The sequence below is a fragment of the Carassius auratus genome, unplaced genomic scaffold, assembly GCF_003368295.1.
Source record: "Carassius auratus strain Wakin unplaced genomic scaffold, ASM336829v1 scaf_tig00032882, whole genome shotgun sequence".
NCBI classification, from domain to species: Eukaryota; Metazoa; Chordata; class Actinopteri; order Cypriniformes; family Cyprinidae; genus Carassius; species Carassius auratus.
In genome coordinates, this window is record NW_020526033.1 from 6,271 (window position 1) to 150,449 (window position 144,179).

At 37.6% G+C, this 144,179-nt stretch overlaps 4 protein-coding genes and 3 long non-coding RNA genes across 9 annotated transcripts in view; 2 read left to right on the forward strand and 5 right to left on the reverse strand.

Moving 5' to 3' along the window:
- LOC113081031 (G2/M phase-specific E3 ubiquitin-protein ligase-like) overlaps nt 1-4,904 on the reverse strand; it is a 5,198-nt gene extending 294 nt beyond the window's left edge. The window contains exons 1-3 of the mRNA XM_026253091.1: nt 4,738-4,904; nt 3,238-3,452; nt 1-50 (exon numbers count right to left, since the gene is read on the reverse strand). The exon at nt 1-50 is cut by the window's left edge and continues 294 nt beyond it. Coding sequence (XP_026108876.1) covers nt 1-50; nt 3,238-3,400 — 213 coding nt within the window. The 5' untranslated portion in view covers nt 3,401-3,452; nt 4,738-4,904. The remainder of the gene's footprint in view (nt 51-3,237; nt 3,453-4,737) is intronic.
- A 652-nt stretch (nt 4,905-5,556) lies between these two features.
- Nucleotides 5,557-8,764, reverse strand: LOC113081030 (ATP-dependent RNA helicase glh-4-like). Its single transcript, XM_026253090.1, has 3 exons — nt 8,438-8,764; nt 6,897-8,163; nt 5,557-5,959 (listed from the first exon to the last, which is right to left on the reverse strand). The coding sequence occupies exon 2, from the start codon at nt 8,066-8,068 to the stop codon at nt 7,205-7,207; it is 864 nt and encodes a 287-aa protein (XP_026108875.1). The 5' UTR covers nt 8,069-8,163; nt 8,438-8,764; the 3' UTR covers nt 5,557-5,959; nt 6,897-7,204.
- A 17,277-nt stretch (nt 8,765-26,041) lies between these two features.
- On the forward strand, nt 26,042-27,871 carry LOC113081028 (zinc finger protein 256-like). Its single transcript, XM_026253088.1, has 2 exons — nt 26,042-26,049; nt 26,137-27,871. The coding sequence occupies exons 1-2, from the start codon at nt 26,042-26,044 to the stop codon at nt 27,869-27,871; spliced, it is 1,743 nt and encodes a 580-aa protein (XP_026108873.1).
- Nucleotides 27,872-45,548: 17,677 nt separating this feature from the next.
- LOC113081024 (NACHT, LRR and PYD domains-containing protein 3-like) lies at nt 45,549-112,477 on the forward strand. 3 transcript variants are annotated; one of them, XM_026253085.1, is made up of 11 exons: nt 45,549-45,637; nt 46,196-46,249; nt 49,347-49,954; nt 52,559-52,684; nt 61,576-63,513; nt 64,700-64,870; nt 65,220-65,393; nt 74,967-75,137; nt 91,151-91,300; nt 111,527-111,573; nt 111,656-112,477. In XM_026253085.1, exons 3-11 carry the CDS (start codon nt 49,443-49,445, stop codon nt 112,246-112,248), a joined length of 3,882 nt encoding a protein of 1,293 aa, XP_026108870.1. In that variant the 5' UTR covers nt 45,549-45,637; nt 46,196-46,249; nt 49,347-49,442; the 3' UTR covers nt 112,249-112,477. The 3 variants fall into 3 exon arrangements, with proteins under 3 accessions (XP_026108870.1, XP_026108869.1, XP_026108871.1); XM_026253084.1 differs by lacking the exon at nt 46,196-46,249; XM_026253086.1 differs by lacking the exons at nt 46,196-46,249; nt 65,220-65,393.
- LOC113081027 (uncharacterized) lies at nt 100,725-103,311 on the reverse strand. The gene is made up of 4 exons (XR_003282072.1): nt 102,989-103,311; nt 102,642-102,679; nt 101,118-101,432; nt 100,725-100,935 (listed from the first exon to the last, which is right to left on the reverse strand). It is a non-coding gene; the product is annotated as an uncharacterized LOC113081027 (long non-coding RNA).
- Nucleotides 112,478-112,722: 245 nt separating the features above from the next.
- LOC113081026 (uncharacterized) lies at nt 112,723-113,532 on the reverse strand. Its single transcript, XR_003282071.1, has 2 exons — nt 113,374-113,532; nt 112,723-113,255 (listed from the first exon to the last, which is right to left on the reverse strand). It is a non-coding gene; the product is annotated as an uncharacterized LOC113081026 (long non-coding RNA).
- Nucleotides 113,533-129,425: 15,893 nt separating this feature from the next.
- On the reverse strand, nt 129,426-133,432 carry LOC113081032 (uncharacterized). Its single transcript, XR_003282073.1, has 4 exons — nt 133,388-133,432; nt 133,021-133,232; nt 131,097-131,252; nt 129,426-130,010 (listed from the first exon to the last, which is right to left on the reverse strand). It is a non-coding gene; the product is annotated as an uncharacterized LOC113081032 (long non-coding RNA).
- Between the last annotated feature and the right edge of the window lie 10,747 nt (nt 133,433-144,179).

Consider the following 144,179-nt stretch of genomic DNA (forward strand, 5'->3'; position numbering starts at 1 on the left):
GACAAATGTCACTCTGACTTCTTCTTCTATTGTTAGCACCACATCTCCACCTAAAATGAAAAGATATAAAAGATTTTACAAAAGAAAAAGAATATGAGGGGGTGGTAGGTGGGTTGGAATTAAGAAAATGAAATCTTTTAGGTCTGCATGAATAAAAAAAAAAAAAAAAGGCTGGCCTTTTCTTCCCTATAGTAACGCATGTCTGAGTTAAATGGTTGCTGCATCCTAATTCTCTTACTTGTACTACACACTAACAGTATGTTCTTTTTGGTGAAGAACTTTTGAATGTGTAGCAAAACCGAATACAAACTTTAGGACATACTGCCACATCATAAAATTGTCTAATGAACATTCTGTTGCTTAGTTTCGTGTGTAACAGAAATGAGTCGAACCAGACAAATTAAAGAGTCTCAAAGCTGTGTTGGAACACGAGCCGAATTCCTCAGGAAGTCATAAAACATTCTGTGCCACAAGTCCCAAGGAAGATAACCAACCAACCAACTTGTTCACACAACAGCTTTCAACATTAACACCACTAGAACAATTATTGACAATTTTAATTCGCAGAAGAGATTGTCAAATTTGTTGTTCGTAATTGAAATGCAACGCTGGACATCACATGGAAACCCATGAGAGTACTGTACAAGTCCCATTGACTCCCCCCACACCTAGCAGAACCAGACTGAAATTCCTAAGGGGGAAGGGCTTTAAACCTCTGTCTTCACAGAACATCCCTATGTCAGAGAATGACAAAGAAACTGTCTTTTGTACATATATATGGACCAAAATGAACTCCAAAATGACTTCTAAATGAATATCATTCCATCGCTTAACTCCATATTCATTTATGTGTAACCCACACATTTGACTATCATGTATAATCACTTATTGTGTATGTCTTTTGATAACTATAGGATACATAGTCATGTCTAGAATTGATATAATCAAATCTGCTTGCTTGATATTGTCCTGACAATCAATTATTGGTCAAATCTATCATATTCGGTTATAGGAATCATGTCCAAAATTAGACCCTGCAAGAGTGGGAAAATTCGGACCACATGCTTGGTAAGATAGACATATGATTTATGATACCCCCGAGCCAAGACAATATCTGATTGGTCAAGACAACATTTGAGGTGTGGCCAACAGGCCAGTTTAAATACTTAGGACACCATAAAATCTTGGCTTTTAGTTCTAGCCTTGCTTTTGCTATCAGTCATGCCAGCTTTTAGTCTCTAGCTATGCTGCTTCTATTAGCCATGTTTTTTGTCATCTATTCTTTGAGCGCGGTTCCAGCGTGCTTCGGCCTGCACGCCTGCTGCTATTTAGCCATGATGAGAAGAAACACAACCTTGTCTCGTCAAACTTTATTTCTTTTCTTTTCCGTTTGAGAGTTTCGTGTTCTGAGTTAAGTTTTGTAACGTTGAGTCTCCGACGCCTGACCTCGGGTGCCCGTTCAACTTCAACCAGTGCACACGACTCTGCTCCTTCAGCCAACACCCCACCACGGGCTTCCCAAGACGTCACCTCAGCCACTACTGAACTTCCAGCCAATCAGCGACATCGGGATACCCCTTTCAACGGGACTCCCTTTCACAGGAAACCAAGGCAATGTACCCTCAGACATTTGTGCTGGTGTATCTAATATAATTTTAACCTCATTGAGGAACTCAATGCGAGCGTTAATTAAGTGATTGATGGCTGTTCATGTCTATGCAATTTAACGTATTGCTGTAAACTTGGGATTGCACATTTCCATTCTCTTAAACTCATCTTTCCCTATCTTTTGATCTTCCTGCAACTTGTGAATGTGTGAGTGTGTGCGTTTATGTGATAGATTAGTTTATATGTCTTAGATTTATCTAATAAAGCCTTATTCATATTGAAAAGAGAAGTATCTTGTGTTTTGTGCTTACAAGTTAATGTCTTAAACTGCCGATCTTGTTACTGTGCTAATTGATAGTGTTTCACTATAGTTTGGATATTAATATCCAGCGCAGATTTGATGTTAAACGGCTCGTTCAGTGATTCGCAGGGCGTCTCAGTGATCAGCTGTGAAACAGTGATTCTGTTCAAATTCCCTTTAAAATCTTAAATGATAACCTTTGAGCTAAATTGACCTGTTTCCGTTACACGTGCATTTACAAGGTTGCTACTGGTATCAAACATGGTCTCTGGTTTAAAATGTTGTCTTAAGACATTTATTGTCATATTAATGTGCTGTGATCGATCACTATTGCCTTACCCCTGTTTCACACCGCAAGCGTGAGCAGCGCGCGAGCAGCGCATATTTTTTTCGGCGTCCATGTTAATCAATGAGTGCATTCACACCGGGACCAGGAGCAGCGCGTGAGCGTCACGTGAACAGCAGTGCAGTGGGGGTTTCGGCATCTGGTCTATTTTTGCTGTGCTGCTCACGCTCAATTAAAGGTAAAGCACACTTTTGATGGAAAAATAAATACGACTTTACACAAAACTTGTTCAAAATGCACAGAATAAGCATGCCAAGAGTTTTAACAACAACGACAATGTCTAGTGTTTTAACAATTATGCCAGAAAAGAAAAGTATAACAAATATCTATTTAACCATTTAAACTTTTTAATGAATCGTTTTGGGTGAAAGTATGGTGTATTGTTATAAAAACAAATGTTGAAAGAATTATACCCATTGTTTGAAATGGTTATACTGTCTGCCGAACACGCTTTGCAGCCGCTGCTGTGATGCTGTACTTATACACTTCCAGTGTGAATACTCGCGAGAGTCTGCTGCTGCAGTGACGATGTAGTTCCATGGATGCGCTACTCGCGCACCGCTCACGCTTGCAGTGTGAAACAGGGGTTAAGCATGAAAAAAAAAAAAAAACTCAGAATGTATTTTTTCACCCACAGAAAGATGTCAACACATTGTTTCCAGTTTAAGTCCACTAAAGTCAATCTACTCTCCTGTCTGATTTGTTTGTCAGACTGGAACGGTGGATTCGTTTCAACATTATGATTGGTTGGTCACATCACTGGTCAGCCAAGCGGTTTGCAATTGGTCGATTATGTTTAATAAAAGAATGTGAGGAAAATATGCATTGTGATACGTCAAGAATCATTTTGTAAATGAATCGGTACACTGGATCGTAATCGAATCATGAGGCAATAGAAGATTTTCACCTCTAATCCAAAGTTTTTTTATTTTTCATTATACTGGTCATAAAACAAAGACATTAGTTGTTAAAGCATGCATACCCTCTATGTCGATCAGCCAATCTCTCCACTGGCCAACAGCACGCTCCTCCTCCAAACGCCGTGAACTCCCTTGCTCTGAGAAAGAGACCTTAAAGAGGTCTGTTATTTGATGAGCTGTCAGTAGAGCAGGGAGGCCTCCAATAAACATGTTCCACAGGCTCATGTTGTCTTGTAGGGATTTTAGCACCCCCAGTGTTTCCAAGCCCTCCTGCAATCTAATAAAGACATTAGGAAAAAAAGATTTTTAGTAAATTGTTAATTTACTAGCTGTGTGTAAATACAGATCAACTGCTTGTGGTACGTATTTGCCAAACTTTTGAATACAGTAGGGGCTTTTTCAGCATGTAGTTGTAGGAATGAACCACTGGCTAGGTTCTAGAAGAATTTCTCCCTGGTTGCATTCACAACAGCAGCAGGAACTCTAAAGTGCCATTTACCGTTCAGATACAAAGAGTTTTATAAAATGATAAACTTCACAATTCAGCTTTTAAACCATCTTTAGGGAAATTAATGAGTCAAAAGAATTCTTCACTATTAATATTCGGGCTGTCAGTTTAATGAGTTAAAAAAATTATTCAATAATTCAATAACTCCATAAATGTAGTTATGCCCTAAAATTCAAGATATTGGTGCAAAAGTGCCCCAGTATGTGTTTTTGTCTAGTATTAATATACAATAAGTGATATCAAAGGAGCAGCGAGAGCAGTATCACACAAGTGGTGTTTGTCCCAAATGTCACAAATTTAAATGTGATTTCATACTGTACTACAGTTCAATTATAATTTGAGTTTTATTTTAAACTGCATTTTTGCTCAGTTTTGCAGAAAGTAATTACCTTTAAAGCCATAGCAGAGTTGTTCATCTCAGAGCAGCACAGCGGTGTTTATTTTCTGACTGAATAAGCGTTTTGAAGGAATAGTGTGACTAAAGAGCCGTTTGATTAATTCCTGAATGAATCAGCAGTTTGAATTAATCAAATTACATTTAAATCATAATTAGTAAATCATAACTTTCATGTACTATTAAAGATTTTAAGGCCTTACATTTGATAAAACTAAATGTAACTCTTTAAGGACCCACAGAAACCCTGCTTATGACACCTTGCAGTGCCATCATTGAGTCCAAGAAAAAAAACACAATGCTGCAGACAAATTGACAATTATCAACGTTTTCCATGTTTGTGGAGAATTTATTTTACATGGCTTTTTAAAAAGCCAATATTCTGGACAATATTCCGGGTCTGGGTAGCTGGTGTTTCGTATGCGTTTGGCCAATTAGCGTACACTTACGTCAGTTGTAGTTCCTAGTGAACGGTTTTAGACCCAACTGTGCAGAAGATAATTTAGCTTCCCCAAACAGTGCAAGCATGCTAAAAAAGCCAATAATTCAAGGAACTATGAAAAGTTTCCTCTGCTGCAAAAGCCCCCATTAAAACATTCAGGGAATGTACGAACACAAAAAGGTTGTCAAAGAAACAACAAGTATAATCCAAACACTTACTGTCTCAAGGGTGCTTCCAATCTACCCTCCAAATAAAATTTCAAAGAGGAAGCCAAAACTTCATCACAGGCTTTTAATGTCCTGATGACAGTCAAGCATCCCAGAATAATAAGGTTAGAGGCTGCCTCCTCTACAGCTTCCTGGGTTTCAACTACAGTTTTTGCTTGTTGAATCTGCAACGAACAAACATTTGTTTACAACATGACATTACCAACTTGTGAAGAACAATTTTTCTGTTGGTGGATTTCAATGACACAAGACGTTACTGCCATCCAGTCTGTGACTCAAACTTTGAATGTACGTGCAAAGTAATGGGTGGACCGTGACATAAAATTTTTCTATATTGTTTTTAATGTACATAGTTTCACCAAGATATCAAATTTGATATGTGCAATGGATGCAAGTGTAACCATAAGTACTAATCCAAAAAAATAATAATATGATGTGTTCTTTTTTCTCAATGGCAGAATATTGTCCTGCAGTACAACTGTTCTAAGCTCTTGAAGTAGATCAAAAGATGGATATTGCGTTTTCCATTCACGTGCTATTCTGCTGATAAACATGATCACTTCAGTTATGTTGCTTTATAAAAATAAATAAAGATCCTAAAAGTGCTTGTCATTTAATTCCATTCAAAAGGTGTATTTTCACTTTACAAACATGCATTTTAGATATTTATACAAGTATAACAATCACACCTTACACAGAGATCGGACTGTCAGAGTGTTGGTGAATCTTCATGCATAGCTTTAACGATCCCATAATGCAACATGGTTGTCTGAACTAATAAGCATTAAGCAGTGTTATCAGTCAGTTGTTTCCCCATCATACTTTTGATAAGCACAGTTGGTGGAGAGCAACAGTGCTCTACTGCAGAGACTGTGACACCAAATACCTCAAATAGTGTTCAGTTAAATCCTTTTTGGTTTTACATTATTTTACTACAATTTATACACCATCAACATAGATGACAATTAGTTGTAATTTCTCCCTCAAAATGGTAAATGTCTTAATGTGGCATATTGTGTAAATTTTCAACTGGCCTTTTGCAACTGTTGTTTGAGGTCTTCATCATCCACCTCCTCAATGTCTACAGGTGGTGTTGGCTCCCCAGTTAGCTGGCAAAGCAGTCTCCGTGAAAAGACATGGGGCCCTACCCCTCCATGAACCAGGCAGACAGATATTGCTTTTCCAATTACTCTGTAGATGCCCCTGTTGAGTCCTGTAAATGTAATCATACAGAATTGCAAATGTCTTTTTATAAGTTAGGAAGGTAATATACAGTTCTAGACTTTACCGGTAGCTGGTATTGTATTATTTGGCTGTAACTAGGAAACAGAGACCTTAGACATCTGCCTCAGCTCTTTTACCAAAATGACCTGGTCCAAAGATCAGTGAAAAAAAGAAATATGCTCAGAATTTGCTGTACAAAAAAATAGCTAAAAAGTGAGGACATGCAAAAATTCATAGTCTATTCACAAATGGTCGAGGGGTCCAAAAGTAAACTACATCTTGATTCATCTAATCCTCATGGACCGCAATACATGACCCATTTATCATACACCAAAACGCTTTTAAATTCTCAAACAAGTTGGGCCACATATGGTCATATGTAGTTTGGCGCTGCATAGACAATCAGTTGTCCTTCCTGTCTATCTGTAGCACAGTCTTAAGCATCTTACATTATGGACGTTGCAGTTTACTATTCTGTCCACATCTGAAGTCCCCATGACTCACTGCAGCAGGATTATGAAATGTTCTCAGGTTATTAGGAACCTTGGAAATCTTGCTCTTGTTTTTCCAGTCGGTCTTAAGGTCTCTTTAGTGTACCAAGTATTTGTAATTGTGACAATTTTTGTTGACAACAACGTCTGTAAACATTTAGTGTCTTAGGACTGTTTCACAGGTACATGGACCATAATTGTTAATGGTTCATCAAACAAGCATGGAAAGCATTGTTAAAACCCTTTCCAAAAAGGATCTGTTAATTTTGGGTTGTATTCACACATATCTATCCATCCATTTTACACATACACATATATGTGTACATGTATGTTTATGTGTGTTTTATATATATATATATATATGTGTGTGTGTGTGTGTGTGTGTGTGTGTGTGTGTGTGTTAATTATTCATGTGTGGTCCAGTCATGTACATACCTACGGAGTCCAATCCCAGGTTCTTCCTCCATGCAGGTCCCACGAAATAACGAGAACTCAGAAGTTCTTTCATTAGAAGGGTCAGAAATTCTCTGGTGGGTCCACCATTGTCCACTGCTCCTTCACCTTGACCACATGTGTCAACAAACACCACATCCAACTTGCAATTAGGGCTAAACTGCTTCCTCCTAAATGCTCTGAAAGCGGATTCTATAATGTCTCCCCTTACAACATTAACCCTATTTGCCATTGGTGGTGTTTCTTCAAATTTAATATTTGATTGCAGATTATGCAACACTGCCCTTAGGTCAGAACCTGAGCTTAAATGTCTTCTTGGTGGACTCTGTGGAGGAGACAGTGATGAAGACCCTTGAGCCCAAAGGGGAGACCCTGGAGAAGCCCCTGGTGGAGAAGCCCGTGGTGGAGGCCCTTGAGAAGCCAGTGGTGGAGAAGCCTGTGGTATAGACCCTGGAGAAGCCAGTGGTGGAGACCCCGGAGAAGCCCACGGTGGAGAAGCCCGTGGTGGAGTCCCTGGAGAAGGCCACAGTGGAATAGACCCTGGAGAAGCCAGTGGTGGAGAAGCCCATGATATAGACCCTGGAGGAGCCAGTGGTGGATAAGCCCATGGTATAGATCCTGGAGAAGCCAGTGGTGGAGAAGCCCGTGGTATAGACCCTGGAGAAGCCAGTGGTGGATAAGCCCGTGGTATAGATCCTGGAGAAGCCAGTGGTGGAGAAGCCCGTGGTATAGATCCTGGAGAAGCCAGTGGTGGATAAGCCCGTGGTATAGATCCTGGAGAAGCCAGTGGTGGAGAAGCCCGTGGTATAGACCCTGGAGAAGCCAGTGGTGGAGAAGCCCGTGGTATAGACCCTGGAGAAGCCAGTGGTGGATAAGCCCGTGGTATAGATCCTGGAGAAGCCAGTGGTGGAGAAGCCCGTGGTATAGATCCTGGAGAAGCCAGTGGTGGATAAGCCCGTGGTATAGATCCTGGAGAAGCCAGTGGTGGAGAAGCCCGTGGTATAGACCCTGGAGAAGCCAGTGGTGGAGAAGCCCGTGGTATAGATCCTGGAGAAGCCAGTGGTGGAGAAGCCCGTGGTATAGATCCTGGAGAAGCCAGTCGTGGATAAGCCCGTGGTATAGATCCTGGAGAAGCCAGTGGTGGAGAAGCCCATGGTATAGATCCTGGAGAAGCACACGGTGGAGATCTAGGTTGAGACTCCGATGAAACCTGTGGTGGAGCCTGTGACTCCAGTGCACCAGGTAAACTCTTATCACAGAAAATAAACGTGTTAGTGTAACTTTCCAGAAATATCAAATGTTTTTTCTGCTTAAAGCATGCAAAGCCAAGATTACTATAAATTTGGTCAATTCAGTGTTGGATTATAATAATGGCCAGTAATCCCCCTCCGTCACCCACCCAAATCCACCAATTTAATTTAACATTTAAAAAAAGAAACACCTGTTGCACCACTATGAAATTGAGTGAACTTAAGTTTTATTTATGTAATTCCAGATGATAGTAACAGCAGAGTTTAAATAACCTGACCAGCTGGTGTCCAATGAATAAATATGGTTGTTGACTCCAACAAACCACACTCCCTTAGGGTTCCAGTCTGTTGACTGCGGAGGTGCAAAAGTGGACTTGGAGATGTTAAGAGGAAGTCCTCCGTGGCAGAGGGAGCAGCCCCAGCAAAATAAATTAGACTCTGTAAACAAAGAACAACATAACCGAGAATGGAAGTCAAACCATAGGTAAAGGCAAGTAGCACAATACAAAAAAATAAAATAAAAATAAGTAAAAAAAAACGAGCTCACCCATACATAAATAATCTGTCATCATTTACTCAGCCTGATGTTGTTCCAAAACTGTACAAATCCCTCCCTTCTGTTGAACACGCAAAAAAAAAAATATTTTTAAATGTTTTCACCAAAAGGTTGATGATAGCCATCAACTTCCATACTAGAGAGAAAAAAAAACTGTAATGGAAGTCATTGCCTAACATCCACTGTCTGGTTACCAACATGATTTAAAATATAAGTTTTGGGTGGGGTGGGGTGCGTGGGATTTCCCCCTTTCTGGTCAATGTATCCCTGCCTCTGCTGAATAATTTTTATCCCCGGTGGGGATACATTTATCCCCCCCTCAAAGTGATCAGTGCTACTACACTAGTGGCGAGACGGATCACAAAACTTATCACAGATCCGTGGTTTAATTAAAGTCCGTTTTATTTTAAAATGCGCTACTTTGGCTGGCGCGTCGGCTCTCTGTATTCACCACTCTGCAGACTTGCTCAATGTCCCGGCCACGGCGATATCTAAATGGTTCATAGCCTAACAATACTTGCGAGACGGTTGAAGCCGGTCTGCTGGGCAGTGGAGTTGCTAACTTGGCGACTTTGTTGCTAGATTTAACGACTTTTTTTTCTACAAAAAAGCGACTAGCGACACATCTAGCGACTTTTTGGGTAATCTTTATTAAATCTCTGAGACTCTCTGGTGCTGACGCACGAGCACAAGGTCTCTCTTTCCCAGCGCGACCCTCTCTCTGCATGAGCGAGTGCAGAGAGAAGCAGCACTTTCAGTAAAAAAATAAATAAATATATTCTGTTGCTTCTAATATTTTACAAGCAAGTATAGCCGACATCAGTCACAGCACAACCATCCTAGTCTTAATGGACCGTGTTTTAGTCAATATAATATTCATTCCATTGTCTGACAACAGAAACATTAAAATATAGTAATAAAAACAGTTTTATTGAGAATTAAATTAAATGGTTAAATTAAATTGCAGTATGTGAGCATAGGGAGGCACTTACATCATAAATATGCTAATTAGATGACATGACATCATCTAGTTCGTGTTCTCATTATTTATTTTTATGAATTAAAATGTTTCAAAACATCCCACCCTCTGTTTTTTCACAAATCGCACCCTGGTGGTAACCAAGGAAACACCATCACTGCTATTGGCTTGTTAGGTCTGATGTCATGTAGCACCGCTTCCATGTACAACGAGAACAAAAGGTGCTTATATACACTCACAATGTGATATAATACTACTGAAAAAGTTATTATCCTAACCTTTAAAAAAAACACCCTACTGTTGAAGAGGAATTACCTTTGTCAACCATTTCCATAAACTATGCCAATGTAAAGGGGCGTCAATGACATAAGCATTCTTGTTTGCAGTGCAGGTCTAAAGCTAGTATCAGGTCAATAGTAGAATATAATGGTCTACATTAATGCAAGTGATATTTACAGTCATGTTTGGTGTCATTTGAATTGACAGGGCAACTGGTACAATGACTAAAAGATAAAACAGATCCTAAAAGTAAACCACTCGGACTTCCGGTTGGGCAGTGAAGCACGATGGCAAGTTAAACTGTGAGCTCCCTTAAGTCAGTTTCAAAACTCTGCTAATCTCATTATATATTTGTTGAGAATTCAAAAAAAAAAAAAGCAAGGTAAAGACCCCAAACGAACAGAAACTTTAGACGCTCTGCGCGCGGGTTTGAACGCTATTAGCAAGCAGATACAGGAATTTCGCAGCGAGCTGAAAGCGGAGCTCCGGACATTTAAAGTTGAACTCAAAACCCAGATGAAACGCGAGCTAGAGGAGTTTAAAGAGGATATAAATATATAAATCGTGGCAACAACACAGACTGATGGTCTACTACACGATTTCCTACAAGAACACAAAAGGATGACGGAAAAATTTACGGACCTCGAGTCGCGGTCCAGAAGAAATAACCTGCGGATTTTCAGAGTGCCAGAAGAGACAGAGAAGGGGTCTGTTACTCAGTTCGTCGAAGAAATTATCCGGAGTAAACTTGACATTGAAACCGACTGTCAAATTCAACGGGCACACAGGGCTCTGGCGCCGAAACCTAAAACAGATCAACCACCGAGGGCCATCGTGGTGAATTTCCTACAGTACAATACGAAGGAGAAAGTCCTGAGAAGAGCCTGGGAAAAGAAAATAATCACACTTGGAGAGCGGAGGATTTTCTTCGACCATGATTACACCTCGGTTGTGGTGCAGCAACGCAAGTCGTATGTTAAAGCTAAGAAAATATTGAAAGAAGCGGGGATTCGATTTCAGACTCCATTTACAAAGATGAGAGTGCACTGGGATAATAGAGTAATAACATACAACGAAGCGGGAGAAGTGGAGAAAGACCTGCGTGATAGAGGATATAAAGTGGCGGATTCCGAAGATGCAGCCGGCCCCATAACGTTACTGGAACGACTCGAGGCACGGAAAAGTTCAGCATGCCAGCGGGTCGGCAGAGAGCGGAGAGCGGAGGCAAGCAGAAGAGCACGGAAACGGCTGGAGGATTTTCGGCAGACGAACCTGGTGAATTTCTAAGAAACCATCTAAAGTTATATGACGACGTGAACAAGGGACTAATACATAAGGGGTTTAGGGGAAACAAAGTTGTGAAATGACCGTAACTTAGAACAATTCAATAATACAGTGAGAGGCGTTTGTGTACATGCACTGACTTGGGGGAGACATGAAGAAAATATATCTAGTATGAGAGCAAAAACACTTTACAGACTGCATCTCATATCTAGAAGGGGGCCCTCAGTTCATCTGAGGCTTTCCCTCTCTATGGAGACAGTGACTCAAAACCCTAAATTCTGGGTTAATGTTCCCATCTGGAGGTCAGTTGATATCCTTCCTGTTAATCTAATATGTTTTGGTTTATGTAAAAGTTGTTTAGTAGTTTATACTTGTTCAAATTGTTACGTCCAAGGACGTATATATATATTTGTGAGACCTGCATGGTACTGTGGTATGTGTTTCTTTCTTCCTGTGGTTTTTGTTTTGTGTATCCTGCTCTACTTTGGCTCCTCCCACTCTTTCACTTTGGCAGGTAGCTGATTGCGTCCCCAGCTGCACCTCTAATGCTCTTTTAAAATCCTAATTTTGTTACGTTCAGACAAGAACCCTAGACACTAGTGGGACGTAACATATTTGGGGGCTCGTCCCTTGCGAATTTGATTATTTGTAGAGTTAACAAGTGTCCTCTACAAAGTTACTTGTTGTTGAACTTTCCTATTATTGGTGACTTTCTCTTGTAAAAACACACATTTATGGGGTGAGGGCAGACTGCATACGTAAAAATGGAATTTGATCTATTGGCGTTTACACTTCTACCAACTACAGAAGTTTTTAATCAGTGCAGAAAGAAAGATCTGTTATTTATTGCTGAATTCTTCAATGTTATAGTAAATAAAGATGCTACCAAGCAGGTGATCAAAGAGAAGCTGTATGAGGAGTTGGTGAGTACAGGCATTTTACCTGCTGAATCACCACTGGATGTGTTAGAGCAGAACGTAGGAGGGAGAGAAACTTCTTCAGGTGTATCCCTTCCTGCTGAATCTCGATTAGATCCGATAACGGTAGTTAAATTGAAAGAGCTTGAGTTGGAGCTAAAAAAAAAAGAACACGATATTAAAGTAGTACAACTCCGTACTGTCGAGGTTGAAGCAGAGCGTGACATTAAGCTAAAGACTCTTGAATTAGAAGCTGAAACTTTGCGCAGGAAGCCTGTTCCCCTTCCACGCTTGGGATCTCCCTCCTTACCAACATTTGAGAGTTCACCTTCACAATCAAACACGGTTGACTACGACCCAGTTGGCAATACCCAGCCTAACTTTGATGTTGTGAGGTACGTAAAACTGGTACCACCTTTTAGAGAAGCTGAGGTAGATTGTTACTTCACCACTTTTGAGCGCATCGCTGCTAAGTTGGGGTTGCCAAAAGACATGTGGGGGCTCCTTCTACAGTGCAATTGTATAGGTAAGGCACAGGAGGTCTGTTCTTCGCTTCCGATTGAACAGTCTCTTGATTATGAAATTGTCAAAGCGGCAGTATTGATAGCATATGAATTGGTTCCTGAAGCCTACCGTCAGCGCTTCCGACACTTAATGAAAACAGCCAAACAAACATATGTAGAGTTTGCGAGAGAGAAAAAAACACTCTTTGAGAAGTGGTGCCTCTCTAATAAAGTCACCAGTTTTGAGCAGTTGCAGGAACTTATCTTATTGGAGGAGTTTAAGAATTGTGCACCTGAAACTGTAGTTGTCCATTTGAATGAACAAAAGGTAAGCACGCTCTCTGAAGCTGCTGTGATAGCAGACGAGTTTGTGCTCACCCATAAGACAGTATTTCCATCTTCACGTCAGTCCAAACGTCAGTTTAATACTGAACAGGCGGAGAGGGAAACTTCCAGTGTTTTGAGGGACATGGCAGAAAAAGGTTGTAAAGCTGATGCAAAACGCTCCAGTAACAAACGTGTTTGTTTCTACTGTTTGGATCCAGGCCACTTTATAATGGATTGTAAAGCATGGAAACAGAAAAATGCTGCTGGGAAATCTAAAAGTGTAGCTTTTGCTCAGGCTGTCTCAATCCCGAAAAACTGTTCAGTGTCGGCTGATGGTACTGGGTATGAACCCTTTCTCTTTAAGGGTTCGGTTTCCCTTGGTTCTGACTCTCTGGGTAAGCCTATCTCAATTCTGAGGGACACAGGAGCAACACAGTCATTTATCTTAGCAGATGCTTTGCCATTTTCTGCTGATACGTACTCTGGTACTGATGTGTTGGTGCGTGGAATTGAGTTGGGATGTGTGAGGGTCCCAGTGCATGTGGTTTATCTTAAGTCTGATCTAGTTACAGGTGTGGTTCCTCTTGGGGTGCGAACTGAGCTGCCTGTGGATGGGATAAGCCTTATCTTGGGGAATGACTTGGCAGGCGGTAAGGTTTTCCCCTCTCCAGTTGTCGTTGATACGCCAGAGATATCGCCTGACTCTGATGTTGCGATTTGTTTCCCTTCCTTGTTTCCTGCATGTGCAGTAACTCGTGCTCAGGCACGGAAGTGGGAAGATACCGTGAATCTTGCTGACTCATTTTTGAATCCAGAAAAAAAACCTCTGGAGTGTACTCTATCTATTAAACCACAATTAGACCCTAATGATTCTGTGAAGTCAGGTTTAAAAGCAACAGCTCTGAGATTTGAAAGAGAACACTTAATTGCTGCTCAAAGATCTGATCAATCTCTAGCACCCTGCCTTGAAGCTGCTGTTCAGTTAGAGGACTCGTACGATACTAGAATAGCCTTTATTTGGGAAGATGATGTCCTAATGCGTCGCTGGAAGCCACATGATGTTGATGAAGCTTTAGCTGTCTGGTAGATTGTTTTGATTATCATTCTGAGGTATTGCAGCTTGCCCATGAGCATCCACTCTCTGGCCATCTCGGCGTTAATAAAACCTACAAGCGCATTTTTCAATACTTCTTTTGGCCTGGATTAAAGTCTAGTGTTTCCAAATTCTGCAACAGTTGCCATGTTTGCCAAATCGAGGGTAAGCCGAATCAGACTTTACCTTCTGCTCCCCTCCATCCGATTCCAGTAGTGGGTGAGCCATTTGAACGGTTGATTATGGATTGTGTCGGGCCGTTACCAAAATCAAAATCAGGGCATCAATATGTTTTGACTTTGATGTGTGCTGCAACTCTGTTCCCAGAAGCTGTTCCTCTCCGTACTCTTAAAGCCCAGGCGATAGTGAAGGAGATTGTTAAGTTCTGCTCAATGTTTGGATTGCCTAAAGTTATCCAAACCGATCAAGTTACTAACTTCACGTCCAAAGTGTTCGCTCAAGTGTTAAGAGAGTTAGGAGTTGATCATAAACTATCCAGCGCATACCATCCAGAGTCCCAGGGTGCGCTGGAACGCTTTCACCAAACTCTAAAATCAATGCTACGTTTATATTGTCTCAGTACTGGCAAAGACTGGGTTGAGGGTTTGCCGTTGTTAATGTTCGCAGCTAGAGAGACTGTGCAGGAGTCATTAGGTTTCAGCCCTGCGGAACTTGTTTTTGGGCACACTGTTCGGGGACCCTTGAAACTGCTGAGTGAGCAGTTATTATCAAAAAAAAAATGTCTAGTAATGTATTGGACTACGTAAGTGATTTTCGTGAACGTCTCCATAAGGCTTGTGATGTAGCAAAAGCTCATCTGATAACTGCACAATCTAAGATGAAATTGCGCTATGACAAGAGAAGTGTAAAGCGCAATTTTCAACCGAACGACTTTGTTTTGATCTTGCTTCCGGTTCCAGGGTCAGCACTGCAGGCTAAATTCACTGGTCCTTATGCTGTTGAGAAAAGGCTTACTGACACTGATTATGCAATCTCAACTCCAGATCGTAGGAGAAAAAGTCGAGTGTGTCATGTGAATATGTTGAAGGCTTATGTCACGAACGAAGTCGCAAACAAAACCCGTCTCCGATGTGGTGTCGGCAGCTACTACGACAGTGCTCTCTACTGCATATTGTCCATTGGAAGATGATCTGATTGAAAATGAAGATCGAATGTCTTGTACACGTCTAAACAATTCTGCAGTACTGAGTAACTTAGACTCGTATCTTGCTCATTTGCCTAAGAACCAACGCACAAATTTAGTGGAATTGATAAGTAGGCATCCCACCTTGTTTTCTGATGTTCCCCGCCAAACTACTGTCCTTGCACACAACATCGATATAGGTGACTCCGTACCCATTAAGCAACATCCTTACCGTGTCAATCCGCATAAACGTGAAGTAATGAAGTCAGAGGTTGAATATCTGTTGCAACATGGATTTGCTACACCCAGCCAAAGCCCCTGGAGTTCACCATGCTTGCTTGTTCCTAAATCTGACTCGTCCTATCGTTTTTGCTCTGACTATCGCAAAGTTAATAACATCACCAAGCCTGACTCTTTTCCTCTACCTCGAATAGAGGATTGTGTTGACAGAGTTGGTTCTGCGCGATATGTTACCAAATTGGATCTTCTAAAAGGTTACTGGCAGGTGCCACTCACACCTCGAGCCTCAGAAATCTCTGCTTTTGTTACCCCTGACAACTTCCTACAGTATTCCGTTATGGCATTCGGGATGCGAAATGCGCCTGCGACCTTCCAACGCCTAATGCAGCACGTGTTGTCAGGGGTGGCCAACTGTGAGGCCTACTTGGATGACGTAGTGATCTATTCAGCTAGTTGGGGAGACCATCTGAATAGTCTTAACCAAGTTTTTAGTAGGTTATCTGAGGCGTCATTGACGTTAAACTTAAAGTGTGAGTTTGTGAAGGCTGTAGTTACCTATTTGGGTAAAAAGGTGGGCCAAGGTCAAGTGAGGCCAGTTGAAGAAAAAGTTGCTGCCATATTGAACTTTCCCATTCCTACTAACAAAAGAGAACTGAGACGATTCCTGGGTATGGCTGGCTACTACAGAAGCTTCTGTAAAAACTTTGCTTCTGTGGTTGCCCCGTTGACAGATCTCCTGAGCACCTCCAGAAAATTTGTGTGGAGTCATGATTGTAATTGTGCATTTAATGCTGCAAAAGATCTGTTGTGCCATGCCCCCTCCTATCAGCTAAGAGTTTTGCTCTGTCCTTCAAGTTGCAGGTGGATGCAAGTTCTTCAGGAGCAGGCGCTGTTTTGCTACAAGAGGACTCTGCTGGTGTAGAGCATCCTGTGAGTTACTTCAAGAAGTTTACCAAGTGTCAACAAAAGTACAGTACTGTTGAAAAAGAGGCTCTAGCCTTACTATTAGCATTGCAACACTTTGAAGTTTACTTGGGAGGTAGTTGTAATCCGGTGGTGGTTTACACTGATCACAACCCCTTAGTGTTCCTTTGGAGAATGTGTAACTCAAATGAACGTCTGATGCGCTGGTCTTTAATCATTCAAGAATACATACAACCTTGACATTCAGCATCGAAAAGGTTCAGAAAATCTTGTAGCCGATGCACTTTCTAGAGTATACAGTGTGGATAATTAGGGTGCAACTAACAAAAATAGATGTTGTTAGGATGTTAAGATATTGCCTAATTCATGAGTTTACAAACATTTCTTTGGGGGTATTGTTTGTAACTTATGGGTGGGGGGGTTACGTCCAAGGACGTATATATATATATATATATATATATATATATATATATATATTTGTGAGACCTGCATGGTACTGTGGTATGCGTTTCTTTCTTCCTGTGGTTTTTGTTTTGTGTATCCTGCTCTACTTTGGCTCCTCCCACTCTTTCACTCTGGCAGGTAGCTGATTGCGTCCCCAGCTGCACCTGCTTACCAACCAGGAGGGAAGCAGCATAAAAGCCAGCAGAACTCTCAATCGGAGAGAACTTTTCTCCAGAGCTTGGTCTGTGTCCTGCCTGGTCCAGTTGTTTGAAACTGGTGTTGAATGCTGTAGTCTGCTCATTGTTGAATGCTGATGCCTAGGAGCTCTGTTGCTGGTGAGACGCCCCTAACATTTCACTGTTATAAAGCCACCCCTTTTATTTTCCTTTTCAAGCGGTTATTCTCCTGATTGTTTACTTTTTTTTTGTGTTACTTGGGAACTGTAGGGAGGTGGGCGCCATTTTGGTTTTGTAATCCTGTTTTCTCCTGGTTTGTGGTTAGGTAGGGAGTGGGTGTACATTTCTGTCATTTATTTGTTTGTGAAGCTTATTAAGAATTTAATTTCCCAGGTAGACTAAACTTTTTTGTTTGTTATTTTGGCATTGCCCCCTTCTGAAGTCTTTGTTTCCCTAAAGTTTTGACATGGATGTACACGTTCTTTCTGTTAAGAGCTTTTAAATAAAAGCCTTAAAATGATTCTTGCTGTTGTGGTGCTGTGGCAGGGCCCTGACTAATGCTCTTTTAAAATCCTAATTTTGTTACGTTCAGACAAGAACCCTAGACACTAGTGGGATGTAACAAAATGTTTCCCAGTGGGGTTATCATTATACAATGATTGTTGTAGAGATAGTTGAATGCAGGAGAGAGACATTGAGATAATGTCTTTGAATGTTAATGGATTAGGAAACCCAGCCAACAGAGCTAAAGTTATAGCCAAATTGAGAAAGGAAAAGAAGCATATTTATTTTCTGCAAGAAACACATTTATCAAATGAGGAACATGAAAAACTGAAAAAATGGTTTTAAAAATATATTTTATAGTTTCTCATAGAAAAAGGCTAGATTTGTGAAACAAACGTACTATGAATCTAGGATCAGGGCTTTCTGTAGCCAGAATGTGTCCACGCACTTCATACAGTGTATTTTTCTAAAAGTCAGGTATGAATATTTTACTCTTAGATTCATCTTTGAGAATTTGATGTCTTGCATTGATTTGATATCTATGAATTGGCTATGTAATTGGCATACTCCTTACCTGACTGATAATTTTTTTTTACATTTGATTTACTCTGAAATTATTTTCTCAAGCAGATCAAGTGAAGGCTATGTTTCTACAAATCTGCGTCCAGGGTTAGTACTAAAACTCAGACTAGATGGAGCATAGGGCACATCAAGTGATATTTTAGATTTCTGAATAACCGCTTGACTTTAGTTAAGTTGTACTCAGTTGCATTAACTATAGGGGGCTAGTCATAGTACTGGTAATAACCGCTGATTATTGTTTGAGCTTTGATTAAGTTGTACGTAGTTATTTTTAACTATCGGGGCTAGACAGAGAGTGCTATCATAACCGCTGATTATAGTCTCGGCATTAATTAAGTTTTACATGGGTAACTGAGGGGGACACTATTTAAAAGAATGGTTAGCATGGGCAACCTATTAAATAGTATTAGTCATAACTTCTGGGTTCTGTTTAGACTGGCGAGTTTGTGATCGTGAGGCACATGTAGAAGAACGGCCGTCGTGGGGCACCCTGAGAGACATAGATTCCTAATGTAAGAGTAAAAATGAAGTAAAGAGTTAAATTAGAATAATCAAAAGGTAAGAAGAATAACAATAATAATTAGAGACAAACATCCAATTTGCCTTTCAACCTTAATTCAAGGTCAAACTAAAATGGAGTCAGATTAAATAATAAGATTAGAATTGGATTTAAATTGAATAACTCCACACGCTAAAAAGATAAAAAACGCAGGAAACCTTCAGCCAGCACCAGATCATTTCCTAGGGCCTAGTGTGTGGACTTTACAGCATAAATTTGTCTACTGGCATACACTGAACCTACTCCAATTTTTGTATTATCATCGAGTTTCTTTACAGTACAACTCAATAAGATTCATTAATAAAACTAATGTGGTTGACATCAAATCAACAATAAATTTAACAAAAACTTTAATCAATTAAATTATGGACAACTTCTTTAGCCACAGATTCTTTTCTACATTTAGCTTTTGGAAAAAACCTTTTAAAAAACGGAATAAATGTTTTAATTTTCAATAATCTCATTCCTTTTTTACGGATCAGCTGTCTAAAACCGATCACATTCAGATGCCTTTGCATTTGATACAATACCAAAGTTATAGAGACAGTGGCTATCCAAATGTTGTTGATTGTTCCCTTACAGCTGTCATTTGCTTATCAAAATATATTCTTCAAAAGTACTTGTCAAGGCATTAATGACATTTAGCTGCACTTTATACAATTTGCAAGTATCCGTAACATTAGTTAAAATGTAGTTAAAAAAAAATAAAAACACACGGTTTATAGTTCTATGGCTAAACATCTTTACGGCGTATTCATTGTGAACATGACTGCATTGTAAAGCAAGCTAGGGTAGTTAAAACAAAACTAACTGATACTTACATCTACACGCCTTTTCTCTGCCTCCTCTCTGAGTTTTGCAGCATCATGGATTTCATTCTGTATCTGCATCTGTGGACACACAAGCAGTCATTTCTCAGATACTTTTCTTTCCTGAATTACTTTTTAATAAGACTACATTAGTTCTTTACCCTTTGTCGATCAATTTCCAAACATCTTCGGAACTCTGCACTTTGCTCAAGTATAAGGTTTCTTCTATGAAGAAGACTCTCCTAAAATGGACAGCGATTAATAGCAGTCGTTTGTGTTATTTCACTGAATAGAAATGGTAAGCAAAAAAAAAAAAATCAAACAAAAACAGCAAGACAACTTTTTGGCGGCCATAGTTAGACCGCCTACAAGATCCTGGGTAACATTTAGCTGGGGTTGGTGAACTTAAACCAATTAAATTAATGAATAAACACAAACAATTTCCTGTAAATGCATTTTACAAAATGATTACTGCATTTGTCACACAGAAATGCAACTGACAGTAAAGCACCTCATTACTTTTAGTAGCATTAATGCATGTTAATGACTGAATGTTAATGATCATAAAGCTGGTTGGATTTTTGGCAAAGCATGACACTAATATAACTAATATAACTATGTTGATTTAATTCTAGTTAAAAAAAAAAAAACGGGAACACTTTCTATGAAGCCTGTATTTATAATACATTACAAGGGGATTCTTAAGTCATTATAATGAATCCATAATGCATTATAAAAAACCTTAGAATATGTTATATTGTCTCATGAATATTCATAAGAACAGTTATATATTATAATATTTACTTTGTTTGTGGTTATAGCTATGATTATTTATAACACAATGAACACATTGCATCCACTTTTACAATGAATTATACTTCTCATAGTTATAATGTATTATATGTCTCATATCTTGTCATTTTTCTGATGTTACTTAAAGCAGTCAAAGACCACTTATAAGTAGTAAAAATTATAAATAAAAAAAATTTCTCAAACTGCCAGAAGATCAGATATCGGATCAGATGAATGTGTAATACGACACATTTGCTTTGAACTATTTTTATTTTTATATCAGTTTGATGGTATCCTATGGACAGCTGTTGATAAGTAACCTCGGCAATTTCATATCAAGTAGCAGTCACTGGAGTATTACTATGTCTGCTACTGTAAAAATATGCTAACACTTTATTTTGATGGTCAACCAACAGATAAACTGAATATAAGTGTCTTTGCAAGTACGTCTACTTATTCTACCAAACTAGATTCTACCATTCTTGAGCATACTGATACTCTAATGAGAGTTAGTTGGCATGTAGTGTCAAAATTTATGCTTATAGTTAAAGGATTAAGGGGACCATCAAAATAAAATGTAACCATATAAATTGCAAATAAAATTGAATTTTTTCAGTTGGAGTATGAAGCTCACATCAATTAAATTATTTTAAGTCCCACAGGAACCACTCTAATAACACTCAACATCTAACCACTCACAAGCTGTAGTAAGATACTGTGCAGATCTTAAACAATGTCAGGATATGATACAGTCCATTATACTGTAAATGAAGTAGATTTAATAGGAGTTCATTGTGTTATAAATAATCATACTCTTAAACTTATAACCACAAATACTTAAGTATTATAATTGTCATTATGAATATTCATGAGTTCATTTAACATATTATAATGTTTTTTTTTATAATGCATTATGCATTCATTATAATGCGTTAAGAATACCTTTTTGTTTTATAAATACAGGCTTCATAGAAAGTGTTACCAAAAAAAGCTAACTCAGTCAAATATAACTACAAAAATACAGTAGTCTAACATTTTAACTTGCTAGATCCACTTTTCTGCAGTGTTTAGCTCTGAACTTAATCAAAACACCTGAGCAGGCTAATCGGTGTCTTCAGGATCAATCGAAAAATCACAGGTCAGTGATTTTGATCAGAATTTGAGCTAAACTCTATGGGAAAGTGGATCTCACAAGCCAGATTTGAGGATCCCTGTTCTACATTCACTGTCAAAGGAAATCCTAATATGTTTACACCGAGTAGCATGGAGACTCCCAATCCCAGTACCCCCTCCCCCCCTGCATATTTCACATGTCTATCTTAGTTAACACCAGATTCAGATAACCAGCTCATAATAAGAGCTGAACTGCGTTCCAATTTAAATGATCCCTACACTTGTGTTCATTGCTCCCTACTCCCAAAGGGAAAATCCATGTAAATTTGCTTAACTTCGGAACATTCATTCATGGATTTGTGCTATGCTACTGCTTGTAGTGTCTGCACACACAGACAAGTGGACCTTTACCTTTGTAAATAAAATGAAATTAATTTTTTGCACACTTTAATGCACTTCGAATGTAACATACACTTCTAACATTTCTAACTTAAATTATAGTGGAATATCTGATGATGTCCACTTCATACAGCACATATAGTCGAATAAAACAAACGTACGTGATAAGAGAAGTACAAAATATGCAGAGTGGGGTGGGGTTTGTAGCAGATTAGAGGCGTGCAGCATGTGTGGAGACTCAATACCGTTTGGGTTCGACCAGTGGATTCCAAAAATGCACTGCACTCTTCTACAGTGTTGTCCATTGATTCCTTTGTGACATGTTAAAGTAATAAAGATTAAGAAAAATCAAAATAATACTGCATGAATAATGACAAATTATATTTCATTATGACTGCAAACTAAGTGTCATGTAAACACAGGTGGCAACTGTAATTAATTAAAAGTGGATCAGATTCCATAACTGCACTGCATTCTCCAGCTGTATGGTCCATTGTTTCCTGTGTGGCAATTCGACATAAGGTGAACCAATTAAGTGTAAACACCTAATCCACAGTAAACCAAATTGCAAAGTAATCAATAATATACTATAATTCGTTACATTTACAAAAAACATAAATACCATTTGTGGTGAATCAGATTCAATGACTTCTCTGCATTCTCCAGCCATATTGTCCATTGTTTCCTGTTTGATAAATAAAAAAAATTAAATAGCTGATATACACACAGTCAGTTCACGGTTAAATACCTTTAGTATGGTATGACTGATAAACGCCAAGGGATGTCAGTCACTTCAATGTGATGTGCTGACATTAGGTTTCACACTTGGGACTCCCCAAACACCTGGCCAAGAAATCTGGCCCATCAGGATTTGATGGGAGTCATTCTATCATTCAAACGTTACACTCCAGTGCCCGGTTGCATGAAACTCCTTAAGCTAAGAAATCCCTTAGATATAAGGTTAAGGTTACCCTTAGTGAAACTTAAGGACCTCTACTGCCCTGAAAGACAGCGGAGACCAGTGTCCGGTTGCATGAAACTCCTTAAGTGAGGTTTTCCCTGAGGGAGAAAAAATCCCTAAGGTAAGGGATTTCATTAAGAGCGTTGCAAGAAACCTCTTAACGGTCCCCTTCACCTAAGTGTTAGCAGGTAAGAACGATGGTAGACCAGGAAGGGGTGCAATTGACAGTCTTTAATAAAGAAAATAGTCTTTCTCAGAATAAAGAGAACAAAAGTCACGGACTTCTTTCAGCCCAAAACAGAAATGGCCAGAAGACCGGGTCTAAGGAAAAACACAAATCTCCACGAGGGCAGAGGCAGGGGCCCCAGGATGTCAACACCCAGTCCATAAACAGAGGAGGTCGCCGGCGGTGTGAAAGGCCAAGGACAGGTGCAGCACAGGTACTCTGCAAACAGGCACAGCTGGATAATACGCAGTCCAAAGACAAAATTACTCACAGTAGAAACAACGACAAAAACCATCCATGGACAAGACAGGACAGGACTTGGGAACAGGTGTGTCTCATGTAAGGTGATCGAATAATCCGACAATAAGACAGGGCTAGAAAGAGAGAATAAGAAGCAGAGACAATCAAGGGCAAAAGAGGGACAGGTGAGGGAATGAAAGGGGAGACAGCTGAAAGTGATAATGAGCGGAGGAGTGTGCGTGATAGAGTGAGTAAGTGATCACAAGAGGGAGACAGAGACAGGGGAAAAGACCAGGATCATGACACTAAGTGTTTATGCTAAGCGTTTCACAGTAGTTTCTGACGACATACTGCAAAGATCACCGCGGCTGCTATAGTTACTACCTCTAACAGTAATCAGAACATAACGAACCACAAAGCCAAACCCTTACTAAAATCACAATTGTATTAATATATTTTTGCTATGGAGAGTACAAACATAACAGAAAAAAAAACTAACAAAACAAACTGGACAGAGGACGAAAAGGCAATTATTGTTTTCATAAGTGGTTATAATAATAATAATAATACTTTTCAGCCTTTCATCAACCATTCATCATATCCAAGGGATTATTACAATCATTAAAAACATACCTATGTATTTCCTCCTCTTCAATTAACACTAAATCAGCCATTGTATTTTGAGTTCAAGTTGACTTACGGGAACTGTTTTGGTCCCTTAAAAATAGATTAGTCCGTGCCCCCCAATTCATTTCCAATTTTGACTCTTTTATGGTCACCAGGATTTGTGAATGTAGTACAGAGAGATACACAATGGAATAACAGAGGTTACTTATCAGCCTTTTAACTGCATCCAAAACAGAAACACTATTGCAGGACTTCACCAACACAAATTCCTCCTAGAGAAATCTTCAACAGAGATTGATCTTACCTTGATGGCAGTTGAATGTTATTTGATGAGTCAACATGAGGGAAATCCTCATGGAGAATGTGTTGAGCCTCTGAGCATCTGGAATACTTTGGACACAAGAAAAAGAAAAAAAAACTCATGTAAAGTTTATAAAGATTACCAAAGATGACAGTTCATAAGTCAAATTTTGTCATTACAAACACTTAGGGGAAAACAACTAATAAGATGTCATGGTATACATGTTAAAGTGAAAACAGATGTAAAATCCCTTAATTGTCATAGATTAACTGGGTTATCCAAGCTGAAAAATGTCAGTTAAATACAACTCCAATTCAAGACAAAGCTTTCTACACATCTACACATGACTGCTCTCTGAAATGAGCTTTAGACAAATTAAAGCACTTTCTGCTTAAAAAAATTTAAATAATAAAATTCAGATTACAGTTGTATTTTATTATGAAATATGATCAATACAAAGTTAATTGAGAATTTTTACTTACACACTGGTGGAGTCTGTCCCCACTGAAGCAATGCTACAATGCAAACCAAAAATACGTCAGCAATATGTCCAAGCAGGGCCGGCTCTAGGTTATTTCGTGCCCAAGGCGAGAGAGCTTGGTTCATGTCTCTTAGTTCATGTCAAATTAAGTTTGATAAATAAGTTGCACCTGACTATAAGTCGCAGGACCAGCCAAACCATGAAAAAAAAAGTGTGACTTATAGTCCGGAATATATGGTATCTATCTATCTGTCTGTCTATCTATATATATATCTAGTCTATCTATCTGTCTATATCTATGTATTTATCTATAATCTAAATCTGAATACTCTCGTCTACTACTCATCACTCTAGTCTCTCTCAATGCTCTCAAGGCTCTCGGGCTTTGGTAAATTCTCTCCCCAACGTGACGTGATGAAATGCATTGTGGGGGAAAGGAGATCGCTGTAAGATAGTACCTACTTTTTCGTATTATATTCCGTTTTGTGATACCCAACAACATAAAATACAATGGATAACAGTTTAAATGTTTATTACCAACACGCAAATTGCACAAATTCGTTGAAAAATTAACCATGCAACATGGCCTTTAAAAGGAAAAGTTAACATAAAGATGAAAAATCGCTCATCATTTACTCATCATGTTGTTCCAAACCTTTTGTTCTCAACTCTGGCCCCGGAGATCCATTTTCCAGCAGAGTTTAGCGGCAAACTTGATCAAACTCACCTGTCTGTAATTTTCTAGTGATCCTAACTTGTCTAGGTGTGTTTGATTAGGCTTGCAGCTGAACTATGCAGGAAAATGGATCTCACAGTCTAGAGTTAAGAACCTATATGAGTTTATTTTGTGGGAATAGTTAAAGATTGACAGTGGCTTACCTGGTGTTGCAGTGTATTCTGTGGCGTTCAAGAACATGCAATGGCACTTGTTGATTGCAGTACATGCAAATTTGCTGCAAAGCCTCCCCCTCTCCCAAACTGTCATCCTAAAATGCAATTCACACAGGTACTATAAGGGAAAATACACATAATACACACAACAAAGTAATTGACATTACTTACCTTTTGATTATCTACATTCAAAGGGAGATCATGTTGCAAAGGTACAATGTAAGCCACAGCTTTATTTAGACTGCCTTTGTTCTTTAGATAATTAGCAGAATACCCCTCTGGTGGCATAGCTACATCTATAAGTTGTCTGCTCCTGCAGCAGCACATCAGCTTGAAGCCTCCAGAATGCTTCAGTGGAGGAAATGCCTCTTCAATTATCTTAATAAATTGTTGTGGTGTGCATTGCACATCACAAAATCTCACTTTTTTTTTTTGCCAAGACCGCTTGCCTGGAGGCACATTCTTTCCTCAACACTAGGAATTTGTAGTGTATTTCCTAGAGAACAGCAAAAAAACGTGTGCTCCCATGGTTGGGTGGCATTTTTTTTTTCTTTGACACTTTACTGTATGGCTGAAACAGTCTGCACAAAGATCCTGTGACCTTGTCTGAGCAGTTTGCAGAAAACTGACACAGGGAGGGGAATGGAAGCCGAACAGTCGGAGTCACAACTGTTGGTGCTGGTGGCAAAGCAGTGCCAGATCCAGCAGTCGGCCCCATCAGTCGAGCTGTCGGCCCTATCATTTCAGCAGTCGGCCCTATCATTTCAGCAGTCGGCCCCATCAGTTCAGCAGTCGGCCCCATCAGTCGAGCTGTCGGCCCTATCATTTCAGCAGTCGGCCCCATCAGTTCAGCAGTCGGCCCCATCAGTCCAGCAGTCGGCCCCATCATTTCAGCAGTCGGCCCCATCAGTCGAGCTGTCGGCCCTATCATTTCAGCAGTCGGCCCCATCATTTCAGCAGTCGGCCCCATCAGTCCAGCAGTCGGCCCTATCATTTCAGCAGTCGGCCCCATCAGTCCAGCAGTCGGCCCTATCATTTCAGCAGTCGGCCCCATCAGTCCAGCAGTCGGCCCTATCATTTCAGCAGTCGGCCCCATCAGTCCAGCAGTCGGCCCTATCATTTCAGCAGTCGGCCCCATCAGTCCAGCAGTCGGCCCTATCATTTCAGCAGTCGGCCCCATCAGTCCAGCAGTCGGCCCCATCAGTCCAGCAGTCGGCCCTATCATTTCAGCAGTCGGCCCCATCAGTTCAGCAGTCGGCCCCATCAGTTCAGCAGTCGGCCCCATCAGTCCAGCAGTCGGCCCCATCAGTCGAGCTGTCGGCCCTATCATTTCAGCAGTCGGCCCTATCATTTCAGCAGTCGGCCCCATCATTTCAGCAGTCGGCCCCATCAGTCCAGCAGTCGGCCCTATCATTTCAGCAGTCGGCCCCATCAGTCCAGCAGTCGGCCCTATCATTTCAGCAGTCGGCCCCATCAGTCCAGCAGTCGGCCCTATCATTTCAGCAGTCGGCCCCATCAGTCCAGCAGTCGGCCCTATCATTTCAGCAGTCGGCCCCATCAGTCCAGCAGTCGGCCCCATCAGTCCAGCAGTCGGCCCCATCAGTCCAGCAGTCGGCCCTATCATTTCAGCAGTCGGCCCTATCATTTCAGCAGTCGGCCCCATCAGTCCAGCAGTTGGCCCTATCATTTCAGCAGTCGGCCCCATCAGTCCAGCAGTCGGCCCTATCATTTCAGCAGTCGGCCCTATCATTTCAGCAGTCGGCCCCATCAGTCCAGCAGTCGGCCCCATCAGTCCAGCAGTCGGCCCCATCAGTCGAGCTGTCGGCCCTATCATTTCAGCAGTCGGCCCCATCAGTTCAGCAGTCGGCCCCATCAGTCCAGCAGTCGGCCCCATCATTTCAGCAGTCGGCCCCATCAGTCGAGCTGTCGGCCCTATCATTTCAGCAGTCGGCCCCATCATTTCAGCAGTCGGCCCCATCAGTCCAGCAGTCGGCCCCATCATTTCAGCAGTCGGCCCCATCAGTCCAGCAGTCGGCCCTATCATTTCAGCAGTCGGCCCCATCAGTCCAGCAGTCGGCCCTATCATTTCAGCAGTCGGCCCCATCAGTCCAGCAGTCGGCCCTATCATTTCAGCAGTCGGCCCCATCAGTCCAGCAGTCGGCCCCATCAGTCCAGCAGTCGGCCCTATCATTTCAGCAGTCGGCCCTATCATTTCAGCAGTCGGCCCCATCAGTCCAGCAGTCGGCCCTATCATTTCAGCAGTCGGCCCCATCAGTTCAGCAGTTGGCCCCATCAGTCCAGCAGTCGGCCCTATCATTTCAGCAGTCGGCCCCATCAGTCCAGCAGTCGGCCCTAGGATTTCAGCAGTCGGCCCCATCAGTTCAGCAGTCGGCCCCATCAGTCCAGCAGTCGGCCCTATCATTTCAGCAGTCGTTCTAGTCAATTCACTAATCGTTCCAGTCATTCCAGTAGCTGGACCAGCAGACTGTACAGCAGGCATGCTTGAAGGTGCTGTTGATGTTCCTGCTTGCACTCCTGTTTGGCCCCTGAGAAGTTGGCCCAGCTCCAATATAAGTGCAGTTGCCCTGTATCAATGGACGGGTAAAGTTTAAATGGAGAAAATCAAATATCACAGCAGACCAGTAACTTGCAGTTTCCATTCAATTCCTTTGTATTTCAGTTTTTATTTGTTTTGGTCAATTTCTGTATTTAGCTTAAAATGTGCAGATTATCAAAGAGGCATAAATAATAAGACAGTTATTAAATCATTAATTCCAATTCCATAATCGTGTAATAATTTAATAAATGTATATATGCCTAATGTATTTCATTTCATTAATGATTTCCTGTGCAAAAAAAAGGCTTAGTTTCTGGCTTGTATGGAGTTATATGGAGTATAATAGCAAATTATAGTGTGTGTGTGTGATAGAGAGAGAGACCTTTGTGCACTTACCTTGATGTACAATATCTGAAAAAAAATCAGAATATGCACCTCATGCTCTCAGAACTACATGGAGTAAACAATAAAAAAAGAAGTGTGTTTATGCAGCTGCTGCCTTAGTACAGATTGCCTATATGTGAAATGCTCCTCTTTTCTTGATGGTAAAGCCAGTTTGAAACCTTAAAATCCTGTAAAAAAAATCTACTTTGCATCAAATTTATGAACATAATGTAGTATGAACCAAAATGCAAAACCAACTTCAAATAAGCTGCAGCTCGCTGGAGGGGTCACACTACATAATCATTTCTAAAACTTTGGTACAAGTCAAGCCCTTTCTCGTGTTGCTTGCTGCTCTTCTCACCATTAAATATCCAGCATGATGGCATGGAAGTGTTTAAATCCATGTACTTTGCTTTTGTTTAGTCTATTCGCTTGTTAAATCTGACGTCACGTAGCAGCGCTTCCGTGTCCAAACGCTCTATCAGTTACCACGAGAAAACAACAAAAGGTGCTAATATAAACTCACAATGTGATAGAATACTAGCGAAAAAGTTATAATCTTAACCTTTAACTCCATACCGAAGTACCAGATAGCCAGACAATGAAAATATAAATATAAAACAAATATATAAAAATTTGTGTTTGGGACGCTGTGAGCACGGAGAATGTAGTGTATATCGTAAGTTTGAAAGTGTTTAACTTAAATTATCAATATGAATAAACAGTGCTCTTAAACGGCTGCTGAGGTCATATTCTCAAGTGAAGAGAGTTGAGGCCTGGACCCGGAAACAGCGCTTCTTACGTCATCACTTAACAACCGAATACTTTCACCACCATTAAAAGGCAGCAGGTGCATAAATACACGTTTGTTTACTCCATGTAGTTCTAAGAGCTGAGGTGTACATTGTGATTTTCTGAAAAACATTAAGGTAAGTGCGCAAAGGTCTCTCTCACACACACTCTCTCTCTTTCTCACACACACACACACACACACACACACATACACACTCAATATAATATGCGACCACACGAGAATACACAATTTCCACATGATTGAAAAAAAATCGCATGCGAACACGTACGACAGCAAAAATCGCACCGTGTACGCCCGCCTTAAGGGTCTCCACAATCTTCCTCAGGGTCCGGTCACCTCTTCTCATCGTGCAGCGTTTTTTTCCAACCTTTATCCTTCCCACAGATTTCCCACTGAGGTGCCTTGATACAGCACTCTGGGAACAGCCTATTCGTTCAGAAATGTATTTCTGTGTCTTACCCTCTCGCTTGAGGGTGTCAATGATGGCCTTCTGGTCAGCAGTCTTACCCATGATTGCGGTTTTGAGTAATGAACCAGGCTGGGAGTTTTTAAAAGCCTCAGGAATCTTTTGCAGGTGTTTAGAGTTAATTAGTTGATTCAGATGATTAGGTTAATAGCTTGTTTAGAGGACCTTTTCATGATATGCTAATTTTTTGAAATAGGAATTTGGGGTTTTCATGAGCTGTATGCCAAAATCATCAGTATTAAAACAATAAAAGACCTGAAATATTTCAGTTGGTGTGCAATGAATCTAAAATATATGAAAATTTAATTTTTATCATTACATTATGGAAAATAATGAACTTTATCACAATATGCAAATTTTTTGAGAAGGACCTGTAGATATAGATATATAGACTGTTTCATCAAGCGCACGCGCCTGGAACCTAAGTTAACTTCCGGTCTATGTTGTGTATATCAGTCTGGCTGCGGTACCTCCTACAAACGCAGTTAAAGTCAATGTGATGAGTAAACTGGGCTCAGGTGGTTGTGCTGCGGGATGTGTTTCCCATACATTTATTTATTTTTGGAGACTCGCCACAATTTTAAAACTGATCGATTTTCAAAAAGGCTTCGTTGAATAAACATGAGTAACGTTACATACTTTACGTTTAATAATTGTTTACATTTATATGTTTAAATATCAAAACGAGGCACAGGTGTTTTTATATCACTATTTCTGAAGGAGGACTTGCATGTTATATGCCTGATAAAGCAGTGTGTGAGCGTAGCTCTGCTTTTTTACAGCTGTTACCAGAGGTGGAAAGTAACGAATTACATTTACTCGCGTTACTGTAATTGAGTAGCTTTTTTGTGTACTTCTACTTTTTAAAGTAATTTTTTAAATCTGTAATTTTACTTTTACTGAAGTATATGTTGTTTGAAGTATTGTACTTCGCTACATTTTAAAACACATTAATTACGGAGTAAAATAATAATAATAATTATTATTATAATTCGCTCCCTGCAAACTACGTCAGTAAATAATGGGCAGGAGAACAAACAGGCGCTAAAATCACAAGAAAGATGCAGACGGACAAAACAGGCGTTAGTGGTGCAGACACCGCTGAAAACGAAACCCCGTCATATTCTGAAGTTGAACTCGAAGGAAATGAAGTGAACCCCTGGCCATATTTATGCTCTATGCAGTGTAAGCTATAGAGACACCAAACTAGCAGCTTATAAAATCTCGACATCAACCCTTCGCAAGCATGTAGAGGTAAGCTAAATAATTGCAACGTTGCATTGGTGGTTAAAATGAAGCTTTGACATTTTAGCAAGAGGTTTTGCACAAATTAGCCTAAAAGACTGGTGCGGAGTGTGCAATTTATCTGGGATATATCGTCTGCTATAATATCATTGTTGTTTTAACAATGTGCGCGCGCATTTACAGTGCGTTCTTTCACTGTGATTCAGTCTGTTAAAATGCATTTAAACTGATCACAAAATTGAAGATATAGGGGCAGAAAATTTACATAATTTTCATATAGTAAATCAAAATCACACACGTCTTTTCCTCCAAAAATCATCATGATTATATATATATATATATATATATATATATATATATATATATATATATTACACACATATTTTACAACAGGTCAGTAAACAAGTTAATTAAGAGACTTGCGTTTTAGATACCATATTGCCTGTTTTTGCTCTATTTTTACAACAAAAAATAATTCCAAACATAGCCACCAAAGCACAGTTTTGCATCTCTGAGCAACATGACTGTTTAGTTCCTGAATGAATCAACCGTTTAAATGATTCGGTTCAATCGCAATGACTCACTTATTAACAGTGACTTGCTGACACATACTGGCCATTTTAAGTTCACAATTAAAGTATCTTTTGATTTTTTTTTTTAATAATTTATTTCTTATCATTTCAAATGAGTATTTAACATTTTATGTCTTGTATATAAAAACATTATTCATGCATTTGTAACTGCAGGTTAAACGCATTCTTGTCCTGCACTAAACACTGTGTAAATACATCTAAATGCCACTTCCGATGAAGCTTCTTCATTTCGTCTGCATTGAAAAGATGAGTTTGTTGAAACTGATTTGCCTGGTAACAGCCCAAATGTCTTATTATTCTAAATAACTGATTTCTTTAATTAAAAACAACTAGTTTGAGATTAATAGGCCTGTGCCGGGGTGTCAAACTCAGTCCCTGAAGGGCCGTAGCCCTGCAGAGTTTAGTTCTAACCCTGCTCCAGCACACATATCATGAAGTTTTCAAATAAACCTAAATGATTAGATTAGCTGGATCAGGTGTGTTTAATTAGGAGGACTGTGGCCCTCCAGGAACTGAGTTTGACACCCTTGGCCTGTCCCATTTTTGACTCCCTCCCTCTGTTAAAATGTAACTAAGTAATTTTTACTCTGAGTAAATTTTAAACAAGCTACTTTTTACTTTTACTCGAGTAGATTTTTAGACTGGTACTTCTACTTGTACTTGAGTAAAATTTCATTCATGTAATGGTACTTTTACTTGAGTAGAATATTTTTGTACTCTTTCCACCTATGGCTGTTACTGGGGAAACCTCTATTTCTCGTGCTTTATGTCTTTGCTTTAAAACATCTCCTGCTGGCAAAGGATGAATTTGCATTTTCGTTAAGTCCGCCTGATCCACGCAGCAAACATAATTTGTTTGTTATCAAAAAATATCTACTCTAGAGGGACTTGGCTGTTGTTATTGATTCTACTTGGAAGTCTACCGAAAGTTAAGTTAGGTCCACAAAAGCGCTCATGCGCAGTAACGTTTATGTTGTTGCCGTTGAAACCGTCTATATATACAGGGGCGTCGGACTGGGGGGGGGGGGGGGGGGGGGGGGTAAAGGGTACCGAGTACCCAGGGCCCGAGCCAGGGGGGGGTCCTTAGAAGTCAGTTTTCTATACATACATATACATGCACTATCATTTGTAAAGCATTTATTTACAAATAAAAAAAGTTCCTGTGCAAAACTGAACTTGTAGTTAGGCACTGGTTTGCATTTTCATGCTGTGCAGGGCCCCACCACCCCTCTCAAATCAACGTAAATGGTACGACCCGCAGTTCAGGTGCTTCTGCTGCGGACCTGCGGTGAATCAGGAGCTGGAGTTAGGAAGGAGCTAGGAAGACAGGGGAAGAGTCATGTCTATCCTTAAGAAAGGAAAATCAGGGGCTCAAAAAGGAAAAGAAGATTAAAGAGAGAAAGGCAAATGGGGGCAAGCAGTTGCTCACTCAGTTTTTTTAAAAGAAATTGAGCTCCAAATGCTTCATCGAGCACTGTCATTGTTTTAACATAAATATCTACTCTTGGAGGAGTTCTACCCAGAGTCAGAAGTTTACATGAAAACACTGTATATTTCCCTCCATTGTCAAAATTTAACACCTGCGAAAACACAGATCGTTAGCGCCTATTTTACCGAATTGTTATGCAAATTAGCTCACGCACGTTCTTACATTAAGTACAGGATTGTTCTCAGTTTAATGCACATCTTAATGATTGAAAATGACTTATTTTAAAACGTAATTCAAAGACTGAATGTCTAGTTTGGTGGTTAGTGTACCCTGTGATTCCATAGTCTGCATTTATTTTAAACAGACAAATAATCAGCAATTAACTTGTACTTGGCGTACACTTGAAAAAAGGTATTGTGACAATAAATGATATTTTAGCAACCATTGGAAGCCATATATTTCAGTTTCAGACCCTGCAGCAACAGGCCCCTCATCATGGCCAGATGAAAGCAGTGACAGTGAGGTTTATGTGACAGTGAGACTCACTTAGTAATTAGTAATTAAGTGTTAAGAGGAAATAAGCAAAATGGGTATATTGTTATTGTACACATTTAAACTTTAAAGGGATAGTTCACCCAAAAATGAAAATTGTCATCATTTACTCTCCCTCAAGTTGTTCCAAACCTCTATGATTTCCTTTCTTCTCTTAAACACAAAAGAAGATATTTTAACAAAGGTTGGTAATTAAACAGTTGATGGTCCCCATTGACTTCCATAGTATTTTTTTTCCTACTATGGAAGTCAATGGGGTCCATCAGTCGTTTTGTTACCGACTTTCTTTAAAATATCCCACCCATTGGTATCACTATGGTATTTGGTACGGGGGCCCAGCAAGATTGTTTGTACCCAGGGCCCAAAATTTGGTGCTACGCCCCTGTATATATATATATATATATATATATATATATGTGTGTGTGTGTGTGTGTGTGTGTGTGTGTGTAATGTATGTGTGTGTGTGTAAAATACATTTCTTTTAAATGTATAGCACAGTAATGAAGGCAGCAACATGTGGTAGATGGGACAGAACAAGAATCTATCATTGTGCTAATGTATTATAATACGAAAGGGTATGGCTCCTATACAGCGTGCATCGCGTAAACACAACCAGTGTGCAGAATGATGCACTTGAAGCAACACAGAGTCACAGCGTGTAGCATTACTCACAGAAATGTTCAAAACACCAAAGGAAGAGATATTGTTGTGTATTATATGTGTGCAATATTTTGAGCCTTTTCTTTTAACAGTTTTAAATATCAGTTATTGTGCGCTCTTGAAGAGAGTTTCATTGTTTTGACTGTAGTAACTAGGGCTGGGATGATACGCTAATCTGCCAATTCAATACTATCCTGATACTTGTGTGCCGATTCAATATATATTTATAATTATATATATATATATATATATATATATATATAATTTTGCATTGTGATTATAGTTATATAACTATTGCAATTCGTGACTTATCCAAATTGTCTGTAAAATGATGTTTGTTTCTGTAGATTTGAGGGAAAGATTAAAAACAAGGAGGTCTGGGAATGACTGAAGGGAACTGACAGCAGTGAGGGAAGGAAGTTATCACCAGAATGTAAGTTCTTTGAGAATGTGTGCATTATTACAAGTTGAGTTCTCATTTAAATGTGGTAATGTACGCATGTCCTGATTTTGCCAAGTTCGATGTGTTCCTAGGTCAACATATTTTGTTGACCCTGGAACAACATTTTACTCCAAAAATATATTCTTAACCATATCCCTACATCTAAACCTAACCTTAACCATGAGTAATCCCTAAAATCAGAGGAAATGATAGATGAATGACACTGATGTACAAGCACCAAACACTGATTTTAAGCGTAAACTTCACAAAATCTATAAAATGGTTCTTCAAATCTGATTGGTTAATCACAATGTTGTTCCAGGGTCAACAACGATGTTGTCCCAGGAACATGTTTCACTTGGTAAAATCAGGTTCTGCGTAATGTACACAGCTGGTCAAAAGTTTTAAATATATTTTAAAAGTTTAATTTATTTCTATAATGCACAGCTATATTTTCAGCATTAATTACTCCAGTCTTCAGTGTCACATGATCTTCAGAAATCATTCTAATATGATGATTTACTGCTCAATAAATTTTTCTGATTATTATCAGTGTTGGAAACAGTTGTGCTGCCCAAACATTTTGTCTACACTACAGTTATATTTATTTATTATTTATTTTATTTATTTATTTTATTTGGGGGGGGGGGTGGCTAATAGCAGGAATGCATAAAATTGAAAACCAGTGGTAGAGAAGACTTTTGTAATTTTACAAAAGATTACCTTTTTTTTCAATGTTTTGAACTTTGTGTTTCATAAAGTAATCATGAAGAAAAAATTCAACTTTCCAGAAATGCTAAGTTTTCTTGCCCATCATTTCTAATATGGGGTGCGTTTCCCTAAAACCAACTTTGGTCAAAAAGTTCCTTCTTTACCAATAGAGTTCAGTGGAACTAAGGACCGTAGTAAGCTAACTGCAGATGTGATTTACATCATGTATGTCATGAGCAGATGTACTTTGATCAGAGCGGCAATAATACGATTGGGTGCATGTAAATGCACTGATTTGTGATAATCAGCAATGTTTCCCGATCAGCAAATCAGTATATGAAAAAGATCATGTGACACTGAAGACTGGAGTAAAGATACTGAAAAATTCAGCTTTGCCTCATAATTATTTCAATGAATATGTTAAAGTATATATATATATTATTTCTTTCTTTCTTTTTTTTTTTTTTTTTATCAAATTAATCTAGCCTTGGTGAGTAGAAGAGACTTCTCTTGAAAACCATAAAGAAAAGATTCCAGATTTTTGACTGGTTGTGAACATACATGAGCAACATTAACAAGATGATCCTCCCTTTCAGCTCAGAGGATGTTGACAGTGCAGGCCCAGGATGAAGAAGAGGAGGAAGAACACGTTTAACAATTTTCTATAAGCTTGCCATGTGTTATAATAAAAACATTGAACATGACTACAATAATATGCTAAATGTTATTAAAAGATTCCAGTTTGCAAGAAGTCTGAGTGTCTGACTCTACACTAGAGGAACTCTTTTCTGAAGAAGATCAGGTGCTGAGAAGAAGCCTTGTTCTACAGCAAAACACTGCATCAAGCCTTGTCCTTCCCTCAGAAGAGCCTGTCTTCTGCTGCTGGGGTAAGAAACACCATCTTCCTCTTCTCTATCAGCTGTCCAGCACCGAACTCTGCCTCCTCAGCACTGTCTGAAAGAGTCTTCTCCACAGTCAGTAATCACAGATCACAGATTCTTCTGAGAAAAATTAGTTTTTTCGGGTGGGACAAATAATACAGGAGAGATGCTAGAAATCTCTATATTGTTCATTTTTCATATCTTTACGCTTTATGAATGTTTTTCTTCTGAGAAGCTCAAAAATTATGGTTCTTTGGTAATTGTTATATTGTTTAGTTTTATCCTCTGATAGTGAGCACAGAGCCCTGATCATGACATGCAAGAAAAAGAAAGAAATCATGTCCATGATTTACTAATTCGTTCCCTCTATGTACTAAACGTGCACGATTACTTTTACATTTCATTGATTTGCTAAATCGTATGCACAATTTACTAATTCGTTCTCTTGATGTATAAATAGTGTACACGTTTTAGCAAATCGAGGGAATGAAATAGAAAATCGTGCGCATGAATTAGCCTAAATTCTTTCCTGCATGTCGTGTAATTAAAGCACATCACCACCAGACATTTATACCAGGAGCCTCATATACGACGCTCACAGTTTTACTTTGTGCAGTATCTCGGTGCAGTATCTGCTGAATTGTTTCATATCTATTTATCATGTATTTTTTGTTGCACTAAATTATGTTGTATCAATAAGTTTACTGATAATTATTTATAATTTTCACTGATAACATCATTAACCATCTCCCCATCTTTAAGACAAACATTTTCTATTGTTTATATTGTGTAATCTATGAATTGATGTGTTTAGTTTTCTGTGCTCATAACTTAGTAACATTTTGCATGGTTAAAGAACAGGTGCGATGTTCAAAATGTTTTGGCTTCGTATTTTTAGAAAGTAGTGCTGAATAAATATTGATTTGTGAATGAATGCAGTGTGTTTTTGTCTATTTTATATTAGAATGTAATGTTTTTGTATTTGTTTGCATTGCGTGTATGTAAATAATGTATTAACTATGAATCCCCTATAATTAGATTACAATTAGATTTCATAAGGTTTATTTTTTGCCCCAGAGATGGATTGAGTTTATTAGTTCTTTATGCATTTCAAGGTAATGGTGAGGTGAAAATACGAATTACCAATATGATCCTTGTAATGTCACGTCCTCATGACGTGCCAGTTTGGTCGTCAGGACATACTCATCACGTTCCAGCGACGTTCCACTATAACGTCGCCACGACGGATATGGGAATCACAAAGTTACGTCGCTGGAACGTTATTTGTCGCTGCAACGAATATGGTCTGGTCCAGTTACGTCGTCATGACGTAACTGTGTTACCTGGGTAGTAGAGCTCCTGGGATATGCAAACATATTTTCTTCATTCATGCATAAACCTAATTGTAGCTCTGTTCAATTATATTATTGAAAGGCATCATGATTTTGATGTTTAAATGCTGAAAACAGACTCCTGATTTAATGACATTTTTCATTACAGAAGTTACTCATATTTTCTTTTTCCAGAAATAAAAAAATAATTTAATTTAACATTAACTTTATTTTACAATGTATTCAAATCTATATAGTAAAATAATAATAATAATATCAATCAGCAAATCAAAACAATTTTTTTTTTTTTGCAATCTGTTATTACAGTTTTGTTTTAGTCAAAAATACTCTTTAAAATCCAATATGAGTTTATATTAGTTTGATTTTGTCAACTCTCTTTGTCTGAGTTGCAAGGTGTCAGGTCCAGTGTTGGGAAGGTTACTTTGGAAATGTTATAGGTTACAGATTACAAATTACCTTATTTAAAATGTAATATTTAGTGTCACTGTTTCAAGTGACTTTAAGTAATGTAACTGATTACTTTTTGATTACTTTTCTAAATTTCTATTGTTTTCAAATTTTGAATCATTTAAAGCAAGCAGGGTTAATGTTACAGTGGTACTCAACACTGATTACTCCCATATTTAAGAATCCTTCTTCACTTGAATTAAGACTATAATTTAATTTTAAAGTACAACCACCTCAAAATAGGACTTTAGCAGCTCTTTTTACTTTGCAATATTTTTATTAAATATTTTATTTTATAAAATCATAAGATATAGTTTAATAGCTATGATACTGTTTTTGAAATCAAATCTTTGCATAGCTATGACCGGAAACATTGGCATCTAACAATGCCTTGGAAAAAAGGCAGTTAATCTAAAAATAAAATAAATAAATAATAATTTACATAAAAATAGGAAATAAAACAGTTATGGAATAAGCATGTGTCATATTCTGTGTCTTCAACTCCAGAAACATTGGTGTCTCATTTTAAATATGTAGGCTGTGTGTGTAAATATTCAAATGTAACTCCCTTTGTAATCATTAACAATATCATAATTAACTGTAATTTAATTACAGTTTACATTACATTAAAAAATTGCTACATTTATTTTGCAACTAAATTACGTAATTTGGTTACATGTAACTAGTTACTGCCCAACACTGGTCAGGTCTGATGATAAAAGATAAAGGACTGAATTTTTCAAGTGTTGGAATGGAAATGGCAGATGAGGGACGAAACAGGGACGTTCACAAACTGTCTCAGACGAATGTCCTCCGAACGTCCGCCAGCGAACGTCAAAAGCGGACCAAATCCGGACGTCCCCCGAACGTCCGCCGAACGTCCCCCAGCGAACGTTATAAATTGGACGTACTGCGGACCTAAGCGGACGTTCATAACGTCCGGGGGACGTCCCCTGTTTGCTGGGATGGATGCTCCAACATCTTTCTTTTTTAATCTGCAAAGGAAGACTGGAAATAGGAAGAATTAGTGTCATTTGAAACTGCCAGATGGGAGAGAAGTGACGGATGATAGTGGAATTATTTCCCATGCGCTTTTTATGAAGATCTGTATAAAGCTGAATCCTGTGATGCTGGAATGGCCGACTCTTTACTTCAGGACTTACCTCTTCTTGCAGATGAGGAGAAATATATGCTTGATCAACCACTGACCTTTGATTAATTTACTGTAGCTGTTAATGAACTTTCTCCAGGCAAAGCTCCAGGACTAGATGGGCTAAGTGCAGAATTCTACAAGCAGTTTTGGCCAGTCATCGGAAAAGACTTGTTTTTGGTCTTCTTGGAATGTTTGGAAAAGGGAACACTTCCGTTGAGCCTTCGGAGGGCTATGATAACCTTATTACCCAAGAAGGGTGACCTTGGAGACATAAAAAACTGGCGTCCTGTGTCTTTACTCGGTGTTGACTATAAGATACTTTCTAAAGTTTTAACTAATAGAATTAAATGTTGTATAGCTTCAGTCATCCATGCAGATCAATACTACTGTGTTCCTGGTCGGTCGATTTTTATTTATCTTTTTTTTATTCGAGATTTGATTTCTTATGCCAAAGTGCATAACGTTGATGCAGGTTTTATTTCTCTGGATCAGGAAAAAGCCTTTGACCAGGTTGATCATGGTTACCTTTTTAAGTGTTTTGAAACTTTTGGTTTTGGTTGATCCTTTTTCTTATGTAAAGTTGTTGTACACTGATGTGTACAGCATGCTGAAAATAAATGGAACACTTACAAGGCCTTTTATAGCTGACAGAGGAATAAGGCAAGGTTGTGGCCTTTCAGGTATTTTATATTCCATAGTTATTGAACCACTGCTGGTAGATTTGAGATGACAGCTAAGTGGGATTTCAACAACTTGCCCTGTATCTAGCAGTGGGGTGGTAACAGTCAGACTCAGTGCTTATGCTGCTGATGTCACCGTGGTGATAAGGTCAGACGAAGATGTAAAGAATTTAATATCATCCCTCGAGGTTTATCAGAAGGCATCTTCCTCTAGAATAAACTGGCTGAAGAGTGCAACTTTTTTGATGGGTAATTGGGAGGATGGAGGCCCTCCAAAACTTCCCCAGTACTGCTCTTGGAACTTTAAGGGGTTTAAAATGTTGGGAGTGTTTCTGGTGTTGGATCATTACATGTTGAAAAATTGGGAAGGTCTTTTTGACAAAGTTTCAGGTCGTTTACAGAGGTGGATTCTTCCTCAGCTGTCATACAGAGGAAGAGTGCTTGTAATTAATAACTTAGCTGCATCTATGTTATGGCACCGTTTTAATGTACTTGATCCATCAAACGATTTATTGCAGCAGTTACAAAAAGTTTTTATTGATTTTTTCTGGGATGGTTATCATTAGCTCCCTTCTGCAATACTTTATTTTCCAGTTAAAGAGCCACACAGATGGGAAATCAAAAATGACCTGTATTACAGTGTATGATGTAGCTGTCCATCAGTGAAAACAATGTGCAAAGTAATTAAACCAAAGAGTACACAATTTATAAAGTTATTGGCTTCTAAAGTAAGGAGTCGACTCTGAATCGCTGAAACGAGTCGTTATAGATTTCAAATCTTTTGCCCATCTCTATTTACGTCACTAGGAGCACTTTGCATAATAATCTCCGCCTACCGTCTTGGGAGAAACGGAACTCTGACCTGCCCCACCCCCCACACACAGACGCTCTGTGGTGTGAGAGCATCATGTCGAGGAGACAGTGTGTTTTTAATTGTAAAGACAAGTTTGTTTTATTTTCACTGCCAAAGAATGAAGATCAGAAGAACCAATGGCTAAAATTCATTTTCACCACAATACCAGAGCAGTACAACAAATCCCTTTTGTTGTGTTCGCAACATTTCACTGATGACTGCTTTTCTAATCTCGGTGAGTACAGCGGGATTTTCAAAGCGTTTGGCCATAAAAGATGGTTCATTACCAACTTTATTTAGAACAACAAGCATCTCCGAATCACAATGCGAAGTATGATTATGAAGTTATGCGTTTGTTTTCTCCCGAGCGTCTTATCAGTATGTGTGCTGTCTGCAGCCTGTCTGCACTGATCTTCATTTACAAACACATCATTAAAATGAAGTGTAACAAGTGCTGCTAACAGATATTCTGTGATAAAGTAATCCATATGAAAACAACGTGATGTCCGTTTTTTAACGTCTCCCTTCTAATGTGACCACGCCCCCGCGCTGAACGCGCTATTCAGATTCAAACTGAAGCACACAGCTTGAATACACCCACACAGAAGAAAAAGCAGCGAGACTGTTCAAGTTTTTTATTTTACGGTTTGCTTCGCGATGAGAAGAATAAGACATAATTCACCCCAAAAAGATGCTAAGTTGTGTGCGGAACAACCAATCCAAACTGCTTATGTCAGTTGACCAATCAGAACACCGTATGCTACCGAAAGGTGGGGTTTAAGGAAACTGAATCTTTTGAACAGCTTCACTCGAACCGTTTGGGGACCTCTGAGAATTGAGGTAACTTTAAAATGATATTTTGACAAAATGACAATGTTTTTTAACCTTGGATAGATTTAATCCTATTGTACAGGACTTCTAAACAGTGATAGGAAGCTTAGAATTTTCCCCAAAGCTAAAAAGTTAAATCAATGAGATTAAAAGTTGTTCAATGTTTACTGTATTCCAATGAACATATCCTATGGGTATCTTTTGGTCTGGCTCTGCTCAGAATGTTTGGTGGGTTTCACTTTGATAAGCACTTGTTTTTGAGGTCTTTGCATAATGTATTTTTTATACCTGATGTTAATTGTTATGCTTCAGTTTTGAATTCTTGGAATGTTTTAAGGAAGTCAAGACCAGATTGACCATTTTGGTTTAAGTGAACCATTGTTTTATTATTCCTTTCTAGGTGACAGTGATTGTAAGTCTAACACTATTGTGAAAAAAAAAAATTCATCAATAAAAGGTCTGACAAAAATTGTAGATTTAATTGAGCTTATCTCTAGAAAATGGATATCTTCAGAAGAAATTTGTAGTCATCTTGGGTTAAGATCAGTAAGGATAGTGGAGCAGTTTATTGATGAGATAAAGGTTGTTTTCTGTCTGGTGGACCTATACAAATGTTCTTTTCCTAAATTATTGGGGTCTCCTAGATTTTGTATCGAATACAATCAAGAAGGGAAGAATCTGAAATGTAAAAAGGTTAAAAGAGCTTAATTTTGAGACTTTGGGAAAAAAAAAGAAAATTATGTTATTAGATATGCATAAAGTCAAATTGTTTGTCAAGTGTTTTTTTTTTAACTGTGCACTCTCCCACACTTGCAAAAGATAGGTTTCACTATTTGAAGAATTTAAACTGGATTCCACTCAATGAATAGGCCTTGGGAATTTCTTTCAACCATTTATTGGCTTATAGCATTGAGCTATGTAGGTGAAAAACCTTTAAAGAGACATACATGCAAACATTGTAAATTCACCAACAAACCCAATACAATGCATAACTTTTTTTACACAAACATCAGTAGCTTAAGTTAATGAACCATGAATATTTCACCAGACCTACTATATTGCACAGTTGTTAAAAGTCGCATTAAAGCTGGTAGATCTTACCCAGCTTAATAACAATGCATTTAAATATCATTAGCTTTACATTTTGAATACAGAATTAATAGATCATATTAACTTTAAACGCATGTGTAGTTTAATTTACTGAATTCTAACACAGAGACTATGATCTAACCTGTGCTTTTAACCATATTTGCCATTTAATAAAGCAATTTAGTTTTTTTAATCATGTAGTCAGAGAATTTAAGTCATGTATACACAATTAATTCTAAGCATGCGCGTAATTTGCAGGGGGGTTAGGGGGGTCATGACCCCCCCAAAAATCAGATCCAACTAATATAACCCCCTCAATATCATCAAACCATTCAGATTAAAATAATATGAAATATTCAGAATAAATACTTTTGTTCGTTTTCTTTATTAATTTCATTTGCCAGCAAGAAAGATAGTATCATATTTTAAATAATCTGTAATGTACCCCCCGCCCCCCGCACCGACTACTTGGTATTACCCAACCGGCTTTCTCTACCAAGTTTGTTCACTATTTTGCGCAGTCCCTGGGATGAATGGGTGGAAAAAGCTGACGGAAAGACGAAAAGGACACTGAAAGGCAGCCAGACAACAATTTTTCATTGTTTGTCGACACCAGCCAAAAAAAAAAAAAGAAAAGAAAATCCTGACCAAACGGAGGTACCCCGCTAAATTGGCTGTTAAGTTAGCTGAGCGTTTCTCAAAGTGTGGGGAGTAGATACATGACAAACATGTTTTGTGCCCACTTTTTTCTAATTACTTTATTTATTGACCATACACTCAAAACAAAACAAAGACACATTTAAATGTAAGCCTTACTTAACCTTTTCACACGTAAGTTTAAAAGTTTTTCAAGGCGACCGTTATTGATCGTAGTATCGCTTTATGGTTTCCATGGAGACGAATCATTCATTGCTTGTCAGCGCTGATGACTGATGATCTGCTTTTATTTCCTTTTTTATTCTAATTTCACAAATTTGTTAGCTATAGCAGGATATATCTGATATTCCGATTGTCAAATATGTGCAAGTGGATGTGTTTTGTTGTTCAAACACCTTTATAATGATCGCATTAATTGAGTTGTATGCGCAACGTATTTTAGGTATCTATCTTATTAAAATAACTTACCTAAAAAATTACGTAACATTAAATTATTATTAGGAATTTACCACCTCCGGTTCAATTTGAGATGATTATAATATATATATATATATATATATATATATATATATATATATATATATATATATATATATATATACTTTTTTTTTTTTTTTTTGCATGGAGTTTGCAAAGTGACAAAATGAATCAAAGCACAACTAAGGTTAACGTCAGTCCACACTTGTATTTTCTCAGTTTCTGAATTTGATGTTATCAGAGGCTAAATGCAAACACAATTATTATTATTATTTTAATCTACTTTTGAGTCTTATGTCATGCAAAGTGATAATATATTTGCACTTTCATTTTCTCTATTTGAAAGTTTTTAATGCTGTTATTTTTGTTTTTGTTATTATGCTGTTTTGTTGACTGGAGTTGGCTGGCTAGATGTTGGTTTGCCAGTGTCCTGTGAGGTAAAGCCAGAGGGTGCCAGGGACTGTGTAAAACCAATGTCACTGTATTGTAACTTAAGTTGATGTTTGCTCCAATAGAGTCACCCGTTTTTTTTTTTTGTTTTTTTTTTGGGGGGGGGGGGTGCATAATTAAATTATGCAAATTAGCATGTTACCTTTTACACAAGAAAATTATTCAATAACTTAATTAATTAATAAATATGCCGCAAGTTTAACCCCCCCAATGGTAGACCCAAAGTTACGCCCTTGATTCTAAGCAACATTTCATAGTATCTAAACAATCCAAATCGTGAATTACCAAAGTTAAATCAGGCAAATTAAATTGTTAAACAAAATATACCATATACAAAAGACACTTTTACCCAATATAAAACCACTTCATGAATAAAAGATATGCTACTCAAACCAACAGTGCGATCTACAGAGCGCCATTGAATGATGGATTCATTTACTCTGATAGCAGTTACTATTTCAGCATGCAGGAAACACGCAGCATTCTTCAACAATCAGTACTTCAACTCACCGGCTGTCACTTCAGAGTTCTTTGGGGAGTACCTGCTCCCGCACAGTGATATCAAGCTTGAATACTAATTTTTCTTCGAGTCAGCACTGCTCTTTTCGTAGCGTCAGTTCCCCGTGTATACAATAATTAAACCGGTGCGCTGCTTTATCCAGCCCAGGCACGCGCAACAGATTGCGGATTAGTTTCGGATTAGTTTGGTTCGGATTAGTTTGGGGTTTCTCTTTAATAAGGTATTTTTTATTTGTGGATGTAAGTATTCTAAAGAACACAGGGTGAAGTGTACCTGGGCAGATTTTATAGTTGGTCAAGCCAAGTTAGCCATTTGGAAAACCTGTAGAATGGCTGCTGAAGGCCATAATGTAGATGTGTTGAAATATTTTACCGCTTTGGTTGAATCTAGAATTAGGATGGAATATAAATTTTATCAAACCACAGGTAATTTACTTGAATTTGAATTTAAATGGTGTTTAAATGAAGGTTTATTTATATTTTGTGAAGAGGGGATTATATCATTTGATTGGTGATGTGATCTGTTTTATGTTGTTTGTGATTTATATTTTGAGCTCTATTGGTATTAAAGTGTTTTAAAAGTCAAAGTATCTATCTATCTATCTATCTATCTATCTATCTATCTATCTATCTATCTATCTATCTATCTATCTATCTATCTATCTATCTATCTATCTATCTATCGCTCTCTCTGTGAGTGTGTTCTCCTTCTATTCTGTTGATGTTTCACACTCCAGTCCAGTCGGAGGCAGTAATTCATCAGTTGGCTTGTAAACAGCACCAGAAGAAGAAGGTCAAAGTGAAAGTAAAAGATTAAACATCGGATGGCCAGACGCCATCTCGCAGGATCCAAAACCAGAAAATACCTTCACACGTTACGGTAAGTTTTATAACGTTTCATAGCTGTAATATCAATATAATTTGCGCCTAAACAAATATGTCACATAAGGTACATGCAGAGGTGCATTAACACACAGGCTTCAACGGCCTGAAGCTCACGGGCCTACACTGAAGACCTAGGCCTACACGGAAATTATATTCATTTTAATTGTAAATTATATTATATTTTTCGAATAATTATTTGTATAGGCCTATATGGGAGAGTGCATCAGTGACAGCAATATTCTACAAACACACAGTCGTAAATTTTCAGGAATCACAACATTTTCTGCGACGCTCTGTTGTGTGGAACCGGAAAACGATTTTCTGTAACATCATACAATTTAAGTTCAGTAACTTAGTGTACACATGCGTGGATTTCATAGAAATGTTTAAGTATAGGTAGCTATGGTCAGGGGCGTCATGCACTCATTATTTTGGAGGGGAGCGAGTGTGACGCCTGTTTCACATGATATAATCTGTCCGGAGTGTGTATGCAGTCCGTGTGCGTTACGTATGTGGTGCTGAAACAGCACGGACTCATTGTGCTTTCACACAGGACGCGTTTGCAGTCTGCTACTGGTCCGCAGCTGTTTAAGCCACAAAACACAAGGTTGTCCATTATTTTGATATCAAATCATGTAAAAAAATAAATAAACTAAAAAAGCTTTTTCAGCATTGTGATACTCTTTCATAGACCCATTTAAATTCAAATGTAAACAACATATTACTCATGTATTTGACTGCTAGGTTTTTATAATAAGTTGCTGAAACAAACTGCAACACATTTAAACAACATTAGCCTACTTTTCTTGTTAGGATATCACAAACATTCAAAATTAAAACTCACCACTGACAGAAACAGTTGCGTGCCTTTTGCATTTAAATCTTTATTATACACAATACAACGGGTCTTAAATAACTTTGTTTTTCTGCCTCTATAAAAGTGCATATATAATGTTGCCTTGTTTAAAGTTGCTCCTTTTCTTGTTTTAAATCTAGCCAAAACCCATGTGTTGCGTGTGAAACACAGTAGGCTTTGATTAATATACATTTATTGTGAAATGACTGCATTTCCGTGTCAATCCATGTTCATTTTTACCGTGAACAATGCGCTGTCACTTTAATTCAGCGCATGCAGCACAGCAAAAATAGACTCTGTACGTGAACGATCGCTGCAATGCTGCAGACGCACTGCTCCTGGAACGCATTGATGGACCGCCACTGCGTGCGGTGTACGCACTGCAGACGGAGTATGTGTGAAACGGACCTGAGCATGTGTGTGTGTGTGTGTGTAGCTCGTCATGCTTGTAAACCTAATTTTTTCAGACCGATTTGATTTCGATTATCTCCCCATTAATTAACTACTAACAATTTATACATGTTGATTTACATATCTGAATGAAAAAAAAAACATGAATTCCTTAACATTGCAATATGTTTATTGCTCTTAAAATTACAAAATAAAAGACTGACTAAGAATGCATTACTTTGCACTTGTATATAGAGAGCATTCCTATAGCATTTTTTCTATCGTGTCTAATGATTTTGGTTACTATGCACGAGAGAGAGAGAGAGCGAGCAAGACAGCGCTCGTGTAGTTTGAAGACTGTGAGTGCGCGAGCGCGCGTGAAACTTTGGTGTTTCGCCCTTTTTCTATCGTGTTTAATGATTTTGATTTATATGCACAAGCAGGGGCATCGGACTGGGGGTGAAACCAGTAATGATCACCAGGGCCCCAAAGGGAGGGCCCTTGAAAAGTCTGGAATATATATTTTCAATAGGGAGGGGGCCCATTAGGACTGCCTATGCATAGGGCCTGGGATCTTGTGCAGCGCCGCTGTGCACAAGGGAAAGAGAGAGCAAGAAGCGCTCGTGTTGTTTGAAGACTATGAGTGCGCGCGCAGCCGGGGCTCTCTCTCGTACGCGCCCCGTCAGACGCAGCAGTCATTCACCCATCAAATAAGGCTTTGACAGCCGCCAAAAAAAAGATAAATGCAGAAAAACTCCATGGATTGGTTATATAACGTTGGACAGAATGTTGACCTGGCTATCGCGTATATTCAGCGCACATAAGGTAAACGTTAATTTGCAATTAATTGTTATTTAGATGTACTGATAATATATAATCGTATTATTTGAACGTCTTACCTTTTAAAAGTGCGTCGCAAACGGTTTGTTCTGCTGCATCTCTACGGTGCGGCATCGGTTTGCTGCTACTTCTGGGAACCATAGACATCATATAAGACGCCCTATTGGCCGTTGGGCGACGAGATTTGCGGCCGCCATCTTGAACCGGTCGTACTCCTAGTTTCGTTGCGTAGCAGCAGTTAAGATGCCAGAGCACTGTGCAGCATTTTCCTGTTCTAATCGGCGGAACATGGCAAGTACGGCTCGGGATTACTTTTCACAAGTAAGATTTAACATTACTATTATTAATACTATAGTTATTTGTGTTTGCGCACCTGATTTCAGGAAGTAATGTATATTAACCCTCTGATGGTCTTCGTTTCCTGTCCACACTCGTGTTTTTTGACAATAACATTTAATTTTGTAACAAGATAATAGTGTATTTTTTTTTTTTTTTTTTTTTTACAAATGTAATTTTACTCTGTAAAATTTAAATTTGCTATTTGACTACCTGAAAGATATCTTTTCACAAGTTGGATTCAGTTGGATTCATATCTAAATATTATAAAATCACAATTATAACAAAAATAAAATATTTTATTGTCAAATGTTAGTATTTTTTACTGAAAAAATCCCAGTTTTTTAATGTTACATTACAATGCATTGCAGGCAGTAAGCATGGGAAACCGCATGACTTCTGACGGGGTTGGAGCAGGTTTGTGTGTGTGCTAAATTGTTTTGTCTCATCCTGTCATCTCACTCTCTCTCCCTCTATGGTGGTTCTGCATTTTGCATGATTTTTTTGAAAGAATTATAAGAGAGCAGTTGTTTTATAACCTCACAAGTGTGTGTGTGTGTGTGTGAGATGGGGAGAGAGAGAGAGAGAGGGAGGGAGAAGTGTGTGTGTGTGTGTGTGTGTTTGTTTGTGTGTGTGTGTGAGAGAGAGAGAGAACCAGAGAGAGTGTATATGTCACAAATTATATTAAATAGTTTCTTCAACTTATTAAAATATCTTATTTTACTGCAACTATCTGTTTGTACTTTATCATATTTATAGTGTGTGATTTCTAAATATCCTACCTCACATATTTAGATTTTGGGCGTCTGGTCACTTATATATTATATCAGAATATAATATGTCACTGTATGCCTGTTATGAATATTAAAATACGCTGAACCATGTGTCCTGTATCATAGCTGCATGAATGACCTTTGCAGCAAAAAACCCCGCGTCAAAATCAGTTAGGTATTCAGTGAGATATGATTAATTTAATGCGCTAACAGCTTATTGCACCTGGCAAACAAGTTACACTGACTGGAGCAGGCGACCGGTCCAAGATGGCGGCTCCACGGCTCGTTCGTGCCAATAGGCAGTTGCGTTCCATGGGGCGTCTACCTATATATGTCTATGCTGGGAACTATTTAGCGGCCCTACGAGCCGCCATTGCTGTAAAAAAAAAGCTTCCATTGGAGTCAATGGAGTTGTCGCAACTCTCACACTATATGGCTCTGAGTAAAACCATAGACATTTTATTTTAGTGTATCCAAATTCATTGTATGTTCTTTGACTCCACATACAGGCCTGAAATCAAGTCTCCTCTAGCAGGAAAAGAAGCTGAAAAGCCTGGAAAATTTGTGTGTATGAAGAGATAAAGGAGGAGAAACCTGTCTGTGAAATGAGTGTCTATGAGGAGAAAGAGCAGGAGTCTTCTGTTGAAGCTCAGAGAGCAGCATCTCCAGGATTCAGCTGTGTTTCTATGAAGAGTAACAACTCCATGTATCAGCCTCCTTATCTCAGTGATGTTGACGCTCAGAGAGCAGGGTCTCCAGGATTCAGCTGTGTTTCTATGAAGAGTAACAACTCCATGTATCAGCCTCCTTATCTCAGTGATGTTGACGCTCAGAGAGCAGGGTCTCCAGGATTCAGCTGTGTTTCTATGAAGAGTAACAACTCCATGTATCAGCCTCCTTATCTCAGTGATGTTGACGCTCAGAGAGCAGGGTCTCCAGGATTCAGCTGTGTTTCTATGAAGAGTAACAACTCCATGTATCAGCCTCCTTATCTCAGTGATGTTGACGCTCAGAGAGCAGGGTCTCCAGGATTCAGCTGTGTTTCTATGAAGAGTAACAACTCCATGTATCAGCCTCCTTATCTCAGTGATGGAGCTGCTGTGACCTCTGACCCTGGGTGAGTATCATCTAGTTCCTCAACTATCTTATCACTGAGTTTTAAGAATCTTAAAAACCTACCTCTATTTCTTTGAGCAACCTAAAACGATGTACGTGAAATGCTTCGACGTGTCACACTGTTTGTTTACATCTCACGTAATGGCATACTGGGAATGGAGAAAGTTGCATTCTATCACAAAAACAGAGACCACTTTTATTAAAAGTAAGGGAATACTTTAAACAGAGGACAAATAAAATAGCCCTTTGTTCCCTTCACAAAACCGATATGGTGTACCATGGCAGCACAACTGCGATGCGCGAGCACCTCGGAGTAAAACATCTTGGCGCTCTCCGGTGTTACGGTTTAACGGGTTACCGTGTGATCTGGTGGCCAACTTCCTGGTTCAGGTCTGATATTCTTGCGCTTGCGGTATTCTGGAAAGTTGAGATGTTTTTAACTCGATGCGGTGCGAATGCACCTGGATAAAATGAGCGCGTCGCACCGCGTGCACGTCGCTTCCATTATGAGCGCGCTTATAGCGTGCCTACATTGGAAATAACCAGTGTTTGGAATAACGGCATTTAAAAGAACTGCGTTGGGTAACTACGTTATTTTTTCAGTAACGGGGTAATCTAACTAATTACTTTTCCTGTCGTTACAACGCCGCTAACATTACTGAACGTTAAATGCAGTGCGTTACTATGTATTGATTTAATAAACTATGCAATCCGAACGCACCCTGGCTCACACAGCGAGTGAGGAGGTGGGTTAATGATGAGATAAGCGATTATGATTGGCTAAGGCAGAGTCATGTGTTTCATGGTAGCCAATCAGAGCCAGTGTTTTTACACACATGCCGGCACACGCCAGCGGCGCCAAACACACACACACACGCAACAGCTACACAGAGATTCGCAGCAGCAGTAGAAATGGCGAGTCCGTTGCAATCCGATGAAAACTTGGCATTTTCAAGGTGGAGATATAAGCACTACTTCAAATTCATTGTGGTCAAAGGCAAGAACGTGCATGTAATGTGTACATGTAATGTGTGACACGCATCTACAAAGCTAGTGGCCAAGAACACTTTTCTTACAAAGATAATACTTGAAGTGCAGGATAAAACTCTTGCTGTCTGTTGACGTGCAATAAATATTGAAAGTTATGTATGAACACCTGTCTGTTCTACTCATTTCAACCGACTTGTGAAAACTGAAAAAAAATTAAATTAAAAAAATAAAAATCTGATATACAACAACTTGTTTTTTTTGTTTGTTTTTTTCAGTAACGCAAATAGTTACTTTCCCTGGTAACGAGTAACTTTTATTATAAAGTAATTCAGTTACTAACGCAGTTACTTTTTGGAACAAGTAGTGAGTAACTATAACTAATTACTTTTTTAGAGTAACATTCCCAAAAGTGGAAATAATGCACTTGAGCGCGCAAAAGACGTGAAATGTGAACGGCCCCTTAAAAGACAGCGCGCCGCGAGACAACAGTCACAAACCACCGAGCTACCCCGAATCAGCTCCAGATCTCTGGAAACCATGCCAAACCATAGCAGAACCCTGACTACACTTTATGGTTTGTGATGCTAAAGAACATTTCATGACATCTCAGACAACTGTTAATTTATGGCTACTGTGGTTTAATTATAAATGCTATCATAAACTCATATTTACCATAGTAAAATAATTTTCTTAGCTTCTTTATTATTTTATACTGTAAAAACTTCAGCCACATTGGTTGAAAATGAATAAAGGTTTAAATATTATATCACAAGTTGAACTTATAATTTTTTTGTAAAGTTATACAAAGGATTCATTAGCTAATTAAAGAACATTAGATTATTTATTGTATAATTGTATAATTGTTAGATTAGTTGACTAATCGGAAAAATAATCGTTAGATTAGTCGACAGAAAAAATAATCGTTAGTTGCAGCTCTAGTGAGCAGCATTCACATAATGCACATATCATGAAGATCTTTAGAAGAACCTGATGAGAACAGCATCTAAAAACTCACATAAACCAGTAACATTTACAAGTTCTGAACTCCTATCAACTAACACTTTATGATGTACATATTTTATGATGTTTATCGTAAACCTTCATCTGTCTAGAAGTTTGAGCAGCTGTCATTATCTTTTTGGCGCTCAAAACAAACTGCTCTTGTCTACTGGGAATATAGCTCACCAACTTTAATGTCAAACAGAACAATATCTAGCCTTTTTTGTGAATCCATTCAGTTTTTGAATGCTCATTGTTCAGCTTTCCACAAACAACACAATTATCTTCTCACATATCTGATTAAATTGATCAAACCCTTACGTGTGCTGTAAATTTACTCTAGGTCTACACACTTTCAAAGTGTACTACAGTAAAGAAAAAGATGGTTGAGAAAAAGATAAAGAATGACAATAATCTTAATATCAACTTAATTAATTTAACAGGTTTATAAAGGTTGAAGTGTGTATCATATTAAATAAATATTGTGTCTATGACATTTGTTTTGTCTTTACAACTATATGTTATGCATATTCTAGTTTTAACAAATGTTAATTTAATTTGAAAAGACAGATAAACTACAGAGAAGTAATCTGAAATATGTCTGTATATTTCTCAGTATCATCAACAGGAATAGAAAGAGAGTCACATCTCCAGTATCCAGCTCTGTGTCTGTGAAGAGAAACAAATCCACTGGTCAGTCTCCTTATCTCAGTGATGAACCTGCTGTGACCTCTGACCCTGTGTGAGTATCATGCGTAACATGTTTTAGTCCCCTGAATTTAGTAATGACAATGTGCCCTCTGAGCTTGTCTGAATATAATCATGTAAGGTGGGAAATTTACCACCAAGAGTGTGCAAAAAAAGAGCAGAGTGTGCAAAATTTAAAATATATATATATTTTCAGAAATATTCATCAACTAATGTTCATTTTAACAACAAGTGCATCAGCATAATTAAAAATAAAAAAAATAAATTGTGCTTTCTTTTTGTGCTTTATTTGCTTTTCTGGTTACACTTTATTTTGTCCTTGTTTCAGTGTAATTACACATTTAAGTACTGAGTAATGTTAATTAACTGCATGTACTATATGGATAGGGTTAGGATGAGGGTTTGGCTTAGGGTTGCATGTAAAAATGAAATACTTTATTGTAGGGATGCACCGAAATGAAAATTCTTGGCCGAATCAGAAAACCGAAAAATAGAAAACCAAGGCCGAAAACCGAAACCGAAACACCGAAAGAAATTATGCCAATTATTAGTACCATTGCATTTATTGCTATGACCGTGTACTAACTTTACTAAAATTAAGACATTGCAATTGCATAAATTAATATTAAAGTTTCAAAGATAATTACAATTACATATTTTTTTTTAAAAACATACAAATACATAATTACAAATGATGCAAATATTTATTAAGCACATTGCAACAATGCACAGTATAAAATAAAATTCAAACAAAAAATGTATCCCACTCATGTGTATATTTAATAATAATGTACAGACCTACTGGCCTGCAGAAAGGTTTTAAAATGAACAGTTCTCTCATAAAAACAAAGTGCATTTAGGTGAAGTGCATTTGAAAATTTTCTATGTAGGACTAGAAAGTGCATTACTTCTCCAGTAGGCAAGACTGTTATCACTTCTGGGGATGGGGACTTCAGACAGATAACCATCTAGCTGTTGAGCAGTTGAGCTTGTCATCTGCCTGACATTTGAGAAATATTTGAGAGAGTGTATTTAAATAGGGCCAGGGCATAAATAAACATTTTTATCAAATTAAAGCAGAAATCTAGCAGAAAACCTAGCATAAATATGGCTACAATCTGATATTATGTATGTATATATGTTTGTGTGTGTGTGTGTGTGTGTATAAGAACAAAATAGCCAACGTATTATTATTATTTGAGGCACTTTCTTGCAGAATTCCACTGAACATATCAGACAGCGATGGTGCATGCCCCTCATCTGGTGCAGAGACCAGTCTTTTTTTCTGTGCTCTGATCTGTCTCCTGCGCTTGGCTCTTCTCCGTCTCCATTTGGGTTCTCCTCATCCAGCGTGGCCTGGATCATTTCTCGTGCGCGCTGCCTTATTTCCGCATCCAAGTAATGGTTTTTATAACGCGGATCAAGCACATTCGCGATGAAGTGCAGAGGATCCGACAAGATCTCAGTGAGACGTGTGCTAACAAACTCTATAAGACTGTACTTTTCTTAGTTTTCACTTCGTGGTCCGTCTTAATCTCTTTGTTAGGAGACGCTTTAGTGCTGCGAATAAAGGAATACGAAGAGAGAGAATGTTCTCACTGGTGTGAAGTGAATGTCGCGTGGAGCTCGTGGTCTTTGCTATGCAGGTCCACGTGCAGGTCGCGGTTTCTGTTTGCGTCATCACAACATTTCGGCCGTGTTGTTTCGGTGATAAAAGTCTATCGGCCAAAAACCGAAAAGGCCATTTTTGGCCGAAAATTTTCGGTGGCCGAAATTTCGGTGCATCCCTACTTTATTGTTATTATGGGAGTAAGTACATGTAACGGGTAACAAGGACACCTTAAAATAAAGTGTTACCGATTTTCTCTATCGGGATTTAACCTGAGCACTCAACATTAATGTGTATAAATGATAAGCTGAGCCTCTGTTTTACCAAACTGAAGATAAATCAGAGGTTTAGAGTTTAACAGACAAGGGTTTAAATGTGTTTATTTGTAATTCACTACTGAAGTGATTGAGTGAATGTAAGCTATAATCACTTTAACTTCTAACACGTTGCAATATATATATATATATATATATATATATATATATATATATATATCTTGTTGTTGTAATTGATAAGTATTTAAGCAAGATACAAAAATAAATAAATAAAGTACCATAATCCAGAAAAAAAGTTACAAACATCACCTGCAAGTTTTGCAGTTTATACACTGAGCATCAAAGACCGGGTCTTAATAGCAGGATATGAAATTTCAAATAAGAAGTTCTGTCGGTCCTCAGGCCATCCTTAAAAATATTCTTGTTTGCCGTAACCCGACCGTAGTGTTGCCAAAAGACCCGGTACTACCAGGGGCGTAGCAGCCATTTTAAAAGTGGGGGGGACAGCTGTATGGTGATTTGACCCAAAGCTGATGTTCATAATAAATTCTAAATAGAATACCAATTGGCATTTTACTTTTTCAAATTTGGGAACATGACATGATAGCTTACAGCAACCTATTTTTGTTAAATCATACTCGAAATTTAAAAATACTGCAGGACTTTGAGACCAATGGGAGACCATCTATAATTTGTTTTTTGTTTTTTTATGAAATAAAGATATTTTATGATATTTACAATATTTCAGTTGCACTACATTTGAACAATAACTTTTTTTTTAACAGTTGGACAAAAACAGGTGTTAAATGAGTATACAGATTACATCTACAGTAATTTTATACAACATACATTTTATGAAAAATATGAGACAGATAATCTGTGAAAAAATCAAGCTCCTCTGGCTCCTCCCAGTGCTCCTATTGCCATTTGCAGAAATACATCACTCCCGGTAAAAAAACAAAACAACCAATCAGAGCTGCGGTCCGTAACTTTGTTTGTGTTCAAAATGTAAAAAAATGTATATAATAAGCAAGTACAACATTAATCTGTTTTCCAAACCGTGTTTTTGGCTTGTCCTGAATCACTAGGGCGCACCTATAATAAGTGTTTATATTCGGACTATTTTAGATTGCTTCGGGGATACCGCGGCGGAGTAACCCAGTACCTTTGTGATTCTTCATAGACATAAACAGAGAGAAGTAGTTCCGGCTATGATGTTCTTCCGCAAGACGCAAGCAGTTCTGTTTATTAACCGCTAGAGCGTCAAAAGTTCCCTACCGCAGATTTAAGATAGTCAATCTGCTTTTTTTATACAAATCTCAGCTGTACACATTCTGGAGAGGTTGAGCAACTGCCCCCTCTCTCTGCCAGTGACGTCACAGCCTGCCTTTCCTGCAGACCAGTTAGGACATAAAGTAACAGTTATGAATTAAAATAAAAAAATTTGATAAAGTATTTTAAGATATTCGTTGCAAAACAAATATGATTTATTGTGAAATGATAATTTTACTCCGCGAGCAGCACGTAGACAAACAAAAGACAGCAGAAACCAATAATATTGTTACGTCTTATTTCGCAGATGCTTTTATCCAAAGTGACAATTAGGAGAGCATTTAACACACTGAATCCGGCGCGACGTGACGAGGTTCATACGGGTTCAATAGGTTAAATCATAACATGAAAACTTTATCGCGCGATTCGTGTCATCGCGACATACTGTAACATACTTACAGTGTGTGTTTGAAAAAAGGATGTAATCATCCTTTGCTTTTTTCTGGGGTGCATTTTATCCCAGACGGCCTAATAGCAAAGTGAACAAACGAACGAACGAAAATTCAGAAGAGCAACAAGAGATTTGAAGCTCATAGCAGACGCGCCCAGGAGATGATTCGCTCTGTGATTGGCTGAATGTTACTTCACTCAAATCTAAGTAACAAATCAGAGAACACTACAGGAAATATTCACGCTGGATCCTAAAAAAAAAAAAAAAAAAAAAAAATTAGCAGGGGTCAGAATCACCTGTTTTGCTACGCCCCTGGGTACTACGGTACCAAGTCGGTACTAAAAACATTTAAATGCCATGGTACTAGGTTTCTGTAAGTACCGGTGGTACCGAGGAACCGTCCAAACCCGGTTCTTGACGCATACAGCGCTATGATTTCCGCGAAGCAGAAAACACGGACGGAATCTCAAAATCCAGTCATGAAAATGAAACTTACATTTTAATATGGACAGTCACGGAATTTGTCAAAGTTAGCATAAATTAATCAAATCAAATCTCTGTATGGACCAGTATCTGCAAATCTTAACCCCTGCAAAATTTGGTTGAAATCTGAATCATGCATTTTCTGCGCGTCTCTGTGTGAATGAATGAATGGCAGAGATGTGTGGGTTTGTTTACTACATTGACTGAAGCGTGTGACGCTTGCAGTAATTTCAGCATCTGCCATCTCAATGAGGACATTAATACATAAACAACATCACCAGAACTGTTCTGCGTCACATCATAATCATTTTACCATTGCATTTGAGTAAAACCAGTGTCAATTTAAAGGTAATCACGGCAACCCCTCAAAACAGCTTCTACAATGCGAGTAAATCACTCGCATATGTGAATAAATTTTACTCTGGGTGACTAAATTATGTCTATTGTTAGCCATTGGCTAATCAATTCTTAGATTTTACTCGCCAGTGTGTGTGTTAGAGGCTAGTATAAGATTGGCGCAGATATATTTTCACTCGCTGAACACTGACTGAGCGCTTCAGAGTTCTTTCTCAATCAAGCGATCTGTATTTTTCAATTCATCTCAATGGACGCACAGTACACCTGTATTTGCCTCTTTTACTGTCTATGGTATTTGCCAAACTGTAAACTCTGTGTGGAGGCGCATGACTCACCATTGCTTTGCTGACAGCGCTGTTTCTCACACATGCAAAGAGAGAGAGCGAGAGTCTTACCACGCTGAATCGACATGCTACATGTAAACTATATTCTTTGTTGTCTTTTCCTGTCAAAATAATGGAGATCATTTAGAATTATTTATATTTTTCGAACAAGCAGAAGATATGCCGGTTTCTCCGGTAGTGGGCGGAGCTAATGCGCAAATGGCAATTTCATTGGCTGGCGCTCATCTATATCGTCACATATTTTTGTGTTTTGCTTTGGTACCGAAATTGGTACCGAGAACCGTGGATTTTCACTGGTATCGGTACCGAATACTGAAAATTTGGTACCGTGACAACACTAAACCGACTGACACTGTCAATTTAGGACCGACTAAATTATTATTATTTTTTTTTGCTTTTAGTCCGACCGACTTGCCAATTGTAAATTTGCGATAAAACCAACCAATTTTTTTTACTCTTCAAACAACTAATACAAAAGCAATAAAATACTATTCATTATATTTAAGTATTGTAAATATATAAATTGCCTAGGCCTACATACAAATGAAGACTATCTTCTTTAATAAAAAAAAAACCCTGTGATGTCATCTATGTTTACACGGATGTCACACTATGGCCTCTTACTCACTGTCAACGGTTCACGCTTTGTAATGATGGCTGAGGCTGCAGTAAACTAAATGTTCGCGGTCACTGTTCAAAGTCATACGTGTTCGGGCACCATAACACATCTAAAAAAAATTCATTAAAACAGCTCCACACCGCTATAACTTGGCATGAAGTTCTGGAAAATCTGTGCCCAGATCTTTTCCCATCCGTTCTCCCGTCTAGTCTTAAACCGTGACCGTGTCGACTGTCACTTTATGTTCGAAAATCTATTGCACGAATAAAGCACGAATTAACCAACACAAGTTTCGAAAATGAAAATAGGAAATTGATTTCAACAACCTTCTCTCGGAGCGCTTCCAGGGTTTTTTTTTTTGGGGAACAGGCATCACGCAACAACTGCAGCTTCGGACAAACACGCATAACAGCAAATAATACTTCTGCACAATGTTTCTCTTTTTACAATATAAATGTGAATTCTGCCGTTATTCAGACAGTGTCATGCATACAGATTTTTTTTTAGTGGCTTCAACTGGATAGGCTAACATAACCTTATAATGCAATGGCACATACATTGTCATTGCATCTCGTGCGCCACTGATAAAGATCAAGTATACTTCGGACGGTGCGCATACACGAGGTGAAAGATGACACAGTGGATACTGCATGTTGAGCTTGTCTGCCTTTGAAAGTTGTGTAGACACAGCTGTGCGTGCGGCGAGATGGAATGGAACACGTACCGGGGCTCATAAGGCAGCTTCCTTAATGCACACCTAAAATTTGAATGCGCATTCAAATGTGGATTTTTATTTTACATTCGACGAATATTCTAAAAAAAAATTTTTTGACAGGGCAAGAAAATCGCCTTTTTGTGTTTTGCTCAACACAAAAAATGTGTTTGAATCGTAAACACAGCCATGTTGAAGCCTGCAGTAAATGTTTTGCATTATGGCAGTCCACTTTGCTTATTGTTTTTCGAAAATATTGCACTCCTGTTTGTCAAAGTGCACGTAACTTCACGCCGATAAATCATCAGAAATATTGGTCTTTACCAATATATTGAATCTTTACATTCCTCCTGCCTGTTGTCCGTGGATTTACCTATATTTGGTGTTTGCCGTATAAAACTTTAGACATGCAAAATCGATTTTACAATCGATTCAATGAACTCTTGTCACTCAAATCAAACAGGATTTTTTTTTTTCACAAAAGTGACAACCCAAGAAAGCAAAGGAAACCGAGGTTACGACAGTAAGCGGAGACGTTCCCTCTCTAGAACGGTCTCTTGAAATGGCGTTAACACCTTGGGGACTGTATAGAACAACGCCGTGGGAACAGCGAATAAAAAGGCTCAGCCACGGCGGAGCAACCATAAATAATTCTTGTATACACAAAAATTAATCCCCAGCCAATCAGATACGACCCTGCGACATGCCTCCAAGGATTGGATATAGATTCCCGTGTGTGGATCCAATCAGGTTACTTAAAAATCATGTCTGACGACAGATGTCTGAGAGAGATGCAGCCCCATCGCTATACAAATATGACACAGTCCTGTGAACTCACATACAAGCGTATAGCAAAACAGTGCAACAACCATTAGAAAAGAAGGCTGGGCACACATAGGGAATGACCGTATGAGGCATTACAGTCTGAACCTCTTTCTACAGGACCTGGTTGAAACCACCAGTGCCGTCAAACGGCTAGTGGTTACAGGAAGAACCACGGGTCGTAATCACCGATAGGACCTGTGAGGCTAATGACTGGATGTCCAAGTTGTAGAATCTGGTGAAGGCTTCGTCCAATGAAGTCTCAGATTCTCGAAATAAGGCAGAAAGAGCCACCACTTGCATTCTAAATGGTGTCGAGAGCGATTTTGGCATATAGCCAAATTTTGGCTTGAGCGTGACGTTACAATCACCTGGTCCAAACTGCATACAGTCCGCATTCACAGAGAGCGCCTGCAAATCCCCCACGTGCTTGCACGAAGCAAGGGTGAGCAGCAGCGTGGTTTTAAGTGTGAGCTCCTTCAAGCCGACAGACTGAAGTGGCTCGATTGACGGGAGGGCTATCGCTCCCAGCACCAGAGCCAGATCCCAGTATGGCATTGTAGGGGGGCGGGAGGGTTTTAGTCTTCTCGCGCCTCTGAAAAATCTGATCACTAGATAGTTTTTTCCACCTGAGCGCCCGTCAACAGCAGCGTGAAAAGCTGAGATAGCTGCAATGTAAACCTTAAGCGTGGAGGGCATACTGCCGCCATCCGAAGCCCGATATTCTTCTGGGCCCTAAGCACCCGCACTGAGAATTCTTCGCAGTGTTGGCAGCCTGACCCAAGTGCTGCCTCAGCATGGGCGAGACCCAGGCAACGGATGCAGATTTCGCAGGGGTCCGGGGCCTCGATAGGTCCCGAACACAGCGTGCAAACTTTTGACATGCTGGAAAGCCAAGAGGGAAATCCATCTTCTTGCGTCTTCTCAACAGCTGTCTCCGTAGGATAATGAAAGAGGAAAATTCTGAGGTTATGCCGCCAACACGACACAATATATAGTGGCGAGCCCCTGCCCTCATTTGCCGTCTTGGCTGGCATTGGCCAGTGAGAGTTGCAACTTCAATGGCGTTTTGCAATAGGATTTCAGGTAGGTTAGGAAGGAAGGGAGTCCCCAAGGCGTTAACGCCATGTCGAGAGACCGTTTTCAAGAGGGAACAGTATAACAGTACCTCATTTTTTTTTTCTTCTCACATGAAATTCATGCAATAAAAATGTTTTTGACAAAGATTTCAATTTGTTTGTGGTCTATATAACCTGCATCAAAATGAGGTTTGCAATGATGCGCCTGAAGGCACGGGTTCTCTTTACCATATAAAACATATATTGTTTTACCATGTGTACAGTATTCAACTCTTCAGTAATAATTTAAATACAATGCATATCATTATTTGCCTTCAAATTATTGCTGGGCATTCGTAATCTATATATATAATCTATATATATGAAACTCCATTTGTAATGTACTCAATTTTGACAGTGTAGTTAAGTCAATGATCGGAAGGAAGGAAGAGGGCGGGGTCGAATAGACTGCTGCTGGTGATTTTTATTTAACAAAAATAAACAAAATATAGCACTACCAGCGCTCAAAATGGCACACTTTGTATAAAACAATTCACAAGTCTTCTCCAGAGCAGGTAGAATCAACTTCACCAGGCAGTAGTCAGTCTCTCTCTCCTCTCCAGCTCATTCCCGGCCTTTTTATCTGGTTTCTCCATGCCAATCACTGGAACGAGAGACAGGTGTTCATCATTTGTAATTAACCCACTTACTCACTGCTTGTCTCCCAACTCTCTCTCCCGCGGCAGCCTAAAACACGCCCCAGTCGCCACAGACAGAAATTGTTTTACAATTTGTGTTACACTTGTGATATGGGGTTTTAAATAAGTTAATTTAGTTTTGGATGCATTTAAATATTTTATCCATATTGATAAAGGTATTTTCTGTTTGTTTTTGAGTCTTTGTTCATCTTAATGTATTTTCAGTGCTGGGAGAGCTGACCAGATCAGATATGTGTCCTGTCAGACCTTCACATCCTCCTCCAGTCAGAACCACATCAGTCATCATGACACAGAAGCAGATCTGCAGCTCGATTCTCATCAACCAGAGCATGATGATCTGCAGAGAGTCAAAGACCAGCACAAAACCAACATGAAGAACAAGTATGAGAGCTTATTTGAGGGAGTCAAACTACAAGAGAATCAAACCCTTCTGAACAGGATTTACACACAGCTGTACATCATAGAGGGAGAGAGTGAAGGAGTGAATGAAGAACATGAAGTGCTACAGATGGAGAAAAGTTACAGGACACTCCAAGACACTCCAGTCAACTGCAATGACATCTTTAATCCTTTACCTGAACCAGGAGATGAGGAGAAGAGAAGAGAGAAGAAAGACACAATAAAGATTGTTCTTACTAAAGGCATCGCTGGAATTGGAAAAACCGTCTCTGTGCAGAAGTTCATTCTGGACTGGGCCGAGGGAAAAGCCAATCAGGATGTAGATTTCATGTTTGTGCTTCCATTTAGAGAACTGAACTTGATTAAAGATCATCATTACAGTCTTTACAGACTTCTGATTGACTTTCATCCTGAACTTCAAGATCTGGACTCAAAGATTTATGATGAATGTAAAGTTGTGTTCATCTTTGACGGTCTGGATGAAAGTAGAATCACACTTTTGTTTTCAGATGTTCAGAAAGTTTCTGATGTGACTGAGACTTCATCAGTGGGTGAGTTGATGTCAAACCTCCTGAGAGGAGCTCTGCTTCCCTCTGCTCTCATCTGGATCACCACCAGACCAGCAGCAGCCAATCAGATCCCCTCCAACTACATCAACCGTGTGACAGAGATTCAGGGATTCAATGACCCTCAGAAGGAGGAATATTTCAGGAAGAAAATCAGTGACGAGCATCAAGCCAACAGAATCATCTCACACATCAGAAGAGCAAGAAGCCTCCACATCATGTGTCACATACCTGTCTTCTGCTGGATCTCATCCACTGTGCTTCAAAACATCCTGAAACAAGATCTCAGTGCAGAAATCCCTCAAACTCTGACTGAAATGTACATCTACTTCCTTATCATTCAAACAAATATGAGGAACCAGAAGTATGAAGAGAGAGATCCAGAGAACCTCCTGCAGGCGAACAGAGAAGTGATTGTGAAACTTGCTGAACTGGCTTTCAAACAGCTGATGAAGGGCAATGTGATGTTTTATGAGGAGGACCTGAGAGAGAGCGGCATAGACGTCACTGACGCCTCAGTGTATTCTGGGATTTGCACTGAGATCTTTAGGGAGGAATCTGTGATTTATCGCAGGAAGGTTTACAGCTTTGTACATCTGAGCTTTCAGGAGTTTTTTGCAGCACTGTATGTGTTTTTCTGCTATTTACACAAGAACAGTGAGGTTCTGAAGATGTTCCTGACAGGAAAGTCCAGAACTCAGTGTGAGAATATTCCTCTGGATGTGTTTCTGAAGGAAGCAATGAATAAAGCCTTAAAGAGTAAAAATGGACACCTGGATCTCTTCCTTCGGTTTCTTCATGGGATCTCGCTGGAGACCAATCAGAGACTCTTACAGGATGTATTGATTTACACAGAGAACAACCCAGAGGGCATCAAGAAAATAACCCAAAACCTCAAACGAGGTCAGAAAAACAATGTCAGTCCTGACAGATGGATAAATCTGTCACACTGCTTGATTGAGATGAAGGATAACTCAGTTGTTGAAAAAATGCAGTCGTTTTTAAATTCTGGAAATATAAGTAAAAGTCTTACTCTTGCACAATGCTCAACTTTGGCAAACATAATCCTGATGTCAGAGGAGGCACTGGATGAGTTTGATCTTAAAAAATTCACCACCAAATCAAAAGATGGGAGATGGAGACTGTTACCTGCTGTGAGGAACTGCAGAAAAGCTGTGTAAGTGTGAAAATACAAACATGCAGTAGATACAATTGATGGTGGTGAATATGATATTCTGGGTTTGTTTGCAAGCATACAATGTGAATTATTGCAGTTAAGTGCTGTTTTTTATTCTTTACCTAGTAAATACAAAAAAATATATTTTATTAAAAATATATATTTTAAAAAGGTTTTTAAAAAATGTGCACACTTTGTAAACATAACCAATGGTTATGTGGGTAAAACTAATACTATTGTAAGGCAGCTGTTAATGTGAATAAATTAATTAATAAAAAAATATTTTATTACAGAATGGGGGAGCACAATATTTTTGGCATATAATTTATGCAGATAAAGGTCCAATATAAATATTTTGCTGCTGTGTTTTGTAAGGAAGATGAAGCAATCAATCAATTTGCTGACTAAAATGCAGAGATGCTTTTTTTGCTTTACCTTCCTGCTTTGTAAGTACTAGACTATTGTCAGTTTTGTTCAGCAAAACTCAGTGGTTTCGTTTTTACAGTTTAAGTTGCTACAGTATGATCTTGTTTTTGAACTGATTTAGTTGGTATTCCTAAATCGGACAATAAGGTCGTCCAATAGCCAGACGACTTTCAGTCCTTCCTCTCCAGCAACATGCCACTCATGAAACGTTCACATTAATCAATAATTAACAATGATCTAAAAATCAAATCAGTTCCCAAAAGGACAAAACTAAGTCCCAATTTTTTCTAATTTGAAAAGCTGTTTCACTCTGGTGTGTCACAATAGGGAAGACAATAACAATTTCTGGTTTATGCAGACTTTGAAGTTAAAATTACAGTGCTTTTGGGCATTCTGTGCATCTTGGCCAAGTCTGCTCTTTCATTCTTAAAGTTTTTCCAGCCTTTTCTTATGATTCTCTAAATATTTATTTCAGCTGAAGTGCTGAATTTCAGTGAACTTGCCAGTAAATATTTACATTTATTAAAAAAAAAAAAAAAATCTATCCAAATTAATCATTTAAAATATTTAAGTAAAACCCAGACTATGCAACTCCATAGAGAGCCAAAACAAGGGCACATTTGCACTGTCTGATGATATTATCTGAATCGTATAATCATATAATATTTATTGACACATAGGGTCTGCTACACAAGAAAATCTTACAGTCTTGCGATCTCATGGATACACCTGTTCATCAAAACCTCCTCCCTGTTTTCAGATTAACAGGCTGTGATCTCACTGATCAACACTGTGAAATTGTGGCTTCAGTTTTCCAAACATCAAACTCCCTTAGAGAGCTGGACCTTAGTAACAATCATCTGCAGGATTCAGGAGTGGAGCTGCTCTCTGCTGGACTGAAGAGTCCAAACTGTCAGCTCAACATACTGAGGTTTGGCTTTTTACACCAATTCAGATTTGAATTAAAATTAAGGTGAGATTATATATATTTGAGTTTTAAATGTGCAGCTAGCATATTGAAAGCTAACTATTAAAATACATGAATAAAACAGTATGATACTGTGGCCATAATTAAAAGGTTTGTGTAATTCTGTTGTATATGTGCAGCAGGATGTCTGTAGATGTATTGGCGAAAGCAAGTCAGGTCATGAAAGAACTCAACTTCACAAATCTTTACATTCATGACACCTTCTTATCGGAAACAATGACAATGTTCTCAGACATCAATTTCTATCTATACAGTATGTATGTATTGAATAATTTTTCATTACACTGTTTAGATTGTCCAGCTGTAATCTCAGTGATCAGTTCTGTGAGATTTTGGCTTCAACTCTACAATCATCAGACTCCTCCCTGAGAGAGCTGGACCTGAGTCACAATGACCTGCAGGATTTAGGAGTGGGCTACCTCTGTGCTGGACTGAGGAGTCCAAACTGTCAACTCAGCATACTGAGGTTTGTGTTTCACTTTAGTTCAGATTGTAATATATATTAGGACTGGTAAGTGATTACATTTTTTTATCTAATTAATTGCATTATGTGCAATTAATAAATCGCACATTAATAAATTGCGCATCAAATTTGGAGAAATTACTCTGAAAAGAAAATTCAGAGTCACCCCCTCACTCGAACTATCCCGCCCCCTCGCTCAAGATGAGTGTGAAAATAGATTTTAATTATGAAATTTAATGGTTTATTTAAAAAATATAGTTGCCAAATGCATAAGCTATCTAGCATTAATATGATTTACTATAGCAACAACTTAGGACAGTCCGCTTTAAAAAGTTGCATTTTAATTGTTACTCTGACACAATTCCTGCACAAACGATGCAACTAGGAAAGCAGTAGTATGAAATATTTTTTCTATGTTTAAAGAGCCACACAGATGGGAAATCAAAAATTACCTGTATTACAGTGTATGATGTAGCTGTCCATCAGTGCAAACAATGTGCAAAGTAATTAAACCAAAAAGTACAGGATTTATAAAGTTATTGGCTTCTAAAGTAAGGAGTCGACTCTGAATCGCTGAAACGAGTCATTATAGATTTAAAATCTTTTACCCATCTCTATGTACGTCACTAGAACACTTTGCATAATAATCTCCGCCTACCGTCTTGGAAGAAACAAAGCTCTGACCTGCCCCACCCCCCACACAGACACTCTGGTTGGTGTGAGAGCATCATGTCGAGGAGACTGTGTGTTTTTAATTGTAAAGGCAAGTTTGTTTATTTTTCACTGCCAAAGAATGAAGATCAGAAGAACCAATGGCTAAAATTCTTTTTTACCATAATACCAGAGCAGTACAACAAATCCCTTTTGTAGGTGTGCTGTCTGCAGCCTTTGTCTGCGCTGATCTTCATTTACAAACACGTCATTAAAATGAAGTGTAACTCCATGAATACTCAACGAAGAGACATGAGAGAGATATCTATAGAAAGCTTGACATGTCTACTTTAAAACTAAACAAGTGCTGCCGAAAATATCACAGGTATTCTGTGATAAAGTAATCCATATGAAAACAACGCGATGTCCGTTTTTCAGGTCTCCCTTCATTATATCTAATGGGACCATGCTCCCGCTGTGAACGCGCTATTCAGTTTCAAAATGAAGCGCGCGGCTTGAAAACGCCCACACAGAAGAAAAAGTTAAAGTGTGGTTCAAGTTTTTTAATTACTTCGCGATGAGAGGAATAAGACATAATTCACCCCAAAAAGATGCTAACGCATTATTTACCGTGAAGTTGTATGCGGAACAACCAATCAAAACTGACTATGTCAGTTGACCAATCAGAACACAGTATGCTACCGAAAGGTGGGGTTTAAGGAAACTGAATCTTTTGAACAGCTTCATTTTAAAATGATATTTTGACAAAATGACAATGTTTTTTAACCTTGGATGGATTTAAACCTGTTGTACAGGATTTATAAACAGTGATAGGAAGATTAGAATTTTCATCTTACTGGCTCTTTAATAGATGGCTAGATGATCGTCAAGTCAAGTCACCTTTATTTATATAGTGCTTTAAACAAAATACATTGCGTCAAAGCAACTGAACAACATTCATTAGGAAAACAGCATGTCAATAATGCAAAATGATAGTTAAAGGCAGTTCATCATTGAATTCAGTGATGTCATCTCTGTTCAGTCAAATAGTGTCTGTGCATTTATTTGCAATGAAGTCAACGATATCGCTGTAGGTGAAGTGACCCCAACTAAGCAAGCCAGAGGCGACAGCGGCAAGGAACCGAAACTCCATCAGTGACAGAATGGAGAAAAAAACCTTGGGAGAAACCAGGCTCAGTTGGGGGGCCAGTTCTCCTCTGACCAGGCGAAACCAGCAGTTCAATTCCAGGCTGCAGCAAAGTCAGATTGTGCAGAAGAATCATCTGTTTCCTGTGGTCTTGTCCTGGTGGTCCTCTGAGACAAGGTCTTTTAAGGGGATCTGTATCTGGGGCTCTAGTTGTCGTGGTCTCCGCTGTCTTTCAGGGCTGTAGAGGTCCTTTCTAGGTGCTGATCCACCATCTGGTCTGGATATGTACTGGATCCGGGTGACTGCAGTGACCCTCTGATCTGGATACAGACTGGATCTGGTGGCTACGGTGACCTCGGAATAAGAGAGAAACAGACAAATATTAGCATGGATGCCATTCTTCTAATGATGTAGCAAGTACATAGGGTGTTATGGGAAGTGTTTCCGGATCTGATTTATCTAATTAATGCAGCCTAAAAACCCTTTAACGCATTTGGATATTAAAAGCATATTAGTATGTTATGTGTAAGCCAGGTTAAAGAGATGGGTCTTTAATCTAGATTTAAACTGCAAGAGTGTGTCTGCCTCCCGAAAAATGTTAGGTAAGTTATTCCAGAGTTTAGGTGCCAAATAGGAAAAGGTTCTGCCACCCGCAGTTGATTTTGATATTCTAGGTATTATCTAATTGCCTGAGTTTTGAGAACGTAGCGGACGTAGAGGAGTATAATGTAAAAGGAGCTCATTCAAATACTGAGGTGCTAAACCATTCAGGGCTTTATAAGTAATAAGCAATATTTTAAAATCTATACGATGTTTGATAGGGAGCCAGTGCAGTGTTGACAGGACCTGGCTAATATGGTCATACTTCCTGGTTCTAGTAAGAACTCTTGCTGCTGCATTTTGGACTAGCTGTAGTTTGTTTACTAACCGTGCAGAACAACCACCCAATAAAGCATTAAAATAATCTAACCTTGAGGTCATAAATACATGGATTAGCATTTCTGCATTTGACATTGAGAGCATAGGCCGTAATTTAGGTATATTTTTGAGATGGAAAAATGCAGTTTTACAAATGCTAGAAACGTGGCTTTATAAGGAAAGATTGCGATCAAATAGCACACCTAGGTTCCTAACTGATGACGAAGAAGTGACAGAGCAGCCATCAAGTCTTAGACAGTGTTCTAGGTTATTACAAGCAGAGTTTTTAGGTTCAATAATTAACACCTCAGTTTTTTCTGAATTTAGCAGTAAGAAATTACTCGTCATCCAGTTTTTTATATTGACTATGCATTCCATTAGTTTTTCAAATTGGTGTGTTTCACCAGGCCGCAAAGAAATATAGAGCTGAGTATCATCAGCATATCATTGAAAGCTTACACCATGTTTCCTGATGATATCTCCCAAGGGTAACATTCAAACCGTGAAGAGTAGCAGCCCTAGTACTGAGCCCTGAGGTACTCCATACTGCACTCGTGATCGATATGATACATCTTCATTCACTGCTACGAACTGATGGGGGTCATATAAGTACAATTTAAACCATGCTAATGAACTTCCATTAATGCCAACAAAGTCTTCAAGTCTATGCAAAAGAATGTCATGGTCATTTGTGTCAAACACAGCACTAAGATCCAATAAAACTAATAGAGAGATACACCCACGATCAGATGATAAGAGCAGATCATTTGTAACTCTAAGGAGAGCAGTCTCAGTACTATGATACGGTCTAAATCCTGACTGGAAATCCTCACATATACCATTTTTCTCTTAGAAGGAATATAATTGTAAGGATACCACCTTTTCTAGTATCTTGGACAGAAAAGGGAGATTCGAGATTGGTCTATAACGGCTATGACGGCTGAATGGTTGCAATTTTATCTCTAATAGTATCGATTTTAGAAGTAAAGTAGTTCATAAAGTAATTACTGCTGTGGTGTTGGGAAATGTCAACACTTGTTGAGGCTTTATTTTTCGTTAATTTAGCCACTGTATTGAATAAATACCTGGGGTTATGTTTTTGTTTTGTTTTTTCTAAAAGAGAAGAAAAGTAATCAAATCTAGCAGTTTTTAATGCTTTTCTATAGGATAGGTTACTTTCCCACCAAGCAATACAAAATACCTCTAGTTTTTTTTCCTCCAGCTGCGCTCCATTTTTTCGGGCTGCTCTCTTTAGGGTGCGAGTATGCTCATTATACCATGGTGTCAAACTGTTTTCCTTAACCTTCCTTAAGCGTAAAGGAGCAACTGTATTTAAAGTGCTAGAAAAGAGAGAGTCCATAGTTTCTGTTACATCATCAAGTTGTTCTGAGGTTTTGAATATGCTAAGGAATTTGGATACATCAGGAAGATAACTTAAAAAGCAATCTTTTGTGGTAGAAGTGATGGTTCTTCCATACTTGTAAAAAGAAGTAGAATTTACAATTTTGGCTATATGAAGTTTGCACAGAACTAAATAATAATTTGAGATATCATCACTTAACAACATCAATTCCATATGACAGTATTAAATCTAAAGTATGATTTCGACAATGAGTAGGTCCTGAAATGTGTTGTCTAACCCCAATAGAGTTCAGAATGTCTATAAATGCTGATCCCAATGCATCTTTTTCATTATCAACATGGATGTTAAAATCACCAACTATTAAAACTTTATCTGCAGCCAGAACTAACTCCGATGTAAAATCACCAAACTCTTTAATAAAGTCTGCATGGTGCCCTGGTGGCCTGTATACAGTAGCCAGTACAAACATAACAGTTGATTTAACATTAACATTTGTTTCTCTGGATAATGTTCAATGAAGCACCATTACTTCAAACGAGTTATACTTGAAGCCTGCCCTCTGATAAATCCTGAAAACGTTGTTATAAATTGAAGCAACACCTCCCCCTTTGCCTTTTAGACGCGGCTCATGTTTATAACAGTAATCTTGGGGGGTGGACTCATTTAAAATAATGTAATCATCAGGTTTCTAGCCAGGTTTCGGTCAAACAGAGCACATCTATATTATGATTAGTGATCATATTATTTAGAAAAAGTGTTTTCGTAGAAAGTGATCTGATATAAAATAAACCTAGCTTTATCATTTGTTTATCCATATTGCATCTGTTTTTTATTTGTTGAAATTCAATTAAATTGTTAATCTTAACTTGGTTTGGAAGTTTTTTTGTATTTTCTAGTTCGGGGATCAGACACAGTCTCTATAGTGTGATATCTAGGTGGAAGAGTCTCTATGTGCTGAGAATTAGCTGACCTCTGTGACGTGAGGCAGCTAGCAGACGGTCGGTTTAGCCAGACTGTCTGCTTCCTGACCTGGGCTCCAGTTAGTCAAGTATAAACACTAAGACTATTTGCCATATTTCTAGAGAGAAGAGTGGTGCCACCTCAGGAGGGATGAAGACCATCTCTTTTCAACAGGTCAGGTCTGCCCCAAAAGCTCTTCCAATTGTCTATGAAACCTATGTTATTCTGTGGGCACCACTTAAACATCCAGCCATTGAGTGATGACAATCTGCTATGCATCTTGTCACCACGGTAAGCTGGCAGGGGACCAGAGCATATTACAGTGTCTGACATCGTGCTTGCAAGTTCACACACCTCTTTAAAGTTATTTTTAGTGATCTCCAACTGGCGAAGTCGAACATCATTAGTGCCAGCATGAATAACAATCTTACTGTATTTACGTTTCACATTAGCCAGCACTTTTAAATTTGCCAAGATGAAAGGCGCTCTGGCTCCCGGTAAACATTTGACTATGGTGGCTGGTGTCTCTATATTCACGTTCCATACAATAGAATCACCAATAACTAGAGCACTTTCATCAGGTTTCTCTGTTGGTGCATCACTGAGTGGGGAGAACCTGTTTAATGTTTTGATCGGAACAGAAGAGCGGTGTTTTGACGCTGCCTCACTGTCACCCAGTTGCCCTGCTGCAGGGGCTCTTCCGGAACTGGACAATGTACAGGAATCCCTGAGCTAGACGCATCCAAAGTCGTATCTAGAGCCCTAACATTCTTACTGTCCTCAATTAACCCTTTCGAGTCGATTAACGCATATATGCGTTTTGAGTCATTTTCTCCTGATAACCCCGAAAATAACTTAAATTACACTCTCAGTTTTAATCGTACAGATAAGAGCAATACATCAATCGAATCTGTAAAGGGTCTAGTTTTTTTGGATACAGACATAATAACAAAAAAACTTTGTGCACTTATAAAATAAAGATAACAAACAAGGTGCGCTGTCTGCAGCCTTTGTCTCCGCTGATCGTCATGTACAAGCACGTCATTAAAATGAACTATTGAAAGCTTGACATGTCTACTTTTAAACTAAACAAGTGCTGCCGAAAACAAATATTCTGTGATAAAGTAATCCATATGAAAACAACGCAATGTCTTATTTTCACGTCTCTCTTCATTATATCTAATGTGACCACGCCCCCGCGCTTAACGCGCTATTCAGATTCAAACTGAAGCGCGCGGCTTGAATACGCCCACACAGAAGAAAAGCAGCAAGACTGTTCTTCAAGTTTTTATTTTATTTTACTGTTTGCTTCGCAATGAGAGGAATAAGACATAATTCACCCCAAAAAGATGTGATGTGGTTGAGGATTTGAGAAATGGATTTCCTCAGAAAAAAGAATGAAGCACTTTATTCAGCAGAGATCATAAACATGAGTAAGTCTCTTTTTATTTATTTATATTCTTGTACTAGTTTTCACATAACGTGTAAACATTTTACTAGTTACTTTTTCCAAATACTTTTTCCAAACTATAATTCCTGACTAAATGTATAATCAAGTGAAACATTATGAAGTTTTAATAACAATATACAATACTATACCATTCAAAAGCTTGATGTAAATAATATAAATGCAACACATAGAGATAACTCTAACAAATGTAAAAACAATGCAGTTAATTCAATTTATTCCCCCTAAAAAAACCTGAAAAATATTCTCAGCTCTTTTCAACATTAATAATGATAAAAAATAATAATGATGATAATAATAAATGGGTTTTTTTTTTTTTGGTAGAAAATAAGATTGTTAAAAGGATTTCTGAAGGATTGTGTGACTGGAGTAAGGATGCCAAAAAAATAGTTTGAAAGTAAGCTTTGATTGTTCCAAATAAAGTGTTTAACTGCTCCCCCAAGTGGATATTAAATTATGTTGTGGGATAATTAAATATATTCTTAATAAACTACAAACATAAAATTATATATACTTTTATTTTGTTCTCACATTCTTTCTTGTAACTCCTCACTCACAGTGGCACAGCTGAATGGCTCATTATGCAGCTCATTATGCAGGCCTTTGTCTTCTCAGGTGTAAATCACAATGATATTCATGATAGTTGACGCCTACTCACATATGACTTTTACCAACAAAAAGTGTCTTAGAAAATTTAAATCAATATATGGGTTTCTTTGAGTGAGTAAACAAAATGATTTTCACATAATTTGGAAAGAAAAATTCTAGGCTACAAGCTCCAGTTCTCAACAATCCCGGGAACCAATGTTATGTATGTGTTTTATGGCCTTATTCAAGTGATTTAACATTTTTAGTTTTTCACTAACCATGCATAAAATTTTTTTTTCTCAAAAATACAATTATGTACATGCATGCATTTCACATATTATTATAGCCCAGTTTGTGCTGATTACAGTGATATTAGACTTTACCCATTTAGATATTTATAAGAAACTGAAAAAAGCACAAATATCAGGGCATGACAAAACTTCTCCAGGCCCCAAAAATACCCTTAGACTCCAGAGGGTTAAAGTTTGGATGCGTGTCTCTAATTCTGAAATCTTCTCTGTCAGCCTAACTATTTCCCTGCATTTATCACATGTGAATCCCTCATCTGCAACAGAGATGGATAAACTGTACATGTGGCAAGAGGTGCAAATAACAATAGCAGGAGAAGCCATTACTCACCGTGCTTGATGAAATATTCTTACTGCGGTTGTTTGATGAACTTGTGAAAAACTGGAGCGAGAGAGAGAGGAGAGGACAAAAGAAAACAGCAGTTCGAATGAAAAACTAATGACAAGCTAACGAGTGCTAACGCTTTGCAGGTGTACTGCACTCACGGATATAAAATAAAAGTGAACGATCAAAATTAATCTGATACGATTGATCGATAATATCAGAAATATGGTGTGAATTAAGTTATATTTATCACTTAAAAAAAACATAGAGTAATAGTAAGATAAATAAAAAAAAAACGCTACACGGAGCTACGATTAGCTACAGAAGGCCAACAGGAAGTAGAGAAAACACTGTCCCTGCAGATCGTAGTTTAATTATTTCGCTGTATTGTTATTGTTTGTTGCTTTTCAAGTTGTTCTAACTTAAAATGATGCGTCTGTTAAATGGGTCGCAATGGATGTTATTAGCCTATGTCAGGGAATCGATTGCAATGAGCATGTCTTTCATTGTAAAGCAGACACAATTAAGTATTTCTGGTTAGGCCTGTCACAATAACAAATTTTGCTGGACGATAAATTGTCCAAGAAATTATCGCGATAAATGATAATATTGTCGTTCTAAGACCAGTTTCAACTAATATAATGATAATGGCATAATAACGCAGGTACACCTTTTCAAAGATCAATAAACTTTTATTTTATGGCAGAATCAGAGCAAGAAATACCAACATGTTGACTTTGTGTGGCTTAAACTTTATTAATTTTGTATGTTATATTATGTTTATATGCCAGTTAGGGATGCTCAAATTGACCATTTAACCGTTAACCGAAAGTAAACATTTTGACTGATCAAATTTACATATCCAGCCAGATATCTATCTGTGTGAACACTGTATTCTAATAGTTGTAATAATATCTGTCCGACAAATACGTGATTGGGACACATATGTTTTTTTTTTTCTTTTACTTTGTGCTATGTCATTGCCCCCTCAGCCGCCCCTCATCAGTGCATCGCTGGTGCTGGCTGTGCAACAGACTGAACTGTGTGTGACAAAAAAATCCAATGCGACTATGGCCAATGGATCAATGCGCCAAATGGTTCACCCAATTCATTCAAAACGTGGATTAAGAAATGAAATGCTGCAATGGGTTGCTCAGGGATGAACAGTTCTGATTTGTCTTTATATTTTGGTTGGCAAAATTGAGCAAAACAGTCAACATTGTGTCTAAAATAACACTATTAACTTCTTAATGAACTGTTGTATAAATGAGTATCACATTTGCACTTCTTAACTATGTGATGTAAATATGAGACAACATTTCAAACAGGGGCATTTTGCCCCATATCTTGAATTTTAGGGATATTCTCTAGGCTCCATTATGCAGTAAGTTGTTGCTCTGCCTCATAAGTCATCAGTCGACTGTATGAAATGGCAGATGATCCACATAGGTCTGGGGCTGGGCAAGTGCATTAAATGCACTAATAATTTTAAGGCGTTATTTTTCTCCATAGTTAATCTTCTTTCTTGTGTTTTTGTATGTATATACTTTAAAGGTTGTTTTACATGTTTTCTAATTCATGAGTGTTTTATGGTCAAGATCTATTGAAAGACATTAATAAAAAAGAATGAGAAAATGATGATAATGTGGTGATTAATAAATAATCAGTTACTCCACACATGAAGTTATAATTTATTTCATACAATATTGGGATGTAACCTTTACATTCATGTATTATGCAGACACCTTCTTATCAGAAACAAGAGACAATGCATCAAATGCTCTCAAACATCAATTTCTAGCTATACATCATGTATGTAATTTAATTATTTCTCATTATACTCTTTAGATTGGCTGACTGCAAGCTCACTGATCAGTGCTGTGAAACTGTTGCTTCTGTTTTACAATCATCAAACTCCCTGAGAGAGCTGGACCTGAGTAACAATCATCTGCAGGATTCAGGAGTGGAGCTGCTCTCTGCTGGACTGAAGAGTTCAAACTGTCAACTCAACATACTGAGGTTTGGCTTTCACACTGAAGTTTTTATGAAAACAATTAAACAAAGGCATCAGTTAAGTATTAGAGAAAGTTTGTTAATACCCATTTGAGTGATTCTGAGAATGGAACACAGAATCATGATGAAATTCAAATTTGCTCTAAACATTTATGTTCAAAATTATTCAAACTCAAACTTTGTGCAGAATCTTTTATTCTCTAAAATGACCAATAAACGCTGTCCTTAAGTGCTTAGAAGCTTCTGTCACCTCTCTACTACAGTCTTGGCCCATTCATTGCCTGAAAAAAGCTTCCAGATCACTGATAATTTTTGGTTTTCTCATTCACCACTGCTTTCTTTAAAATCAACCTCTTATTTTTTGAATGAGAATTAAATTCTGGAGACCGAACAGGCCACTCAAGAACATTCCATGACTGATCCCTGAACCAAGCAGAAGTAGATTTGGATGTGTACTTTGGGATGACTGTCCTGCAGGAAAGTCTATTGATCATCAGCTGCAGTCTTTGCATCAAAGTCATCACAATTCTTGTCAAAATGGCCTGATACTTCAAAGGATCCATGATGTCCTTCATACAGTCATGATTTCCACTTACTGCTACAGTTAAGAAACCCCATAACAGGACTTATCCACATCCAAATTTGACGATGGAGATGGTGTTCTTCTGCTTATGAGCTTTGCCTTTTTTGCAGCAGACATACCGCTGATCCATAGGTCCAAAAAGTTCCAGTTTGGTCACATCACTCCATAAAACATTCCTCCAGAGCTCCACAGGTCTACACAAATTAATTTTATCAAGTTTAAGTCTTCCTTTTGTTCTTCTCAAGAGTGGTATTCATCAAGATGTCACAACATGTAGGCCATACTTGTCTAGTGTTCTTCTTACACGCTGGATTGAAAAGGTTTTCCTCCTTTTCGGGTCATCTTGCAAATCAAGCTCTGATGAAACATTTTATGATATTGCGCTTTTTCTTCAACACCCTCAAATGTTTTCTGGTACAACACACTTTAAGCTAAGGCTAAGAACTGTGTCTCTAGGAACTTTTAAAGTCTTCGAAATCTTCATATAGACTTAGTCTTTCTAAAGTAATACAATATTTATTCTCTTTAGCTTTTGTGAGATCTCTGTTACTCAACTTGAGCACATGCAGGTTCTAACTGTATGTACAGTATGTGTAACAGCTCAAGCTAATTCTGTTTTTAATAGAGTTTCTAAAGGCTTAATTGTGTTTTGTTCCCCACCATGCTATTAAGTGATTTAAAAACAGCAATGTTGAATAGGGGTTGAATAATTATGACATAGCAGAAATATATATATATATATATATATATATATATATATATATATATATATATATATATATATATATATATATATATATATATATATATATATATAAAGTCTTATTACTCAAAAAGTTTACATTATATATTGACTATCACTTTTAATATGCCAGTGAACTGTTACAGATGCAATTTTTATTTTGTCCTGGATCTTCAGAAAAGCTTGTATTTGTAAAGTACGGCAGTGTCTGAGGGGTTGAGTAATTTTTATTGCAACTGTGTGTGTGTGTACAGTATGTGTATGTATGTGTGTGTATATATATATATATATAAAATATATTAGTGGTGGGCCGTTATCGGCGTTAACGTGAGACTCTTATTGGGTGATTAAAAAAAATATCGCCGTTAATCTATTCTCAAAGTTGGTTTGGGAGCTGGGTCTATACTAAGCAAGCTATGATGACTTTCACCTTGATATTTTATATAACCTACTGAGGCCAGCCTAAAAAGATGCTCAGGACAGTTGACGGCCACTGCTGCGCATAGTCACGAAAGCTTATTATATTTTTTTCACGTGTTATTAAGCCTTACCGCTTGTCGATTCAAACATTAAAGCATCCAAACACAAGAAGCTGAAAAGCTGAACAGAGTAGCTGTTACTCGCGCACTGTGTTCGGTGACGCAGAGAGAGAGAGAGCCGCGTATCACAGACAGTGACACTGAACCGAGCTCTCTTCTGCGAAGTTCTCCTCGAAATCCCTCCTGCACCTGAACTAACAAATACAAATCGGAGTTTGAATAAACAAAAAGATGCGAAAGAGCCCAATTCCGTATTTGCGGTGTTCTGTTGTTCAGGGCTCAAAACACTTGAACACTGAATTTGCTTATTTTTGCTCTTGTAGCGACAAATACATACAAAATATGTCAAAATATCCACCTTGGAAAGGATGTTCGAAAAAACTGTCAGTTATTTCTTAAGTGAAAGTAAACAGTTGAGGAAAAAAATGTGATGTGTATTATATTGGATGCGTTCATCGTCTCTTAAAGTGACCGCGCCTAATTTAGCTACTGGCTGCTGTAATGTTAATCCAAGAAAATGAAAATGAAAATCACTCACTGCTCTTGACTGAATTACTTTGTAGTTTTAACAGTCAAACCAAAAATTATTCAGACACCAGGTATAATTTTTGATCTGTATAGCAAAACTGTAATAATGTGAGAAATGTTGAAGGTGTCTGAATAAATGTAGGTTTGATTGTATATTTCATTTAAGACTATCCAGTGCTATTTTACATTTAATTATTTGGTTTCTGTACCTTGACACCTACAAACTTGAAAAAAAAAACTTAAACATTCTGTAAATAGCACAAATAAATAAAAATAAACAAACATACAAATTAAACAATTTCTGACCCCAGCTACGGCCCTGCTCACGCCTGTTTCACACATACTCCGTCTGCAGTGTGTGTGCAGTCCGTGTGCGTTACGTATGTTGTGCAGCACAGACTTAATGTGCTTTCACATATGACTCGTTTGCAGTTCGCTACACAGTACGTAAACGATCGCTGCACTGCTGCAGATGCAACGCTCCTGGAATCCGTTAAAATGGTATGCAAAAAAAATATGAAGTTCCGCAGAGACGTGGAGATCCTGAGCGGACGCTGCCTCCTCTGAACGGCCGCCGCCTCGGGGGCATCGCGAGCAGACACCGCCACCACCTCAGGGGAACTGTGAGCAGATCCTGCTGCCCTGGGTGGATTGTGAGCAGCCATTGCCTCCCTCACCGACATCAGTGGAGGATCCTTCACGCTGCGTCTAAGCCCGAGATGCCCAGAGAATTACCCTAAGAACCTGGAAGTAGCCGGCACGACCTGAGGAGGTTCTGAGGTTCTCCAGACTGGGAGGGGGGCACCATCCAGCTGTTCCACCTCCCTCAAATTGATGATGTGGTCGACCATCTCCCAGTAGGACCACATATCCAGCACCCCCAGCTCCTCCCTGTTGACAGGCTCATCCAGGCCTGCTAGAAACAGGTGGATGAGGGTGCTTACCTCAAGCCAAAGCCCCTGGCCCGTATAGAAGAGATCTTCCGCATACAGCCCAAAGGGGCGATTGTCTTGTGGGCAGGGATGTGGCCCATTGGCCAGGGTCTGGAGCCTATGTTGTCTGGCAGCCGGTTATAAAAAAATTCCCATTGCCGCCGAGTCTTCAAGTTGGCTGATCTGTTCTGTCATGGTGCGAAAGGGGCGAAGACTCAAATGCAGGCAGAATGGTCCTTTTAATAAAAAAATGAAACAAAACTATCAAAAACCACCCCGAGGGGGACAAACAGGCAGACTAGAAAATGTACTTCAAACAGACATAACACCACGATGGAAAACAACAGATCAGCACAGGGTTACATACACCAGGAGAATAAATAGGGAACCTAACGAGGGAGAGACAGGTGTGGCAACTAAAACAGTAATGATGTAACAAGATGGGTGGGGTCAGAAAATAGACAGGAGAGAGCACATGGCACCAAATAACACACAACACTCACAAAAAGACAGTGTCATCTGGTGGCCCTCCTGGCACACCAGCTGAATTTCAATTTTTCAATATTTCAATAATTCAGATGAAAAAGAATGTCAGTCTATTTTATTTTATAGCTAGATTGATTTATGCTTAGACATTCACTCTTTTGTAGGTTCAGTTTATTCCCAGAGAATTTACTAAATTCATCGACTAGGCATATTATCTTGGGATTAGATGCAGATTGGATCAGTAATAAAGTATCAAGCTGGTCCGCGTAAAGCTAGTTTAAGTTCAGTTCTCTTTTGGATTATTCCCTGAAATACAGGAAGTGTTCTAAACATTATTGAGAGAGTCCCAATAGCTATGACAAAAATTAAGGGAGATAGAGGAGTAACAAAAGTAAAATAATAAAAAATAACATGGTTAATATATATGTATGCTTGAGGCTCAACATATAATAAATGTATCCATGATATTAATCCATCCCCAAAGCCGAACTCCTTAGGCACCATACATATATATTAATTATGGTGCCTAAGGAGTTCGGCTTTGGGGATGGATTAATATCATGGATACATTTATTACTATTCTATCCTATCAAACGTCTGTTTGGTGTGCAAGGAAATTACCACCTCAGGTGAGTTGCTGCTATCTGGTTTGCTCCTTGTGTGTCATTGATGTGTCATTCAATGCTCGACTTATAACTCTGAAAAGACAATAACTAGGGCCTATATGGGTTATGGGTAGAACGATAATGCTCGATATACATTATTTAGATATGACGTTACAGTAATTAACCCCTTAATACACATGAATACATTAACTATCATTAACTAAACGAACATTATTGTAAAGTGTTACAATTATTTGTTAATAAAGTATATTATGTGTTCACAAAAACATTGTTAAATTAAACAGAAAAGCAAGCAGGTGTGCATGATTTGACATGGCACCCAATACAAATAATAACGGTTTCCTTACCTAAATACTGCATTTGGACCAGATCGGTTGCAGAATCACATATGTGCTTCTGAAGTTATCTTTTTCTATATATTGTAGTAGTTAGCTTTCTCTGTGTTGTACGTGGCCATTTGTCAATCATTGAATACACAATTTTTATTTAAATTCAGAATATATTATTGTATATTGTATTGTATATATGTGTGCTCACTTTAAATTTCATCAAGCCTATCACTCATTCATCACGATCTAACAATGTTTAAAAAAAATTAAATAAAAATGAATGTGACTAAACGATGAAACTGTTTTAAACGTCTTTGTTAGAAAAAAGTTACGAGCACGATAGAAGCATGCGGCAAAAGTGTGGATTCTCTTCTCTGGCGCTGGGCTTGCCTTTTAGGAACCATAAATACTTTCTGGCTACGTTAGTAAACTTAGTTATTGGAAAAGAAGGAACTTAATCCACGTTTGTCTTACTCACATGCTCAACCGGAAGTCTTAAACCTCTGGAACCCACGTATACGCATTATGAGGCATCTTCTCCTGATAACCCTGAAAATAACTTAAATTACACTTTCAGGTTTGATCGTACAGATAAGAGCAATGCATCAATCGAATTTGTAAAGGGTCTACTTTTATTTGTATCCACAAATAGTAACAACAAAACTTTGTGCATTTATTAAATAAAGATAACAAACAAGGTGTGCTGTCTGCAGCAGTGAATACTCAATAAAGAGACATGAGAGATATATCTATAGAAAGCTTGACATGTCTACTTTTAAACTAAGCAAGTGCTACCAAAAACAAATATTCTGTGATAAAATAATCCATATGAAAAAAACGCAATGTCAGCCTTTCACGTCTCCCTTCATTATATCTAATGATACGACGCCCACGCGCTGAACACGCTATTGAGATTATAATGTTCCATGTGAAGTGCACGGCATGTAAATGCCCATACCACAGAAAACAAAGCAGTGATACTGTTCAAATTTTTTTCTGTTATTTTACTGTTTGCCACGCACTGAGAGGAATAAGACACATTTCACCCCTAGAAGATGCTCTGAGGATTACCTCAGGATTTCAGTTTTGGATTTCCTCAGAAAAAAGAATTAAGTGCTTAATTCAACAGAAATCATAAACAGGAGTAAGTCAGTAAGTAAGGAGTAATTTAGTTTATTTAACCGTTGTGCGTTGTTGGGGACATTTTCGTCCACTAGGGGGTAAAGTTGAGTCTTACTTTGGCCACAACTTTCTCTGTGTTTGAGCTAATGGAATGATTTTTGGTGACAAACCTTATTTTGACCCATATTTGGGGAAAATGCTTAGAAATTTTTCAAAAACTCAATGGTACACTGTGGGCAAATTCACTACCAGTTCGGGATGTTTGTGGATGAAAACATCCACTAAATTAAACTGCTGTAAAAATGCTATAAAAAAAAATGTATCAGATAAATATATATATATATTTTTCTTTTTCTTTTTCTTTTTTTTTTTTTTTTTGCATAAATCTATTAATCAACCTCAATCCTGATCAAAACTTACCAAACATTTTTTTTTTAAATTCCAAGATTTTAACTTTTTAATTACCAAGTTCATAAATGATGTCACTGATTTGGGAAAAAACACACAAAATAACATATTACATATTTAAATCTAATGCTGCACAAAAACTAAAAATGCATCAAAGCCAATGTTGCTACTAATCTTTGACATGCCCAAAATCCCAACAAAATCCAGCCACAATTAATTTTATATTGAAAATAAGTCATTTTGTGACCCCCCCCCCCCCCCCCCCCAAAATCAGTGACATCATTTATGTACTTGACAATTATGGAGTTAAAAACATTTGGTAGTTTTGATCAGGAGGTTGATTTAACCCTTTTTTTTTTGCATAAATCTGTTATACAACTCGAAAGGGTAGTGAATTTGAACAATCCACAAGGGTTAAGAGCTCATAAACAATATACACTTCGGAAATGCTAGTTATGTGATTTTCATTCATGTTTTTCAACTTGACACAATACCAGTCGATAACAGTTTGCTAAAGCAGTAATATTGTAAAATATTTTTACTATTTGAAACAACTGCTTTCTATTTTAATATATTTTACAATAAAATGTATTTGATCAAAGCTACATTTTCAGCATCCAGTTTTACTCCAAGTTTAACAATATACACTATACCATTCAAAAGCTTGGAGTCAGTATATTTAGAAATTAAAACTTTTATTTTAGCACACGCGTGATGATAAAAATGATTAATACAATAAATGTTACAGACAATGCTGTTCTTTCAATTTATCAAAACTGAATAAAAGTTTATCAGTTCTTTTCAACATTAATAACAATAATAACAACACTACATGTTGGGGTTTTTTGATTTTTTTTTTTTTTGTAGAAAATCAGTATATTAGAAGGATTTCTGAAGGATTGTGTGACTGCAGTAATAATGCAAAAAATTCAGCTTTGAAAGTCAGCTTTGATTGTTCCTAATAAAGTGTTTAACTGCACTTGCAAGTGAATCTCAAATTATTTTGTGGGATAATTAAATATATTATAAATAAACTACAAACATAAAAATATATACATTTATTTTGTCCTCACATTCTTTGTAACTCTTCCCTCTCAAGTCACACACCTGACTGAAAGGCTCATTATGCAGCTCATTATGAAGGCCTTTGTCTTCTTAGGTGTACCGTAAATAACACTAGTATTCATGATAGTTGACGCCTATTCACATATGCCCTTTACAGACTTAAAGTGTCTTAGAAAATTAAAATCAATCTATTGTATTCTGTGAGTGAGTAAACAAGATGATTTTTACATCATTTTGAAGCAAAAATTCTAGGCTACAATCTCCGGGTTTGACAGTCTTGTTAATAAATATTCAGTGTGTGTTTTATGACCTTATTTCAATGACTTCAAAATTTTTGTTTTTCACTAACCATGCATTCTCAAAAACTAAATCATGTACATGCTATTTATATATTATTGTAGCCCAGTTTGTACTGAATACAGTGTTTTCAGACTTTAGACATGTATATGTTTAGAAACAACTGAAAAAACACAAAAGTCAGGGGATGTCAAAACTTCTCCAGGCCCCCAAAACTCCCTAGACATCAGAGGGTTAAATTAAAACAGTACTGAAGGCAATAGTAGGTTCAGTATAGTACTAGCAAGGTGTACCTAATAAAGATTAGGGCTGGGTATTGTTAGGAATTTCACAAATCGATTTCGATTCTTGAGGCTTCGATTTGATTTCAATTCGATATTGATTTATTAGCTTCGATATCAATTCATTAATAAGTAAATACACAAGTAATTAAGTATCTGAGTATATTTTTAAATAATGTGTGCAGTATTACCAATGTTTAAGAACAAATTGACCCCAGCATGTTTCCTGTCATGTTTTATTTAGCAGAACAAACTGTACAATATTGTACATGTGTTAAATAGAAACCACAACCGTAACAAACAGGTGCTTTATTAAGACCTCTAGACACTCATGCATAATTATGCAAATCATAGGTATGTCTATTTCATAGAGATAAATTGTGTATGTTTCTAAACCAGTGATTCTCAACTTCAGTCTTGGAAACCCAGCTCAGCACATTTTGTTTTCTTTATTTAAAACCTTTGGTCCAGATAATCAGCTTATCAGCAGAGAGCTCAGTGAACTTGACGGGGTGTGTCAGATAATAGAGACATTCAAAATGTGCAGAGTAGTGCATCCTCAGGAGCATAGTTGAGAACCACCGTGCTAAACTACTTTGTTTTGAGGGACCGTTCAAGACAAGTCAAGTCTGCTTTATTGTCAATTCTTGTACAGTGCATACATACAGAGAATCAAAACTGCGTTACTCTCAGATCACCGGTGCATACTGATAACCCTAACAGTAGAGGCAAAAAATCTATATTAAATATAAAATATAAGATACAGATATACAATAAGGGAGTGTAAAAAAGACGTATAATAAAATTTAAAATGAAGTTAAATAAAGCAGCACAAGGCACATGGCAGATAGAGTGCAAATCAGTAAAGTGAACAAACAGTACAGATAAAGATTTTTTTTTGTGCAAAAAAAGCTTATTCTGTCTGATTAAAGTGACAAAGGGCTTAAAGAGCATCTATTTTATCAATCAATCAATCACCTTTATTTATATAGCGCAATGATATTGCTGTAGATGAAGTGACCCCAACTAAGCAAGCCAGAGGCGACAGCGGCAAGGAACCGAAACTCCATCAGTGACAGAATGGAGAAAAAAACCTTGGGAGAAACCAGGCTCAGTTGGGGGGCCAGTTCTCCTCTGACCAGACGTAACCAGTAGTTCAATTCCAGGCTGCAGCAAAGTCAGATTATGCAGAAGAATCATCTGTTTCCTGTGGTCTTGTCCTGGTGCTCCTCTGAGACAAGGTCTTTACAGGGGATCTGTATCTGGGGCTCTAGTTGTCCTGGTCTCCGCTGTCTTTCAGGGCTGTAGAGGTCCTTTCTAGGTGCTGATCCACCTGATCTGGTCTAGATATGTACTGGATCCGGGTGACTGCAGTGACCCTCTGTTCTGGATCCAGACAGGCTCTGGTGGCTACGGTGACCTCGGAATAAGAGAGAAAAAGACAAATATTACCGTAGATGCCATTCTTCTAATGACGTAGCAAGTACATAGGGTGTTATCGGAAGTCGTTCTGGTTCCGGTTTACCTAATTAATGCAGCCTAAAAATCGGATTGTGATATTAAAAGCATATTAGTATGTTATGTGTAAGCCAGGTTAAAAAGATGGGTCTTTAATCTAGATTTAAACTGCAAGGGTGTGTCTGCCTCCCGAAAAATGTTAGGTAGGTTATTCCAGAGTTTAGGTGCCAAATAGGAAAAGGATCTGCCACCCGCAGTTGATTTTGATATTCTAGGCATTATCAAATTGCCTGAGTTTTGAGAACGTAGCTGACGCAAATGCTAGAAACGTGCCTTTTTAAGGAAAGATTGCGATCAAATAGCACACCTAGGTTCCTAACTGATGATGAAGAATTGACAGAGCAACCATCAAGTCTTAGACAGTGTTCTAGGTTATAACAAGGGGAGATTTTAGGTCCTATAATTAACACCGCTGTTTTTTCATAATTTAGCAGTAAGAAATTACTCGTCATCCAGTTTTTTATGTCGACTATGCATTCAATTAGTTTTTCAAATTGGTGTGTTTCACCGGGCCGTGAAGAAATACAGAGCTGAGTATCATCAGCATAACAGTGAAAGCTAACACCATGTTTCCTGATGATATCTCCCAAGGGTAACATATAAAGCGTTAAGAGTAGCGGCCCTAGTACAGAGCCTTGAGGTACTCCATACTGCACTTGTGATCGATATGATACATCTTCATTCACTGCTATGAACTGATGGTGGTCAAATAAGTACGATTTAAACCATGCTAATTCACTTCCATTAATGCCAACAAAGTGTTTAAGTCTATGCAAAAGAATGTTGTGGTCAATTGTGTCAAACGCAGCACTAAGATCCAATAAAATTAATAGAGAGATACACCCACGTTCAGATGATAAGAGCAGATCATTTGTAACTCTAAGGAGAGCAGTCTCAGTACTATGATACAGTCTAAATCCTCACATTAATTTAGCGTATTGAATAAATACCTGGGGTTATGTTTGGTTTCTTCTAAAAGAGAAGAAAAGTAATCGGATCTAGCAGTTTTTTTTTTTTTTTTAAACATTTGTTTATTGATTTTCAAGTGACATAACAAAATCAAGAGGTAACAAATCGGGTGTCAGTACAACTGACAAGAAAAAATAAAATAAAATAAAATAAAAATAAATAAAAGATAAGGAATAATAGTAATAGTATAAATGGTATAATTTTCTTGTAAAAAAAAAAAACAATAAACAGAACAAACCAAAAACACAAAATGGTCACCACCCACTAAATAAAAGTCCAATATGTTCACTTACACATAGATTAATAAAAACATCACAGCATTCTACAAATTCACACAAGAAGAAACTCACAATTAATAGACAATCAGGGTGACTACTCTGGAATAGCCGTAAAAGTCAATCCCTCAACATGTGCAAAAAATGGACCCCAAGTTTTATTAAACTTTGCAAGAGAACCATGTATCGAGCACCTAACTTTCTCCAACTTCACAAACTGAAGTATGTCCCTGATCCAAGACAAATGAGAAGGCGGTGCAGGAGACTTCCACCTTAATAAAATCAAACGTCTAGCCAAAAGGGAGACAAAGGCTACAAAGTCAGCTTTATATTTAGGAAGTTGCAAAGTAGGAGGTAAAACTCCAAACAAAGCCGTACATGCTGTTGGATCAAATTGAACCCCCGTACACACAGAAATAGAGTCAAATATCTGCGTCCAAAAATTAAATAGTGAAGGACAAGACCAAAACATATGGACATGGGTAGCTGGAGCCTGATGACATCTAATGCACGTGGGATCGACATCATTATAGATTTTGGAAAGCCTCACTCGAGTGAAATGGGTACGATGTAGAATCTTGCACTGGATCAAACCATGTCTAGCACAAATAGATGAGGAGTGAACCCGATGCAAAATGGCAACCCACAGCTCCTCCGAGATTCCCTCCCCTAGATCCTCCTCCCATTGGGTTTTAATTTTATGCTGCGGGGTAAGCTGCAAAGAAGAGATGAGATTGTTTAAACGGGAAATCGCACCCTTAAGGGTAGGCAATGGGGTTAAAAAGGAGTCGATTAGAGAGGCCACTGGGAGATTTGGGAAATTGGGGCTAAGATTGCAAATGAAACTACGAACTTGAAGATATCTAAAAAAATGCTGTTTAGGCAAATGGAATTTCTCTGAGAGTTGCTGGAAGGATGCAAATGTACCAGCAATATACAAGTCCCTAAATGCCTTGATGCCATAATCAGACCACAAAGAAAAAGCCCCATCAATTAAGGAAGGATGAAAAACAGGGTTAGCTGATAAAGTTGCTAGGAAAGAGAAGGTCTGTAAACCAAAATGGCGTCGAAATTGCTTCCAAATTTTAATAATGGATTTAACTAAAATATTGTTGCAAAAAGGGGAGGGAGAAAAGCTAAGAGGAGCATGAATGAGGGGGATCTAGCAGTTTTTAATGCTTTTCTGTAGGATAGGTTAATTTCCCGCCAAGCAATACGAAATGCCTCTAGTTTTGTTTTCCTCCAGCTGCGCTCCATTTTTCGGGCTGCTCTCTTTAGGGTGCGAGTATGCTCATTATACCATGGTGTCAAACTGTTTTCCTTAACCTTCCTTAAGCGTAAAGGAGCAACTTTATTTAAAGTGCTAGAAAAGAGAGAGTCCATAGTTTCTGTTACATCATCAAGTTGTTCTGAGGTTTTGGATATGCTAAGGAATTTGGATACATCAGGAAGATAACTTAAAAAAGCAATCTTTTGTGGTAGAAGTGATGGTTCTTCCATACTTGTAACAAGAAGTAGAATTTACAATTTTGGCTATATGAAGTTTGCACAGAACTAAATAATGATCTGAGATATCATCACTTGGCTGAATAATTTCAACACTATCAACATCAATTCCATGTGACAGTATTAAATCTAAAGTATGATTTCGACAATGAGTAGATCCTGAAACGTGTTGTCTAACACCAATAGAGTTCAGAATGTCTATAAATGCTGATCCCAATGCATCTTTTTCATTATCAACATGGATAATAAAATCACCAACTATTAAAACGTTATCTGCAGCCAGAACTAACTCAGATGTAAAATCACCAAACTCTTTAATAAAGTCTGTATGGTGCCCTGGTGGCCTGTATACAGTAGCCAGTATAAACATAAACATTTGTTTCTCTGGATAATGTTCAATGAAGCACCATTACTTCAAACGAGTTATACTTGAAGCCTGCCCTCTGAGAAATCCTGAAAACGTTGTTATAAATTGAAGCAACACCTCCACCTTTGCCTTTTAGTCGCGGCTCATGTTATAACCGTAATCTTGGGGGGTGGTCTCATTTAAAATAATGTAATCATCAGGTTTCTAGCCAGGTTTCTGTCAAACAGAGCACATCTATATTATGATCAGTGATCATATGATTTACAAAAAGTGTTTTCGTAGAAAGGGATCTGATATTCAATAAGCCAAGCTTTATCATTTGTTTATCCATATTGCTTCTGTTTTTTATTTGTTGAACCTCAATTAAATTGTTAGCCTTAACTTGGTTTGGACGTTTTTTGTATTTTCTAGTTCGGGTATCAGACACAGTCTCTATAGTGTTATATCTAGGTGAAAAAGTCTTTATGTGCTGAGAATTAACTGACCTCTGTGACGGGAGGCAGCTAGCAGACGGTCGGTTTAGCCAGTCTGTCTGCTTCCTGACCTGGGCCCCAGTTAGTCACGTATAAACACTAAGACTATTTGCCATATTTCTAGAGAGAAGAGTGGCACCACCCCAGGAGGGGTGAAGACCATCTCTTTTCAACAGGTCAGGTCTGCCCCAAAAGCTCGTCCATTTGTCTATGAAACCTATGTTATTCTGTGGGCACCACTTAGACATCCAGCCATTGAGTGATGACAATCTGCTATGCATCTCGTCACCACGGTAAGCAGGGAGGGGACCAGAGCATATTACAGTGTCTGACATCGTGCTTGCAAGTTCACACACCTCTTTAAAGTTATGTTTTAAGTGATTCTGCTTGTTAAGAGCAGGTGTTCATTAAGTAGGATTCTCTGGATTCTCTCTGTCAGTTGGACTATGTTAGTAAACTAATGTAGGGAATAGTGAATTAGGGTGTGATTTGGAATACAGCCTCTGAGTGTCGACTCTGAACTCTGATAATCCACAGTTATACTGCAGTAGGCTACTTTATTGAAAACAACAAATATTAGCAAGAATGCATTGTTTTCAAAAGTTTTAATGGAGAACAGCGTTACTGTTAGAATTTGCCATTGTTTAGTGCAAAGTTTTACAGTGTCACAGAAGAATTTTGTACTGGATATAGACAAAAACAGGCAATCGAGCTGGTTATGAAGTATTGGAATAATATGTCCAGATTTCTTAACCTGAGATATGACTCTGGCAGCAGAATTTTGGACCTATTGTAATTTATCAAATGTTTTTTTTATTTTTTTTAACAACAAGTCCAATAAGAAGAGAATAACAATAGTCAAGACGTGAGTGTGAAATATAGTTTCAGTGGCCTTGGAGCTGAGGACAGGCTGCAGTCAGGCAATATTGCAAACGTGTCTTAGAAATTATGCTTATATGATTTTGAAATGTAAGTAACGAATTAAATGTAACACCCTGATTTTTTTAATAGTCTGATATAGGGCTCGGCGATATGGAGCAAAAAAATATATCTCGATATATACAATATATATCTCTATCTTTTACAGGAAAAATAACCCCCCGAAAACTACTGCAAAAACAAATATGCCAAATATAAAGTTTAGGGCCCTATGAAACATTTTATTTTTTTCTTCACCATATGTTTTATTGTTACCTAATTCTGTGTTTTAGCACGTGTAATTCTGTAAATGCATAACACAACTTAATTAGTTTAAAAAAATCGCCTTAAAATAGCCTTATGTGAAATGTTTTTTTCCCTTCAGAAATTCTGTGTATTTAAAATTTTCTGGTTATCAAATGAAGGCATAAAACATTCATTTAATTTATCTTTTAATTATTAAAAATTAAGCAAACGTTATTTTTTGGTAAAAAAAAAAGGAGATTTACTATTAAAAATAAAACATGGAAGAAATGTGTGATTTATCTTAAAAAAATATGTTCGTTTCATTTAAATAGTAGTAGTAGTGGGCTATGTACATTCTGCTGAACAATAGTAATAGATTTCTGGCAAATACTTTTATTTTGATGGGTTTACCTTTACAGTTCTGTGTATGTGATACTACAGTCTACGATGTGATATATGACGCTAGTTTTACTCAAATCAAATGGTCAAATGCTCATGAAGTGACTCTCAGTGCAGTTCTGGAGATGTTCTTGTTTACGTCCTCATTTAGTGAGAGGAAAGACACTGAAATCACGCGCGCTTCCGTGTGTGTAATAGACGAAGTTGTTCATTAACACAGACACGCAGAACATGCAGGTTTCATATTTAAATAGACTTTTCCAGCTTAATATTTGCAGATATTAGTTTATATCACAATTTGATGTAAATGCAATGACCTACTTTTGATTAATTCATTCAAAATTTTACAAATTCTGTGACATACCACGTTAAGCTGTAAATTCAATTTTTATGACTGGATTCCGCGATTCCGTCCTGGTTTTTCTGCATCGCTGAAATCATAGGGCCCTAGAGTAGACATCTGTCTGCTTATCACCCGACGCCTTAAAACCAAGGTATCTCCATATAATGGAGCCAGTTGTCCTTTATTTATTTATTTTTTACTTTTTTTTTTTTTAAGACTAGTTCTGTACACGCGAGAGGAGGGGGGACAAACTCAAGGATGCGGGGGGCGAGCGAGCGGGGGCAAGCACAGCACAGAGAAGACAAACAATCAAAGTGGGGGAATCAGAATTAAATATAAACAATATATATATATATGTGTGTGTGTGTGTGTGTGTGTGTGTGTGTGTATGTATATGTATATGTATATGTATATATATATATATATATATATATATATATATATATATATATATATATATATATATATGTATATGTCAAAATCCTAATGTGTTTAAAAATATCTCAATATATTTTAAATATTGAGATATCGCCCACCCCTAGTCTGATATGGATTTAATGGAGCCCTGTAGATGAGAGCAACAACTTTTTCAAGGAGTTGTAAATTAAAGGAGATTGGTTTTGAAATAGTTAATACCTGGAAAATCGAGCCCAGATTTCTTTAAAATAAGAAAGACCGCAGCATTTTTTAATAACAGAGGGACAGACCTAGAAGACTTAGAGCAGTTGATAAAATGAGCAATAGGAGATGGAATAAATGTGATTATTTGTGTCTAAATGGTGCTGGTTAATATTTGAGAAACCGGCTTAGCTGAAATGTGACCAAAAAATAAAAAAAGACTCTCCTTCATCTTGATATATGTACATTAAGTGCTTTTGGATTTGCCAATGAGATTTGCAGAGTATCTTGTGTCAGGCAGCAGCATCATTTTGTTTAAATCAATCAGAGGATGTTTGCATTTGGCCCACAGACTGCCAGCTGATGAAACCTGTTGGTTATTATATTGTATATTGTACTGCATTTCTCTTAAAAATCTATCACACTAACATGAACACATTCTGTTGTAGATTATCTCAGTGTTTGGTGACAACAGAAGGTTGTGCTGCTCTGGCATCAGCTCTGAATTTAAACCCATCACACCTGAGAGAGCTGGATCTGAGCTACAATCACCCAGGAGATTCAGGAGTGAAGCTACTCAGCCACCTGGAAAAACTCAAGTAAGTTGAGCAGATACAATCATCCTGTTTGCTGTGTGTGTGTGAGAGAGAATTGGTCATTGTTTTGTGGCTGTCAAGAGCTCTCAAATGTAAAGTAATTTACAACAAGCAGTGATAATTGTTTAATTTAAGGCATCAAATGAACATCTTCTATGATGGTATACCTAACATACTCGAGAAGTGATATATAAAAATATACCCTGTGACGTGTCAGTTATGCACTGAGGAAAACACATTCTAAAATGGATTAAACAGAACAAATATTTGCTGTTTGCCATGTTGGATCGATTTGTTCTATGATTGTTCTTAAATAGTCGCTTATGAAACAGTTTTATTCCCGATTGATTTGTTAGGTTATTTCAAGTCAGGTTTTGGACTTTAATCCCCGCTTTTCTTAGCGTCTTTTATGAAACAACAGTCCAACAGTTGTTCATCCATTTTTATGTCCTTCCCTGGGGAGTACGCTCTGAGCTATTTTTTTATCCATTCAAATGAAGGCTTGTATTTTGTAAGGCTGTGTATCACATATCACAATATGTGACTGCACTGAATCTTACCTCAGCAGAATTGAGTAAAACAGCTGTTTATGAAACACTGCATACTTCAGGGCCAGTGCTTGCTATAAGCAGTTGACCTCTACAATATGAAGGGCCTCCATAACTGTACTCTGGGGTGTCAAAATGGCTGGAAAACTAAATTTGAATTTGCAATTTCAATATTATCAAAATTCAAATTATGTTCAAATTTAAAATACACAATTTCAGTTAGGGTGAAAATAGCTTTTGGCTTCTCTCCAGAGGCCACAAGAGGGCTCATTGGATAAAATATTACTAATGCATGTTTATTCAAAGCATATGAAAAAATGACTGAAAAAAGTACATAATATTCAAAATAATATTTATAAACAAATTATAATTAAGTTGCTTAAAGGACTTAACAAAACAGTATCATGTATGCATGCATAGTTTAATGCAGAAGGCGGAAAGCCAATCATTCAGAATAAATTCTTAATGAGATGCAGTGGGATGGGGATAAACCCAACAAAGTCTCTATGTTTTTAAAAAAGTTGAACCAACCTTAATTTTAAATGGCTTTCTAAACGTGTGATTCTTGTGCCAGACGCGAGTGCAACAGTGATAGAAGATATCCCTCTAGAAAATGCATGAAATATGCATTCTGTGTGAATGGCTTGGTTTCAGTTTTGTCGTAAACCAGATCTTCTCCACATTGATGTTCTCTTTTTCTTTAATATTTTGAATGGTCATCGCAGCAGCGCTGCATCTAGTTGCTTCAATTGGATAGGCTAACAAATAGATTATAATCTCGTGTGCCACTGATAAAGGCCAAAGTATAATTTGACCCTCTGCATCCGCGCACTGTCTGCATTGTAATTTTTGTAATAAAGAGGGCTCTCGCTCAGCCGCACAGCAGCGCTGGCACACACCTGATAAACGCGCGAGAGAGAGAAATGGAGACTTGAAGAGAAAGTGCAGAAAAACAGCGTCTATTTCATTCATAACTTGAACAAACTACAACAGGTAAAGCTGTCATCTGTGTGGATATTGGCAATCTTGTTAACAGTTCTCATTTATAATCATAAGGCTGCTTCTTAACAAGATCTTAGTCCATGCTGTGTTCTGTTAATGCATGAACTTCATTATTTGAAGTGCACTTGCTGTCCAGTAATGGCAAAAAGCTTTGTTACTTTTTAATTTACAAAGTATCAACTTTAAAATTATTCCAAATTCATAACAAAATTCAAACAATAAATAGTTTTGGTGCTCTTTAAGGGGCCGTTCACATATCGCTTGCAGTAGCTCTGTTACTAAATTTATTAAAAAATGGCTATCCATATACAGCTATGATCAGCTGTTCCTTCATCTTGGCTGAGCTTTCCACGTTGGTACTTGAAAGGATGAAGCTGATTGGTTGGTTCTTGTCACATGACCTGCGGTGCGCTTGCGGCATTCTGAAAAGTTGAGATGTTTTTAACCCGATGCGGTGCGGGCGTGCCTGGAAAAAAAAGAGTGCGTCGCTTCCATTATGAGCACGCACGCATACCGCGTGCCTACATTTGAATTAACGTACTTGAGCGCACAAAAGACGTGACATGTGCACGGTCCCTGATGAGGCAGGCGCGATCGTGAGTAGGGCTTCAGTTCATGCAGCACGTGAACCGATCATACCTTGCTCTTTACTACAAGAGTACATAATGAACATGAATTAACACCAAAAGGTAGGCTATTTTATAAGAGATTCTACAGTACAACACTTTCAAACTGCGGAAAACGTGTAAAGCTTGTAAACATTGCAACGTAAAATTAACCTCAGTAACCTTTCGGTGTCCATAAGCTCATCAGTCAGCTAGAAAAATAACTATAAAGAGGAGCATTTTGCTATATTTATGAGCTATTGAATTTTAATATTTTTACTTAAACTGTTGTCTACATGATTCAACTCCTCCTATAAAATTAAATTTTACTAATTAAGAAAAACAGACTGAAAGTGTGAAAGACATGCACTCTTAAAAATTAAGGAGCTTAAAAGGTTCTTCACAGAACAAATTTTGGTTCCACAAAGAACCATTCAGTCAAAGGCTCTTTGAAGAACAATCTCTTCCTGACCTTTTCATAATCTGTTGTCTTCAATTGTTAAAGGTTCTTTATGAAACCATTTAGACAGGAAAAAAAGGTTCTTCTATAGTATCATGAAGCACCTTTATTTTTAAGAGAGTATGACAACATTTACAGGATGCATTGAGGAAGACCCCAAACTATACTCAGGGGCCAAGTGATGCTTATGGTCCATGATATTGGTACAGATTTTGTGTAATAAACAAAGCATGACTGTATATTTCAAGTTGGAAAAGACATTTAGCTCCCACTTCATGTGAACCTTCATTCCCAGGTCATCTACAAGTTGGATTAAAATGCCGATAAAGTCAAGAAAAGATGAGACATAAACACGTCAGTATGATTAAAAAGTTAAAATGTAAAATAAATAATTTAAATAAAACACATAAAACATGTTTATTCTGTGGCACCTAAAAAAAATCATTTGGCACCTAAGTTTTTTTCTTATGGGAGCCAATGGCTCCTTACTCGATTTTTTTTGTTTGGAGCCCTGGTTAGTTAAATCAGTGACATTATTAATAAATTTACTATCCAGCATCTTCTCATCCACGGCCTGCTTCTCTTGGAGTTCTTACACGTGGAAAAGGTGAAAGACATACTGCATTGTCCAGTTTTCGCTCACAAAGATGATCCGAGTTACTATTGCAATTCTTCATGCAGTATGAATGACGTACAACGGTCAACCGGTGCATCCCTATAATATATGATGTATTCTCTTTATATGAGAGGAAAATGCTTAATGCATAGAGACAGTGATATTAAAAGACCACATTCTGTGCACACCTTATAAAGCATACAATATGCAGAAAAACAGATGAGTCCAAAATATGAATATGAATAATGTCTGTCTAACTGCATAGGCCATGTTAAGCATGTTAAGTTTTCTTCATTACGATTTTCTAAAGGGAGGAATACGCTTAATGTTTAATTAAATAAACCTTTAACATTTAATTAAACACTTTGTATTAATATTCTGGACTCATCTGCGTGTCTTTAGCCTTGATGTCTTAGTACATCAAGCCAGCATTTTAAAATGCTACAAAACTGTTCATAAGCTCCTAGGGATTTAATTTTGTTTGTCATTTGCTGAAATGTATACAAGGTTTACATATACAGTTTTTTTACTGTCTAAAATGAAAGTGAACAATTGAGAGAAACAGATTTGTGCAGCTCTTAAAGAAGCTTGCCATTTATGCAATAGTTCACACAAAAAATACATTTGTCATTACTCACTCACATGTTGTCCCAAACCTGTATTATTTTACCTGTATTATTTCTTGTGCTGAACACAAAGAATTTGGGTAACCAAACATTAGCTGGTCCCCACTAGGGGTGCTCTGATCACGATCGGCCAATCGTTAATGCGCATCTCATCAGTAAAGCCGCTTCTCTAATCTGCGGTAAATTCCATCAGGTGCATGATTTCACATAGAGCCGCTGTTACTACACAGAGCCATTGTTAACTGAGATGTGCAAATAAACGCTGAAAATGAACGTGGATTTGCGCAGCTTCAGTGGACCGAGTTTTTTTTAGGCAACCCTTACTTGAGAACGTTACCCTTTTACCATTTCCTTGGTGACGCACAGTGTTGCCAGTTTGGACGGGTTTCCAGTTTTGAATATTATTGTTTGGGTAAAAGTTAGCTTGGGAGGGTGGACAAAATTTGGACTGGTTTGGGGAAGGGATGTAAAATATCGATTAATTCCATGAATAATTGTAGTTTAAATTAACAATCAATTAATTGAATAATTGTTAACCATAATGTAGCAAAATGCATCTATTGCAGGCAGCAGTCACAGGCATGACAGGATGTGCAAAAGCCACACACACACAAACACACACACACACACACAAAACGCTTTCTCGCTTGAATTAATGGGGTTTTAGTCTGAATAAAATGCTAGTAGCGGGATTATAAAATGAATAGATGTGATTATGATCATTTGATAGAATGAAGTGAGCACGCCATACGTTTCAGGTCATTTTACTTTAGTTGACCATTTCCTATGCCGCACGGAGACCGCTGAATGCTCCTCTTTAAATGGATTTTTGGTGCTCGTTGTTGTATTTTAAAACACAATTGCAATGCTTTCAACTGACATTATGGCATTTAAAATTATCCCACTGTCGCATGTGTGACTGAACATTAAGTGAACTGCTTACATCGGCGCTGCTGCAGCAAAAAACTGTTGCTCACATTAATTTGATCCTGCCTAGTTATGTTCTAGAAAATGTCAGATTTGAAACTTTTGCATTCTGGTAGGTCTAGAGTATTTGTTTTTAAAAATCAGACATACAGTGCATTAGATTGTGACAGCGCGTGCGTGCAAACGAGGATGAGCAAGCGCAGGTTTGACTAGATTTATTTGGAGATTACTGCTCTTGTCTCATTCGGCACAAATCCAAATGTTTGCATATTCACAGTATATTTGAATGTTAAACTATTATTTATAATGTAAACTACTTACACATTCGCACGTAGATGGAAAAGATGATCATCTTCATATGAGCACAAACGTCCTTGGCATAACAGCAGAGTGGACCGGTATACTGTTCTATTTAAACTGACCAGTGCAACCTTTTAAATGTTTAGTTGACTGTATTTTATTTTGATAATGAACAGACGGAGATGAATCGCTAGAATATACGTGTGCGGCAGGCTCCAGCATGATCGAAACAGCTGAGACAGAATTTTTTTTTTTCCGCAGGCCTTGGAAAATGTACGATCTTGACCATGTCTTTGGATGTCATTCGAGATATAGCCTTCTTTAATGTGGTTTTGTTCTGGTTTGCCGGTTTCTTTTCTTAAATCTTAACAGTCTAACCCTCTAATTTCGCAGGTTTATTTTATTATATTTCACTTTTAATCTCATCTCTTACTGTGTGTGGTAAACCGGAAACGTTTAAGCTACGCTAAGGTCAAAACCTTCCCAAAGCCCTGGCGCAAATTCACTGACCTTGGTTCCAAAGGGGCCAAAGGGAGAGTACATCGCTGCTGGAGAAGGCCATGCTGCTGTTCTGCTAATATATATATTAGGGGTGTAACGATACGCGTATTCGTATTGAACCGTATGTACCGAACGGTTCGTTGGACTAATTAATTAAATTTGGAAAATAAAAAGGTGTGTCTAGAAGCCCAATAACCCAAATGACGTAACAGGCAATGCCCCTGACACCCCCGAAGAAAAAAAACACCAATTTATATGTTTATGTTAGGCTACTCAGTCAGGCGCCCGCTCACTCAGTACGCGCTGAAGGCTCGGTAGAGCCCCGCACGTCAGCTGTTGGAGAAAAAAAATCAATCCATGGCGACGGTTTTGCAATCTGTCCCCTCAGTTTATAAACCGTACTCATGAATTAATAAACTGTTCACTCGGTTTAACAAATCGTACCCACGGATTAACAAACCGTGCCCACGAATTCCCAATCCGTGCGCTCAGATTGTGTAAACAGTACCCTCGGTTTTTGAATCCGTACCCACGAATTCATAATCCGCGCGCACGCTTTCGCAATCCGTTCCCTCGGATTTGAAAACTGACACGCATTTTACACATTAACAGTGAAACTAACTCCGGCAGGTGGGGTGAGGTGGGTGGAGCTTAGTATAATAAAATCACAAAAATAAGTCTTCATGTTAAGAAAGAATTGTACACAAGCATTTCCAAAACTGTCAAAGGTTATTTAAAAATAAAGCAATTATTTTATGATTTTATGACAAACATTTTTACTGTCTTGTACTCATTTATTTAGCCTACAAATTAAAATTATAAAAATAACTTTATTCTTATTTTCATCATTATTATATATTATTAAATAGGTTATGCATAAGAATCTTTTATCCAAAACAACTTACAAAAGAGGAAAAAATTACTCCAGAGTCAGTCACAATGCCAGGTTTATTGTACAATAATCAACAAAGTGCTATTATAAGATTATCACCAATTGAACAAGATTTTAATGCGCATCTTTCTTATTAAATCTTTGTATTCCACCTCGTACTACACTTGATAGAGAATCACTTAAAACACTTTGCTGTAAACCTATTCCACATAATAATATTAAATAAAACTGTATGTTAACATGTAGGAGCTTGCTGCATGAATCCGTGAGTACGGTTTACAAATCCTACACTGTTAATTATTTGACCGTAAATTTACAATAAATTGCAGGTTAATAATTGCATGACTTTCACAGTAAGTTACTGTAACATTTTTACAGTAAATTATTGTGAAATGACAGCTGTATACTGTGACTTCACAGTAATTCTGACATCGCATTACTGTGATTTAGCGGTAAGCTGCTGTAGAATTAATGTATTTAACTGTGAAATTACAGTTGGTGTCTATGTATTACTGTAATTTAACAGTAAGCAGCTGTAGAATTCATGTATTTAACTGTGAAATTAGTGTCTATTACTGTAATTTAGCAGCAAGCAGATGTAGAATTACTGTACATAACTGTGAATGTCTATCTATTACTGTGATTTAGCATAAATGATGGACCAAACAAAACTGTTAAAAACAGTGACATAACTTTTATTTTTTAGAAGTAAAATACAATTTAATTACATGAATAAAACACTGGGCAACAGGGATTGACACTGGGTAACAGGAATGTGTGTCAAAAGAGAAAGGAGGAGACAGAGAAGAGAGAGCTGTAAGGGAGAGAGCTGTAAGAAAAGACAAAAAGGTGGGAATAGAGAGGGTTGCAGGTGTCTCGCTCCTTCCCTCGCAGCTGGCACCTGCATAGTGTGGGTTCTATCCACTATATACAAAAGATAAGAAAGACAAAAAGTTTAAGTTACTCTGTGGTGGACTGACTCCCTGTAAGTATGGTGCTCGCATTGTAACACTAATCCTAAAATGTCTACAATTTAAGTAATTTCAACTATTTAAAAAAAGTGAATAGTACTCTCAATTAATATTAAATCAACAAACCAGGACTCTAATCACTCCTGTTACTTTTACCCAGTCCTATTATTTTTCACGTGAGTAACAGGACTGAAAGTAACATGATTGAGGTTAAAAGGTTAGTTCACCCAAAAATTTCCAAAAATTCTGTCAGTAATTACAGAGCACAAATTAAGATATTTTTGATGAAATCTGAGAGCTGGATCACTCCTCCATCGGCTTCTAAGGGTTTGAAACTTGCTGGCCCAGAAAAATGTATTAAAGACATCTTTAATATAGTCCAAGTGACTCCAGTAGCTCAATCTTAAGTTTATAAAGCGACGAGAATACTTTGTGTGTAAAAAAAAAACAAAAAACAAAAAACAACTTTATTCCACAATTCATTTCCTTCTCTGTGGGCCTTGAGTTTTTTCATGTAGTATAACAGCGTAGCGCTTCTGTGTTATACGTCACACGTAGGCTCACTATTGGCCGACGCTGGTCATGTGTGTGATGCATGTGACGTATAACACAGAAGCGCTATGCTGTTATACTACATGAATTCACCCGAGGCCCAGAGAGAAAGAAATGAATAGTGGAATAAAGTCATTATTTTGGGGGGGGGGTTTGCGCACAAAAAGTATTCTCGTTGCTTGGTAAACGTAAGATTGAGCCACTGTAGTCACTTGGACTATATTAATGATGTTTTTAATACATTTTCTGGGCCAGCAAGTTTCAATCCCTTAGAAGCCTATGGAGGAGTGAGACAGCTCTCAGATTTAATCAAAAATATTTTAATTTGTGTTCCGAAGATGAGAGAAGGTCTTACGGGGTTGGAACAACATGAGGGTGAGTAATTACTGACAGAATTTTCATTTTTGGGTGAACTAACCCTTTAAGCAAAAATTGCATGCTAAATTGCATAGTAATTCAACACAGTAGCAAGTAATGTAAATTTACACTTAAAACTATTGTAAAGTACTGTAAATTTGACGTTTTTTAGACGTCAAGGCATGTTAAAATCAAATAAACGTAAAAACAATTAATTTTACTCATTTATTTTGCAGTCTGTCTAAACTCTACATTGAATCAGGAGACACTATAGAACACAAGGGATAGTTCACCCCAAAAATCTTTGGAACACAAATTAAGATATTTTAAGAAATCCGAGAGCTTTCTGTATCCTCCATGGACAGCAATTATTTTACTTTCAAGGCCCGGAAAGATTGTTAAAATAGTCCATATGTATACAGTGGTTAAACCTTAATGTTATGAAGCGACCAGAATACTTTTACTGCGCAGAAACAAAACAAAACAAAATAGAATACCGACTTTATTCAACAATTTTTTTTCTTTCTGTGCCAGTATCCGATGCTGTTCACGTGATGTGTTCTCGATCATGCATGTGATTGCATTGCGCACAAAAAGTATTCTCGTCGCATCATAACAATGAGGTTGAACCACTGTAGTCACATGGACTATTTTAACGATGGTTTTACTACCTTTCTCGGACTTGAAAATGGTTATAACATAGTAGTCTATAGGTGGGATCAGAAAGCTCTCAGATTGCTTAAAATTTTCTTAATTTGTGTAGAACAAAATTCTTGTGTTTGGAACATCGTGAGGGGATGTAATTAATGACAGATCTTTCAATTTTGGGTGAACTAACCCTTTAATAGCTTCAGTAAACTTCTTACTGCATAACTACATCTAGCTTAAAGGAACACGCAGACTTTTTGGGACTTTAGCTTATTCACCGTATCCCCCAGAGTTAGATAAGTCCATACATACCCTTCTCATCTTCTTGAGTGCCTCTGTTTGACGCACCCACCGCTAGCCTAGCTTAGCACAAAGACTGGAGGTAAACAGCTCCAGCTAGCATACTGCTCTCAATAAGTGACAAAATAACGCCAACATTTTCCTATTTACATGTTGTGATTTGTATAGTCACAGTGTGTACAAATAACAAGGTCATATGAGACACAACCATCTTCTAACTGTATACATACTGGGAACTATATTCTCAGAAGGCGAAGCACTGCTACTTCTTTGGAGTGATTTACTCCAATTCTGAGCAAACTCTCTGCTCCTCACCACAGGGCTTCTCAGGTGCTGTGAGAAAATCACTCCCCAAGTAGCAGTGCTTCGCCTTCTGAGAATATAGTTCCCAGTATGTATACGGTTAGAAGATGGTTAGAGTCACTGTGACTATACAAATCACAACATGTAAATAGGAAAATGTTGGCGTTATTTTGTCACTTATTGGGAGCAGTATGCTAGCTGGAGCCGTTTACCTCCAGTCTTTGTGCTAAGCTAGGCTAGCGGTGGGTGCCTCAGACAGACTTACGGCAAGCACGGAGATGAGAAGGGTATGTATAGACTTATCTAACTCTGGGGGATACGGGGAATAAGATAAAGTCACAAAAAGTCAGCATGTTCCTTTAACACAGATACTGTGTTTCATTAGTCCGTTCTTAAATTGGAACACAGCTTACATTAGATTGACATCCATTCGAAGTCAATGACAATGAGTGCAGACTTGCTGGTTCATGTGACCTCTCTGCCTCTTAGATTTTGTGCCCGTCTCTGGGTTGATGCCCAAGAAGCACCTACAAACAAAAAGACAGAAGAAACCTGTTAGTTTAATTCGTGTGATGAAAAAGGTGTCAGTTCCCAGTCACCACCTTCAGTGGGTCACTGCTTTTGCAGTACAGAGTCAAACTAAAGTTAGCTCCGTTTAAACAAAGGTGTAATTCAGGTGTAAGTACTGTAATTCAGAAAAAAAAAATGCATGGAACTGAACTGAAAAACATTTCCATCACAAACACAGTCAAGAATAGACCTTCACCAAAGTAGAGGTGTGTGATTTACCTAGGCAAAGCATTCGCACACAACAATTTACATAATTTACATGTTCCGTTTGCAGAGGATGGAGTAAGAGCCTGTTGCCTGTCCATCTCCCTATGGCTGTTTCTACTTGTACTCTTCCTCCTAGAATTATTACCTGTTCACAGATGATGTGATAAACATTTCATTTCTTATATCTTTTTCACAATAAAGCACCCAGTTTTCTAGTTGTTTCTGACTTTTTTTAAGCTTTGTCTCTGGTCTAATCTGGTCTGGTCTCCAGCACAGACACACAAATTAAGGCCCCGTCCACACTACTGCGTTTTCGTTTAGAAACAGAGAATTAAAAGGAATAGTATCTCCGTCCACACCAGCGTTTTAGCTGCGTATTAGAATTGATCTCCGTCCACATTAAAACGACTGAAAACGCGAATCACGTGACCATTCACCAACACTGGAAATGAACAGTGTTTAGTGTAGCTAGAAAGCTACATCACCACCCTGTATGCTACTGGAAACTAAACTATACGGTTTGTATTTAAGTTGTATATACAAACACCATTACCAGATGACGATTAAAAGACAATAATTACAAACGTATATCCTATAGATACAAATCACTGCAATTACTTTGGACTGTCTAGTTATAACCAACATTAATGTACTGGCAAAACACAGATAAGTGCACATTGGTCTAACAGCGGGAAAACTGCTGCGCAAAACATTTATTTTGGCAGTGGAAAATTCCAGAGACAAGATAATAAAAAAAAAAATACATGGACATGCGCACTTCATTTTTCTGTTGACGAGAAAGACAACGGTTGCTCCGTTTCACACACACAGCAGGGAAGAAAATTATAAAGTTACTAATTTGAGATGAATTTAATCCACCTTTGCCCAAATCCACAAACACCATAATTTATCTAGTTGATAATAACTGTCATAATACCCACATTAAGGCCACATCTTACCTTATAACTTTATTTATCGTCGGTCAATGTAGAAAATGCTGTGGTAAAAGAGAGAACGCTGTTAGAGTAACTAAGATAAGCTTTAAGTAAAGCTAAAGTTAAATGATCGACGGTGTATCTAATCAGACATCTCACAGTTAACTTAATACGGTATAATTAACACTACAACCAACGTCTTTTCATTCAAATTTGCGCGCTTAAACGTCGACGCGAGTCTGCTCCAGCTAAGTTACAAAAACATGACAACAGAACCTACAACTAACGCTAATTTGGTTCATACTTTTAAATTACATGCACTATCATATAAAAAACATCAAATTGATAAAGTTTGACATTTAAACACTTACCGCTGTCTGAATCCACCGAATGAGACCACGTAGATCAGAGAGCTCTGATGACGCTGCCGCAGTTGCCACTCAAAAAAGACGGCATTCACAGTAGTTTCTTGTAAAAGCCCCGCGCCTGCATTATTTTCACAGTAAAAGTCTAAATACGGTATTATATTGTGAATTATCACAGTTAAAGCCTGTGAAGTGGTAATAATGTAATTAACTGTGAAATATTACAGTTATATCTTGTGAAATCCTGGAAAAATTTTACAGTGTAGGGAACGGATTGCGAAAGCGTGCGCACGGATTATGAATTTGTGGGTAGGGCTACGTATTCAAAAACCGAGGGTATAGTTTACAAAATCTGAGCGCACGGATTGGAAATTCGTGGGCACGGTTTGTTAATCCGTGGGCACAATTTGTTAAACCGATGGAACAGTTTATGAATTTGTGAGTACGGTTTATAAACTGAGGGGACGGATTGCAAAACCGTCGCCACGGATTGATTTTTTTTCTCCTACAGGTGATGTCCTGGGCTCTGTACTACGGACATCACCGCAGCGAATGGTGCATTTACGTCATAGCCGCGGATATGAGACCTTACAGACCTTACTCTGTAGTTGAAAACGCAGGTTTTAAGAACATGCGTAATGTAATTGAGCCTCGTTACAATATTCCTTCACGGGCCCATTTCAGCCAGACCGTAATTCCTGCTTTGTTCCAAAAAACATAAGCCCAATATCTCTCAATATATATAGAGTTCCATATAAAAAGAGTTACATCTTTGTATTTGTTCATAACTACTGCAATAATATTACACTTATTTATTTATTTATTTTTTATAAGGAGCTATTTTTGTTTTATATACAGTATGCTGCTAAAAACACCATAGAAGATGGGTAAAGAATTAGAGCTGTAATCGGGCCTTAAAAGTTAGGCCCGACAGGACCCGAGCCCGACAAGTACATTTTGATTGACAGCTTTTTTAAAGCCCGAACCCGTTTACAGCCCGACATTATTCAAATGTGCGCACGCACACAGCTCTTTTGCCTTTTGTCAACAATGAGTAATTTATTCATGTTTTAACATAATTTACTCCAAACTAACGTAGACTAGACCACTTGGAAGTTGGAATAAAGAAATAAAATAAGTCCTGTGTCACATCGTAACATCTCAGCATTCTAGACATAGGCTCATTTAACCTATAAACAGACCAACGCACCAATAAAAACGAGTCATTTAAAAAAAAATTAATTAAGATAAATTTTAAATTAAGATGGGTATTTGGCAATAACGAAATTAAGATAAAGGCTCCGCCGGATTTGCTTTATTTTATAAAAGAATAATGCCAACATTAACGTAAATACTCTGTCAACATTATGCATTTAAGACTCAATGAATATTTAGTTATCATTTGTAAAACCTTTACTCACATAGATTAGGCTAGGTCTACATGTTTTTGTGGAGGAAAATGATTGAATCCACTGTAGATGTCTTCAGCGCGTTCCTGCGCTCACTGATGGTGCGTCATTATTCACTCATTATTCTCATTATAGACATGGTCAAAACTTTTCCACTTCTCGCTCACGAGTTTGCTTTAGTTGCTGGTGCCTGCTGGTGCAACCAAAACGTAATCACCAGAGGCAAGCCTCTATTACACCTGCTCAGCATTCATTTTCGTTTCTTTCTCGCGCTAATCGAAACACATCACATGACCGCTCGTTTACCTCGCAAACCGGAGCGCAAGCCCAAGCCAGGCCCGAGCCCGCATAAGATGATATAAATTAAGCCCGAACCCGTCGGTTCCCGACGGGTCCCGTCGGGTTCGGGCAAAGATCTTCAGCTCTATAAAGAATAGCTCCATCATTGTTCAATGTAAAAAAAAAAAAATACTTTGTTAGTTTTAATAAATAAAACATTTTTTTAAAAATTAAGGAAATTTATCTGCCAATTTTTTCTTTTTGCTGTATCTAAAACGTACCGAACCGTACCGAACAGAACCGTGACACCAGTGTATCGTATTGAACTGAACCGTGAACTTTTTGAACCATTGCAGAGCACACACTCTGGTTGGCACATAAGATTGAACTAGTGAGTTTAGGTACAGTATTGTTCAAAATAATAGCAGTACAATGTGACTAACCAGAATAATCAAGGTTTTTAGTATATTTTTTATTGCTACGTGGCAAACAAGTTACCAGTAGGTTCAGTAGATTGTCAGAAAACAAACAAGACCCAGCATTCATGATATGCACGCTCTTAAGGCTGTGCAATTAGGCAATTAGTTGAAAGGGGTGTGTTCAAAAAAATAGCAGTGTCTACCTTTGACTGTACAAACTCAAAACTATTTTGTACAAACATTTTTTTTTTTCTGGGATTTAGCAATCCTGTGAATCACTAAACTAATATTTAGTTGTATGACCACAGTTTTTTAAAACTGCTTGACATCTGTGTGGCATGGAGTCAACCAACTTGTGGCACCTCTCAGCTGTTATTCCACTCCATGATTCTTTAACAACATTCCACAATTCATTCACATTTCTTGGTTTTGCTTCAGAAACAGCATTTTTGATATCACCCCACAAGTTCTCAATTGGATTAAGGTCTGGAGATTGGGCTGGCCACTCCATAACATTTAATTTTGTTGGTTTGGAACCAAGACTTTGCCCGTTTACTAGTGTGTTTTGGGTCATTGTCTTGTTGAAACAACCATTTCAAGGGCATGTCCTCTTCAGCATAGGGCAACATGACCTCTTCAAGTATTTTAACATATGCAAACTGATCCATGATCCCTTGTATGCGATAAATAGGCCCAACACCATAGTAGGAGAAACATGCCCATATCATGATGCTTGCACCTCCATGCTTCACTGTCTTCACTGTGTACTGTGGCTTGAATTCAGAGTTTGGGGGTCGTCTCACAAACTGCCTGTGGCCCTTGGACCCAAAAAGAACAATTTTACTCTCATCAGTCCACAAAATGTTCCTCCATTTCTCTTTAGGCCAGTTGATGTGTTCTTTGTAACCTCTTCTGCACATGCCTTTTTTTTTAACAGAGGGACTTTGCGGGGGATTCTTGAAAATAGATTAGCTTCACACAGACGTCTTCTAACTGTCACAGTACTTACAGGTAACTCCAGACTGTCTTTGATCATCCTGGAGGTGATCATTGGCTGAGCCTTTGCCATTCTGGTTATTCTTCTATCCATTTTGATGGTTGTCTTCCGTTTTCTTCCACGTCTCTCTGGTTTTGCTCTCCATTTTAAGGCATTGGAGATCATTTTAGCTGAACAGCCTATCATTTTTTGCACCTCTTTATAGGTTTTCCCCTCTCTAATCAACTTTTTAATCAAAGTACGCTGTTCTTCTGAACAATGTCTTGAACGACCCATTTTCCTCAGCTTTCAAATGCATGTTCAACAAGTGTTGGCTTCATCCTTAAATAGGGGCCACCTGATTCACACCTGTTTCTTCACAAAATTGATGACCTCAGTGATTGAATGCCACACTGCTATTTTTTTGAACACACCCCTTTCAACTAATTCAACTAATTGCCCAATTGCACAGCCTTAAGAGCGTGCATATCATGAATGCTGGGTCTCATTTGTTTTCTGAGAATCTACTGAACCTACTGGTAACTTGTTTGCCACGTAGCAATAAAAAAATATACGAAAAACCTTGATTATTCTGGTTAGTCACATTGTACTGCTATTATTTTGAACAATACTGTATGTTGGTGCCATGCCAGTGGTCGTCTTGTAGGCAAGCATCAGTACCTTGAAATTGATGCGAGCCTGCTAGCCAGTGTAACCTGATGAGGAGAGGAGTAACGTAACGCTTTTTTTGGCTCATTGAAGACAGGCTTGGTAGTACATGCAGGAAGGCCCGCCAGGAAACATTATAATACTCCAGTCTGGAGAGAACAAGAGCTGGGACAAGAAGTTGAGTGGCTTGCTCTGACAGGAAGGGTCTAATCTTCCTAATGTTGTATAAGGCAAACCTGCAGGACCAGGTTATTGTAGCAATATGGTCTGTGAAGCTTAACTGATGATCCATCACAACTCCTAGGTTTCTGTCTGTCCTGGAAGGAGTTATGGTTGACGAACCCAGCTGTATAGAGTAGTTGTGATGAAACAATGGGTTAGCTGGAACCACCAGAAGTTCTGTCTTGGTATGGTTGAGCTGAAGGTGATGGTCATTCATCCAGCTAGAACTGTCACTCAGACAGGCTGAAATGCGAGCAGCTACTGCCGGGTCATCTGGTTGGAATGAGAAGTAGAGTTGGGTGTCATCAGCGTAAGGCCGGTGACACACTGGCTGCGTGGCGTGAGCGTAGAGGGAGACCGTTGACAGACCAGGCTCTTGTCTTCATGACAACAATATCAACTTTTTTTACACACCTACACCTACGCCTACTGATAAAGGACACCGTCAAAAGTATTGACGGCTAAATAGATTATGTTTGACAGGTGCAATATTTGAAAATCGCTAATTATTTATTTATTTTTTAAATTACATTTATATCTGAATTTATGTCAACCTATAGACTTTCAAATATCAAAATATCATGAATTTATATGTATTTGTGTACAAAATTACATAAAAACACATTTTCCTATTATATTTTGCCTGGAAACGCTTCCAACACGCGCGCGTGTCGCGGTAAAAATAGGCGTCAGTTCTATTTCTAGCATGCACGCGTTTTCCGCACGTCTCACGCAGGCGGTCTGTAAGCTCTAACCTGTTAACATGGGAGCCGAATTAAAAACCGACACGCCACACGGCTGAGACGCTTGCGCCACGCATCCAGTGTGTCGCCGGCCTAACAGTGATAAGAAAAGTCATGCTTCTGAATGACAGATCCTAATGACGTCATGTAGATGGAGAAGAGAAGTAATCCAAGTACTGAGCCTTGAGGAACCCCAGTAGCAAGTTATTTTGACTTAGAAACATCACCCCTCCAAAACACACTGAAGAATCTATCGGAGAGGTAGGACTTCAACCACAGGAGTGCGGTTCCAGAGATGCCCAGCTTTCTGAGGGTGGACACGAGAATCTGGTGATTAATGGTGTCAAAAGCAGCAGACAGGTCCAGTAAGATGAGTACTGAGGATTTTGAAGCTGCTCTTGCCAGTCGCAGGGCTTCAGTAACTGAGAGCAGGGCAGACTCAGTTGAATGGCCACTTTTGAAGCCAGATTGGTTGCACTGCAGGAGGTTGTTCTGTACAAGGGATGTAAATCCCGTGGCAAAACATAGCAACAAAATAGAGACCTCATTAGCATAGCTGCTGATCCAACAAACTAAAATTTGTTTAACCCAAGCTAATGAATAAAAATGCACATTTGATCAGATGCAACTACACTCACAATTTAAGAGATAAATTATTTGAATGCTTGGTGAAAGAGATGTGTTTTTAATCTAGATTTAAACAGAGAGAGTGTGTCTGAACCCCGAACATTATCAGGAAGTCTATTCTAGAGTTTAGGAGCCAAATGTGAGAAAGCTCTACCTCCTTTAGTGGACTTTGCTATCCTAGGAACTACCAAAAGTCCAGCGTTTTGTGACCTTAGGGTGCGTGATGGGTTGTAGCGTGGTAGAAGGCTAGTTAGGTACGCAGGAGCTAAACCATTTAGGGCCTTATAGGTAAGTAATAATAATTTGTAACTGATACGGAACTTAATAGGTAGCCAGTGCAGAGACTGTAAAATTGGGGTAATATGATCATATTTTCTTGACCTGTTAAGGACTCTGACTGACTACCATAGATGGACATACTGTTTTTCCACGTAATTCTAAAAACTTCCAAGTTAGTTTTTCTCCATTTGCATTCAAGACTACGAGTTACTTTCTTGAGAGAGTGAGTATTACTGTTATACCATGGCACAGTACGTTTTTCTCTAGCCTTTTTCAATTTTATGGGGGCAACAGCTTCTAATGTATTAGAGAAAATAGTGCCCATGTTGTCAGTCATTTTGTCTAATTCATGTGTATTTTTGGGTACAAATAGCAGATAGATCAGGCAGGTTATTTGCGAATCTTTCTTTGGTGGCTGGAACAATAGTTCTGCCCAGACATAGAGAGCTGGTTGAACACAGCTCGCTCAAGTGTCTTTGCAATGAATGGAAAAAGGGATACCGGTCTGTAGTTTTCTTGAAGTGCTGGATTTAGAGATGGCTTCTTAAGCAGTGGGCTTACCCGACCCTGCTTAAATGCTGAGGGAAATGTTCTAGCATGAAGAGAGGAGTTGATAATGTGAGTAAGTGAATGTACATGCTAGTAAGTGAATGTTCAAACAACATGCTAGCCACATGCTAATCATGCTAGTAACATGCTAATCATGCTAGCAAAATGCTAGTGATATGCTAGCCACATGCTAATCATGCTAGAAACATACTAGCCACATGCTAGAAACATGCTAGAAACATGCTAGAAACATGCTAGTCGCATGCTAATCATGCTAGAAACATGCTAGCATCAAGCTAATCCTGTTAAAATCATGGTAGCAACAAGCTATTCACATGCTAGAAACATGTTAGCAACTTTGCTAATCATGCTAACGACATGGTAGTCACTTGCTTATAATGCTAGTAATATGTTAGTCACTTTCTTTTTTAAACTTCTTAACTTTTCAAACTTTTAAATCTTTTTAAACTTTTTAAGCTTTTCAAACTTTCTACATTTTTCTAACTTTCTGGCCAGGCTTTTTCAAGCCAACTTAAAGTTTGAAAACAAACTTTACTATCTAGTTTTAATCTGTTATCTTAATTAAGAACACACTGGTTTGTTATTGTCATCGTTATTTTAGTGGCTAATGAAACGGAAGTCTCTTCTGCGTTTAGGAAAAAGGTGGATAGACTCAGAAGTTATTAAACGTGACAACATCTTGATAATATGATGCACCTTCCTGAAATATCACCTAAAGTGAAAACCATTTTCTTCTATCTATTAACCCTAAAACCGTATTCTGGACAAATGTGGGCAAAATAATTTTGATTTATTTTTAAAAAATACTTCCCTTGATCTGTGCGGTACAAGACTTGGTTACTTTTCCTAAGTTTGCCTCCTGAACACACACACATTTTTTGACTCAATTATACAATGTTAAGTGGGTGAAAAAAAAAACCTCCTTAATCTTGTATTTGGGTCAAAAATGGGCACCCATAGAAATGAATGGGAAAAACTGTAATTTAGAGCATTATTCTTGTTTTTTTGTAAAAATAAATTAATAGCTCCAATACAATGCATATCTAACATACACACAAATGAAGGGCTGATCCTGTACAACATTCTCATCATGGCAAAAACTCACACTCATACACACAGACACACAAACAATGCATTCAATGAGCCTATGACAGAGCTGGGCTAATGTCTGACCATGTTTTTTGGTATGATCCAATCATCCACCTGGCTCATCACCCTCTCTCTCTCTCTCTCTCTCTCTCTCTCTCTCTCTCACACACTCATACACACACACACACACTCACACACACTCATACACACTCTCACACACACACACACACACAATGCATTCAATGAGCCTATGACAGAGCTGGGCTATTTTTATTTATTTTTATGATTTTTACTTATATACTAATATTTATTTTTTGAGCCAATGTCTGACCATGTTTTTTGGTATGATCCAATCAACCACCTGGCACCTGACCCCTTCAGAGTAAGATCAAACTGCTACTGCAAGGTTTTTGTTACTTCCAAACAAAACGTTTATGTAGCATATGCTACCTAAACCTGCAGTGGCAGTTATTTTCTCAGTTCACTGCAAGCAGCACAATGAGAAGGAGGTTTAGTGCAGCAGAAACCCTAGAACCCATGGTATAACTATTATTGTTTGTTCTTGCCACTTATTTAGTTTATGTATGTTCTTACCTGTTTGGTACCAATTAGTTATTTAAATTTGATGTTTTGTGTTTGAAATAAATGATGAATGATCTACTACTTTGTCTTTTCCTTATAGCATATTCATCATATTTATCTAAGCATATTTTGGCATCTTTGTATAGTCTCACCTAACACATATATATATTTTTTTTAAATTACAATTTTAACTTGTGATAGTCAAAAACTTAAGGTCAAATTCATTTTATACAGTGGTTCATTGAGTTCAGCCTATATATGCAGCCATTAAGTACTATAGCCATCTAGTGGCTATTGATATTATTGTTTTTTGTTAATTTAATACCAAAATGAGACACCAGGTGACAGCAAAGTCACTTCATCTTTAGGTTTTAGCTCTAAGAACTTATTGAAATGATATTTTAATGTAATAAAAAAAATAAATAAAAAAAAATAAGCATAATTTACATAGAAAGTATGGTACTTTTTGAGGTAAATAAATCCAAAAATAAAAATAAAAAAGGACCATAAATGGATGGACAAAACTTTATCGAAGACCGTGATATAACATTTATAATAAATAAAAAATAGGATCACACCTGAGTCCTCTGTGCCCACATTTGTCCACAATTACAGGATTAAGGGCTATAAAGTGTATACGGTTTGAGGGTTAAATGGTGTGTGTGTGTGTGTGTTTCTAGTGTGGATCTTGGAGGAGAGTTCAGGATCACATCAAGACTCCACAAATGTAAGTCACGCACAGAAACACGGTTTTCTTGTTTGCAGTTGAGTTGTAAATGTGTGTATTGTAATGTGTGTGTTGTGTTCAGACGCCTGTGATCTCACACTGGATCCAAACACAGCACACAGTGGACTCGTTCTGTCTGAGGAGAACAGAAAGGTGACACGTGTCTCTGAGTCACAGTCATTTCCTGATCATCCGCACAGATTTGATCTGTGGGATCAAATTCTGTGTTCAGAGACTCTGACTGGACGCTGTTACTGGGAGACTGAATGGAGCGGAGAAGAAGTTTATATATCAGTGGCTTATAAAGAAATCCAGAGGAAAGGATTGAGTGATGACTGTTTGTTTGGAGGTAATGTGAACTCCTGGAGTCTGATATGCTCTGAACAAGGATTCACTGCTCGTCACAATAATAACTCCACACGTATCTCTGCTGCTCCAGACTCCTGTAAGAGAGTCGCAGTGTTTCTGGACGAGTCGAGCGGCTCTCTGTCTTTCTACAGCGTCTCTGACAAACACACACTCACACACTTACACACATTCACACACACATTCACTCAACCTCTACTCGCTGGATTTAGACTTGGTTATCATAACAACTCTTCAGTGTCTCTGTGTCACATTAAACACACACACATTAAATGCACACACACAAACTCTCTCTCACACACACATTAGTACACATAGGTTGAGTGTGTAATGATGTGAAATTTTGTGTGTTTTAATCTGAACTCCAGAGAATCTCATCTTCAGGAAGTTGAACATCAGTTTCCTGTTTCTGATCATCATGAAGATGTTTCAGTCACACACACAAACAGACAAATACACAAGTGTTTGTGTGAAATCAGCTCATATTTACACTGCTCTTTAATATTTCTCTGGCTCTATTTTCACGAGTTCATGTCGTTTTAGTGTAATAGAGTTCAGAATTACTTCATTATAATAATATTAATAATGTGATGATTATACAGGTAATTATTATGTGTTTGAAACCAACATTCACATCACTGGAGAAAAGAAAACATTCATTCTCTTCATTTGTGGGTCATATTTAATGCTTGAAATTAAGTGTTTTTGTTTGTTTCTTTATTTGTTTTTTTGTTTTTTTTTATATTTCCAAATGTATTTGTAACAATATACCGAAGGCTTACACATAATTTCCATCAAGCCTGCAGTTTTTGATGATAATGATCAGCACTCATGCAGACATTTGTTGTGTTTTGATGTTTCACTGCGTCACATGATCCTTCATCATTTCCTGCAGAGCTACAGTCACAGAAGCGTCTTGTTTTCCTGCTATCTTGAGACGCTTGACTCTGTCTGTGATTGGTTGGAGGAGCTGGTGGAGGCACTGAGCAGAGAGAAAGCGCTGTGACTCGACTCCAGGCTGCTCATGGAGCCCACGATACAAACACAAACGGACGTCCATTTCATATTTTGAGAAGGTGTGATTTTTTAGTTAATGGTGTTTTAATGCTAAGCACTTTGCGGTGTAATGATACTGACCTGAAGTCAGTGGAGAGCAGCACCTCTGTGAAATACATGACTCTGCATTTGTGTGAGGAGACCTGCAGAGAGGCCAGAACATCATCTACACGCAGACGACTGGAAGAAGTGCATGATGGACTGCTGTAAAGACGCCACTGCAGGATGTAGAAACCAGGCCAGCGCGTCACATGAGATCCCTGATGGGACAGATGTGGATCAGAGCAGAAAGAAGTGTGTCTCATCTCCTGATCAGTGTGTTTTGTAGTGAAATATGAGCCATGTTGATGTTGTGACAGGGTTCATGAGACTCCGCACCTGTACGCTCTCTCCCTCTCGGCAGCTCAGGGCCGTCTCCACCATGCTGTAGTCTTGTCCCAGCATCCAGGATCTGTCGATCAGCTGGACGTTGTTTCCGGCGGGACAGGCGAGGTTGTGTGCGCTCAGACCTTCTCTTTTAAAGATTACAATTTTTATTTATTTATTTAAATGTATTTAAATGTACAATGATGTGAAGTGTCCCATTAGATGTATTTTTAATCGATTAGGAACTTACCATTGACCAATGAACAGGTTTTTTACTGTAGTATTGTCTGTTACTGTTGAAAATAGTATGAACTGTAATAGAATAAAATCATGATTTTACTCGCTTGTACTATTGCTAAACTCTATAATCTTCAGCGGACAGTAATGGAGGTCTGCAGGTAACTGCTGCAAGCTTTGTTAATGGCTCAGTCCATGATTACAATTGAAACTTGGATAATTGAAATGTGTCTGAATAGCAGTTAGGGTAAAACTTATGCCCTCTTTGTTATTCTTTGTCAAGGCATGGGAATAATTTTCAATGAGACTCTGTGGATTGTGGCCAACAAACGGGAGAAAACTTGAAGGATAAGTACAGGCCTCACACTTGTCTGAAGAGGGAAGATTGATGGTGGCACTTTTAACATTTTAGAAGGGGCTCACCCTCCGTTAAAAGTAGGCACTGAGGGAAATGTCACCAAATGAAAGCAGTCAGCTTGGAAATCCTCAGTAGAAGAGCAACAACATCGATCCTATAAACTCAGGAAAACAATGGGCATAGAAAAGCCAAAGACAAACACAGGGGACCCTGCGTCTCTGGATTAAATCGAGGGTCAAATAATAATGATTTTACAGCCTTAAACACAGAGCCATGAACAACATCACATCTCTGATCCAAAACCTGCTCTTGGGCAGATAATAGCCACAGTAATATACTTTCTGTCAAACTCCCTGTTCAGATACAATACAATACAATACAAGCATCATTTAGCTGAAGAGTTTATGGAAATTACACTTGTATAAGTAAATCTGCAGCTCTTATTGCTATATGGAGGTGAGAGAAATGCAGCACAACACATTTGTGCAACAAGTGAACTCACAGATGCCATAAGAGATGATTCAATTATCATAAACTATTCGTTTTTCATTGCACATAATTCACAGAGAGGGTAAACCAGAGTTGAAAAGTGGATATTTATACATTCACTCTAAGAAGATTACCTGAGAGATGTTTATATCTGCATCCACATTGTATATTCAGGAGGTAATTTGATTAGGTCTCATTTATTTTCAGGTGGCTTACAAAAGTCTTGAAGCAGAGGCACAGTTCAAAGATTATGTGTTGAAATCTGCTGCACTCATCAGTGGTTTTATGGCTGAATTACTGGCTCCTATAACTGAGCAACCTAGCACTATCTATAGAGGAAAACATGAATAAGAGCATTTCAGCAACTGAAGGACTAGATCACACAAAACTGACCATTCTGCCATTATTTACATAATCTTGCTGTTCCAAACCTACAATTTTTTTTCTATATATATATTTTTTTTTTGTGAAGAAACTGTGAAAAATCTGAACATAGAAATACGTGAAATCATCTTTGCTCTTCTCATAAGACAATTAAATCATTTTACTGAGTACAGTGTCTACATTTATGTATGTCGATATAATATGATTTTTTTTTTTTAATTGGCCAACGACCGGCCCATAAAGCAGGGACAGCTTCATTTGGTTCATTTTCCATACTGACACTGGGCTGGCCCAATCATCTCTTAACAGGCTCCACCCCTCCCACTCTGTATCTTGTGTCAGATGCAGTCAGTGGCTCAGAGACAGAAATCTTTAGGATGGAGAAGCAAAAGCAAGGGGGGTGCGGAAAAGTGCGGCCAAAAAAATAAAAATTCAACATGTGCACAAATAACCGACATGTTTACTGCTGTAGCTTCAATTTCCAAGCCTACAATAGCTGACGACATTTTACAAAAACAGGTGAATATAGCACATGGAGGTGATTAGCCATGGCAGCAGGTGGAGCAGGTGTCTAAGAGTGAAGTCAAGGAGAGACAGAGTGAGCACTGAGCAGGTATTCATGGTAGCTACATGATTAACAAGGAGGGAGGGTTAATCAGGGCGGGTGCAGGAGGATATGTGATGATTTAACGTTACCTCAATTAATTAATATTATAATAAGACAACATAATCGTTGTCGCTATTATAAAGTTTGTCAGATTGTCACCTACTGCACTAGCCACTCAGCAAATAACACCCAACACAGAATGAGCTATTTTGCATTGTTTTTGTAGCTAGGTTAGCAGAGTTAACTTATTCAATTGAACTTCGGCTGACTATTCTAATGTTAACCCTTTAAACCCCATAACGGCCGTTCAGCCCTTCTGTAGAAAAACTTAAAATGATGCCATTTGATTATTTTAATTATTAATCAAAATGGCTGCGTATGGCTGAGAGAGAGAGTCGCCCACGACGAGTTACACGTTGGAAGAGAGGTAGCTAACACATGATATTTGGGGAATAAAACTCGCCTTGCATTTTGAAAGCTGTATATTTTTGTTTAGCTGTATATTCAACAAAGTAGATATTTTCTCATGTTTCTAATTAATTTACAATATCATTAATATGCAATATTAATGGTGAGTGAATAATATGAATATCATATATATTATTAGGACGTTTTGTGTGAGTAATTTGGTAGTATAGTTTCATTTTCTTTTTTTTTATGGAAAGTATCTCAACAATGAGAGGTAAATGTTGTTTGGTGTCATATTAAAGAGGGGTTTGTGCTCTTTAAAACAAAGTAGCCTATACTTGCAATTGTAAACTAGTTTTTCTGCTGTCTGGTGCATTGGGAAAAAAATTAGCAGAATTCTACATCCACATTCTATTGGGTTCTAAAGGATTACCTAGCTTTTATAACATGGAGCACATTGTCCATCTAGAAATCCTGCTCTTCAAGAATACAGGACTATATAACCAAAATGGATTCTTACTAAGTGTACTTTTAATAACTCTTCCAACAATTTATTTATCTCTGTCTCTCTGTCCTTCTCTATAGTCAAGCCAGGTTTAGTTAGCAGTGGAGGAGAGCACCTTTGATCACCAGGGAGTCAGTCAAGAGAGAGTGAGTACACTGGTCCATGGCACTTAGTTCTCAGCTTTGTAGGGGTTTTTGGGAATAGAACGGTAGATATGCACATCTACAGCGACCGCAAGGATGGTGTACTAGTTGGTTGTGTCCGACCGATTGTGGTGGGCCAGTCTGAGCAAAAATGCCAGGGCCCTTTTTTTGTCCCAGTCCAGCCCTGGTTGAAATCCCGACGTTGAATCAACGTTGAATTACCTTTCGATTTTGCAAATTGGATCAACGTTGAAATCACGACGCTGTGTCACCGTCTTACCTGCATTACGGGTGAATTAGAGTCGTGCTCCAGACCGGGGAGGAAAGCTGAATGAGGTGTTGATTTTGAAAAGTTAATCAACGTTGATAATACAACGTTCTTTCCCCGTCGTACCTTGCACCGTGTATAAATACACCTAGATCCTAGTGGGCATTTAGATCAACACGGTACATGCAAGGCTAAAAATCTAATGACTGGCAGCAATGGCTTTACAGTCAACTTCAATAAACTACCACATGCTCAAAATTGTCAAACAGCAGTTTTGGAAACATACTGTATAAAACAGATGAAAATAATCCCACTTTATTATGCAGAGTATGTGTGATGGCCGAACCTGTGGCCACACATTGATAAGGGTAACATCAACGCATTCATTCATGATACATACATTCATTCACATACTGATAGTTCTTTTCCCGCATTCATTCACGATACATATATTCATTTACATACTGATAGTTATTTTCTTCCTTTTTATCATTCATTTATATTTGAATTTATAGTATAGGATTTAAGGTTTATGTATAAGAAAATCACTACACAGACTTTGTTTGACAAATTGCAAAGCTTTATTTATACATGTCAGTACTTCGTTCGTTGGTTTGGAGTGCACACTTACTGGCTTGCGTTGTACTATTTCTGTTTCCTTATCTTTGTTTCTATTTGAGTTTAAGTTACCGTGGCATGGAGGTTGGATGAATGGCATTGACTCAGGTGTGCGTCTTTCCGTCATCGCGGTCTTGACTGACAAAAGGCTGAGGCGCGTGCGGCAGTCAATATTTATGTTCTGAGCATTCCACTGGACGATACCAACTAGATGCTATGTCATGGGGGGGTGAAGGAATGAAGTTATATTTCTGATTGGTTCCAATTTATTTTTATTATTAATATTTGTTGTTTTGTATTATTAGATTTTGTTTGTTACTCTATTTACTTTGATTAGATAACTTGTAACTAATTTGTTGATTTATAAAGTGTTGATTGTATGTTTTCCCCTGTCTTGTTTAAGTGAGCTCACCGTCTGTGATAAATACCTGTTTGTTGTCTCATTTAGGGGGTTAGTTTTGTTTTGTTCAGTTCTTCTTAAGTTTCGTTATATTGAATTAAAACTTGTTTTGTTTACTTTATTAAAGTCTAGCTAGATTATTTGTTAGAACAAGTTGATTTATTTTGTAACTGAGACCTTTTTCTTATTTTTGGGTAAAATAAAACCCTTTTTTGTTGGCAATCCTGTGTCCTCGTGCCTTACTACTTGGCGATATCCGACAGTATGCATGGAGGTATTGCTAAAAACATGTAGTAGAACAATCCAAATACAATTATATTTAAAGGTTTTTGTAAAATAATTTGGCAAATAAATGCATATTTATTGCAGCACTTACAAGACAAACCCTTGTACCTTTATGACCGAAACCAGTGGATCTTTTATTTGGGTGGAAAACTAGTTTCTGTCAAAAACATGTTTTAGTAATGTGTCTCATTACAAGAGTTGTGTACATTTGTGCCGTGAAAATGTGTTGCACAGTTTGAGAAGGGAACCTTCAACCAGTTGATTTCTAACGGGAAGTAAAAGATGAGCCTTAAGATGTTTCTTGAAAATGAGTAAAGACTCAGCAGTTCGGATTGAGATTGGGAGGTCATTCCACCAGCTGGGCACAGTCCAGGAAAAGATCCGAGAGAGTGATTTTGAACCTCTTTGGGATTGCACCACAAGGAGTCGTTCACTTGCAGAGTGCAAACTTCTGGAGGGCACATAAGATTTAACCAGTTTGTTTAGGTACGTTCACAATGTTTCACCATAACTTTGATATTGTCAAATATATTTAACTGAAAACTGAATGCAAAATAAATCACACAATATTTTCACTTTACAGTTCAGTAACAGTGAGGTTGGAAACAAAGTGGACAACACTATTCATTAAACACTTATTTAATGTATTCAGATGAAAATGTACAATATTATAAAATTATTCACAAGCAGTGTTTTCAGAGCCCCCAGTTACACTGTTTTAATCAGAACACTAACATTACAGTGTAGTAAAACAAATAAAATCTAATTCAGTACATTTTTATTAAACTAAGTACAACCAAAACCTATCACAAAAGGTCAAAGCATCTCTAGCAGAAGTGACAGTGCAATGTAGCAGAAGAACAATTTCTTACCAATGTTTCAAGAACAAACTGGATCCTCGATGACTCTACAAGGGCAAAGAAGAAAGTTTACACTGAAAAGTTCTTAAAAAGCAGGATTTCATATTATACCATTTCTTTAAACCATTGGTTCTCAAACTTTTTATACCAAGTACCACTTCAGAAAATATTTGTTATTAAATATTAAGTTGCACCATAATGACCAACATTACATTTCAGCAGCGTAGTAGGCCAAACTATTCAGCTACAGGTCTACAGTTAAAAAATGAGGCAGTTTTATTCTAATAAGAATATTAATTGTTGTCAGACACTTTACCATGGTAAATATAGTTTGAACATTAACACTACAACTGTGCTTATACACAGGTAAATGAAAAAAAGTTTAAATTAAAATGTAATTTTAAATGTAATTATGTAACAAAAGTTACAAAACTGTACTGTACTTTAACTGTAACATACTTAAAGAGTCATGAAACCCTAAACCAAAATTTCTGAGATTTTAACAAGAGGTATGTGTGTTGAACACCATTGAAAACGATGTTAGCATCTGTTAGATTTAATAGTAGGGGGAAAATGGTTAAATTTTAGTTTTTATACGCTATTTTCGTCTTCCGGGTTTAAAATCTTCATCCTGTCCACGTCACAGGCTGTGACGAGTAGATGAGTGAGGCTATCATGGGACGCAAGTGTTTGTTTTCGTGGTGCAAAAGTTCAAATGGGTTTCATATGTTTCCCCGCGATGCTGCCAGGGCTAGACTCTGGCTGCGGGCGGTTGGTTGGCCATCAACCACGGATACATCCAGATTATATGTGTGCAGCAAACATTTTTCGAGAGAGAGCTTCGAGAATTGGAGAATGGTGGACTTTGGCCTTGTTGACTACCAATGCAAGTTACGTCTTGCGATTGATGCGGTGCCAAGTCCCGAGGACTTTTCTATCCTTTCAGAGGTGTGTCTAAAATTTAAACCTATGCGTTTTACTTGCCTTTTGTTAAATAAGCGCTCGTAATAAAATTATTTGATATTTCGATAGTACCTCAATTGTATGCTTAATTCGTGTAATTAAATATGTAATATATTTAAATATGTTTGGGAAGTCTTTGGAAATTAATATGTTTGTATTGTCAGCCTAAACTGTGTTGCTAGATGGCGTGTCAGACCGAACAGCCCGCCAAAAAAAATGCTGCATGTCAAAACCATCCCGACATGAAGCATATGTTAACGCAACATCGCTGGAAACCTGAACGAAGGAGCAAGAGTATGTTGCACACTTTACAGTATTAAACATCAAAAATCGTTAATAGTTTCGTAGTTTTTTTTAAGTGTATTAGGCACAATGTATTTATTTCATTTAGAAATATCTAATGTCATAGGCACTCAGGTGAAGCAACAGAAAAGGCATGTTGGTTGCTACACTTCCACACCATTCATACCACTAGAAAAAGGTCCTCTTGCAACCTCTACCCCCTTGAAAAAGTCCAGAAGAGAGGCTTAGGATTCTGATTGTAGTTTACAACCAGGAATGACTGACAGCAGCATCTATACTTCATTACATTTTGTATAATGTCTAAACTAGTGATTTATCGATATATTTTATGTTTTTACTTTTTTATTTTATAATTAGGTACTGCTGCATGTGAAAAGCTCACTCAGGTCTTCTTGGCACCCAAGTTGCTGAAAGACCTAGAGAACCTAAGTTCTGACTTCCAGACGTCAGGACTGGAGTCATATCACAGTCTGATCCTCAAGTTTGCACTAAAGAGCGTGGCATTCTCTTTTGTGGGGATGCTGTGCCGGTATGTTCTGGTTTTAATTCAAATTAAGTTGAATTGCATTCAAATTTTTCTTACAGTTTCCTTTTTTTCTAAACACATCTCTGCATCTTAATTAACTGTTCATGCAGTACCTGATCTAAGGCCGGTGACACACTGGATGCGTGGCGTGTCCGTTTTTATTTCGGCTCCCATGTTAACAGGTTAGAGCTTGCACACTGCCTGCGTGATTCGGGTCTCAGGAAAACGTCTCGGAAAACGTGTGCATGCTAGAAATAGAACCGATGCCTATTTTTCATGCAACATACAAGCGTCTTGGAAGCGTTTCAATGCAAACCTGAATAGGAAAATATGTTTATATGTCATTTTGACACGAATACATATTAATACATGTAATTTTGATGTTTGAAAGTCTGTAGGTTTTGACAAACAAAAATATAAATGTAGCCTAATGTAAACACAATATTATCTGTTTTCAAATACTGCACCTGTCAATACAGAACAAAATATTCTATAGCCTATTTTGATGTCAACACTGCTGACGATATCTTTGCTGCTATATATTTATGTTTAATATGAAGTATAGACCTTCCACAACTCTCTCCCCATATTTCAAATAAATCACCATTGAGGCTCATCATATGTCACCTAGCAGCAGCAGCGGTCAGACACGCTTCTGGTGTGCAAAGACATGGAAAACACCTCGCAAACGCCACGCAGCTGACACACAACAGAAACGCCACGCTCACGCCACGCAGTCAGTGTGTCACCAGCCTAATGTTTCAGATCCTACTTTTTAGGACTCAACTTGCAGCCATGCACTACAATAAAAATAGCGGAAGACCACAAGCAACAACAGCTGCAGGGGAGCTCCGATGGCACATGCAGAATCCACGCTACAGAAGAGGAGAGTACACAGTACGACTTCTGAAAAGAAATCCCACATTTGGTATTATCTATCTATCTATCTATCTATCTATCTATCTATCTATCTATCTGTCTATCTGTCTTTGTCTATCTATCTGTCTGTCTATCTTTGTCTATCTATATTTATGTATCTATCTGTCTATCTGTCTTTGTATATCTATATCTATCTATCTATGTCTTTGTCTTTCTATCTGTCTGTCTGTCTGTCTATATATATTTATGTATATATCTGTCTGTCTATCTGTCTTTATCTATCTGTAATGTACTATTTCTTTTTTTAATGTTCTGCAGAATATGTTGACAGATTGCAGGATCTGCTTTTTGAAAGTGTGTTGGAGCAGCCACAACTGTTTCAGGAATCTCTAAAAGGACTGCAAGTTCATGACCACCTCTGCACACAGTTTCAAAGACCTGAAAAGAGTGAAGCTGTTGCACAACACACGTCACGATTTAGACCACCTTCTGTCTGTCTGTGATCTAAAGTAAATAAACAAATTAAATGAAAAAATTGAAATGTAAAGTTCTTTATTTTAGTCAAGGGGAGGGGGTTGAAAACCTGAATAGGTTCCAGTGTTGTCAGGGAACTGCTCTCTGATGCAGGTAACAGCACACAAGGGAATCACCACCCTAATGTGTCTGCCAAGGTACCCCCAGCACCACTGGACAAAAATCCTATAGGCCAGGTGTCTGTAGCAACTGAGATTGAAACTTTAGTTTAACTTGTTATGGATCATTACATAAAATACTAAAATGCTACCTGTACTGTAAATGTATGTTAATCTGAAATGATATGTTTAGTTAACACCAGGTAAGAATGTTACTAACCTATTGAGGACTGTGTTCTCCATGTCACCGTAGAGCTGGCGATATGTGCCATAAACAGCTTGCAAAACAAATGTGTTTAGGGCGACAGGTTCAAAACCTGGATGAGCAGTTATGCATGCTGCCCCACCAACCTGCTCACATCTGTGCATCACCTACATGTTAGGAATTAAAAGTAATAATAAAATAAAAGGTGTATTATATGTATGTATATATATGTATATATATATATTACTGCTGTCAATCGATTAAAAAAAATTAACTAATTAATCGCACAATTTTTTAAAATTAATCGCAATTAAAAGACTGAAACTTTTTGGATATGTAAATGTAAAATGTAAATAATTAATGTAAACTCAAGATAAAGAAACTATTTAAATTCAAAATATGATTGTTTATGGAATTTTTGTTTAACTTGTAACAAAGATTTTCTCATGTAAACAACATACCTGCAATAAACCATCAATATCCTCCAAATTAACTGTTGGCTTGAAAGCCATATTTATTACAGAAATAAAAACACAGGCATGTAAGTACCATTTGAATTTCAAAACAATCAATGCCAAAAAAAACAAAAATGATTTCCATGTTGAATTCTAAGTGGACTGCAAAAAAATTCCAAAGTATAGTCATTGCCAGTGCTTTAAGTGGGCCGGTACGCACAGGTACTCAGTACCACCACTTCCAAATATAGCTCTTGAGCGTACCGCCACCTCTCCGTGCACCCAGAACGTGCTTGTAGCGTACCGGTACGCTCATTTGGACATCTGTTTTAATCAAGGGGCAAGGAACTCGACCGGAAGTTGAAGTCGGGTGGGGGCTGCCATCTTTTAGCAGAACTTCACTTGCGTTAGCATTCCCATTGACTCCCATTCATTTTGGCGTCACTTTGACAGCGAATAACTTTACATCTGAGGCGTTTAAAGACTCTGTTTGTCCATTATTTATTTCTAAAGATACACGAAAATGTATAAAGGGCTCCATTACCTTCTATCATGGCCGCGGGAAGTGGGGGTGCTGGGGGTGCTGCAGCACCCCCTAGTGACGAGAGGGAGAGAAAAAATTTTTTTTTAGGCCTATTAAAATATTTTGAATTTATAAATTAGAATTTATAAATTCCTTATGAATATTTTAGAAAATGATTTTGACACACGTAGGCTGTTACGTATATTTTGGATTTTAATTTCATATTTTGAGGCCTAATCAACACAGGTTCGGAAGTTACGTTGTCAACGTCAGGCAGGCAGGTTTGGTCGCCGAGTAACGAGGTTTCCCGCTCGTTCCATGCAGAATACATCCATCTTTGTATAATACAGCGCACCTCGACATTTGGACACCTGTAACCAGGGCACCCCGCCTGCATGTAGCTCAGGTAAGAGCATTGTGCTGCCGCGCTTGTAACATTTATTTTTTTGGCAACAAGTGTGGGATCAGCTTTGACTAGCCAAGCAATAGTAAGCAGTACACTATAGTATTTTTGTAAGGTGGTGGGGATGGAGATGGAGAGTATTATTTCGTTCGTGTGTTCTTTGCATAATGGTTGTGGAGAACTGTTAAATAACGTTTAAATAGTCAGAGATTATTTCCTTGTGGTTAGTGTAAAAATGTTGGAGATGGAGACAGAAAGCTTTATACTGTGCGTGTGTTTTTTGCGTAATGGATGTGGAGAACTGTTCAATAAACAAATTGCTTAAATAGTCAGAGATTATTTCCTTGTGGTGTGCGTAAAAAGATTTTGGAGTTAATAGAGTTGCGTGTGACATAAACGTGCAGTGGCTCAAGCCAGCTGACCAAATCGATTGCATTGTTTTATCGTTATTGTGAAGTTTGATTAATCTTATATTTTGTTGTAATATTATTTGTTGTATCTAAATAAGTTGCATGTATGTATAGGCTATCTGAAATTGTAATGAAAGTAATTATTTCGTTTTCTTTCGATTATTAAACTATTATTTCTGATTCTGCTTCTGCTTCAGATTAATAACGCATTGCGCATATCTGAGAACTGATGTCTGTGTGTTTCAGACCCTGGCTGGCTGTGCACTGGAGTGTATATGACAATAAAGTAGTAAATCTCAATGTATTTATTTTTTTAATGTATTTTAAATAAGCCTATACTAGGCTCATAGGTTTTTTGTCAAAAAAAAAAAAAAATTCACAGCACCCCCTGTTCAAAATTACTTCCCGCGGCCCTGCCTTCTATGTTACATTATGGCCCCGTATAAACAGTTTTTGTAAAAAATAGGCTAACGATTGCGTCATAACCACTCGGCTCTCTGTCGCATTACCGTACAGACAGGAGGAGAAGCTCGCAGGCAATTAACTTAATATGGCGTACTGGCGTTACATTTTAAAATACTATACAAAATAATTAATCAGAATACTTACTCCTGCTCACTCACGACAAAGAACTCCTCGCTCAAGCTTGCCGTCTCTGCAAGATTAACGATGGCAGTTTGCACGCACAGCTACTAGAAGATTTACATCTGTCAGACAGGTTGCTGACATCGTCAAGCTTCGTTTGAGTCTGCGCGTCAGAAACGGAAGTGCTAAAAAACGCTAAAACTGGGCTTCATTTGTCTCAATTGAGTTCCAATGGGGTCGCTGTGTCCATTTCTTTTACTGTCTATGGTTTTAATAGAGGTTTTAATCTTTTACCTGCACCGCCGATTTTCAGAGCGCCCTTCACAATGCAAGCTTCCTAATTCATCCCACCCAGAGCAGAAACTACATTACCCATTCACCCTTAATTTATACAAGTGAATAGCGCATGTGTCGCTTTTTCCACTGTTAAGTGTCAACAACTCAACGTGGCCGGAGAAGGTGTGTGAAACTCGTTGTGAGTTATACTAAAGCAAAATCTTGAGTATTTATTGTCTGATAAACATTAAAAACTGTCTGCGGAGGTTGAGTCGTCCTGCAGCCCCCGCTGGCTGTTCATTGGCTGCAGCATCTTTTTTCTAAGTTCTAAAAAAATACTGTAGATGGCAAGGCACAAATTTAGATATTCATTTATCTAATTAATCTATAGCCTATGCACAAAGACAATATGATCTTTTTGTCCCCTTTTTGTTTTAAAGCTTGATGAAGACAGAGAGCGCAAGTTGCTGCAGCTGAGGAGGACAGTGATGCACGCGCACAGGAGTGATTGACAGTTCGCGGCACTGTGTACAAAAAATACTCCGCTACACAATTATTTCGTTATTTTCGTTTAAGCTTATTAACGTTAGCGTTACAGAAAGGTCTGATTTACGCACTGTTACAGTCATTGTTTTTTTTTTTTTTTTAAACAATGACATTTGAGTTCATGATTTTAATGTTGCTGTTTCTTGTGGCAGACTAAATGAAGAGTAATGTTTCTTGTGGCAGACTGAAGAGTAACCCGGCAGAGTTTTATACTGAAACTTTCCATCTAAAAGTCCTTCCTTGGTCTTATCCATATTTCTTTGCACGTTGAACACACCTAGGCCACAACTGGAAATAAAAAAAACTGCAACCGCGTTAATTGCGTTTTTTTTTTTTTACGCGTTAAATATTTCAAATTAATCGAATGCGTTAACGCGCTAATTTTGACAGCACTAATATATATATATATATATATATATATATATATATATATATGTGTGTGTGTGTGTGTGTGTGTGTGTGTGTGTGTGTGTGTGTGTGTAATGGAAACATGCCCAAAACCTACATATGATAAAACGCCTATTTTGACTGATTAAATACTGAATTGCAATACAGTGAATTGAGTGTCAAGTTGCGTTTACCTGTGCCACCTACAGGACAAGTTTGCAAAATTATACGTTTATGAATGAAAACGCTAATTTCATGTCTAGTGCCTGCAGAAGAGTTTTTAGTCTTCTCTGATTAGTTAGCTAGCAGCTAGCTACCATTCTGACACTTCTCCCATCCGCACAGCCTCCGGTTCGTCCATGTTTTCGTCCACAGTCACGGCAGGGGCTATTGGCTCAAATTGATAGGGCAGAGGACCTGCACTGCCATCTAGTATGTCTCCATTTAGCCCTGGGGAATCAGGAGGAGAGAAGTCCTCCACCTCCACAGAGCCCTGCGTACTGCTGCCACTGCAAATTTCAATGTCACTGTCCATCTTTATTTGGGGTTCAGCGGGCGCGTAGATCTATGCTATGTACGCAATGTTTTTTTTAAGCGTTATTTTTTTTTCTTTTTTTTTCAAATATATGCATTCATAGTGTGTATATAAACAACTTTATATTTTATAATGACTGTAATTACTCATGTACATTAATATGTTTTAAATAGAATTACGATTACTGTAGGATATGTGTAGCAGGGCATTCAGTAACTCTTGAAAAGACAAAAATAAAGTGTCAGTGTATTTAATTAGATTTTAACTTTACCAGTTTTTTTTTTTTAAATTAGTATTTCCTCACGTTTTACCACTTATTTTTAGTGACAGTCGATATGCATGGGCTACTGGCGATGAGAGTTTTCCCCCTCCCCTCTCCTCTCCTTTCCCATGCCGTACCACACCCACTCCCCTCCCCCCTTCTCACAGCCACCACGCCCATTTCAGTTGCATTTTTCAAAAAGATTGTGAGCTAGACTTGAGCTGAAAGAGGGGGGTTTCATGACCCTTTAACAATAAATGAGCCTGTAACATATTAAACTGAAACCGCTTTATTAGAAAAGGATAAACTGATTAGGAAAAAAAGGATAAAAATAAATAAAAATTAGGGAACTGCAACAAAGCAGAGAGAACGCACTTTCCTCATCTCCGATCACCTGTGAGGCTGAATAGGATTGGAGAGAAGGAAAAGGACAAAAAGACAACAAGGGAAAGACAAGAGCATTAAGGGTAGCTGTAACATATTTAGCTTAATAAAATAAAATTATCCACTTCGTTGGAGGCATTGTTTGTAGAAATTGAAATACGTGCATTTCTGTAGATTAGAGCGCGCCGCCTGCACGTTGAACGTGATTTTACTCCAATGAGGGGGATAAGGGGGCGGATTCAGCGGAATGTTTTGACGAATGTTACGCCACAGCACTTATGATTGCACTGATTTGGCTATATCTGTAAGCAGACAGTCTCAATCAATGTATCAGTATCAATGTACACCATAGATGTAAAGAAAACGAAGTTGCTTGTCAGATTTTCCTAACAAGCAACCATATATTCAGTATGAATCTACAATTTTCATAGTCATGAAAATAAAGAAAACTCTTTGAATGAGAAGGTGTGTCCAAACTTTTGGTCTGTACTGTACTTGTCTTGTACTGTAAAACACTATATTCTTGCACTTTTTAGATCCTGCATTTCATTAGCTCTGTACTTGTACCTCTGCATAATGACAATAAAGTTGAATCTAATCTTATCCAATCTTAAAAAATAAATAATAATGTTTGATTTGCCCTACATTCTCTGCAGCAACGTAGCCTAACTGTGAGCAAAATAGTTTCTTATTTTGTGATTTGCAGATGAGATTTTACACATTCAATGAAGAATTAGGTGACTACTAAAAAATTATTTTCTCTGTGACTTAAAATATAATCATATGCATGTGTGAATATTCTTTACAAATTACACTTTCACGGGTGCTCACTTTTGCTATAATACCTACATAGAACATGGTAATAGTCAATCATCCAAGCAAAAGTAGAAAGATCAGTGTTGTGTACTGTAGGTACATCTGTCCAGGCCAACATCTGATGTCTTGAAATCTTTAACTGGGGATCCCAGAACACCTGCAATAAAAATAGGACAGTTCAAAATCCCTCATTTTAGCCCATTACAAAGTATCTCATCTGGTACAAAGTATTACAAAGTATCATCCCATGTTCAATTTAAGTTTAAGTTTAGACAATATTTGTGGCATAAAAAAAATATTTTAACTCAATTAACATTTAACATGCTATTTTGTGAAAAGACCAGTGACTGTGTCATGTATTCTTGTACATGTAATTTTCATACATAAATTTCATAATTTTCAGATTAATGGTTATATATATATATATATATATATATATATATATATATATATATATATATATATATATATATATATATATATATATATATAAATTGCATTTACAAACCTTATTTGGATAAATACAATGGTGAAAATCTTGAATCATTTTTACATATGGAAGCCTTTCAGGGATGTGCTGAGTAGAATATTTGGTTTCCTGTTCCTCCCTAAAATCAAAAGAAAAGACATTGACAGCACACATCCATTTTCTTTCTCACTTGTTTACCTTTACCTAAACCATTAGCAAGTATTTACAAGGATACTTGCAGAGGCATGCATTTTGACAATTTCGTGTGAGTGTTTCATTTAAGGCACAAATATAGACGTGGAAGTGAACAGAATCCAGTATTCACATGCATCTGCGTGGCTCTCCCCGTGTCTACACCGGAACCATCGTGAAAAAATACTATAGCACCCATTATAATTGGTGATAATGTATAGATGTGGCACGGCATGGCATTATACAACAAATCCCCTGCTGCTGCATTTTATTTATGACAAAATGACACAAAGTTCAAGTGATTTGCAATGATTTGCAACAAACTTTAGCTGTGGAGGTGTGGAGGTGTCACATCCGGTAGACACTTTGTCATGTGTGTGTGTTCAAATAAAACAATCAATATAAATATAATGATCAGTAGGCTATACTAAACATCGTACATCCCGCGATGTGACAATCGTTTAATTGTTGACCCACTGAAACACGTTCAGCTTTTATAAGTAAAAATTATTTAGCAGTAAAATTATACATACATACCTTTGAGTGGAATACTGTACTGCATTGTCTCGGTTTCATTGGCGAACACAGCAAAACTGACCTATAGACATAAAATAAAATATATTAACGACCACAATATCCTGTTGTCATAATATTTCAATGAATTAATATGACTAAGCTTATGACTAAGCTTTATCACTGGTTATATCATTATATTACATCATTATATTATATCATTATATTTGTAGCCTACCTCGTTTAACTGTTTATTTAGCCTACAGGCGTTCAATGATTTTAAAATGTTAACCTACAATCTTTTCAATACAGAAAGCCAAGAGTTCTCATCCACCTCAGATTCCAATACACTTGAATTTTACTTGAACAGCAATTTAGGTTATTTTTTACATGTCATATATTCTGTAACATTACATAAATCATATTTTAAAATAATTTCAATAAACATATAGTTATACTTGGCTTAACAACTCAAATTCTTAACAACTTGCAACAATCTCTTAACAACAATGTGCAAACAATAATGCACATTTATCAGTATATTAAGAATAATTTAGATAAATTTGTCTATATACAGATTAGTTATTATTGATTCCTAAGCTGAGAGCTTACCATTCCCTAATAAACAACTCGAATTACTTAAGCAAATCAAAACATTCAGAACAATAACAATAAAACAGATTAAAAGATTTGTGAAACAATCAAAGAACTCATTATCGTCTGCCACATCCTCCCTCTCGGTCTGGAGCATAACGCAGCCATCTTTTGACAGTCTTCGAAAACTCCGTCACGTCTTTACATTGCAGTGAATTTCGCAATGCACCTGAAACAATAAGGAACCAAATTAAACTTACATGACATGCAGGGGACATAGTTGCAGAATTTTGTGTCTTATGTCTTTTCTTCACACTTATATAATTTAGATATTTTTCTTTCAAAACCTGGTACCTTTTGTTTATTGGTGCAGTTAATGCAAGCTTATACTTCGGGGACGTTGAATACTTAAATCTGATTGGTTGGCGAATATTCTGGAACGTGCAATTATTTTCTGGGAAACGCACGGCAAACGTAGTTAAACATAGTTAACAGTAATAACGGTCACGCAGTTTGCATAAAACTGACAAACTTATCAGTTAGCATATATAGTGTAGCAACTTAAAGGATACACATGGCATTTCTCACTAACGGCGCCGTTTAGAGACGCTGCAACAGAAGATTGTTTAGAGACGCACAGAGGTAAGCTCTCTCTCCTTCTCTCTGTCGCTCTTGCTCTCTTTCTAATAACTGCATTAGAATGCAATCAACGGCTAAAACCTCCGTTACCAGCTTTAAAATTAAGTTTTGGAACCAGCAAAAGAGGCATTGGATGAAATGCGGAAGAAATAGTCCTACTCACAATATCGATTTAAGTACAAAAACCTGACAAATCCCTAAATGTATCATCAGATCGATGCCTTGAGGGGTGGTAACCGTAGTATAAGTGCAATAACTGACTCAGGACCGTTTATTATTAAAAAAAATAATAATGTGTCGTGCCCATTACACCTAGCATTATTTTTGCATTATTATTCTAATAATTCAATTAGGCTATTCCTTACATATACTGTAAGTCAATTATTCCTTACATATACATACCATATTTTACATGGTATATGCATTTGCAATTCCACTCTGATCCCCTCAAAAACCTCAAAAAAAAATTCTCAAAAGTTAATATTAAGAGCCAAATTTGCTGAAAAAATGTGGTGGTCATAAATAAAATAAATTGTACTTGAAGAGCACAAGACAAAATTCTCTCAAAAAGTTCACCAGGAGAAGGTTTGGAGATCCCAGGTCTACTGAAAATTTAAACTCTTAAACATAGTATGAAAAGCCCTTTTAATGAATCAGGTGCTAATCTGTTACTTACGAAACATTATTTTTTGAAGATTAGAGGTTTCAAAGCTGCTCTTCTGTCCACGTCCAGCCCAATTAATGACGCTAGTCTGTTTGTAAGCATGTGGCTCAGCATTCTCCGGACAGTGTCCTCCAATTTATGACCACCCAGAAGCGATAGCTGGCGAATCTAATAAAATAGAGGTCAGTATTCATATAAATGCCCTACAAAATTCGCATAAAACCAGACTAGTTGCTGCTGATTTCCTGGGTTTTTCACATACATCTCTATCTAGAATGTACTCAGATTGGTGCCAAAAACACTTATAGACCCCTTAATCGCATACATCACAGTGACGTCAACGCTCTAGCTGGAGGCAAAACCTAAGGCAGAACTCATAGCAGGGGCACTAAAAGTTTGAGGTTTTGACTTTAAAATTTCTTCTCGTAGTGTTTTTGACTGCCAGAATAGAAGGAAAAGCACTCTGTTACAAAACTAAAGTTTTACCAGATCCCGGCAGACATTCCTTCACAGAAATCAATAAGACAATTGTGGTTGAATTAGATCTGAAACAACTAATCGATTTAATAGATTAAAATAAATTATTAAAATAGTTGTCAACTAATTTAGTCATCGATTAGTTGCTAACCAAATTTTATTTGTCATAAGCAGCTCATTTTGTGCATATAAATCTGCGGTGACCAAAGTGTGGCAGTAGTGAGCCACCGCAGGGTTGTATTCAGCCAGTACAGCAGTAGAAGTAGCGAATAGCCAATAGCTTTGTGCGGGATGTTAAACTACTTTAGGAGCTCTAAGGACTGCCATGGTGAAAACATTATTTGAAATCTCCTTGTGAAATTTACTAGAGTATGGATCAGTGTTTGGACTGCAGAAGAGTTTGACAAAGGATTACTAACACATAATAAAACAAAACTCCAGGTATATTTTTGATGAGGATATGACAATGCAAAATGGTTAAAATCTCTAAAAAGTCTATGTTGAATGATAAAAACCCTTTGTTAATAATTTAATTGGAAAAAATGGGCAAAACTAAAATATTAGTAAATAAATATTAATCGTAAAAATAATCGACAATCAATTATCAAAATAATCGTTAGTTGCAGCCCTAGGTTGAATGCAATTCGGCATACAGATTGGATGGAGATGATCATAAATAATACTCGTGTTTGCAGTGCAGGCTTCATATCAGGTAAAATAATCTATGCATATGTACTGGTGTGTTGGTTTTATCTAGTAAATCAGCAAGTTTCTGTTTTATAGGTGAAAAGTCGCCAACCTTCAGCGCACTAGCTAGTTTAAATGTTAAACAAACATACAGTGATAGATGTGTGCTATCCTTTGAATGGTCTTTCAAAATAATACACATTGCTAATCATAGTTAGCCCAGCGATAGGTTACATTAGAAAATAAGCCTTGAAAAAATTTCCCAAACCACCCAAAAGTAATTCATATGGCCGTATGGCATACAGATCAGTTAGCCTGCTTCCATCCGCGAGAGTTAATTTACAAAAATAGCCATCACGGTCCCGCAGAGTCAGTGACTGTACATATTCGGACAGTTCCGAACCTTCTTCTGCATCCATGTTTAATAAATCACTCCTAAAAAGTGCTAGCTTACGCTTATCAACATTGCACCCACGCCTCTTTTTGCCTCCAGCTAAGCCCCGCCCACCCGGAATCGTTGCAATGTTTACAAACTTTTAAGGGGCCTATAGGTGTTAGAAGTCACAAGAGAATGGCCTGACTGGTTGTAACTGAAAAAATCTAGAGTAACTCAGAAAAAAATTGCATAACAGAATGCTATTCTTAGATGCTGGTTGGTGCTATTTGGTGTCATAAGGGAAACCTAAATCTGGCCACAAGATTTTTAAATCATCTAGTGTGTCCCGGGCTTAAGGCAAGTGAAAATTAATTGTAATAACATTACAAGACATACTAATCTGTTTTTTTCAGCCTCATCTTCCAACAACCTCTCAAGAGCATCAACATTTTCCAATGACTGCAATGGTAGTGACGTGCTGCATTCTAAGTCATCTGTTATGGGTACAGATGCTCCCTGTAGTTTTTGCAACATTGACCTCTGTTCTTTAAGCTCCGTTTTGATTTCTATTAAAGCCTTCAGAATGCTCCGCTTAAAAGGAGACAACTCTGAAAAGAAAGTAAATAAATGAATGCATATTTAAAGAGACGGGAACTCAAAAAGCCTTTAAACTCATTAATTAAATTAAAGCCTTTAAGAATAATTAAGTGGTTTACTGTTTAAATTAAAACATGAATAAATAATTTATGTTTTTGATTATTACCATTGATAGGCTCATTCTCTGGTCCTTGTTGTACTTGGTGCGCTCTACATGGATTTTCTAAAGAAAACACCACAACAGTTTTTCCATATACTTGAAATTCATCTGTAAATCATTTCATCTTTAACAGCTTAGCACTCTGAAAAACATACCTCCCGAAAAGAGGCCTGAGTCTGCTGGACTGGAAGTGTGGTTTATGTATCTCTCTTAAAAAAAAAAAAAAAAATTAAACAAGTAACATTTAGTTAACAACACAGTTGTAACAACACAGTTAATGGGAGCAGGAAAAGTTACGATGGACATCGAGATTTTACACTTACTTTTTATCCTGTTTCAGTCCCACCTAAAAATATTTTGCCTTTCAAATGAAAATTGGCCATGAAATTTACAAAGGTGTAGTCTAGATGATCTATTTTAATTTTTTTAAGCAAAACCTCATGGACCGTTAAAAAGGGCATTTTAAAAAACGTGTGTTCATTACCATTGACCAATTCATTCAGTGTTCCCTGATGTGTTCCGTAACGAACGTCCTGGTTTACTCCGTGGTGAGTGTCCTGGTGTGCTCTGTAGTGTGCGATCTGGTGTGCTCCCTGGTGAGCTCCGTAACGAACGTCCTGGTGTGCTCCGTAGTGTGTATCCTGGTGTGCTCCCTGCTGTGCTCCATAGGATGTATCCTGGTGTGCTCCATGGTGTTTGTCCTGGTGTGCTCCGTAGCCTGTGCAGATAGCTAATTTGAAAAACTGCGAGACTAAGATTGACATTTTATATAAATTGTACCACATTTTATTTTTCTAATGAAAACCACTGAAAGTGGTATAATTCAGCTTACTGTGAAAAACTGTAAAAGAGGCAAGATATTTTTTTCATAACAATATTGAAACACATACCAAGTGAAATGTGACTTGAGACAGCTGGAATGGAGTCAAAATCCATGTGACTTTCTGTGATAAATATGAATCAGTGAAATTATGAGCAGGGTACCTACACATTTTCCATTTCAAAATTCTATAATTTTTAAGAGTCAAATTTCCAAACCTCTTTGTAGATTTTCAGACCATATTTAACAATTATCAGCTTGATAATGTATATGTGATATCATATGTAATGTTAAATATGTAGATTTCTAAAAAATTTTATAGTCATTTACAAAAACTGATCTTGCATTGTTGCTTCAACACTTGTTGACATGTAACATTAATTTTGATTGTTCTGGGTTTCTTTAGACAGGCAGGGTAGAGTGTTGCATGAAGCTTGTTCGAGTAATTGTAAGGTAAGTGAGGTGAGAGTAAATTTCATTCATCATTAATAAGGGTACTAAAGGCAAGGCAAGGCAAGTTTATTTATATAGCACATAAATTCTTACACAATGGTAATTCGAAGTGCTTTACACTAAAGCAATTATAAGTAAGCTTACTAATAAAGCAAAGATTCATGAATAAGGTTTTGACATGCTCTTTCATTGATTATGGCAAAAATAATAATAACGATTATTTTGGTCAGTATTGTAATCGCGATTTTTTAACACGATTGAGTAGGCCAATAATAATAATAATAATATAGTTTCTTGTGCAGGTTATTTATGATGAAGTGATTTAGAGCGTGCTCCATATATATTTAAGTGCATTTTTACCATGGCAGTCAGAATTGGTCTGTCTTGGGGCCTGATTTGCAGCAACATTCATGTCTAAAAAAAAATATATATATCAGAATTCGAAGATAGAGAGACTGAATAGTGCTATTATTGCTACTATTATTAAACATTATTAAACTCTTATTAAACACAATTATTAAAATGAATAATAATTAAAATAACTTATTAATTAAATTAATAATTAATAAAAAACAGTTCAATGATTTAACATTTTAATGATTACCTGGAAAATCAATTACGGGGACAGGTGCTAGACACATTTTTTTTGGTGCCACATCATCCTGGTCAGATTCATTATCCATAAAATCCATGAAGCATGAATTGGGCCTGTGAAGTTCATAACAACTCTTAACATTTATATTACTTCTCAGTAGGACAACACTTATACACAGATTTAGTATTTATCATTAGGTTAACCTCTTCTTCCTTTTGGTTATTTTGTCCTGGCCCTCTTCATCAGATGTTATTTCAGATGTATGGAGATCAGAATCCACATACTTTTTAAGCAACTTTTGTGCTTTCTCTAGGGTTTCTAATAAAGGTAATAGATGATCGATAATAAGATAAGATATATATATATATATATATATATATATATATATATATATATATATTCAACAAAGCATGTATAGTATCAGAGCATTGAGATAATAAAAATGCAATTATTTGCGTCCCATTCTTACCACACTTTTTGAGAAGTCGAACAGGCTCAAAGAGTTTCCATCCGTCCTGTACGGATTCTTTTTTCTTTACTGCTGCCTTTAATTTTGGTTGGTTGTAATTGGGCCAATAACATTTTTGTTGGCCGGGGCCACCCCTGAAAGCTCATTGGCCACCCCTGTGGCCACCCAAGATCTGATTGCTAGTTGGTCAAGTTCGTCAACGCAAGAAAGGAGAAATGCTGTCAATCAATGATGACAGCTGATTAACTGATTAAGGGCCAGTTTTACATTTTTAACTAACACCGTAACGGTTGTGCGGAGACTGAGAGCTGATTTCTGCTCAGCGGACGTTTGGCCATGCAGGTCAGGTGACCCGTGAGATGAGCGCGCGCGGAGGCAGGAGGACGGTGATACACAGTGTAGCAATGACAAAAACACTGGAATCAGTCGATTGAGATGTATGGTAAATCAATGTTTAGTTATATCGTAGTTCTCAATGAATGTGTAGGAAAAATGTATCTAGCATTAAGTAGCAGCTTAAAGTCGAACTATAGTAACCTGCAAACTAAGTTAAGCATTGAAGGTTAGCAGCAGTCGATCTGTTCCCCTCAAAATGTCTTTCCCTTTACACAAACATAGTCAAGTCACCTTTATTTATATAGCGCTTTTAACAAAAAGGATTTTCCGTCAAAGCAACTGAACAACATTCATTAGGAAAACAGTGTGTCAATAATGCAAAATAACAGTTAAAGGCAGTTCATCTTTGATTCAGTGATGTCATCATCTCAGTTCAGTTGCCGAGTATGATCAGAACTAGCGAGTGCAAGAAGCAAGACTGCATGTATGGCAAGTCAAATGGTTCAAAATACCGTCCTAAATCCTAAACTTGAAAATAATTTTGCTTTTTTTTTTTAAAAAAAATTTTAAATCCGATTTATTACCGATTTCAGTGTGATGCTTCAGGCTTTGGCTATTTTGTTTTATACTGTCTTATTTATTTATGCTCATTTATTTTTGTATTATATGCCTTGCTGTTGTTGTATATATATATATATATTGTGACGAGCACTCCCCGAGGAATCAGCGTCGCCCTGGAAACCAAACCAAAACACCTGCACGTCCTCGTCACCGGCTGATCGGTCACAGCTGCTCCCCATCAGCCAGCACATTGAAAAGCAGCACATCTTGCACTGAGAAGAGGTTCTCAAACAGAACGCGAAGCTGGACTAACCCCTCTCTCCTATCCCCACAGAAAGCAGCGAGTGACCGACAGCCCACACCCTTTGGAGCACGTCTGGACACCCACTTTCCCCTTGATTGGCACAGAGGAGCACGGAGAGCACACGGGGAGCACCAACCAGCGGAAAGCAGATCAGGACACTTCACCAGGCACCCTTCACTTTTCAATAAACCCACCCTCCGGGGCTTTTGATTTCACGTACCTCTTGTCGAGTGGTTCTTCACCCCGTGACAATATGCACTGAAAGCTTAAAAAATCTTTGTGTGTGGTGTGTATGCAAAACATACACAAGAATAAGTACCATAAAAGTTGTGTATAAATCAAAACCATATGCACACATGACAACTTTAATTCATAGTTTCTTGACGAGCACTGACTTTTTGTTATTATAAAGTGTTGGTTTTTACTATGAAAAAATGTGTCAGTGTAGAGAAGTTGCTTACCATCATCTTCGAAATTGGAGGAACATATGCAAGTGAAATATTTCTGTTCTTTTTTTTTTTAAAGACATGGATAAATACCTTGAGTTTTGTAATTTAGAATTTCCTCATATAGGTTTGATCTATATGAACTATATTCCAATGTATCAGTAAGAAGGTAAACAGATTAATCATAGAATATTAGTTAAAATGTATTGTTGCTCTATATGGAAACGTCAGCATGGACAGATTACACTAATTTGCAATGGAAAAATTAAACAGCAAAAACTCGGACATAAGACAAAAACAAAGGAACAACTGCAAGATGAAGAAAAATAATAACAGAACATTAACTGGAGTGTGAGAATCATTTTACTATGCTGGAGTGTAGCAAGAGATTTGTCCCTTTTTGCTTTCCTTACATCCAGTTGTGTTTGGTGTATTTGCAGGCGGCACGATTTAGGCTACTTTGGGGCAATGTTTGATCAACTATTTGGTTGGGTTTATTACACAGACCTTGCAACCCGAGAGGAAACAAGAATTCAAGAGGGGAGCAGAATCAACTGCTGCGCCATGAAATATGAAAAGCTATTTTCTGGACTGAATACTGAGGGTGTTTTTTGCAGATGTGTGTGTTCAGTAGAGCTAATGTTATATTTTTGGCCAACCAGTGTGTGAAATATAGTGTGACAGTCTAGATTTAAGTAACTATAACACAAGAACAAGCTTTGACTTATTTATTTGCTCTGTGATTAAAGGGCTGTTTAAAGTCTTTTTGTCTTGAAAATGTCACAAAATCACAGAAAAGGCGATTAGAGCACAGTGCACTTATACTATAAAATATGCTAAAATTAAACCATTTAAATGCATAAAAACTAATTCTACTGTTATGTTGATTTCTGGCCTTTTTCACATTTTTTTTTATCATTGCACGCCTCATCATGATTAATGTTGAGGGCAAGCATTTACGAGTTTTGAGAAGCTGAATGAGCAATAAAACTAAAGTGAGCCCCTTTATTAAAATACCTGGAGGTGAGGAATAATACAAAAATTATCATATTCACCCAGTGTTACTTGATCTAAGTTGCAAATTGCAATCTCAATTCAGTTAAGTAGAAATTAATTGTACTCAGTTGTGTTTAAGGCACTAAAATAGTCCAGTAGGCCTACGTTATAGTCAAACACATTTTTTATATAAGATTTCTGTGCCACCCCAGACTGGTTGCTGGCCCTTCCCTGGCCACCCCTATAAAAACATCCTGGCTTCGCCACTGCTGGAGAATCTATTAATGCATAACACTGCTTCACTTTATCCATTATTGTCTAGGAAAAAATAAAATAGTCTAATCAGAAGAAGCCCTCTTTTATCCCTTACTTTAAGATCTCTTATGTGTGTATATTTGAATTCATGTATAATTAGTTGTGATTAGTTCTGGGTTGCTGCGTGTTCAGCTCCCATACTCATTCTAACCAATGTGGGGTAAGAGTTAGATTTGAATGTATTTATTTGTGTGTAATGTCAGTATGTGAAAATAACAGGGAAAGTGAGTGTGTTATCAGGCCTCTGAAAAAAATATGTATAACTTGTTCTAAATCTATAAGACTTTGGTTCATTTTGGAAACACCTTATATTTTTTTATGAATTCTGAGAGATTTCAGTCACTCCATTGACAGTCCAACTAGCAAAAACTTTTTAGATCCTAAAATGTATTGTTGTCAAATCATTGAAAGATGAATTCATTTGAATAAAATGTAATCCAAGTATTCTGAAGAGACACAATCAATAACTTTATATGATAGACAGATTTAATTTAGCCATAATAAACATTTTTGCACATGTACAGTGCATTGCATAAAAGTGCTTGTGTGTGTATGTGTGTGTGTGTGTGTGTGTGTGTGTGCGTGCTTGTGCCTGTGCATGTCCCACGATCCACTGAGGTTTGTTCTAGTGTCTTTGAACTTACTTTTACAAAATTTTAACCACTTTCTGTGTGTTTAAGCAAAATTTACAAAGAATTGAATGAAAGCATTAAATCTTTCCACCATTTGATGTGTCTCTTCAGAAGACATGGACTAAAACCTTTTGATCCATATGGATTCATTTTCCAGCCCTAAGATTACATTTTTGGACAAAGAAGGCTTTTGCTAGTTGGACTGTTAATAGAGTGACTCAAATCTCTCAGATTTCATTTAAAATATCTTTAAGACATGTTTCTAAGATGAACAAAAGTTGTATGCATTTGGAGGGATAATAGAATTGAATTTGGGAAACTAACCTTATGATATAGTACTACCAATTTTGAACAAATTATTTCTGCTTTTTCAATATTTTATGTTCACTTAAATTGAAACACATTTCCAAAAGCCTGACACTACACCCGCCATATGTAATTTATTTGCTGTCGAGAAGGGGTATTGCGAAAAAAAACATTCTCATTTTCAGGAAGAAGGACATATTTTTGTTTCACACTGGATAAAGCTACCAATTCAGTGTTTTCTTGCAAGACGGAGACTCTGTGACATCCGATTGCAGAGGAGTTGCACGGGTAAGTGTAAAGCGATTCAGTTTTTCGGGAACCTCTGACACACTAAAAGGACACTTTCATTCTATTTGATTATGTCCTTAATTATAGCGATGTCTGTGTTGATTTTAATGCATTTGTCTCCTTGTTTAGGTGACAAAACACAATCAGAAATATGTGCCTTCTTAAGCTCTTTTGAACTTGATGAGAGATGGGATTCATCATTTGATTGGGAAGTTTCCTTTGGAATCATTTCTGAAAGTCTTTTGACAACCTGCTGTAAAGGACGATCTGGTTTTCTAACCAATCGTTTCAGTCCTCCAAGGTAATTCTCATATGGAAATGCAGATACGTTATCAAGAGGGCCGAATGCTTTATACACCTCTGTCAAAGAACGAGGCTTCCTGGCAAATTCTTGGGGCATAAAAGAACGGAGAGCAACAAGTCTGTCCGAAATCCCTTGGATACGGTGTGATGGCAACCTTGTTCTAAGGTTTTTTCCTTTCATCCACATTTGTATTAATCTCCTTGTCACTCCGAGGCAGCAGGTGTGCATGTAATCTATTGGGAACTGGGTTACCATTTTTACTAGTCCGGTCAAGGGGCTTAAGCTGTTACTCAAATGGTGTTCTTCATTTTTCATCATTTCATAATCAAAGTCTGTACGTAAGAGGAGCATCCGTTTCAGGGTATGTCATTTTATTTGACCATACTCCAGTCTGTGATCATTTGTCACAACCAAAGTTGCCATTATGAGACTTCACTTGTTTAACAAATGCTCGTGCAGGGGCATCACAAATAAAGGAGGAGACAGCAACTTTAAACCGAGTACCATTCTTCACAATACCTTCATGCAGAACCACTTTCAGTTCTGCAATGAAATCTCTCAAATACTCCCAGACTGAGCTTGGTTTAATGTTGCCACAAAACAAACCAATTATAAATGGAGATCGTGTTTTATCACAGTCAACTGTTGCAAGAATTGGCCAAAATTGTGTTCTGGAGCTTTTAAACAGGGGAATGCCATCAATGTTGAACTGCGAAGCCAGAGTTGTTACATTTTTAGGGATACTGGAGATGCGGCCTAATATGTTTTGCAAGCCATTTATCAGGCCAAAGTGGTAATATTCACCATTGCAAATGTTTGCTAATGGGTACCTTTGTCTGTGTACCAAGAAGGGTCCTTGCATCTTTGGGCAAATCAGGAAATCGGATCTTAAGATTGAAAATAGTGCTGTTAGAGCTACTAGAGGAATGCAAAAAGATACTGCCCATGTTTGCAGGTTTATTTGCAACTGATTACATGAATTGTTGCTACTACTGTCAGATTCTGCATTTGGTTGGTCTGAATCAGAGATACTACCAGGATCAGAGGGAGCTTCCGAATCAAATGAAAAATCAGTATTAGTATTTTTTTCCAGATTACACAAGTTCTCATGTGTGGGCGCAAGAAAGGAAACTATACTACAAAAAGATGAGGGATCCCTAGTTCCAGAGTTTTTTCTCTTTGACCAAGAACACTAGATTCATCACTGTTTTCAGTTTGTGTTTGGTATTCATCCAAAATCTCCTTTTCTATCTGTAACCTAAAAAAAATTAATAGTAATAAAGTGGCTTCACTGCTAATTGGAAATGTTTAGGAATTAATAAATTAAGATTTTATTTTCATTTTGTGTTCTACAATAGAACATTACATGGTACTGTCCAATTTTGCATGGAATGGATGTATAATCTTTCCATTGGTGAAACCAATTGTTTGTTTTTATCATTACCTTTCTGGGACATTTGTCTTAATTTAAAACTTTTAAAGGGTTTAGTGACTGAAAATTTATTTTGATGACCTTCATGGACCAGCTTGGCAATTGTTTATCAGTAAATAGGGAAATGGCCTTTTACTGTAAAATGCAGTTGTGTTCAAGACTGACAACAACATGGATCTTTCAAAGATGCAGGATGATAGTTTTCATAAAGCTATATGCCAATACTGTCTTTATCAAAACATTTCTGTTGATTAGCTGGCCATATGATGTAGCTTTAATAAATCTTTTAGTATTAATCAGTAAAAATATACTTACAAATCTAAGATGCTCTGTGTTTGGATGGCTTGTATAAGAACCTTTGGGGTTTATTGAGCTGCTTTTGACAAACAGAGGAGAAAAAGAAGAAACATCAACGAATGTGGGTTGGGTTTTGCTTTACAAACTAAAATGTATTTTTTTTGTTTGTTTATTTGTTTTTGGGTGTTTGTTTATTATTATTATTATTATTTATTATTATTTTATTTTTTTACCAATTATTATTGTCTAATTCTCCAGACAGTGAATAAATTGTATTTGTCAGGTTTTGTATGAGGCTAAAGTTTTACTATGACAAAAGGGAATGTTTTTGACTGAAATATTTGATTGTGACAGGTAATTTTAGGTTTGTACAAGTTTGTGTGAAGTATAGTTAAGTATTGTGCTTATAGTTGCGACAATTAATTATTTAATGAATTCTGTGTTAGCAATTGACAAAAATGTAAATGATAATTTATGTAAGTAAAAATGTAATTATCTATGAATAGAAAAATAACTTATTTTTTACTAACTTTCCCTAACCAAAGAATATTTTTAGAAAAGTACTGTCAAACACCAAAGTGACTATTGTTTTCAAAGAAGATTTGGACATAGTGTGGTCTTGGTATTAATGGCAATTATTCCGTTAGGTGGCGGTGTAGATTAGCGGTGCTTCGTCTTCGTCAAATAAATTACTGAAGAAGCCTTGCCAAGATGCTTCGGACTTGACAGCAGGGTGCAGCGGATATTGGACATTGTTAATGGTTTGAAGCATTTAAAGACTGAGACAGGTAAGCATTTTACTATGTTCTTATTATATTTAAATTTGTTGACAAATCGGCAAGCTTTGTATCGAAGTTATCGATATATTGTAAATTTACATATCGGTAACGTTATGCATGTCGCAACTACGGACTGCGATAACTGAATGATTTTATACTGCATTCGTGTGTCTCCCAATCGATGAATGGCTTCTCAAGTCATATTTATTACCGTAAAATAACTTTTCATACCCGGGCAGTAAATTATAAACATGATGGGTGAGGGAACAGTTGTTGTCCTGACAGCTAACTTTACGTTTTATTTTTCCCCACAGCGTCTTCGGTTGATTTTTCTTGCCGTTATGTATAATTATTTGCATTAATAATCATTTGATACGTATTCTATGTATTTTAATAAGTGAAAACAACATTTATTTATTTGGCTCTCCAAGTACCAAGATAATGACAAACGTTAAAATACAGTAGCATATTAGGCCTAACTATTCAGCTACAGCTCTGCACAGTAAAAAAAAAGCAGTTTCATTCCTAATATGAATATTTATTGTTGTCAGCCACTTTAACATCATAAATGCGTAAAATAAAATGTGTTGTACCTAAAAGATAATTTCAAACTGTACTGTACTAAAATGTAAGATGAAGAAAACCCTCAAATAAAAATGTACTTCAAATGTATTGTTTTAACATGGATTTATATTTTATTAAGTGTTACAAAAGTAGTTTTGACTGAAATGAATGAATGCTAGATTGATCACTTACAAAAAGCAGGCACAATTGACACTGAAAACAGAGAAGCCAATATTTATTTTCATGGTATAAATTCACAAAAGTCAATAAATATGTGTGGTCACTTATTTTAGATCAAGTGTATCCATTTAATTCAACTAGTGAGTTTGGTCTGACTCAGATTTAAGGGCAAGGGTGTCAATCTCTCTTTTTTTTTCTAACCAGTTAATTGTTGGATGAGGGTTAGAATTAATCTCGTAAGAATGTCAATATTGAATGTAAAAAAAAACTTTAAAATTATGTTTATATAAAATTGTTAGGGCCAAATTCTTTTCCAACTGATTATATTATTTTGATTTATTAATTTAATTATTTATTTAAGGTCTCAGGTTTTTTGTTTCTGCTAAGATATGATGGTCCAGTGGTGCCTTGTTCATTTGTTTCCTTTAATTATCCAAAGGATGGTGGCCAATAAAAAGAAACAGGGTGAAACTACATTCTTTTTAAACAACTAACAGAAAAAAAGAAGAAAAAAAAGGCTGAAAATGGTAAATTAGAGATGCAAGATGGTAGTATTTATTTATTTATAAGAATTATCTGTTTAATGTCTTCATTAAGACATTAGTATATTGGTGCATGGTGTTGCTTTAATTGATTTAACCCCAAAACTGACTGACAAAATATATACTTACAAAGCCAAAGACGTTCTTGTGATGTAGGTTAGCTCTTAAAAGAGCCTTTG

Excerpts from the sequence above, each read along its gene's own strand:
- LOC113081024 (XM_026253085.1), top strand. The coding sequence starts at position 49,443 with ATGAGTGTCTATGAGGAGAAAGAGCAGGAGTCTTCTGTTGAAGCTCAG. Across the intron at positions 52,685-61,575 it reads GCTGTGACCTCTGACCCTGT|TGCTGGGAGAGCTGACCAGA; the intron begins GTGAGTATCATG and ends ATGTATTTTCAG. Across the intron at positions 111,574-111,655 it reads CACATCAAGACTCCACAAAT|ACGCCTGTGATCTCACACTG; the intron begins GTAAGTCACGCA and ends TGTTGTGTTCAG.
- LOC113081030 (XM_026253090.1), bottom strand. The coding sequence starts at position 8,068 with ATGGGCTTCTCCACCACTGGCTTCTCCAGGATCTATACCACGGGCTTA.